At 45.6% G+C, this 126,201-nt stretch overlaps 1 protein-coding gene and 1 non-coding gene across 5 annotated transcripts; one reads left to right on the top strand and one right to left on the bottom strand.

Moving 5' to 3' along the window:
• Positions 1-6,370: 6,370 nt before the first annotated feature.
• TRNAS-GGA (transfer RNA serine (anticodon GGA)) lies at positions 6,371-6,445 on the bottom strand. The gene has a single exon. It is a non-coding gene; the product is annotated as a tRNA-Ser (tRNA).
• Positions 6,446-10,910: 4,465 nt separating this feature from the next.
• Positions 10,911-113,747, top strand: LOC135896857 (uncharacterized). Of its 4 annotated transcripts, none has more exons than XM_065425361.1 (5): positions 10,911-11,156; positions 89,646-89,707; positions 90,333-90,400; positions 92,462-92,545; positions 110,757-113,747. In XM_065425361.1, the coding sequence occupies exons 1-5, from the start codon at positions 11,097-11,099 to the stop codon at positions 110,882-110,884; spliced, it is 402 nt and encodes a 133-aa protein (XP_065281433.1). In that variant the 5' UTR covers positions 10,911-11,096; the 3' UTR covers positions 110,885-113,747. The 4 variants fall into 4 exon arrangements, 3 of the variants coding, with proteins under 3 accessions (XP_065281433.1, XP_065281432.1, XP_065281431.1); XM_065425360.1 differs by having other exon boundaries at positions 89,646-89,797; XM_065425359.1 differs by lacking the exon at positions 10,911-11,156 and adding an exon at positions 67,795-67,931 and having other exon boundaries at positions 89,646-89,797.
• The last annotated feature ends 12,454 nt before the right edge of the window (positions 113,748-126,201 follow it).

Below are 126,201 nucleotides of genomic sequence, written 5' to 3'. Positions count from 1 at the left end.
GACCAGGGAGAGCAAATTAAGACCTGGTTTGACTGCAAAAGATTTTAAGGTGTGCTGAAAAGAAAATGTTCTTTCGTAGTGCCTGTGGAGCATGGGGGAAGCCCATCGATTGCACTGCAGTGTCTTTGCAGTTATGCTGCATCGTGATCTCTCCTCGGCCATTTTGCTTGTGAACTGGTGGCAGCGCACGCGTTTCACGCTGGGGATGATATCGTTGGTACATCTTGAGTCGGCATCGAATTAACTGGGTCAATTAAGCCTGCCTATTTTGAAAAAAAAGATTTAGCTTCTCTTGGCTTTTCTCTCAGTTTCACGCCGCAGCCACCATCCGCACTAGTGTTCATGCTCAATGAAGGACATTGAAAAAGAAGCAGGTTGCTTTCCTTGTGTTTTGAAGCGTTATGTTTCGTTATCTCGTTGCTAATTCTCTCTGTCGGCACTCTAGCGTGACCAGAAGGGAAATCGAGTTAGCTCAGAAAGGCGTTCGACGAAGCTTTTCAATTAACGCCCCGTGAGCTCTGGATAATGACGGAACAGGGACGCGACGCAAACTTTGGTTACCTATAGCACCACCTACGCGCTTAACGTTGATGGCAAAGCCTATCGATTGCGCCGCAGTATTCTGCAAGTTATAGTGCGTCGCCATCGCATCTCGACTATTTCACTTGTGAGCTGGTGGAAGTGCTGGCATTTGACGCTTTGGGTAGCATCGTAGCTGCATCTTGAGTGACTTTTAAAACCCAGCGACTGTGCATCGTGCCATCGGTATGGTTTTGACCCATGAATATGATGCCGCGCCTTTTCTTCCTTGAGCCGTAGGGCCACAAACACTAGCGGTCGCGTCCCAGTAACCAGATGATGTTTAACATTAGACAGTTAACGACAAGACAGATTCGCAGTTTACGTGGACATCATGCGGGATCAAAATGCGCATGCGCAGAACACTGGGGGCCCTGTCACGTCTCACGTAGGCGTGAAATCTGCGCCCTTCCATAACGTCACGCGACGTACGTGACGTGCTTTGCAAGCATAGTGCACCTGATCTCGAAACAGCCAAGAGCAGTTCTACAATGACACGGTGGTGCCTACTGTCGTATGACCACCAAGACATGACATGGCAAGCATTTATTCAGGTCCTGAAGAGTTCACCTTCGAGGGGGCCGCGATGAGCCGATGGCTTCATCTATGACGGGGCTGGCAAGCAGCCAAACGGCTGCGAGACATTTTACAGTTTGGAAGCGGCCAGGGAAAGCAGCACAAGCTAGCACGGCGGCCCAGTTCGCGACGTGCGAAAATCGTGCATTGGCTCCGGTTGCCGCTCGTCTTGAAGGAGCTTGGCTGGAGCAGCGTTCTTTTCTACCCATAGAGGGCCGAGTATACATACGAATCAACAGTCTATACTCTTGCTATGCCTTCACTCATTGACTGATGTGCAGGCGAAAGCTTCAGTGTACCAAGCATTCGGTGCGCAGTCGACTCAGAACTCTCCCGTTGGCATGGGCAAAACTTCTGCATAAGTCAAACTAACACTGCTTACCACGGCAAGTGCCAGCGGCAGTTCCGTGCCTGGCGCACTGATTCGCGCCTGGTGCCAGTGTACGCTGTGAAAGTCTCTGAGCAGTCGATCATTCGAGAGATCATAGTAATGCAAACAAGGACGTTATACTACACCATTTACACCTAGGTGTCGTGCAAGAACTAGAACCTGCAGAACCCCTTAAGGCTGACGACCATAAAGATCGGGAGCGGAAAGGCCTTCTCCACAACGCAGTCAATGCTCACACATTCGCGCAACGCACTCGTAACAGTTCTATGAGTATATTTTTTCCCTTTCATTCATCCCACGCATTGCCTTAGTATCTGTTTGCAACAGAAACAAAGTTTACAACAGATAAATAAATCTTTTGGAATATGGCACATTTCTGCAATATTGTAGCAGTTTAAAACTCGAAGTAAACGCAGGAAAATCTGCTTTTCTAGACCATAATTCACTTCAACAAAATTCTCGTAGCCGTAGATGTCGCACACGCTGTCACTTCAGTATTAACAATAGATACTTCCTGTCGGTGTTCTTAGAAGAATGAAATGAATGCTTACCGATAACGAATGCAATATTTCAAACTTGGAATGTGTGAATATAAAAGGTGGTATAATATACAGTTCACATACGTTTGACGAAAATCAAAATAAATTCTTACTTCCCGATGTACGACCACGTGTCAAATTCTTCTATTGGCTGAACAGATGTCCCTGGGCTTCGCCAGTCAATAAAGACTTTTGTAATAATAGTTGCAGGGCCCAGTAGAATAAATAGAAGCTGCACGCAGTCAGTCCATACGACCCCTCTGAGTCCACCCTGGAGAATTCGGGAAACAGGGATGCTGTCAAGGTACGTAAATGTTGCAATAAGATACAGTGAATACGGACATTTTGATTACGAACGTTTAAGCTGCATCGAATCATATACAGACCACATGCTTTGACAGAAATTTTCTTGCAGGACCGGCTACGCAGTCATACAAGAAGGTTTATTACACGCGGGCAATTACCATGCGTCCTTCAACAAGCGTTGGTTCGCATAAAGTAAGACGTAGATATACTGAGTGCTAACAGGGACACGTACAAAAGAGCGGATGAACTATTTCTAGTAAATTCTAAAAAAGCATTCAGCATTATTCTGTCACCTCCAACTAATCTTCCGTCAGTCGTAAGGATTCAGAGAAGGTAAAACATCACACGAGCTTGCCGATTGCTCCTTTTCTTTGCAGTATTCTTTATTAATTTTATTTTGCGTGTTTACTTACAAACCAGCGTAATCCACCCAAGGTTTCTCTTGAACGTTAACAAGCATTTCCTGCTGGTCGTAACAAAAAATAACACCCTAAATAAACCATGCACGCAAAACATTGTATTACAGGTACAACTAAAGCAGACCAATCTTTTATTCGAATTGCATATTATATGTACCAAATGCTTTCAGTCATATTTACTTTGATATACCCGCCGGATTTTAGCCATTCGGTTCTGGGTTCGTTTTTTGGAATGGCAATGTACCACTACGCCCGGTTCCAGCATGCAACATGGAAATATTGCATATAAAACTTCTATGTTGATAGGGAAGTCGAGCTTTGTCTAGTTTAAAAAATCACTTCCTAAATAAAATTAGCACCAATATCGCCAGCTCGCAAGTATCTGTAAGGCGCGCCGGAGTGTTAATAAAATGACAAAATATTGGCTATTCTTTGTACTAACCTCTTCATACAGATTATGGTTGTGGCCATTGCAACAGATTGGGCATGTCATGCTACGTATAATTTCGAGATAAGGCATCAACATATAATGCCAGCTCAAAGATATCTCTAACACAGACCAGTATGTTTAAAAGATACAAAATTTATTTTCACACATTGTTTGATTTTCTTTATTGCATTCCGCCATTCTGCATGTGCCACTGGGCGTTGCCCGTTATTGGTTCACCCTATAGAGGGGGTTATCAGACTGGTAGAAGAGCTACACAATCCCTAAACGTTACCCGCCATGGTTGCTCAGTGGCTATGGAGTTAGGCTGCTAAGCACGAAGTGGCGGCATCGACCACCGTCCGCGGCGCCCTCATTTCGAGGGGGGCAAAATGCGAAAATAGCCGTCTACGTAGATTTAGGTGCACGTTAAAGAACCCCAGGTGGTCAAAATATCCGGAGTCCTCCCCTACGGCGTGCCTCATACTCAGAAAGTGGTTTTGGCACGTATAACCCTGTAATTTTTAATCACTGAACGCTGCTTGATAGGTGTCGTACTTTGTATACGCCCGTCAGCACTATTGTTCGTGCGACAAGCACAATCGATTGCCTGTGTGCTTTTGACATCTCTAGTTGCGTCTCACACTGCACGTGCGCCTGATTTGGTGTTTGCATTTACGCATCACTTGTGAAAGATGTCGCGGATAGGTAAAAATTGCACGACAATAAAGTTTTCAACTTTGTGCTGGATAATCCTAAAATTTCCTGAGAACGTTTTTTGCTAAGATGCATGTAAACAAGATTGTTTGCGTCTTGCTTACTTCTAATATATTTACGCCCTCTTCAGATAGATTCAAACATGCACGTTGTATTTGCATATATTTTTTTATCAACACATCCATCAAGTGGAACATTCAGTCGAAAAGCGCAGTCTTTCATTATAACCCTCCTCACTTGAAAGCAATCACTGAGTCACATTTTATCCCAGCGCTTTCTTCAGAGACCCTGTATCAGTCTGCGAAGTCTTGCATATGAATAAAACAAAATAACCCACTCAGAGTCTCCTGACCATTGCTGTTGTTCCTACCGTGCCAAAAAGCCTATAGTTAAAAAAAAAACGAAATTCAATTAAGCGCCAGTCGACGAGGTTGAACATCGGTGCTCCAGCACAGAAGCCCGATGGTATGACGTTTAAACCAGAATGTCATGTGTAATTCAATCGTGCCAACGCCCATTGACGTATTTACACGAATACCACGTTTGTGTCATGTCCTGCTTTAGATGAACACCAAGTTCATCACATGTCATACAATGGGTGTGCGAGAGAACATGCGCAATGCCGTTGATATGGGCGAAGTTATGGCATTTGATTACGCGCTTAACGAAAGCTCACCCGCCATGGTTACTCAGTGGCTATGGTGTTAGGCTGCTGAGCACGCGGTGACGGGATTGAATGCCGGCCACGGGGGCCGCTTTTCGGTGGGGGCGAAATGCGAAAATACTTGTGTACTTAGATTTAGGTGCACGTTAAAAAACCTCGGGTGGTCGAGACTTCCGGAGTCCTACGCTATGGCGTGCCTCGTAATCAGAAAGTGGTTTTGGCACGCAAATCCACATAACTTAATTTTGCACGAAAGCTTCGCTTCAGATGGATTCCATGATGTGTGCCGGATATGCAAAAATTTGTTAATTTAGCTTAAACTGTTCTCGTATCAGCCCCTCATATAAACCCTGTCATTCGATAGGTTCATAATCAATAACAAAAATCAGGCCGATATGCGATGAGGTGTAACATAAATTGCACGGATAAAGAGGGCTATGTAAGCAAACATGGCAGGTTTATGGGCCAATCCTTGCCCCCAATCCCGGATAGCTTGCCTTGCAATTTTTAAATTGTGAATGGTAATGCGAGGAAATCATAATGAAAGCTCTGTCAAGGGCGAGAGATAAAAAACCCCGGTAGCTATCGCTTTGGGCTCGTTCACGTCGTCTTTGCCTCTGTCTGGTGGTTCAGTGATGGCTTCGCACGGAGAAGTTTTTGCGTAGTGTCCAAAATACAGTTGTGGCCAGGAGAGGTGAAGCGCCTATAAATGTTGTGCGTTAGCATGGTGAAGCAACTGATAATAAAGTTTAATGTTACCCTTAAGTACTTCCAGCAGCACTTCGAATTTTAGGTGTATTGAAACCTCCTTTGCAAGGGCTGCACATATATATATTAAGTTTGAAGCGCAACACTTTCCATTACATAGTGCATATAACCCATCATGCAATTCCGCCCGTAGCGCAAGTCTAACAGCGGCTCGCTTTTGCGAGTGCGATGGAAGTAGTCGCGAATATATATGTGTATACTCGAATCTTAAGCAGTGATAATCGTTGACACGTTTTGTGTCACCACGTTTGTGTCAGACGTGTTTGTGGCACTTGTTGTGTCAATAATTCAGCCTAATTCAGGGCCTTGTAGAAAAATGCAATGTCTAATTTAGACATGTACCATTTCATCAACGCTATTACTTGGCCTTGAAGGTCACAAACGCGACGATTCATTAACTTGGTACTAAAATTGCACGCCTCTAAATACATAAAATTAAACTGCTACGTTTTCATACATTTGCCGTTGTCATGCTTCGTCACTGATTTGTAAAGGCTTGGTTTTGTGAACGTACATCGGTGAATTTTCTTACATTTGTGTACTTTGTTGCCATTAGCGGTGCCTAGATATAATTCTTAATATATAATTTATGTCCGCATCCAACGTACAGTTTCGAGCGAATAATACATGATGCTTTCGTGAAGCATTTAAGTAAATACTGGAACTTATCATCCTCCGCAGCGAGTTTTTAGCATAGTGAATACGGGGCGGCCCGGAGTATCAGCCACACGAAAAGCCAGCACAACGCGACCCACGTATTCAACGCTGCTGAGGATCCCACTACATTCTAGACAGGACCACATTTTACTGCGCCATTTTCGGATACACCTTACTTTACTGATGAAGTAGTTCTGCGGAAACCCGCAAGGTGGAGAGAAGTAATGAATAAAGGGAAAATGAGACATCCACCTGTTCGTAGCAATTGCTACAAAGGAAACCCGTACGGGTTCCTCGAAAGAAAAGCCTCATAGTTGAAGAAAAATTCGTCCTGGTCCGGGACTCGAACCCGGGACCACCGCCTTTCCGGGGCAGCCGCTCTACCATCTGAGCTAACCAGGCAGCTAGCAGATGGCAGGGCGAAGTCGAATTTGTCGACAACACGAAGCAGAGGCAAGTGTTTGACGTAGTAGTTCTGCGGAAACCCGCAAGGTGGAGAGAACTAATGAACAAAGGGAAAATGAGACATCCACCTGTTCGTAGCAATTGCTACAAAGGAAACCCATGGACAATTGCTACGAACAGGCGGATGTCTCATTTTCCCTTTATTCACCTCACTTTACTATAACGCTAGCTTCAGGGCCTGCTGAACTGATTTGAAAAATCCAAAAGTGCAGAAGCTCCTCGGTCTCATAACTTGTTTTGGCTTCAAAGCATTTCCATGGTGATTCTTCTGTATTGCTTCAACAAAAGCTGTATGACAACACAGCGTCCACATAACATAATAGAATTGATAAAACAGAGCAGAGACATGGACGAACGGAAGATGTAGCACGCGAGGACGCTGTTCTTGTAGAAGGTTTCTTTTTCCATCTTTTTCGCGCTGCTTTGTTATTTCTAACGCGAAAACCAATAACCAACGATTCATGTCGGATACATGACGTTAAAGTGGCACTAACATAACGGTAGATACCGATTACGTTACAGATACATCCCGTAAGCTATTGCTTGAAGCACCAACCCAGGCACCTACATCAAAAAAGATTCATGTCCCTCCATTCTCCAACTTCGTGGGGTCCGCATACTATATTTAGTTATTTCAAATACAAGAATCATGTTTATCAGTGTATCTGCAGAAACCGCCGTACGCGAATCTTTTATGAGCCAGGAAAACAAAACGGCGCATCACGAGAAAAGACGCGCCGCAGAAATCAATGCCCTGCTGACGGAGGGCAACGTTGTTTACCACGCATACTCAATCTATCGTCCGCAAGCAAATGAAGTAGCCTACGCTTTATAAGGCCTCTGGACAACATACTGACCATACGCGTCGGCTCTAACCAGACCCACTGGGAGCTAGTCCGCCCATTAGTCACCTACGGCTATAACACAACCACGCAAGTCATCACTGGTCTTTCCTCGCTATTCTTTGGAGACAAGCTTCCACGTTGTAGTGATTCGCCGGTTGCTACCCTTCCTCAGGCTAGCTAGGCCATCCTAGCTTGAAAAGCTTTGCTTCCCCCCACATAACTAAAGGTCAGTGTTGCACTTGTGTACCACTGAGAGCTTCAGCGACGTATTATTTGTTGTAAATTCTTGTAGGTATTTGGCATGGTGCCACGCGAAGACGGTTGTGCATTGTGTATATTTAAAATAATGTCTGTGGTTTTACGCGCGAGAACCGCAATTTTATTATACGCCTACCACAGTGGGGCAGTCAGGATTAATTTCAACCATGTGAGGTTCTTCTGTGTGCACCTAAATTAAGTACTCGAGCAATTTCCCTGGGATCGAAAAAAAACGCAAGAATGCCAGAAAGAAAGACGGGCGAACGGACAGAACGCTAGGACACAACCAGCCAAATAAAGTATCCTGCTCGACCATTTTTGCATTTCTCCTGGATCCAAATGCGTACAATATGGCCGGGATTGATCTCGCGACCTAGTGCTCAGCAGCGTGACAGCGTAATGGGTACTCGAATTCCGCGACGCGTTTGCCTAAATGAAGTTCATTTTTTTATATCTTCAAGTCACAACTTTCACACTTGGGCTCGATTCAAATCCACCATCTTGGTTGTCAACAAAAAATGAATTTTTCAAATGTAATTAATTATTGTGGACAGCCGAGATGGTGCATTGAAACCGACAAAGTTGTAAAGTTGTGACATGGGGCCATCCGAAAATGAGCCCAGAGATGCAGTTATTCTCTGCGACTGTGATATTAGCCACTGTATACACACTCCGACAGTCGAATGCACACAATTTGTTCGTATAGCCTTTTTTTAAATATTCCTTGCCGCTTTTTCGGCAACGATTCAACAATGCCAATGATATGTTGATAATATCTCTTTTCTTAACCTCTGTGAAATCTTTCGCCAGTATGGGTTCTTCAGGACTGATAATTTTTCGAATAACACATCCAAGTGCTCCGCAAACTACACTTCTAAAGTTGGCTGCAAGGCTTAATAATGTAAATTTCCAATATAATATTGGCTTAATGAGTAAGGTCGAAAATATTATTTACTAAATGCAGCTTCCTGACATATCTATTGAGATGAATATTATTGAAAATAAATTAAGCCTATATTAGCAGTTTCTGTAGCCACGGAGCATACGTGGCCGCTACAAATTGATACTAGATGAAAATGTATTTCAGAACTCTTACCAGTGCAGTGTAAGCTGTCGCACTTAGCCCGATTACGATGTTGCACCACACAAGTGGAAGACCAAATACTGGAAAAGTTAGGTGCGATTGAATTCACATTCTCTGAAGAATATGACGGTGACATGTTTCTCAAACGAATGATTGACAAAATAATACGCGGTTCTTTAAATAATGAGCAAAAGCAGGGCATAGATTTCTCATACAAACACGCATTGTAGACAAATACATTACAGAGTATTATTATAACAATGATAACGTTAACATTATTGATATACAAAATTTAGTCTTCGAAGTCAAGCGGGAGAATTAAATATTTCAGCAAAATGTGTTTCTGAAACAGGCTCTCTTTTATTAACTGCCTCGAAATTAAAAAGCACAAATGCTGTTTGAACCACTTACATAGACCAAACCTAGTCTACGCACGCGTACCGAGCGTACTCACCGGTCACAAGGGCGAGACTTGCGGCGAAAATCGACACAGCGCCAATGCTGAGCTGAAATTGCACAAAAGAAAACACGCAACTGAGAGAACTGGAATAGCTTTCTTTTTGTAGAATAAGTGCTTTGTTTTGAGCACGCTAAATATGTGTATTTTACACTGTCAGAGGCACAAATTTACTCGTTGTGGTGTATCAGCGAATTAATTTCTTGGAAAGACATCAGTTGGGATGTGGTAAAATATAACAGCGAAGCTGTTAGCCTCTCGCTGGCGTGTTTTTCGTGTCCGCGTCCGTTAGAGAAAATGTGCGCCGATCCTGAAGGCTGTCGGGAAGAAGCAGTAGCTCACACCTATGCAACGCAGAGGTTTCAAGCAGTCGGCAAAGCGAAGCTAAAAATGCATACATTGACTTCAATCACCCAAACAACACGCAGGAAAGCATACTGTGACATAGTGACGGTGAATAACTTGGCGGTGAAACTGTGAATGACGAAATTAACTTGTATTGAGCGAACTTGTGCCAACAAGAGCAAGTTACGCCCAAAGCACAGCGATAGCGGGGGACACGGTCGGCGATTGTCGAAATCTCATCTGCAGGTCACGCGCATTGGCTTTTAAAGGCGAGTCATCGAAGGTTCGAGTGTAATCGCTGGTGCCCGCGTGTGTTCCACAAAGTTCTACACAATTCGCGTCACACATACTATCAGGTCACCCAAGCTTCAATGACAATAGCACCATCGATAACATTAGAGAAATTTCCGATACAGGCGGGCGTGTCCCGCGCCGAGCGATAACATTCCTTAGACGGTGAAAATCGCTCAGCCATAACAGATAAACAAGTCCACACGGCAATACGTTCCAAGAAAAAAAACAGGATCGAAACAAGGATCCGAACCATCAATGAGTTATTGCACATCCCTCTCGGAAGTACGCTACAGCCAAAGATGCCCGTAAAGCGAAAAGTGAGGCGCGATGTGCGGAACGCGGGGATCAAGACGTTCGACGCGAGTGCTGCTTTCCCTTGCTGAGAGAATGCACCGTGAAGCCAAAAATAAACGCCGTTGGCGCAAATCTGACCGCGCTGTACGAGCGCATGAACCCGCAGCTCAGCGTTGAAAAAATTGGAGGACGCTTAAGCTTCGCCTTCAAGAGTGGAACGCGACAGCGTTCCCGTCGACCCGCCAAGGGGTGTGAGACAGTGGGCTACGGCGCAGCGACTACGCGCCCCGCATCGGACGCGGTGAGCGTCGAGCAGCGCCGCGTTCGGCGCGGCAACGAAATGTGCGCCTGGGCAAGCGACGGACGCCTGAGTCTCAGAAACAGCTCGTTTCTAAGGCAAGACCGCATTCACTAGAGACGCTTTTGTACCGGTTTGAAGCGTCGAGCTCGTGGCTGAGTGCCTGCAATATCTTTTAGCACCGCTTATCGCCTCTAGTACACTTTGGCGATCGATCTGTGCACCTTGGGCGAGTCGCTGCTCCCCTTCGCTTAAACGCGCGGCCTGATGTGGTAGCGCCTCCGTCTCACACTCCGGAGACCCTGGTTCGATTCCCACCCAGCCCACCTTGCAAGTTGTTTTTTATTCAAGAAGTGCCTGTTGGGATTTATCGCTCACGGCCAACGCCGATGACACCGGCTTTTCTGCGACACGAGCTCCTTAACGCTATCGCGTTAAAATGAGCCGAAGTCGAACTGCGAACGCAGCAACGTTACCACGCGAGACGGCAAGGTAGAGAGGAGGCCGAAGCTCGCAAACAACGGCTTGCGACACGTGTACTTCAGACGGCGGCTCGTTATGTGTTGCAAGAAATATGATCCCTCCAATCGTTGAAACTCATAGATTACCAAGTGTGCTGCAGGCTTTGGCTTTTACTCGTTACAGAAGTGTAACATGCTGCCGAACTTTTTTTTTTTCAAATCACATGGCACGACACCAACTGGTTATGCTGCATGCAGGACTTACATACAGCAGAACAAGCCAGGGGATCGAGGGAAGTCGAGGAATGTCAGGTGAGCACTCGGTATTGTAATTTCGTGGAGCCTTCATGCCTGCTAGCTGCCATATTCACCCTGATATTGAAAGGCACAACGTTTTTAAGTTTCTGTGCCTTTAAGATCATTAAACCAAATTTATCTTTTAAAGATCCTTCGTAATTATATAACTGGATAGAGGCATCATTTTCACTTGATACCTAGGCCAGAACTTGAAAACAAACTGGACCATTCAACTTTATTTCGCATTTTGCTTTTCACAGCAAGAGCAACTGCAAGGGCAGGAACAAAAAGCTGCACAATCGCAGCTTCACCAGCTTCCTGCCCTCTGTCTTTGACGAACACTTGCAGCATATTCCCCAAAGAGACTCTGTTACATATGTACATAAAATTTCATATTATACAGACATTGATATTCACACCAGAACATTTATAACATCTATATACATATATTCACATGCGTATCTACACCAACCCAGCATCTATACATATTTGCATCTGTACATATTGGCGTACATCTGTATCCTGAAAAAGGGGAGGAAAAAAAATGGCTGTGGCTTAGCTAAGGTTAAGCCCAGGATGCGAAGCATACTAGCCTTTATTTTAGCTCGACAGCGTTAAGGAGCTCGTGTCGCAGAAAAGCCGGTGTCGTCGGCGTCGGCTCAGGCCTGCGGCGCTTGCTCAGGCGCACATTTCGTTGTCGCGCTGAACGCTGCGTTGCTCGACGCTCACCGCGTCCGATGCGGGGCGCGTAGTCGCTGCGCCGTAGCAAAGTCACCTAGAAACAGTCTCTGTAGCACGCCGCAACCTTCGCTTCTCATTCCAACGAGCAGCTCTGTCTCCAGGAGGCATCTCACCTCGTGAGTGTCTAGCAGAGGCAAGCGCAGCTGCTTATATACCACCGCGACGCCGAGAGCGACGGCGCGAGTTGGAGCCCCGTTTCTCCTCTGTCGTGACGTCACGGTGTCACGTGGTATTGAAGGCGACACCGCCGCGCCGGAGGAGCTGGGTTGAGCTCTAGTAATATGCTTCGCATAAAAGATCATGCACAAATGATAAGCTACATCTGAAAAAATACACTTTAAAAAATACAAACAATTCTACTCAGAATGTACTGGCAATATTCAGCGAAAAAAAAAAAGAAATGCGGAGCGATGGAAAAGCGAGATTTGGAACATGCTAAAAAATAGCACGAATACCGTAGTCTCTATCCTGGCGGTATGAAGTCCAGCGTTGTGGTTGTAGTATTATTGATTTGTTCGATTTTTCTGTAGTGTTATCAAGAAAAGCCACAAAAAACAAACTCCCTCCATCTACAATATTCGCTAATCAGTTATTACGAGCAGTACTAACAGGGGCGGAATACCAACACGAGCGCTGAAGCAACTAATATTTGTTATACATAAACAAATTTTCGCATAACTAGAAATGCCCGTTATTTGGACCCCTTGTGGGAAATATATTTTCATCGGCTTTCAAACTATGTCAAAACTATTTTGCACCAATAACTGCGGCACCACGCCGGCTCGGCGAACACTAACAAAGATACTGCATTTGGGAAGAAGACCAATGGGCAAGGAAAGATACCGCAAGAGATGCGCAGGCAATTGCGCAAGCTGCGTTGTGGCAGTTGTAAAAGATATGAAACAACCGGTGCGTATGCAAACACGAAATCCGGTGTTGAGGACCCAAATCAATCTCGAAGTTTTGATGGGGCCACTGCTAAGCTTTTATATAATTTCATTGGTCACGAGCGAGCTCTTAGGCCTATTCTAGTATTTTCGAAATACTAACATGCACGTGTAAAATGTGTGCGCAACTCTCCGAGCTACCATCGAGCACGGCATTTCTGGCAATATCACGGTGTTTGATAGTCGCCCCAGACCAATGTACCGAACGTAAAATATCTATGAGCTACTGGGGGAAGGCCACGTAGGCCTCTTCAAATCAGAGTTTTTACAAAGTATATTTCATTATTCTCTGCCAGAATTATCGATATTCCAGCGCCAGCCAGAATACCACGTATGTGTGTCGCCAATTATCATGCATTTCTGGGGCCGCATGCAGAAAGAGATTGGGCCATCGGTTTGGCGCAAGCTAGAAAACACCTGCTTCCTACGGCAGTAATTGAGAGTGAGTAATGCCATGATGACAATTAGTGTCATGCCACCGCAAGGCAAATTATCCTGTATCTGTATTGAAGATAGCGTGGGTTGCTTGTTTTGAAAAATGTGTAGCTTTTTCTAGGCTTAAGTCTAGTTCTACGAACATTGCTGACGTCACCCGAAGCATGACTATACAGCTAGCAGGCATTTGACCTTGAATTTCCATTGCTTCCTTTGTGTGTAGTGTGCCAGGTGGTAAAGCGCAATGAATCAGCTGAGGCAACGCACGAGGGAATAAAAGAAGCAAGCGTCATGGCAATCATCCAGGCGTTCATCCTGTCAGATCACGTATGTGGCGGCATAGCACAGAGCGGGCTTTGCAGAAAAGAAGAAGCTAGACGGCCTGATTAGCAGGATATATAAACAAGCAATTGGACTCATGCTAAGCACGAGCACGACGAAACTCTGAGCTGGGACTGCACAACACGCTAGAGGAGCAAATTGAAGCGCTACGCATAGCGCCACACGAACGCCTCTGTAAGACGACAGTGGGCCGACACATTCTAGATAAGTTAGGGATCCGCTACCGCATACAACGCGGAGACAAACGGGACACACCCAAGGAAATAAGGGCCAAACTCATGGTACCTCCTTACCCAAGAATATGCATCCTGTGTACCAGGAGGGCAGGAGAAAAAGCAGGGCAAAGGACATGGCGAATAACTGCGGAAGGAACAAGGACGCGGTCTTTGTAGAAGCTGCATGTTACAAACACAAACGCAGCTTTGTCGCAGCAGTACTTAACCACAACAGACAATGCTGCACAAGCTTGACTATAAACACGACACGCGTAGTGTGATAGCGGCTATAGCGTTAGACATAGCAAAACCAATGCATACCATATAATCAGCGATTTGCAGATTGCAATACGCGACTTCCCGAACGGCCGGATCTCAGCTGAGGCGCTAAACATACTCAGAAAAGGCAAACCAACAAGTGAAGACAGATGCGTCCAAGTCCTATGTATACCAACCCAAAACCCCTACTCAACGGGAGACGACAACCCTAACGCGGCGGCACACAACGAAGCTCGAGGACTGACTTTCCGAGCTGCGTCGAACGTAGACCCCTCGACAGGCAACCTCCGAAATGTGGCAATCGGAAGACAGAATAGCCAGGTTCAACGACATCACCAACCATTTCAAGATGCAAATATGCAATTATGCACCACCCCATCCACAGCTCCCTTGAACGCAAGTTGTCCAGTGGCCACACTTACAAACCAAATCATAGAAGAGCCTGATACTAATGCAAGCTATTTATTCAGACATATACACAACACATAGATGCAAAGTGTGTGGCACCAGTGCCCCGCTAGAACAGATGCTATGGGAATGCCAGCAACTAATACAGGACAACTTGAGCGAAGCCTCCATCGACAGCCTCCGCGCGTGATGGCAGGCCGCGCTGCTCAGCTCGAACATGGAAGACCAACTCTGGTCAGTCCAGTGGGCCAAGGAAGCCGCCGAGAGGCAAGAACTATTGGCCGTAATCTCGGTGGGTGCCCCAGCACACTAACTCGCCGGACGCGAATCCGTCTGATTCGAAATAAAGTTTTCTCACTCACTCTTTAAGTATGGGTATTTAGGTCTAAAAATATAAATAAATTGCATAAATAATATAACAATATGCTTTTCATGACTGTAATGGGTGTAAGAAAACATTGATCAGCTAGTGTAACGAGCTTTTTTTACAGTTAATTTGCATTTGAAAATCCTGTATATTAGTACTTGCATGTATTCTCATTCATAATGAGACGTTCTGAGAAGTAAAAGGCTCTAAATAATGAACAAGTGTTTTCATTTATCTGGGGCACCATGCAGATATATTAAATAAACGAAGGAAGAGAACAGCTCGTCAACACATGCACGCATAGTGTTTTTTTTTGCAGAAGGATATAAGTGTCATACTAGAGCATCGTACATTGTTTTAAACAGATGAAAACAAGTTCAAGCTGGCCAAAATAGTTATGTGAAACGAAATGAGTTGTAGGTTGCTTAAAGTTTGCCGTTTCTAATGAAAGACTGTAAATATTTGCGCAGACGTTATCAGAAGAGCGCAGTCACTAAGGAAGGTCTGTCCCCGAACAAAAACTGCAGCTGTTCTAAGGCAAAATCATTGGGAACAGTCCTTAAGCCCTTCGCTCCGCCTCACTAGAAACTGCAACAAGTGTTTTTATCCATTATACACTTGCACGAAAGGTATTTTCAACAACTTGGAATATTGAATGATGGAATAGGAATTATTATGAAAGACTCTTGCACTCGTATTGTCTCACCACCATACATTTTATTGCGCCGGCTTTCCTCAAAGCCTCGACAAGAGAACCACGTAAAGAAAAAGCTGTTGAGTATCACTTCGGCTGTTTTTGTGCACCCTCTACTGCATTTGCAAATCCGCTTATGCCCAGAAACAAGTATTTAACTAACTGATGGCGTTTAAAATATTACGGGCAATTTAACATGTCATTGAACAATATGCCATATTAAGCTGTGCCTTTGTGAAAGGTTCATTCAAGCTTTGCGCAACACCCGTGAGAGCACGCTAATTTCCCTTGGAATGTGTCTTCTGCAAGTGAGGCGCTTCTGGATTGGATGAGGCTAAGTGAGGTTGCCAGTAGCAGTGCCGAACCATTTCACTTTCAAAAGAAACCCCTCAGATCGCGCGCAAGGAAATGCCACACATATTTCCCTTTCTGCGAGGCAGTGAATTTACATCTTTAATATAGCGACATGTGCCATTCATAACACGGATAGAGCATCTCGAGCGTAGCAAATGCTATCCAAGTCCGGCAGGGTAACTTAACTTAGGAGACGATAAGAACCAACACCGTTATAACAAGGATTCTGAATAAGGACGCGGTATTACTTACCGTGACAAGAATGTATATTAAGCAGGCGCTAAGAGAAATAGCTGAATGAAACCGCATACGAATATACTGAAAAATAACAAAATCATAGAGAAGTTAATAAAAACAGCACATGTGAAGTTCAGTTGTTTAATGAAATTGCTTAGACAGAGCAAAAGTTGGCAACAATATTTGCAATATTGTACACGTATTCTAAGCAATAGATTTAGGAAAATTGATGAAAATGAACAACGAATAACTGTGTATCTCTTGAATGGGCATAAAAAAGTGCGAGTTTTGCAAGTACTACCTGCCGTAAATAAATGTAGAAACAAAGCCATTGCTCGTGTTTTTAATTTATCACCATTAGCAGGACTCGAAGGAAATGTTTATGTAAATCATAATAATCTGAATTCCTGCAGTGAATTCCGCTTTTTAGGACACAAACAACCTTTCGCAGCATGAATTGAGAGAACGCGCTGAATGATATATCGTGTCTCGTCTTGACGGCTAAAAGCACTGTGTCTCTATAAACAAGGCTTTATATCTTTATTTCGTCATAAGACGCAGCGAAAACTAAATTTTGGCGTCTCCATCCAGCACAAGCATAACAACAAACAAGATGACATCTATATGACCTTTAATTAATCTACGCTGGTCTTGGAACATTACGAATATTGAAATTACCGAATAAACACTTCTTAGGAGAACCTTGTTGTTGCTCCATAAAACAGAGGACACATAATTATCGATTGTCAGTCCCTTTAGGTAATTCTTCTCATAGTTTCTTTTTTCACATTATCACATGATTCACATTATCAAGCATGACTTTAAAGGGTGGTTTTCTTAGCTGCACCATTATTTTTTCTTCTTTAGTTTGCGTTAGAGCAACATTGTAACCCTCGGGCTAAACTAGTCGTAGAGGCGGCTTTTACTTCAAAAAGAAATCAAAATGACCAACTGAATATTTCACGTCTTCAGGGAAAATATATTTAATAAATATTTTGCTGCACAAAGCTTATTCTGCCAATTGTAGCTCTTGAGTTCACAAGGCGTATCCTCTTAGAAAGAAATTTCAGGACTCCACCACTTACGACTTATTAGTTTTGAAAATTCCATACGAAATATATTGATCTTCCAGTTACCTTGGTGCTTCAATTCCCAAAAAGAAGCGTTTTCTCTTAACTCATGTTGTCTTCAGAAATGAAGTGGATACGCCAGGTGACCTCAGCGGCTGTGAGTGACATATTTCATACATATATATATATGATTACATACTTATGCATTACTTATTATGAATACATAGGAATATTTTAATCAACATTTACATATAGAAAGTATATATAATAAATACAGCGTGTTTCAGTGAACACTTTAACATTTCTTTAACAGTTGCCTATGGCAGATAGCGCAATTCTAGTTCAGGAGCTGGTCGACTCGAAGAGGCGCGCACAACTTGCACAAAAATGTCTGAAATCCATAATTGACTAATTTACAAAACTCACTATTTAGGTTTTCAACTAAGTGCCTTATGGATTATACTGCAACTTATAAATTCTAGCCATGCAATTCACAAGGCGGGTCCACTTGGAACGAGTTCTCAGGATGACAACCAGTCTCCTAGCATTAGTTCTCGCCCAGCCGAGGAACGCTCTGGCATTCCATTTAATTTATCAACAAAATTTCTTTTTAGCAATAAATCACAAAACTGACTCTACCACCAACGCATTTCTCCGAAAAGTACGTGAATAAATATCTCGAGACATGTGTCATCGTAGGTATTGTTCCCAAGAGGACCAGCCTTGTGAACGCCACGGCTAGAATTGGCAAATTTTATGGGCCACACGGTAATTAGGTGAAGTTTCAAATGAGTGAGTTTTTGTTGATTAGTTGGTTACACATTGCAATTTATTGTGCAAGTATAATGTCCGCCTGTTCTGTTAGACGAGCTTCTGAACTAGAATTGTACTATCTGCCACAGGCAACCTTTAAAAAATTTTGAAGACGTTCGCTGAAACAGCTGGTATAATTCTGCTGTGGAAGATATTGCATTTCTGCGCTTTACTTTCAAGCACGGGCGTTCAGTGTATTGCATTGCTATTTAGCTGGCGCACGGATTCACCGTGGATCGAACGCGATAACGACAAGTAATGTACACGGTTCTCCACTGTCTACCTTGTCACATGCGCGCCACCTCCGACTCGATTCAATCACCTACGTCCCGTATGTGCCTAAATGTTTGCTATTTATTTCTAATCATTCCTAAAGAAATAACGAGGAATGAATATGCAATTTATTTCGGTTGTTTAAAAAACGATCGAAAGATATATTCTACAAGATTATAAGACCATATATAAAGCCACTTGCACAGTGTAAGTCCTCTAATTGAAGCAATTTTTTTTCAGCAAGGACACACTAATTCACTAACTAATGATTCAGCCACGTTAGTATAATATAGCAGAATTAGCCGGGATAGCTTGAAGCGGCACTATGGGGCGTAAGACTCCACAGAATTCACTAAAGAGAGCGATTCATGTTCTCCTCAGAAAATGTCCACTTCATTTTGTAATTAGCAAAGCTCCACTGTGAGTAGCAATATATTACACTGATGAATAATGAGCAACGTGAGTGTAAGCTTCAAATCTGCAGAAACGGTATTGCTACCTCATATGACAACTGCCTAACCAAGGCATCAGATACGAGCATCCAACACAACAGTTATGAGAAACGTTGTGAGTTGGCTTACCTGAAAAACAGAGGTTACGCGTATTACATAAAACACTGGCAGGAACACGTGAGAGGCCACAGGTGCAGCAGGTATTGTGAGCAGACGAGACCATATGAAGTGAAAGCCATAGGCATAAAAATGTCCCGTCAAGGCGACTAAAGATGTGGACGATATAAGGCTTGCCGCAACAGATGCAGCGAGTGGAAGAACGCGTAAGGAGCGGCTTCCGAGGAATACTTCTGCCGTTGTCTGCACCCTACTTGCCTTGCCACGCAGGGCAATCCACGCACCCACACAAAGGTTCAGGGCCATTAATATTCCGAAAACGAGGTACTCGGCCAAAAGTGTCATGACTGCTAGTGGTAGCGGTTACTCTATCGACGCCTGGCTTCGTTTGTTCCTAAAGTGCGCAACCACACAGCGTTCTTCCAAAGTGCAACGTCGGAGCTATCTGATAAGGTAGATGAAGCAAAAGCTGCCTTGTTGGCTATAATACCAGTATTACATCATGTGGCACACGCAGACTGCAAATGACAAGCACTGAGTATGCTGTTCTGTTGACGAGAAAGAACGTTGCGATAGAGGAAAGCTTTAGAGAACGTAAGCTGATATGCGTGACATACTTTCTGTAAAAAACGAATATCGGGGCGATGTTCGTCCAACCAGTGCAAGTGGTTATTTGCAGCGCCGCTTTTTTTTTTTCAACAAGAGCAATGCTGCAGATTAACATGTGGTGCGCCATATTTCCAAGCTTCCGCTACGGTTCGCGAAAATAAAAAAAAAATGTAGTCTGACGCATAGTGCGCATTTTTTTATTACAGCTTTTAGACACCACCAATCACACATCACACATTCGATAAAAAGAAAAAAAAAAGAACTACTCAATTTCCCAGCGTTTGCAGGCACCTGCACTCTATTTCGCGGGTCATGTGGGAAATCCAAAGCGAGCGCTACCCGTGGAGGCGGGAAACGCACTTGCGTAATCAGCGCATCCGACTTTGCGCTGCCAGCAAGCATGTAAGAGAACCTTGCCCAAAGGTTACATTTTTTGCGAGCAAGCTTTACTGCACCGTGGAACAAAAGCCTCCTGCATGCAGCAGCGCTTCCGATAAGGAAATTGGCTGGAACTCCCTTATTTCTGTAATTAAAGACCTGTTCAATTGTTTGATGTTATTTGTTTATAATTTCAGTATTTTTCTCGTTGGTTGTGTACTGTTACAAATAAAGAGCAAAGATAAAGCTGCAAAAGACGGTACGGTGCTGTCTCGTTCTGAAATTTTGAAAATTACATTTAGAAAATTGTAATCGGTTGTTGCCTTTTGCCAGAGCTTCTCTGTAGTATTTTGCTGTTTTATTGCACGCCCTCAACATGCCATGGCGGTGAAATACCGATTGCATCAATAGCAGAACTTATAGGCAACCGAAAAAAAAAATTTCAGAAAGAAGAATGCTTCTGATTGTTGCCTCTGCGATTGCGGAGTAACGTCCCATCGCTTGCTGAAGCGAAGTAATGTACTTGCATTCCCTCTCAAGGGAAGACCCCCTTTCCTAATTCTGATGTATATTAGTGTTTATTACAGATAACAAGTCTGGGTTGAAGGACGCTCTCGACGCATGCGTCCTTTGTCTCTCACTTTTCCTTCTTCTCGCACTTCTTTTACATATATTTCCGAGCTAGAAATACAGCCGTTCATTTGTTGCCTGCGATATCGGTCTCAGGTTTATCTCGTAGCTACCAGCTTGGGCCGGTAGAGCGTAACAGTGGCGGCGAGGATTCTGCTGCTGGAGGCCAGGAAATGTCCACACAGGACTCCGCGGTACAACTCGAACGTTTACCACGGCTATGGCCCACTGGCTACCGGAATTCAAAGACGAAAATTGACAGGCGTACTTAGTCAAGATTGAGGCTTATCTTGACGGGAACGATATAAAGGATGATGTAGAAAAGGCGCCCTTTTGGCAGCTGCATTTGAAACAAAGACATTATAAATTTTGACCAGCGAACTCGCACCCCAGGCGCCTAACGCCCTGACCGACGGAGAAGTTGTGCAGGCTTTTAACAGCTAGTACGACCCCGCACCAAATAAAATTTCTGAAAGCTTCATGTTCATTCATCGCTTCCAGCAAGAAGGAGAAACGGTACTTGCATTGATTGTAGCTATGCGGCAGATGGCACAGAACTATAAATTTTCAACGATACTGAAGAGAATAACTAGTAACCATGTTGTGCGCGGTATCAGGCCCAGGAATGTGCCGAAGCAGCTGCTAGCAAAGAAAGATGTTAATCTGCAAGAAGCCAAGGCTCTTTGCCTTGCCGCGGAGAGTGCTGAGCTCAACTCGGAAGGAATCGCCGCGAACGCGGTACATAATAATAATATATGGGGTTTTACGTGCCAAAACCACTTTCTGATTATGAGGCACGCCGTAGTGGGGGACTCCGGAAATTTTGACCACCTGGGGTTCTTTAACGTGCACCTAAATCTAAGTACACGGGTGTTTTCGCATCTCGCCCCCATCGAAATGCGGCCGCCGTGGCCGGGATTCGATCCCGCGACCTCGTGCTCAGCAGCCTAACACCATAGCCACTGAGCAACCACGGCGGGTAACGCGGTACAGGTGAGGCTGCTTCAGTTGACTTATCAACATCAGTCGCGGGCGAAGTCGCCAAGCGTGCAGCATACAAATGTTGTTGGAAACATGGCCATACGAGAGAGGCGTGTCGACTAATCAAGAGTAGATGCTTCAAATGCGCACTGCTAGCGGCACTTGGCCAGAATCTGTGCAGTAAACGAAAAAAAAAACAAGCAGAATGCTTGCAGTAACGGCGCAAGCGGCGGAAACCAAAGTTAGTGGTAGCAGAGCATCACAAATCTGGTCATTGGCAACCAAGCGCGCCCACAGAATACCTATCAAAAAACCATTCGCGTGGGAGGGCATCGGAGTGATGATGGACGTCGATACTGGCTCCCCTGTTTGCGTTAATCCTAAGAGTACTGTCGGGCCCTTGGCCCTCTCTGCAGCGCGCACGGGGCAAGCCTTTGAATCGCGCGCCACAACGGCACTCGTCGCATGGAGCATGCGCATCGATCGCGGTAGCGTAAGAACTCGCGCGGGGACTGCCGGGAAGGCGGCTTCCCGATAAGAAGGCAGCGGAGACGGCACTCGGGGCTTTTTGCGGGGCGCGGGCTTGGGGAGGCGCTGGTGGGGCGTGGCCGGTCTAGGTTTCTTTTACCGAGCGCGCTGCAGAGCAGGAGGAAAAGCGTCTTTGCATTGTGTCTGCATGAAAGAGTGTTGTTGTTCTTGTTGTTCGCTTTTGGGACTATCCGCGCGCCTGGTTCGGTGCTTGCTTGCTTTATGCGCTTTATGCATTCTGTTATCGCCCGAAAGATTGTGTTGGTTGATGGTTGGTAGCGGCCGTTCTTTCGTCGCTCCCTTTCGCTTGTATATTTGGTTGCCTCGCTGTTTTGCTGCTTGCCTCTTTGCTTTTGCTGCCTTTTGCTGCTTTGCTTCTTTGCTGCCTGCTTCCTTGCCTTGTTGTTTTCTGCTATTGGCCGTGAGGCTGCGGTAATTTTGAGTGTTACATTCTATCATAAATTAAAGCGGTTTTTGTTCCTTGCACCTTTGGTCCTCTGTCGTGCTGGTCGCGGCTCGCGGACCCCCTGAGCGAAGGCTGAGGGGCCTTCATCTGGCGCCCAACGTGGTTTTCTTCTTTCTCGTTGTTTTTCTGTTTGTTCTGGAGTACGCTTCCGCACCGCAGGGACCATGAGCACGGGAACGAGGGAACCGCCCCCATCTCGAGGCAGCTGGAACTCCCCCCTAGGCCAACTTGTTTCGCTCCTACATCGGGTCCCACAGCTCCTGCATCAGTACCCAACCCCTCTGACCGGCGTAAGCTCACTGAACGCTTATTCGACCTCCCGCTTTCCTTGCGCCCCGCTATTCCGCGCAATCCTGCTTCCGCAGAACCGCTTGACCATTCCGTCGGACCGCTTTGCCCGCCCAATTTGAACACCAAAGATGCACCGCCGGCGTTTTAATGCACCTACGTTCGGGTAAAGTCAAGAAGAGCGCGGTTGAAAATCATCCTCGCAAACCCATTACTACAATGCCCGATAAGAAGGACCAGGGTGCGCCCGCACAAAATATGTGCAACATTATTGCCCAGCTGACCGCGCTGCTCGAGCATCAGACAAACATAACTCCAGAAGCCAGTTTCCATTTGCAGCTCGCTGTGCCTACATATGAAGGGCACACAGATACGAAATCGGTGGCGGACTTCCTTCAGGAAATGGAAGATTACCGCAATGCGCAAGCCATTACGGATAACGTTCGTCTTCAGCGCGTTTTGCCCGTCGCCCTGACTGGGTCCGCCGCCCGCTGGCGTCGTGGCCAGTCATTCCAAAGTTGGGCGCACTTTGAGCAGCTACTGCGAGCAGAATTCCTCCCCCCCGACTACGTTGTCCGCATGAAAGACGAGCTTCGCGCCCGTAGTCAGGCGGAGGAGGAAAGCCTCCTAGAATACATACGGTCCTTTCAGGAGCTTTACGAGCGCGGAGATCCTTTAGCAGCCGAAACGGAAAGAGTCACCCGGGCAATCCGGCAAGCTCACCCACGCTTCCAGGCTTATCTAAGGGGCCGCACCTTCTCTTCGCTTGACGATCTCGCTAAAGCGGCGTCCGATATTCAGGCGGCGATGTTGGCAGAGCGTCGTAGGCGAAACGTAACAGACCGCCCCGCCGGGCGAAGGAGATCCCGATGGTCAGGGGATTGCATCCCCTGTCCGGAGGGATGTCGCTCGATGATGCTTATAACCGAAGTCGGTTGTCCCTCGGCGTTTCTTGAGCGCAGCGCACAGAGAAAGCCTCGTTCTCACGTTCAGGTTCACACAGGACACTGCAAAGTGACTTCGGGAAAGTTTCCATTTTAGAGCGCAGCTCTTTGGCGTCCGTTCCTGGGTTTCGCGTCGTCGTCGTCGTCGGCGTTGTCGTCGGCCTCGTAACCAGCTCGCCGACGAATCTGCTGCTCCGCCGCCGCGCATGCGCGCTGTCGGCTCTCCGGGCGAGGGAGGATGATGGAAGGGAGGAGGAGAGACTGTGGAGGAGGGCTGGCTACACAAATGGCTCTTTGGCGTCCGTTCCTGGGTTTCGCGTCGTCGTCGGCGTCGTCGTCGTAACCAGCTCCGCCCCCTTTCATCCCCCCAGCGCTAGGAGCGACCGACTGATACCGCTTTCGTGAGTCCGCTACCGCACTCACGAAAGACGTCGTGCACTTCCTGCAACTCGCATTAACCGTCCATCGATCCACACCGATGTTAGTAGTGGGGGACTTTAATGTTGACATAAAGACAAACAGCAATTTCCTAACACTTATGCGGGAGAACATCCCGTTCCTCTCGCTCGTAACGCGTCCCACGGCTGTGACAACCTCGCGAGGCACTTGTATAGATCTCGTCTTTGAGAATCAAGCATTGGTGTACCAAGTCGAACATATATCAGTCTATTTCTCCGACCACAAAGCTTCCTTCATGACTGTCAAGAACTGTTAGTGGAGTCTTTGTTAAAGGAATACGTGTGAAAAATAAAAAAAAAATCTGTGATAGCGCATACATGTGTTGCTCGATTTCTTTGCCTCAATCTATCGAAAAGGTGAAACAGCTTATTTGCTGCGCTCAAATTTCGCATTAGGAAGTAACGTAATCGTCGGTAATTTTTTCTCTCGTTCCCAGCTAGCGTTAGAACTACGCCGAAACTCAACCGCTCAGTCAGCAAGCACGACGCAACCCTCACTAGGCCATGCCAGGCTCTTTCCCCTTTTACACTACTGCCTGATTCCTTGCAGTCTAGCAGCACTCAGAAGGCGTCCACGAATTGGAAAATTGCACTAGGAAACACGTCATCACTTTGAAACACTAAACAAAGGCAATCTGTTAAAAATCCTGCCTCAGGAAGAAAAAAACAGTAACAAACAACTCTGAGGCTGATTCCTACGTTAGGGGCTTCGACTCAAGCCATCGGCATTACCGTTGAGGCTCCCCTTTTTGTAACGCACCTCAAAGGAATATTCTTGCAAAGCGAGGCTCCAGCGCAGGAGGCGGCCATTTTTGGGAGAGATGGTCTGCAGCCATTGGAGAGGGCAGTGATCCGTCTCAATGATAAACCTCGAGCCGGCTAGGTAGCATGACAATTTCTGAATGGCCCAAATGAGACACGCACACTCTTTCTCGGTGGCGCTGTACGCCTGCTCATGACTGGTCAGCTTACGACTAGCATACAGGACGGGATGTTCCACTTCTCCATTCTCCCATTGCCACAGTACAACGCCCATGCCTCGCTCAATAGCATCGCACTGAACAACGAACCCTTTTGTGTAGTCTGGCGATCGTAGCACAGGCTGGCTTGTTAGGGCGCTCTCTAGGGCACTAAAAGCTCTTTCCTTCGTCTCGTCCCAGACGACTGTTTGGGGCTCTGTTTTTCTTAGAGCATCCGTCAGGGGAGCCGCGATATCAGAGTACCGGGGGATGCACCTCTGATTGTAGCCGGCCACACCTAATAATGACCGAATATCGGTCTTCGTGCGCGGTTGCTGGAAGTCTCGCACAGCGGCCACCTTTATTTCAGAGGGGCGGCGACGACCCCGACCAATCACGTGACTGAGGTAGACAACCTCGGCCTGTGCTAATTGGCACTTTGGAGCCTTGACTGTGAAGCCCGCTTCGCGCAGGCGGGTTAGCACTGCCCGCAAGTGTGCCATATGGTCAGACCAGGATGCGGAGATTATCGCTACGTCGTCTAAATACGGTAAAGCGAATTCTTGCTGTCCCCGCAACACTTTATCCATGAGGCTTGAAAAACAGTATGGCGCGTTCTTCAAACCAAAACTCAACACTTTAGGACGGAATGTTCCCATTGGTGAAATGAACGCCGCATACCTACTAGCCTCTTCTGTGAGTGGAACCTGCCAATAACCCCTGACAAGATCTAGGGTGGAAATAAACTGAGCGCTACTAACTTTCTCAAGGCGCTCCTCGTTGTTAGGGATCGGATAAATTTGATCGTTAGTGATGGAATTAAGCCTGCGGTAGTCGACGCAAGGACGAGGTTCCTTGCCCGGTACCTGAACTAAAATCAAAGGGGCGGTATAATCACTCTCACCCGCCTCAATAACACCGAGCTGTAGCATCTTCTTTACCTCAGCCTCCATAATATCGTGCTGGCGGGGTGACACCCGGTACGCCTTGGATCGTACTGGCTCTGGGGAGGTAAGTTCTATATCATGGGTAAGGACAGAAGTCCTACCAGGCATCTCAGAGAACTGACCTTGAAACTCTTGTAAGAGCTGGCGTAGTTCGGTTTTCTGCTCAGGCGACAGCGGTGCTTTACTGATTAAGTCACTAATGACTTGATCGGTGTCTTCCCTGTTCGTCACTGAGCCTAGTCCCGGAAGCTCGACCGGAAGCTCTTCGGGAGCGTTTACCATCATACACACCACTGCTTCCCGTTGCTTATAGGGTTTGAGCAGATTACAGTGGTAAACTTGCTGTGCTTTCCGTTTTCCTGGCAGACTCACCACGTAGTTGACGTCCGAGAGTTTTTGAACAATCCGTGCTGGGCCCTCCCACTGCACGTCGAGTTTGTTTTTTAGCGATGTGCGCAATATCATGACCTCATCGCCCACCTCAAAACGACGGGCCTTGGCTGTCCGATCATGATAAACCTTGGCGCTCTGCTGGGCCTTTGCCAATGCTTCACCTGACAACTCCTGTGCCCTTCTTAAGCGTTCGAGGAGCCTAAGCACGTGTTCCACCACGACTGGGTCGTCGCCCCTGCCTTCCCACGATTCTCGAAGCATGCGAAGCGGAGACCGCAGCGAGCGACCGTACACCAGCTCAGCTGGCGAAAACCCCGTAGCCGCATGCGGCGCGGTCCTTAATGCAAACATCACCCCAGGCAGACACAGCTCCCAGTCAGTTTGATGTTCAAAACACAATGATTCAACACGCGCTTCATGACGGAGTGGAGCTTCTCAACGGAATTCGACTGGGGGTGGTACACTGAGCTGTGTAACAGCTTTACCCCACACTTTTCGAGAAAAGTTGTCGTCAGAGCGCTAGTGAACACTGTGCCCTGATCAGATTGGATCTCCGCAGGAAAACTAACCCGCGCAAATATGGACAGTACTGCATTGACTATCTCAACTGAGCTGAGTTCTTTAAGCGGCACTGCTTCAGGGAACTTTGTCGCTGGGCAGATCACAGTCAAAATGTGTCTGTACCCCATGGTTGTTACCGGCAGAGGTCCCACTGTATGAATAACGAGCCGTCTAAAAGGCTCCGTAATGATAGGTGCCAACATCAACGGCGCCCTCGATTTGTCTCCTGGTTTGCCCACCCGCTGACAGGTGTCACATGTACTCACAAAGTGGTCTGCATCACGAAAACACCCTGGCCAATAGTACTCTTCCAAAGATGGTCCTTAGTTTTCTTAACTCCTAGGTGTCCGGACCACGAACTCCCATGCGACAAGCGCAACAGATCCTGACGGTAGCACTGAGGCACGATCAGCTGATCGAACTCCACTCCCCTGTGGTCTAGATACTTCAGGTACAGGACCCCACCTCTTTCCACAAAACGAGCATTCTTCTTGGCGATACCTTCCTTGACATTGCAGCGAATGTTTTCTAGGCTGCCATACTTTTTTTTTGCTCGGCTATCAAAGCCGACCGGCTGACTTTTAGCAACCTATTAAGTCCGTCTCACGTAGGCGCGATGAGCAAATCTGCAGATAGCTCTTCTAACTTTCCCGTGTCGGGCGTTTCCTCTCCAGTATCTGGTGCCTTCAACGCTACAGGCTTAATTTTGTTCAGTTCGGACGTGCTCTGAAAATCAGCTTGCTGCGCCTCTGACCCCTTTTCATTGTTGGACAACGTAGGCCTCGCAACTACCGCCTTTGCAGCGAGCTTCCGAACCTTCGATCTGGTTAACGCCTGAACACTAGCCTCACCAAACAAAAGCCCCTTCTCGCGCAACAGGTGATCGGATCTGTTTAAAAATAGGTACGGGTACTGGGGGGGGGGGGGCAGCATAGATGACACTGTGGCCTCCGTCTCAAGCGCTCCGAAAGGTTCTTCAATAAGCACTTTTGCTACGGACAGACACACGCTATGAGCTTCCACGGCTTGCTTGATCCATGCGCACTTGCCCGTGAACATATCGGGTTCTACGTAAGAGGGGTGAAGTACATCCACCGTAGCTGCGGAATCGCGAAGCACTCGGCACTCTTTCCCGTTCACGAGGAGGTCTCACATGTAAGGCTCGAGTAGCTTCATGTTCTCGTCAGTGCTGCATAATGACCAAAACAAGACTTTTGTTTTTGTTTCTGGACACTGCGCCGAAAAGTGACCCGGCATCTGGCACGTATAACACACGCGCGCTTGCCTCGTCTCGAACCGCTTTCTGCGTTCGGCTTCGGCTGCCGCCGTCTCCTTAGGTTCGGTCGGACTGCTTTCACTCGCATCCGCAACTACGTGTGTTCCCCCTTGCTCTCATGGGTGTGAACTTCGGCCTCGCAAACTTGGAGCCAAATTCATCCTTTTGACCGTCCTTAGCTCCGCGAGGCCGACGCGTCACAAACTCCTCGGCTAGCTCGGCGGCTTTAGCCACCGTACTAACGTCTGGCCTATCCAAGACCCAGTACCGCATGTTCTCAGGTAACCGACTATAAGACTGTTCCAGCCCGAAACACTGCAGAACTTTCTCGTGGTCACCAAACGCTTTCTCTTCTTTTAGCCACTCCTGCATGTTTACATAAGCCTGTAGGCAAACTCTGTATATGACTCACTTTTGCCTTTCTCTTTTTCCCGAAACTTCCGACGGAACGCCTCCGCTGACAGCCTGTACTTTTTTAGCAGACTCGATTTCACTTTGTCGAAATCCTCTGCCTACTTTCTCTCCAAGTGAGCGACTACGTCGGCCGCCTCACCGGGTAACAAAGTGAGCAAGCGCTGTGGCAACGTTTCCCGAGAGCACCCCTGCTTCTCGCACGTTCGCTCAAAGCTAACCAGGAACAAACCAATGTCCTCTCCAAGCTTAAACGGCCGCATCAGGTCAGTCATTTTGAACAATACTCGTTCTCATGGACCGTGTGCCTGACTTCCATTACGAGCGCGTTTCATCTCTACCTCGAGACGCTTCATTTCCATAGCGTGTTGACGGTTGCGCCCTTTTTCTTGTTGCTCTTGCTCTTTCCGTTCTTTAAGTTCGCGCTCCTGTCTTTTTGCCCTCTCCTCAATCGTCTCAAGGCATTCCGACAGCTCGTCATCCTCAGCTTCTAACTCAAGAATAGCCCTTAGCAGTTCCGGTTTTCTGAGTTTCTCTCAGACATCCAGAACCAACTCTCTTGCAAGCTCCAGCAATTTCGGTTTGCGCAACGACTTCAAATCCATGGCTGCTCTGAATGCTGCTTTCTCTACTGCCTACTATTGTCTTGCCGCAAACTAACCCGGCAACAACGACAACCACAATTACCAGCTCTGTTTCTGACACTAACAAAAGCCTGGCAAAACTCAGAAGAAGAAAGTCCCGCACTCACCAAACCTCGCAGCCAAGAATTCAGCGCAGTCGTTCCTATGCAGGCAACCAGTCATCACACAGGGCTCGTTGCACTGCTCCCGGATGGTCGTTGTGCTGCTCAGCATACAGTCAACCGCATATCTTCGCTGCTGGCCTCCGTTGTCGCGATCTCACTGCTGGCACAGTTATTGCAAAGGGACCGCTGGCACCAGTTGTTGCATCTGGGTCGCAAGCCCCAAGGGTAGCATTGGCCTGGTGGCCTGGGGCACAACTGGAAGCATCCGAAGGTCCTGGCAAAGCATGAGTCGACTGCTACCAGAACAACTTGTTTATTCTAGCATCGCAAAGGAGCGGCCGGTCAGGTCGACCGAAGTGGAGAGACGGGAGAGCACGCTACTCGACGGAAAAATTCGGAGCCTCTCTCTTGGCGTCCGGGGGCAGCTGCTTTTATACTCTCGGAGTCGAGGGCAAGAAGGAACGCCTCGTGACGAGGCCATGTGACGGCGGGGCACGGACACGCTGAGAGACACGTTGAGACAAGAAGATGACGCATCCGCCGGGCCGTAGCCGGTCAGACCTCCTCGCTTCACACTTGGGGAGCTCCTCTCCCCGGCTGCCGCGCTTTGACAAGCGTGACCAACATGCAGACACACACACACGCACACTTGAAGACACGTGGCATTGAAACATGCCTGGTCGCGCTTGGCGGGGAGGCGTTGCGGCGGCGCTGAACGGGCCAAAATGTCCGCCACTTGTAACGAAGCCCCGGCGCCGTTGCATCTGCGCCGGCTATACCGCGCGTCGTAGGCGAAATGTAACATCGCTCAGCCTAGGAATGTGCGCGGCTGTATCAAGCAGAGCAGTGAGAGGGGCACCACTTATATTACATCCACTAAACTCCTTTCCGTGGGGAAGGTCAGTACATCAATTGCAGTCCCGGTCGTTCTAACAGCGTCACCTCTTGTGGGTGCAACCGTCAGTTTTGCGTAAAATGAAGGTACCTGAGGGACGGATGTTTGTGTTATTAGTGGCCAGCCTACGCCCGCTTTGGAGCTCCGTCGTGGACAGTAGTGTCCAGTACTTCCACCAAATATGTTGTGGTGGAAAGATGCAAGACGGAAAATTTAGTTACAGTATGTGCAGTAATTTACGGTAGCTGAAAACGGCAAGTCTAGAGCCGCCTAGTCATTGAAGCGTCTTCTTCAGCCGCAAGTTCACGCTCATCGTCCTCAGCGTTGTGCAGGACAGTGTAACAATATATTTGTTGATAGGATAAGTTCGTAAAGCAGCTTAGGAAGAAGAGAGCAAGGAAAGAGAGAAGGCAGGAATGACGCTGAGAAGGGTGCCTCGTAGGCTAAATATGACCAAATGCTTTCTTCTTGAATTCTGTAATAATTACAATAAATAATTTAATGTTACCAGAAACTTTAGAGGCGCTACGCTACAAGTTGTCCTTCAAAGGTCATGTTCTTCTGTAATTACTCCTGATATAAAGCTGAAATATTACAAACATGTAGCTTCACAACCTCAAATACGTACAGACTTTGTGCAGTCTTACAGAATCCAGCAAAAGTTCTAGTGAAGGTGACTCTGTCAAACAGTTGCAGTAGCAAATTTAGTGCCTGTAACATCAACACACACTTAAACCTTGGCGCGTGTTATTCATGCTTGATCCCCATTTACTCCACAATGAAAGCCAGTATCACGTCTTGTTCAGCAAAGGCTCTCTAAAATATTAATTTAACGCTCACATAAAACCATAAATAACTAAACGAACTACACTTTGCCCGCACTTCTGACGTAACCTGCACCATTTCTAAACGATGTGATGTAGTTTCCCAGTTCAGCTGGCCAAGGAGGATAGAGATGCCTTCTATGAACGCCGTATTACGTATGAAATGGGGAAAAAGCAGTATTCACTAGTTAACTGCAGAGTTTTTTTTATTCAACTACCCTAAAGGCCCAGCAGGCATTACATAGGGGGGGAACAACAGTAAGTACAAAGCAACGCAGTACTACTATGTGTACAGAAGTTGCTCACCATTAACAGCATGTTGAAGAGAAAAACAAAATATAAAGATACATATCAACAATAATCAACAAACATTCAATTGTTACAGAGAGTAGCGTTATATTTACACACACATGTATGAAGTGAGGAGAGGGGAAGAATGAAGGTTACAGGTCAAGGTGACATTTCAGGCTGGTTACAAACGCTTCGTAATCAAAGACAGATGCAATGGTGCCAGGCAGAAGATTCCATTGACGGATGGCTAGTACGAGCGGCGAATGAAAGAAGAGGTAAGTGCCAGCAAAGATGGGTTCGACTTCGAGTTGGTGGTCAATGCGTGGGAATATGCGATGCGCTGGCGTGAGATGGGATATAGCAAAGGAAGAGTGGCTGTCATATAATTTCTGGAAAAAGGACAGTATGAAAAGCGTTCTACGTCTTTCAAGAGGAGGTAACTTGAGAGCTTTCTTTATTTCAGTGACGCTTGCCGTACGCGAGTAGTTCTTCGATATGAATCGAGAGGCTTTATTTTGAAGAGTCTCTAATTTTGTTATTAAGTATGCTTGGTATGGGTTCCAAATCAAACAGGCGTAATCCAACTGCGAGTGCACTAATGTGGTGTATGCTAAATACTTAGTGTCTGCATTACCTGAACGCAGATTTCGTCTGAGAAATCCAAGTGTTTTAGAAGCCTTGGTAATGACCGTATCTATGTGAATGTTCCATTAAAGGTCGGATGCTAAATGGATCCCTAAATACATTATGACCGGTACCGATTCTACGGTCACGCCGTTTAGAATGTAATGGCAAGGTTCTGGGTCCGTCTTTTGGTAAATGTCACGACTTTTGTTTTCTAGGTATTAATTTCCATTTGCCATTGTGTGCACCGATTGTTAATCTTGTCTAAGTCCGATTGTAGTTGAAGTGAATCAGAAGGTTCAATTATTTACCTGTATATCACGCAATCATCTGCGAACAATCTGACCGTAGAACTCGTTATTGCTTATGTCATTAATATAAAATAGGTCCAAGCACAGACCCTTGTGGTACTCCAGATTTAACGTGGGAGAGGGTTGATGAAGGACCATTAACAAAGTCTGATTTGTAGCGATTGGCCAAAAAATTGTTAATCCAAAAAATAACCTTCGAATTAATATTCAGATTGTCAAGTTTTTTAATTAGACGTTTGTGTGGAACTTTGTCGAACGCTTTGGCGAAATCTACAAATACGGCGTCTATTTTAGAGTGAGCATGAGCAGCGCGATGAAGGTCAGTAATTAATTCGAACAGTTGTGTTTCGCATGATCGACCATGGAGAAAGCCGTGCTGATTCGCAAAAAAGAAGTTATGCTTCGCCAGATAGCTCATGATGGCCGATGAGATTATGTGTTCTAGTAATTTGCAGCTGATGTTGGTTAGCGAAATTGGTCTGTAATTTGACGGGTTAGAGGCATCACCAGATTTGAAAACGGGTATGACACGCGCAATTTTCCAGTCGTTTGGGACACAGCCCGTATCTATAGATTGCTGAAAAATTGCGGCTAAGATTGGGCATATTACAAGCTTTGCTATTTTTAGCAATTTAAGACATAGTCCATCGGGGCCGGGTGCCGCGTTAATAGGCAGACGGTCTATGGCAGAATATACGCCTTCTGGTGTGACAGTTATGTCAGGCATAGTTTGGCACAGCGTTGGGAATTGTAGGTAGTTCATATATTAAGCTAGAGAATGAGTGATTAAGAGAGAAATGAGTGATTGATTTAAACTTATTATTATTCAATATTTAATGTATCTGTTATCAATTTCTTGTTTGGAAAACAAGGGATCATGGCTATACAGATAAGAAAGGCGAATGATGGTAAGTGCTAATTCCGAAGTGTTTTGAATTCGCACGCATCCTATTTTCATTTGCAAGCAAGGTAGGCTTGTATTTTGTAAGGGGTACAACACAGGGTGATTAGGTAATAATTATTCAGCGTTTACCTGTTTATTGATGATTGAGTTATCATAGAAAAATCAAAGAATGGCCAATATAATATTAGAGTCCTCTTTTAACTTGGCGCCGTAACTTATTGGTTTAACGGATGGCTCATGGAAATCGATTCTAACCAATGTAAATTTATGCACATCTCACAGATTACTTAACATCTATTCTTTATTGGTGCATGAACCGCAGCGCCGTTTGGCATTATTTCCTGCGGTAAACATGTGCATTGGTGCAGTACATCACATCCGCATGTAGGGAATTTCAAGCAAGCATAGTTTTTAGGAAAAGAATTCGCAGTGATCAGACCTGGAAGTGCAGAGTCGAAGTTAAAGTTACTTGACTTGATGGAAGGAAACATAATGGGGGACCTTCTTAATGAGCAGACTTCAGTATGATGATGGAAGATTGTAAAACCAGCTTCAGTCGTAACCTGCTTGGACCGTCAAACAAACTGATAACACTAAATCCTGTTTTCATTGCTGCTACGCGGACACAGCGACCGTATCTCCCCAAGATACGCCTTGCCGTGACGGATCAGATTTTTCTAATGCATTAATATGGACAACACAAGACGGATGCCACACACGGCAACCATACTATAAAAGTGGTAAACCAGATGTTTTATACGCTGCTTCTCCTACCCAGGAATTCCGTACGCATTCTGCGCTCCTTCACACCAATGCACAAGCGTAACCGAATGGGCAAAATTAGAAGAACATGGGCCATTCCACTCTGACAAAGTGGTCAACCAGCTAAACACTACATGGAGGTAACAAATTATTTGAACAAAGGTACGAAATCATTTATAGTCTTGTTGGGAGGTCATCGTGACGAAAGGTACGCACACTAATTTATTGTCTTAATCGATGGTCATTATTTCGCTCACAATACAATCACGTTCTTTGATAATGTCAAATCGATGCACGTACGCAAATGGGTGGTAGGTTGGGCCGGATTGGTGTGGCGTCGCAAGGAATATGTCTTCAACAAAGAACGCGTAAACCGGTCCCTTTTTGGTATCTACCCATCCACATTGAAATTAGCGACAACAGGGGTAGCGTCATTGCAGCTAATTCACGCAAAATGAGTAGACATGAACCTTACGGGACTATGAATCATTGCATTTTTGCTTGCTTACGGAGGTATGAGCCATTGATGATGACAGTTTTCGACATGCTGTTCTGTAGCTTGTATACGCGATTCGAAGGAATTTAAACACTGTTCGTTTCACATTGCTGGTGCTTGTAGCATCTGCCTTATGGGGCTATGAGCCATTGTATTTTGGCCTACTTACGGGAGCATGAATACTTACGGGGGTATAAGCCATTGATGACGATAGTTTTTGTTCATGGAGAACAAAAATGCGTGGAACCCTGGTCATATACATGTTTGCTGTAAAGAAAATATATTTAAAAATATCAACCAAGGAATGACAAATCTCAGCTGACCACTCCGAGAGGGTAGCCCCTTCAAACAACATATGCGTTTAAACGCTTGGAACATTACTGGTGAGTTAAAACAGTCAAAACAGTTAACAGTTAAACAGTTAAAACAGTTTGGTCAGGGATGGGGGGAGTTAAGTCACACTTCACTTGAGAAGCAAATTGTTCTGCACCCTCCCTGCAGAGGGAAAATTAGGGCTATTTTTTTTTACCTTCACTCCGTGCAGACTCCTGTAGACGGATGTAGCGGGGCAGAGGTTATGACGCCGTATGCTGCACTTGGCTCGCTCGGCTGTAACCAATCAGAACAGACTGCGCATCGTCTTCTGCATCACCAGACGAAAAGCGCCTGACTTTGCACTTACTGGCTGCGTATTTCAGTGTCAGCGGCGACAATACTCAAGGGAGCGTCACATTGCGCTTTCCTCGTAGCCGCTCCCAATCACCCCATGCAGGAGCAGTAATCCCCGTGACACACGATTGTATCATGAGCTAACGACGCCGCTGTCGAATGTAGCACTGCCAGCCTCAATCTAAGGTGAAACTTAGCGCCAATGTACGAGTTTTTTTTCATTGGCAAATCTAGACAAACTGCAGCTAAATACACATCGAATTCGTGGTGCACTAAGACAGCAAAGAGTCTAAAACAGTCCGCACCGTCAGGGAGTAAAAATTTCATTTTTCTGGAAGATTAGCTCACCTCCTTCTGTGACACATGGTCAGGCAAGCAGTTCCCTGCCGTCTTTGCAGGGAATACTCCCTATCGTCGCCATATTAGCGTCGACAACATGAGAGAAAAGGGTGTCATGCGTTTGCAACGCCAGCATGCTTGTTTTACCTCCGCTGTCTGCGCTGATCGAAACCACAGTGTAGAAAGTGTAGAAGGATGGATAGGTTGGCTAGTTGGTAATGCATTTTAATGAGAAAAAAAATAGAGTGGTAAAAACACAGAGATCTCTCTCGGTCACCCACACACGCATGCACAGAAACAGATATACTCTCTCTCTCACACACACATAAATATGCGTAGTGTCCTTTTCGACATCTTTGTGTTTTTAGCGCTCTAAGTTTTGATTAGAAGGTAGCTTTCATGCCACATTACAGCTTTAAACGTGACTTCGTGTAGGTAGGTGGAGGTAAACTCTTCTACGCAAAGTAAAAATTAATGCGCCTCCCTACACTAACTACACTCCCGTAGCCAGCGTAGAAAAAAAGGAATTGCCATATTGACTTGAAGAAGCATCAAATTTAAACTGTAAGGAGATTTATTATAGGTAGCTTTGGAATGATAACTGCAGAGCGAGTGTGATTTACTGTGTTTGCGCGTGCATGGTATTGAGAGGCAGCAGGGAGTGGAAGGGAGTGCATATGCGTATGCACATTTTGAGTGTGCGCGCCTGTGTGCTTCAGGTTGCGTGTGCGCCCGTGCTTTTGTCTCTGCAATTGAATGTGCACGTGCATGAGCAGGTTTATGCGTCTGCGAGCATACGCGCGTTTGTTTATGCGTGTATTTCCGTGTTCATGTGTGCATACATGTCTTCTCCATCTGTACATGCGTCGGTGCGTGTAAATGTGCAGGGAGGCAAAGGTTTGTGTTATTTGTGCATCTGTATGCTTGACAGAGAGAGAGAGGTCCACATCTCTTTTTACGTATGTGTGGCTGTGTGTGTGAGCGAGCGAGCATTTCCTTGCTTGCACATACTCTCGGAGGCAAATGGGATACATATTTTCAAATTATGGGGTTTTTACGTATCAAAATCATAATCTGATGATCAGGCACACTGTATTGGGGAACTCCGGAATAATTTAAACCATCTGGAGCTCATTAATTTGTACTTAAATCCAAACACATGTGTGTTTTCGCAACCCACCCTCATCTATGTGCGGCCGCCATGGCTGGGACTTCATACCGCGACCTTCTGCTTAGCAGCCCAGGCCCACTGCCAGTAAGCAACCACGGCGTGGATATAGAGTTTATTCAAACCTTACATATATCCGGGGAGACAAGAACGATGACACTGACATAATAGCAATGTCGCTTTTTGAAAGCGAAACCAACACAAAAATAAAAGTAAATTTTGGAGTCATTCCACTCTCTGAAGGTGGACGACCAGTTAAGCTGTAGCACATCACACAGGATTAGACAAGGGGACGTCTATTTAGTTCCACCGTTTGGTAATGGTAGTGACGATATACGGTTGGTTGGGATACAATCTTGGACAGGATCTTGGCCAAAGTTGAACCGGCGCAGGACCATTGTTGCATAGTTGAGTGATTTGTATTGGTGTGACGACACACTTCAGACCAAATTACTCCTCGACAAACTCAGTGAACCATTTCTTCTCTGATTTTGATGTGCGCACATTGAAGTCTCCAAGGGTGATCACAGGGGTAGTGTCATCGCGCGTATTCCATGCATAGTGCGTGGGAATGAACTTCTCGATATCACACATGAGTGCGCCTGTATATATAGAGACAATGGACATTATATTTCCGTCTTTCGTTTGTACGGTACAGACATCCCCACAGTAGGTGGCCCTTTCCTCTTGCGAGTCAGAGTTCTATGGTTGTGCACACATTTTCTTCTCTTCTTACGAGGCAAGGCCTTCTGCTCGTAAGTCCATGAATGTTCACACACAATTCCAGCATACCCATTGACTTGAAACAATGCAACTTGGTTCATTTATTTGATTTATATTATTATTATTATTATTATTATTATTATTATTATTATTATTATTATTATTATTATTATTATTATTATTATTATTATTATTCTATATTATTATTAATATTATTATAAAAGATTATCATAAAAGATTTATTATTATTATTATTATTATTATTATTATTATTATTATTATTATTATTATTATTATTATTATTATGGGCAGAGCACTTGAAGCCTACTCTACCTCCGAAGCGTGACGTTCCCATATTCCACAACTTCCGAGATCGGACAACATTTTTGCCTACTGAGGTGAAAAATTAATGGCGGGGCAGAGGTATACAGCTTCACTGTAAAAGCGCTTGTGCAGTCAATATTGCCACCGTGTATTTTTTTAGGTTGGCACCATCACCATCAGCATGATCCCGCGAGGAGCTGCTAAGCGGTTCGCCTTGGTTATCTTCCTCGCATGGGCGGCAGCCAACTCTCCTATCTGCACCATCATTGCATCGCGTATCCCATAGAGTTTCATATTAGTATAACTAGAGGGTAATATGGCGCTGCGATCGTTCAACCATCATGGGAATGATGGGAAGTACAGGCTACGGATTGGCATTCTATTGACCGGCAAACTAATGCACAATTAGCTTTGTGTAGTTTTGGTTTCGCTCCAAGCGCAATAGCTACAACCTGCAGTGGGACAGTACAACGGAAAGCTCCGTGCCCTTGCTCTGCTGCTCGAAGAGGCGATAGCGCGCTGGGCCGGCGGCTGGGATGATGTTTGAGTCGCGGTGTGGTGTCGAAGCCATGACGAGAAAGCGAAGGCACCGTAAACGTTGAAAAAAACATATTCTTATCGTTTAGACCTTGCTTTGTTAAGTGTATTAGATTGGCGCTGTAGCGTTACGTGGTTTATGAAACTTGAGATTAGAAAGAAGAAGGCACTACTGATACAACTGACGCCGCAAGAAGAAAAGAAAGCCTTCGAAGCTATGCAAAGGGGGAAGGCAGCTGGGGAGGATCAGGTAACAGCAGATTTGTAGAAGGGTGGTGGGCAGATTGTTCTAGAAAATGTGCCAACCTGTATACGCAATGCCTGATGACCTCGAGCGTACCGCAATCTTGGAAGAACGCTAATATAATACTAATCCAAAAGAAAGGTGACGCCAAAGACTTGAAAAATTATAGACCGATCAGCTTACTGTCCGTTGCCTACAAAATATTTACTAAGGTAATCGCTAATAGAATCAGGAACACCTTAGACTTCTGTCCGCCAAAAGACCAGGCATGATTCCGTAAAGGCTATTCAACAATATACCATATTCACACTATCAATCACGTGATACAGAAATGTGCGGAATATAACCAACCCTTATATACCGCTTTCATTGATTACGAGAAAGCGTTTGATTCAATCGCAACCTCAGCAGTCATGGATGGATGGATGAAAAACTTTATTAGGGTCCTTTAGGGCGCGCACTAGCGCGCAGCGGGCCGCTCCCACGTCGGGACAGAGAGGCCGAGTCTCTCCGCCGCGTCGCGGGCCCGTTGGACAGCCCATAACTGTTCTTCGAGGTTGGGGCTGTGTAGGACCGCATCCCAACGTGAAGAAGTGTTGTTTTTATCGCTTTGTAACGCGGGACATCGCCAGAGCATGTGAGGTAAACTCGCTAAATCATTGCAAAGTGCACATGCATTTGTTGTTTGAATTTCGGGGTACACCTTGTGAAGAAGTAGGGCGTTTGGGTAAACCCCCGTCTGTAGAAGCCTGAGTGTCAAAGCTTGAGGTCTATTGAGTTTGCAATGTGGGAGGGGGTAGATCCTCCGAGCCAAATAAAAGTGCTGAGTAATTTCGGTGTAGGATGAAGGAGAGTCCCGATTGTCAGTACCCCCAGCGTCAGGCTGCCCGGTAGCTACGCGGTTGATGATCCCTCGCGCAGCTCCGTGTGCCGACTCGTTGAGGTTGGGCGGGGCACCCTCGATCTGTCCCATGTGGGCTGGAAACCAGATCAATGTGTGTGGCTTGATCTCCTTGCTTCCTAGTATGGAGGCATTACGGAATCAGGGTGTAGATGAGCTTTATGTAAATATTGAAAGATATCTATCGCAGCTCCACAGCCACCGTAGTCCTCCATAAAGAAAGCAACCACATCCCAATAAAAAACGGCGTCAGGCAGGGAGATACGATCTCTCCAATGATATTCAAAGCATGTTTACTGGAGGTATTCGGTGAACTGGATTGGGAATAATTGGGGATAAGAGTTAATGGAGAATACCTTAGTAACTTGCGATTCGCTGATGATGTTGAGTTGCATTGTAACTCAGGTGAAAAATAGCAGTGTATGATCACTGACCTCGAGAGGCAAAGCAGAAGTGTGGGTCTAAAAAGTAATCTGCGGAAAACTAAAGTAAGGTGTAACAGTCTTGGAAGAAAACAGCAGCTTACAATAGGTAGCAATGCACTGGAAGTGGCAAGGGAATACATCTATATATCTATTTCGGGCAGGTAGTGACCGCAGATCCGGATCATGAGATTGAAATAATCAGAAGAATAAGAATTGGCTCGGGTGCATTTGGAAGGCATTCTCAGATCATGAACAGCAGGTTGCCATTATCCCTCAACAGAAAAGTTAATAAGAGCTGTGTCGTACCAGTTCTCACGTAGAGGGCAGAAACCTGGAGGCTTACGAAATGGGTTCTACTTAAATTGAGGACGACGCAACAAGCTATGGAAAGAATAATGATGGGCATAAGGTTAACGGATAAGAAAAGAGCAGATTGGGCGATGGAGCAAACGGCAGTTGATGACATCTTTATTGAAATCAAGAAAATGAAATGCGCATGGGCAGGACATGTAATGTGGACGGAAGATAACCGATGGTCATTGAGGGTTACGGATTGGATTCCATGGGAAGGGATGCGTAGCAGGGGGCGGCAGAAAATTAGGTGGGCGGATGAGATTAAGGAGTTTGCAGGTACGACATGGACACAATTCGTACATCACTGGGGTAGTTGGAGAAGTATGGGAGAGGCCTTTGCTCTGCAGTGGACGTAACCAGGCTTATGATGATGATGATGATGACTGCAACAAGACAAAGACTGTTGTACTTCTAGTGGCTTTACAATCAAGTTTTGTTCAGGGCTTCATTACGCATTGCTCATTTATGTGCTCATTGAAATTCGTGTTTTAGGACTTTGAGACCAGAAACATCCTTGTCGAAGGAAAGATTGCTGCTTCCTGGCTGTAGTCTAGTGTCGCGAAATGGGTAAGTGCAAATCCACGCCGTAACACTTCGGAAGTAGTACGTCAGTATAACATATAATGAAGCATACTCGTACGAGGCTTCAAGCATCCCTGCTAGCAGTGAAGCAGATGTCCTTAAAAATACTTGAAGGCGTTCATCAATCGTGACAGCTGACACAGCCTTTCTAATGAGCGAGACAGTTCGCAAGTGCCTGTCATCTGGGAGAAAAACGTCGCCTTCGCAGCGAGCACACTTCGTAGACGACGACACTTGTAGCATTCCTCTCAAGGGCGTTACACTTTCTCGCAATTCAAAATGTTTATTTCGATAAATACATGATGAGTATTTTATATAAGCACACTCACGGTTGTTATTGTTGTTGCAAAGATAAATTAATAATTATTCTCTCGTGGTGAATCGGGAACAGAATTGCGCAAGAATGCATAGCCTGGTGTGTCCTGGTGTAAACCAAAGTAAAGCTTGCTTCAATCTGAAAGCCATATAAGGTTTATGTAACGTGCTGTGCACAACATAAGACACTGCCAAAACAAAATTAGATTTTCGCGATAAAATTTGAGTAGAGCTTCGCTGCAAGCAAACACCACTAGCTTAAGAACCGAAGTCAATCCGAAGCTTGTGCTTCCCATCATTCCCGTGTAGGTTGAGGCAGCGCTCAGGAGAACCCTGCAGACACTACCGTCACATTTCCCTCTAGGGTATTTATTTAAAACATCTATGGTCTATCTTTTCTGCAACCAAGCAAGCTTTAGGCGGAACACGTTCACTGCTGTATATACTTTAACACTTAAACTGCTTGCCTTCGAAAAAACAGCGTAACATGCTCACGGAGCAACATGCTCACGGAGCAACATGCTCACGGAACAGGAACATGCTCACGGAGCAGTATGCTATTATTAGAAAGATCACAATAGGCTCGGCGCAGTCAGGTTGCCCTTGCAGACGTACTTATTCTGCATAAGTTATGCTTTCAGGGTTAACCTGCGAAACATTTGTTCGCGTGGATCTTACAGAAGCATAGGTAATCAATATGTATTCGTTCAGCTAGCTAATCTCGAGGACTAGCTTCAAGCTACTCATTTACGTTAGCCGCCTAAGATCAATTGTTGAGAAATCAATCATTTTATAGCTTTGGTTATTACGCAAACAGCTGCTCAACTTACTCGGTATTTAGATGTCACCAATTTTAACACTAGAATGATAGCAATAATATCAGCAAGATTTACATTGAGGTATTTCTTAAAATTTGGCGCCGTTAAAAACAACTGGAGGTACCTTCATGGTGCAGTGCGTTTCTGGTAAAGCAGGTATTAATGTTTGGACGGATTTTCTCGGCGCAATTCAAGTTCACAAATTTAAGCATATGTGGCCAACCATGTACTTCTGCCTTTGCGAATGACCATTCTACATTATAGAAGAAGCATTTCAGCGCCACAGTACATCCCACAAGTTGTGCGAGACCATTGTGTGCGCTCCCGACTAGATGTTTCAGCGTTCGTGGCATCAGGATGGTTGCCCCGGCGTTACGAGCGATTGAAACAGCTCCCTGGAAAAAAAAGCATTTGATATTTATTTTAATGCATCCTAACAGATGGAGCGGCGCCGACATGTGCGTTAGAACGAAAAGTACTGAAGCACTGGGATGAGTGCTTTGCGGCATATATTGTGGCTCTGTATTGTTAACACATAAAGAAGAAAATACCATGTGGTTGCGACAATTAATGCTGTCATACGCATACAGTGAAGTGAAAAATGAGCTCCGACCTAATGCCCACGGTGGATGCAGCAAGAAACCGCACGGCTACATTGACACACCAAATTTAGTTTACTGAAGGCAAAGCCTGAGGTCTCTTGGGTCGTCGCAATGGCTCATACCAAACAAAAAAAGCGGTGTCTAGTCTAGCGAAACCAGCAACGTAGCAGATGGATACAACAAAAGGAGCCGAGTGGCAAAAAAAATTTCATCAGCAATGGCTCAAACCCCCCAAAAAAATGATAATACGGGATCGCCCATACCCTTGTTGGCAAGCACAGATGCAGTGGAAGAATATGAATCAACAAACAAAAGAAAGAAGGAAAGAAAGAACAAACGAAGAGCCAAAAAGACGGAATGAAAACGCGAGAAAAAAAAACGAAAAAGAACGCCGCCGATCGAATACCTTAATGCGTTACTAGGTGTCGAGCAGGCTTTCCCCTTCACATGTTACAGGAGTGTATCGTGCTGCCGATACTTTGTATGTACCAGCAATCGGAGCAGCGTTCAGCTCATCAATCTTTGGTATGTCGCTGCCTCAATGCAGTTTTCGGGTTCCTTCAGCGACGTTTGACGGAATATTTAAGGCGACTGCACTACATTATTTTTGGCTTTTTCCGGTGATATTTCGTGAGTCTCTAACCATTGTTAGAATGCTGTCGTTTGGCGCAAGACGCGCCTGCATGTATACAAACTTTCCAGAATGATGACGCATGCTAATATAGTGAAATATTTATTTACTCAGAAAACGCGCGTGAAGCCGATACTTGCGTAGATTCCCCATCAAACGCGAGTGCCAGCGATTGGGCTTCAATTTCCGGTGATTTGTGTATGATTAAGCAACGCCTTGATAGTTTGAATATGGTCTATTGTTGAGTGGCCTTTAAGGAACCCTTCCTAGCCCTTTGGTTGGCAGAAGTCTAAGGTGTTCCTGATTCTATTTGCGATTACCTTAGTATATACTTTGTAGGCAATGGACAGTAAGCTGATCAGTCTATAATTTTTCAAGTCTTGGGCGTCACCTTTCTTATGGATTAGGATTATGTTAGCGTTCTTCCAACATTCCGGTACGCTCGAGCTCATGAGCCATTGTTTATACAGGGTTCCAGTCTTTCTAGAACAATATTCCCACCATCCTTCAACAAATCTGCTGTTATCTGATCCTCCCCAGCGGCCTTCCCCCTTTGGATAGCTCCTAAGGCCTTCTTTATTTCTTCCGGCGTTACTTGTGGGATTTGAAATTCCTCTAGACTTTTCTCTCTCACATTATCGTCGTGGGCGCTCCTGGTACTGTATAAATCTCTATAGAACTCATCAGCCACTTGAACTATCTCATCCATATTAGTAATGATATTGCCGGCTTTGTTTCTTAACGCATACATCTGATTCTTGCCTATTCGTTGTTTCTTCGTCACTGCTTTTAGGTTTCCTCCGTTCCTGAGAGCATGTTCAATTCTATCCATATTATACTTCGTTAAGCCAGTTGTCTTACGCTTGTTGATTAACTTCGAAAATTCAGCCAGTTCTATTCTAGCTGTAGGGTTAGAGGCTTTCATACATTGGCGTTTCTTGATCAGATCTTTCATCTCCTGCGACCGTTTACTTGTATCCTGCCTAACGGAGTTACCACCGACTTCCATTGCACACTCCTGAATGATGCCCACAAGATTGCCGTTCATTGCTTCAACACTAAGGTCCTCTTCCTGAGTTAAAGCCGAATACCTGTTCTGTAGCTTGATCTGGAATTCCTATGCTTTCCCTCTTACCGCTAACTCATTGATCGGCTTCTTATGTGCCAGTTTCTTCCATTCCCTCTTCAGGTCTATGCTAATTCGAGTTCTTACCATCCTATGATCACTGCAGCTCACCTTGCTGAGCACGTCAACATCTTGTATGATGCCAGTGTTAGCGCAGAGTATGAAGTCTATTTCATTTCTAGTCTTGCCGTTCGGGCTTCTCGAAATCCATTTTCGTCTATCCCGCTTGCGGAACCAGGTAATTATTATCCGCATATTATTCTGTTCTGCACACTCTACTAATAACTCTCCCCTGCTATTTCTAATGCCTATGCCATATTCCCCCACTGCCTTGTCTCTAGCCTGCTTCTTGCTTAAAAAAGAGAGCCACAAAGAATTGACAGAGCACTCATTTTATCTGTATGTTGCTATAAAAATACATTTCTATAATTGCTATAGTAGCTTGAAATTCGTTTAAATTATTGTTTTGGGAAGGTTGTACATGCGAATTTGGGGGTCATGAATGTGAAAACAGCTTCATCACAGGGCACTTGTATTTCCGCATGCACCAGGCCAAGTTCAGTGATGGTAGTAAAAGCCACAAAGAATGTAGAAAAAATAGTTTACCTATTCTAATGTTGGTGATTACATACTTGTCATTCAGTATCAACAGGTTTTAAGCCCGACTCGCGCAAGCCCCCATAAGTAAATACAATACATGAAAGGTTCAGTGAAATGCTTTACTAGTAGGGACACTCTTTCATGCTTTTGGCAATGGTCTAATGAAAAGGAGAGCCGACGGAAAATAACGAAATTACTGTGAGCACATTAAAATGGATTCTGGAACACATTATTGCAATGCCCAGCTTGTGGTGCTTGTTCTTATCTGGTGGGTGTGCATCTGTCTCAATTTCCATGTTCTAAACATGCCGCTGGCCATCAGGTATTTCGCTTGTATGTCCATGTCCGTAGGCCCTTTCCTAAAATAAATCTCTACCAAATACCTCAGCATCTCAGCTTTCTGCCGTTGTAAGCGACTCCGGTGCAACCCGTAGCAGCTTCATTACCACCAATGCCGGTTCTCTGAAATAGCCAAGGTGTCCTGTTGGCACCCAGAAACAATAGGACAATGCATGCAACAAAGTGAACAGTTATGCCAATAATTCAAGAGGGATATATGCCTGCTGTGTATGTCTTAATACCTGACAAGCTCATGTACAGCAGCAGTGGTCATCATGATACAGAATGACCAGCATTCACAAGGTTAACTAATTCTGTTCATGACAGCACTCATTTTTAATGTTTCTTGTTGTACTTGTCAGTTGAAATGTAATGCTTAGTTATAAATTGCGGTAGCATAATCACCTTAGTTGCGGGCAGTGTAAGTTGGGCAAGTCAGTTCTGCTTAATCTGGTATAGGTTGCATAAACTCAATGATGAAAAGAAAGGGTGAGCCCCAGATGTGTGTCCATCTGCCCTGATTTTGTCCTTGCTTGTTTGGTAGCTACAGCATCATCTTTGTGGTTTTCCTGCACTATAAGCGGCAGTTATACCAACGTGCAATTATTTCTTCAATTTGCCTTATCTTCTAATAGCATTAATATAAACAATACAATTTCAGAACTGAAACTAATAAAACAAAATGGGATTTGGGCTTGTTTCATTATTAACTTCGGAGAATGCAGCGTAAGAAAACTGACAAACAGAGGAAGAGCGCTAGCTTACGTATGAATTTTAATGCAGCCAAAGAAATTTTATGTGCGCGTATATTATATCACATTTCAACATGCCAACATCCACAACACATCAATTAAGTATCTAATTGCCATTACAGCAGAGCACAGCTAAACAGTCTTTACCATCACTTGTGCACACGCGCACACTTCATCATCATCATCAGCCTAGTTACGCCCACTGCAGGGCAAAAGCCTCTCCCATACTTCTCCAACTACCCCGGTCATGTAATAATTGTGGCCATGTTGTCCCTGCAAACGTCTTAATGTCATCCGCCCACCTAACTTTCTGCCGCCCCCTGCTACGCTTCCCTTCCCTTGGAATCCAGTCCGTAACCCTTAATGACCATCGGTTATCTCCCCTCCTCATTACATGTCCGGTCCATGTCCATTTCTTTTTCTTTATTTCAACTAAGATGTCATTTACTCACGTTTGTTGCCTCACCCAATATGCTCTTTTCTTATCCCTTAACGTTACACCGATCATTCTTCTTTCCATAGCTCGTTGCGTCGTCCTCAATTTCAGCAGAACCCTTTTCGTAAGCCTCCAGGTTTCTGCTCCATATGTGAGTACTGGTCACACACAGCTGTTATACACTTTCCTTTTGAGGGATAGTGGCAACCTGCTGTTCATGATTTGAGAATGCCTGCCAAACGCACCCCAGCCCATTCTTATTCTTCTGGTTATTTCAGTCTCATGATCCGGATCCGTGGTCACTACCTGCCCTAAGTAGATGTATTCCCTTACCACTCCCAGTGCCTCGCTACCTATCGTAAACTGCTGTTCTCTTCCGAGAGTGTTAAACATTACTTTAGTTTTCTGCAGATTAATTTTCAGACCCACCCTTCTGCTTTGCCTCTCCAGGTCAGTGAGCATGCATTGCAATTGGTCTCCTGAGTTACTAACAAGGCAATATTATCAGCGAATCGCAAGTTGCTAAGGTATTCTCCCTCAACTTTTATCCCCCATTCTTCCCACTCCAGGTCTCTGAATACGTCCTGTAAACATGCGGTGAATAGCATTGGAGAGATCGTATCTCCTTGTCTGACGCCTTTCTTTATTGGGATTTTGTTGCTTCCTTTGTGGAGGACTACGGTGGCTGTCGAGCCGCTATAGATATCTTCCAGTATTTTTACGTATGGCTCATCTACGCCCTGATTCCGTAATGCCTCCATGACTGCTGAGGTTTCGACTGAATCAAACGCTTTCTCGTAACCAATGAAAGCTATATATAAGGGTTGGTTATATTCTGCACATTTTTCTATCACCTGATTGATAGTGTGAATATGGTCTATTGTTGTGTAGCCTTTACGGAATCCTGCCTGGTCCTTTGGTTGACAGAAGTCTAAGGTGTTCCTGATTCTATTTGCGATTACCTTAGTAAATACTTTGTAGGCGACGGACAGTAAGCTGATCGGTCTATAATTTTTCAAGTCTTTGGCGTCCCCTTTCTTATGGGTTAGGATAATGTTAGCGTTCGTCCAAGATTCCGGTACGCTCGAGGTTATGAGGCATTGCGTATACAGGGTGGCCAGTTTCTCTAGAACAATCTGACCACCATCCTTCAACAAATTTGCTGCTACCTGATCCTCCCCAGCTGCCTTCCCCCTTTGCATAGCTCCTAAGGCTTTCTTTACTTCTTCTGGCGTTAACTGCGGGATTTCGAATTCCTCTAGGCTATTCTCTCTTCCACGATCGTCGTGGGTGCCACTGGTACTATATAAATCTCTGTAGAACTTCTCAGCCACTTGAACTATCTCATCCATATTAGTAACGATATTGCCGGCTTTTTCTCTCAACGCACACATCTGATTATTGCCTATTCCTAGTTTCTTCTTCACTGTTTTTAGGCTTCCTCCGTTCCTGAGAGCCTGTTCAATTCTATCCATAATATAGTTCCTGATGTCCGCTGTCTTACACTTGTTGATTAACTTAGAAAGTTCTGCTAGTTCTATTCTAGCTGTAGGGTTAGAGGCTTTCATACATTGGCGTTTCTTGATCAGATCTTTTGTCTCCTGCGATAGCTTACTGGTTTCCTGTCTAACGGCTTTACCACCGACTTCTATTGCGCACTCCTTAATGATGCCCATGAGATTGTCGTTCATTGCTTCAACACTAAGGTCCTCTTCCTGAGTTAAAGCCGAATACCTGTTCTGCAGCTTGATGCGGAATTCCTCTAGTTTTCCTCTTACCGCTAACTCATTGATTGGCTTCTTGTGTACCAGTTTCTTCCGTTGCCTCCTCAAGTCTAGGCTAATTCGTGTTCTTACCATCCTATGGTCACTGCAGCGTACCTTGCCGAGCACGTCTACATCTTGTATGATGCCAGGGTTCGCGCAGAGTATGAAGTCGATTTCAATTCTAGTCTCGCCGTTCGGGCTCCTCCACGTCCACTTTCGACTAACCCGCTTGCGGAAAAAGGTATTCATTATCTGCATATTATTCTGTTCTGCAAACTCTACTAATAACTCTCCTCTGCTTTTCCTTGAGCCTATGCCATATTCCCCCACTGACTTGTCTCCAGCCTGCTTCTTGCCTACCCTGGCATTGAAGTCGCCCATCAGTATAGTGTATTTTGTTTTGACTTTACCCATCGGCAATTCCACGTCTTCATAAAACCTTTCGACTTCCTGGTCATCATGACTGCTTGTAGGGGCATAGACTTGTACTACCTTCAATTTGTACCTCTTATTAAATTTCACAACAAGACCTGCTACCCTCTCGTTAATGCTATAGAATTCCTGTATGTTACCAGCTATTTCCTCATTAATCAGGAACCCGACTCCTAGTTCTCGTCTCTCAGCTAAGCCCTGGTAGCACAGTACGTGCCCGCTTTTTAGCACTGTATATGCTTCTTTTGTCCTCCTCACCTCACTGAGCCCTATTATATCCCATTTACTACCCTCTAATTCGTCCAATAACACTGCTAGACTCGCCTCACTACATAACGTTCTAACGTTAAACGTTGCCAGGTTCAGATTCCAATGGCGGCCTGTCCGGAGCCAGGTATTCTTAGCACCCTCTGCAGCGTCACAGATCTGACCGCCGCCGTGGTCAGTTGCTTCGCGGCTGCTGGGGACTGAGGGCCGGGTTTGATTGCTGTATTCATATGGGAGGTTGTGGCCAAGTACTGCACCAGGGTGGCCAATCGTGCTCTGGTGAGAGAGTGCGTTACCGGTTCTGGTCACCCGGATCAGGCCACACTCCAGGCCTGTTTGTGCGATTTTCTCAACACATGGTCCTCTTTCACGGGAAACGTGGCTTACCCCTGATGTGACTGATACAGAAGTACTTGCCGACTTGGCAGTTTTCCAAGTTTTCAGAAATGACCGCAGATGCACTCGAGGGGGCGGTGTCTTGATTGCTGTGGGCCCCAATTTATCGTGCACACCATTAGACATCATCTCTGATCTAGGAATGTTATGGTTAATTTTTCGCTCATCGGCGCAATCCGTTTTGCTTGGTGTTTGCTACAGGGCTCCGCATACTTCACCTAACTTTGCAAGTGAGCTGAACAATATTCTGAGTGATCTCGGTACTGCACATCCAAATTCACATATATTGCTGTTCGGAGATTTCAATTATCCCGGTATCAACTGGCAGAAACTAGTTCCCTCAGGTGCGAACCACAGAGAATTAAAGGATTTTATAGAAGTATGTTTGAATGCCAATCTCACTCAGTTAGTAGGGGAATCAACGCGTGTTGCTGGCGTCAGTGCTAATATCTTGGATCTTATACTAACTACGAATCCAGAGAGCTTATCACATATAACTTACCTGCAAGAAATTAGTGATCACAAAGTTATCCACGCCGAGTTTTCGTTCTGCCTTGAACAGCACAAAAAACGTAAGAAAACAATCCTTCTATATGAAAAAGGTAACTATGACGCAATTAACAACGAGCTTAGAAATTTTTTCCCTTCCTTTGAAGCCCAATTTACAGCATGCCTATCCAGGAGAGCTGGGAGGTATTCAAATACAAAATGCAGGACTTGACCAACAAATTCATTCCTAAAATTACTTTCCGTGAAAATCGCCAAAAGCCATGGTACACCAAGACACTTAAAACATTAGAAGGCAGAAAAAAGCGCTTCTTTCGTGCTGCTAAGGTAAGAGCATCGGCTAATGCGTGGCAGCGGTACTATACTGCCGAGAATGCCTACCTGATTGCTGTGAGAAATGCTAAGTTCAAATTTTTCAACAACGATTTGACAAAATTGCTAAATGATAACCCGAGAAAATTTTGGAAGGTCATCAACCCTGTCGAATCGCGCGCTATCACTCTGACCAACGAATTTGGTGAAACCATCGGGGACCTCGAATGCGCTAACACCTTCAACATTGCTTTTAGCACAGTTTTCACAAAAGAACCCAGCACACCTCTGCTTACGACACCAGCTAAAACTCTGTCTACTATGCCTGCTATCACAATAACTCATGACGGAATTTTATCCTTGTTAGATAACATTAAGCTTTCTTCATCGACAGGCGTCGATGAAATCAATTCCAAGCTGTTAAAGAACACCAGATATACCATTACTGCGTATCTGTGCATTTTGTTTTCTCATTCACTCTCTGTAGGTCACTTGCCAAATGATTGGAAAGTGGGGAAGGTTGTTCCTGTCTACAAATCTGGTAAAAAAGATTCGCCACTAAATTACCGCCCCATATCATTAACGAGCGTCCCGTGCAAAATCATGGAGCATGTCATTTATTCTAATATCATGGCATTTCTCGATAAAAATAACTTTTTTCATCCATCTCAGCATGGCTTTCGAAAGGGCTTTTCATGCGAGACCCAACTGGCCATTTTCATTCGTGACTTGCATGTTAACCTCGACACCAACATACTAACTGATGCAATTTTCTTAGATTACGCAAAAGCGTTTGATAAAGTGCCGCATCAACGATTACTTTTAAAACTAAACCAGTTAAACCTGGACCACAACATTCTGATTTGGATCAAAGAATTCTTGTCTAACCGGTCCCAACACGTACTTGTTAATAATCATACCTCCGACCCTGTTCCTGTAACATCTGGTGTACCCCAAGGTTCTGTTCTCGGTCCTCTCCTATTTCTAATATATATTAACGACTTGCCTCAACACTTGTCTTGCCAAATCCGAATGTTAGCTGACGACTGTGTAATTTACCGATCAATTTCTAATCATTGCGACGCAGCAAAACTTCAGCATGATCTAGACCGTGTCCAGTAATGGTGAGACCGCTGGCTAATGACCCTTAATCCGACTAAATGTAAACTTCTTTCCATTACTCGCCAAAAGCACCCCGTTACATTCCCGTACATAATTGCTAACGAACCTATACAAGCAATAACATCGTTCAAATACTTAGGCGTTACTTTGTCCAACGATCTCTCATGGCATGCACATACTACAAACATCATATCATCGGCAAATAGAACTCTCGGTTTTCTGAAACGTCACCTTCGCAACGCTCCCCAACACGTTAAATTACTAGCCTATAAGTCACTTATCCGTTCAAAACTAGAGTATGCGTCACCCATATGGTCCCCACATCAAGCATGCCTCGTAGATGACCTTGAAGCGGTACAAAATCGTGCCGCCAGATTCATTCACTCATCTTATTCTCACGAAATCAGTGTTACCGCCCTCAAAGCGGAATCTGGGCTGCAAGCTTTATCCCTCCGTCGACGCATAGCAACACTTTGTCTATTTTATAAGCTTTACCATTCATCACTTAACAGTGCCCCTTACATAACACCACCCGCATACATATCTCCTCGCACTGGTCAGCAACTGCAACTTTCCCGTACACGTACAAGAACTGTTAATTTTTCAGCATCTTTTTTTCCTCGTGCAGCCAAAGACTGGAACAGCCTTCCTCGCAATATCGTCGTTCTCACCTGTCCATCATCTTTTTCTACCAATGTGACTGAGTACCTGTTGTCACAAATTTGAGTGTTATATTTTTATGTACACCCACCCCTTATGTAATACCCCCTTGTGGGGTCTTTAAGGTAAATAAATGAAATGAATGAAATGAAATACGCAATGCCTCATAACCTCGAGCGTACCGGAATATTGGAAGAACGCTAACATAAACCTAATCCATAAGAAAGGGGACGCCAAAGACTTGAAAAATTATAGACCGATCAGCTTACTGTCCGTTGCCTACAAAGTATTTACTAAGGTAATTGCAAATAGAATCAGGAACACCTTAGACTTCTGTCAACCAAAGGACCAGGCAGGATTCCGTAAAGGCTATTAAACAATAGACCATATTCACACTATCAATCAGGTGATAGAAAAATGTGCGGAATACAACCAACCCTTATATATAGCTTTCATTGGTTACGAGAAAGCGTTTGATTCAGTCGAAGCCTCAGCAGTCATGCAGGTATAACGGAATCAGTGTATAGACGAGCCGTACGTAAAAATACTGAATGATATCTGTAGCGGCTCGACAGCCACCGTAGTCCTCCACAAAGAAATTAACAAAATCCCAATAAAGAAAGGCGTCAGACAGGGAGATACGATCTCTGCAATGCTATTCACCGCATGTTTACAGGAGATATTCAGAGACCTGGAGTGGGAAGAATGGGGGAGGAAAGTTGATGGAGAAAACCTTAGCAACTTGCGATTCGCTGATGATATTGCCTTGCTTAGTAACTCAGGAGACCAATTGCAATGCATGCTCACTGACCTGGAGAGGCAAAGCAGAAGGGTGGGTCTGAAAATTAATCTGCAGAAAACTAAAGTAATGTTTAACAGTCTCGGAAGAGAACAGCAGTTTACGATAGGTAGGAAGGCACTGGAAGTGGTAAGGGAATACATCTACTTAGGGCAGGTAGTGACCACGCATCCGGATCATGAGACTGAAATAACCAGAAGAATAAGAATGGGCTGGGGTGCGTTTGGCAGGCATTCTCAAATCATGAACAGCAGGTTGCCACTATCCCTCAAAAGGAAAGTGTATAACAGCTGTGTGTTACCAGTACTCACATATGGGGCAGAAACCTGGAGGCTTACGAAAGGGTTCTGCTGAAATTGAGGACGACGCAACGAGCTATGGAAGGAAGAATGATCGGTGTAACGTTAAGGGATAAGAAAAGAGCAGATTGGGTGAGGCAACAAACGCGGGTAAATGACATCTTAGTTGAAATAAAGAAAAAGAAATGGACATGGGCCGGACATGTAATGAGGAGGGGAGATAACCGATGGTCATTAAGGGTTACGGACTGGATTACAAGGGAAGGGAAGCGTAGCAGGGGGCGGCAGAAAGTTAGGTGGGCGGTTGACATTAAGACGTTTGCAGGGACAACATGGCCACAATTAGTACATGACCGGGGTAGTTGGAGAAGTATGGGAGAGGCCTTTGCCCTGCAGTGGGCGTAACTAGGCTGATGATGGTGATAATGATGAATAGGACTACTTTCGAATGAACAAAACAAAAGAAAGGAAACGGCACAGAGGGCTATACTACGAGAGCTATATGACTGATAATTTTCTATGTATGTATTTATTCATCTCATCTGTGGGATCGCATGCACGCGTTGTTGCTTTGTCTCTAAGAATCAAGGGAAGGAAAGCAAAATTGCAGCGCCGTGGGTTTAAAGCGCACCCTTGGTAGAGAAACGGAAGGCGATATAAGCGTGCGTGGCTATGATACGCACACGAAAAACTGCCTGAAAATAGTTAGACTTGAGGGAAATCTTCGTTAACAAACGATAGCACAGCAATGAGCATTCGAATATAATTATAGCCCTAATAATAATTGTAAATATTCATCTCATCTGTGGGATCTAATGCGCGCACTGTTGCTTTGTCTCTGGGTGTAGTAGTTAAAAGAGCCAGTTTAAGGCGATATAAGCGTGCGTGGCCATGATACGCACACGACAAACTGCCTTAAAATATTTAGACTTGAGGGGAAAGCTTCGGTAACAAGCTATAACACGGCAATCAGCACTCGTATACGACGAGAGAAATGGTTGAGACATGGAAAATTCCCTTGAAATAAATATGGTTTGCGAGACAAATGCCTGTAAGTATTGAACCTCTTAAGAGATGAGGGGGGGAATATGCGCTCACCGAGAAGGCATCGTCAGCACGGGACCACCGCCAGGCCTCTTTCTGAGATGTGTGGAAACTTCGCGGCCGGAACGAAGCCTCCCTTCTCCACCGGCCCAGAGTGGGATACGCGCTTTCCGATCGCTCAAGGTTGCGAGGGCACAATAGTAAGCTCTAGCGTCTAGGAAAAGCTTAAAGGGGTGTGAGGGCGGCACGCATAGCGTGGGGAGCTAGCCGCCAGAATATCTATCTCAAGGACTGCTGCTGACGAGGGCGAAATAGCTTCGTGTAATTATAATAACCCTAATAGGACTACTTTCGAAAGAACAAAAAAAAAGAAAGGAAACGGCCCAGAGGGCTATACTACGAGAGCTTTATCACTGATAATTTTCTATGTATATATGTATTCATCTCATCTACGGGATCGCATGCGCGCGTTGTTGCTTTGTCTCTAAGAATCAAGGGAAGGAAAGCAAAATTGCAGTGCCGTGGTTTTAAAGCGCACCCGTGGTAGAGAAACGGAAGGCGATATAAGCGTGCGTGGCTATGATACGCACACGAAAAACTGCCTCAAAATAGTTAGACTTGAGGGAAATCTTCGTTAACAAACGATAGCACAGCAATGAGCATTCGAATATAATTATAGCCCTAATAATAATTGTAAATATTCATCTCATCTATGGTATCTAATGCGCGCGCTGTTGCTTTGTCTCTGCGTGTAGTAGTTAAAAGAGCCAGTTGAAGGCGATATAAGCGTGCGCGGCCATGATACGCACACGACAGACTGCCTTAAAATCAACTGGTACTAAATATCATTGACAGAAGGACGGCATTCTAATTAACCTACAATATAAACCATAATTGTCTAGGTGACACCCCAAGTAAAGGCAAACTGACGAAACTAAAGCATGACGAACAAAAAAACAGGGATAACGCAAAAATCTAAATGATGTCTATGAGATATTCTATCTCAGTGTCACTTTGTGCTATATAAAGTTTGCTGATGCAGTTGGCTCCGGCCGCTTTGATAAAAAGGCTTTAACAATTTCATCATTCGTTCTGTCCCTAGCCTTCTTTAGAAACTGTGCTCTGGAATGCTAGCGACAATATAATTGCTTAATGAGCTCCACTGACAAGCCTACTGCTTTGTTACGTATATTCAACTGGTGTTCCTTAGCCATTTCATCGAAACACCTCCCAGCCTGTCCTATATACTAGTGACCACAGTTCATGGGAAGTCCGTAGACAACATTGGAAGTGCATTGCTTTTACCGACTCCTGTGATTCATCATGCTGAGTGACCATGATTTATTCTTCACTGCGCAACGTTCTGAAAATTTTCATTGTGTCAAGAAGACCACTTGAACATTGGGCTTTGATGCCATCCTCTTAATGGTATGGGATACACGGTTAACATAGGGGATCACATGAATGTTCGGTCTTTGTTTTTTTTTGGTGTATCACTAGCTTCAGGCTATCAGCACCTCGCAAACTTCAGGAGTGAAGTGTGGCGGATAGCCCGCTACCTTAAGGCGAACCACCTCGATATGAACACTACCCGACATGACATGACCATGTGACACGTTTAGGGTTAAATTGACATAATTGACAGTTATACCTTATTTACTTACTCAGAATGTAGACTACTAAAATATATCAGGGCGTTATTTGACGTTGGGTTATACTCTCAGCAAATGTGGTCCTGTGTGTATTGGAGCCGCATATTCAGAAGCTGAAACTCATTGTTTGCTGACAGACTTGACCCAGACTTGACCTTGGTGTCACGGCAACTTGATCAAAATGTTCGATGGTTCTCTGACATCGAGACTCATGGTAGTGACCATATTCCCACCTACTTAAGTATCACTGGATTCGGAAGCTTCTCCTCTTGTACTTCCCGACAAGTATATATAAGGTGGTCAACGTATAAGACAAAGGTGGAAGAGGCATGCAAAGAAGGATTTACCGGCACCATTGAGAATCTTATTACAAGTGTACTGGAATCGTCTAAGTACACATTTACATCCGCTAAAAAACGTACGGATTTTGACATGGAGCTTGAGCGACTTCGAACCATTCGCAGAAGAGCCGAGAGGCGATACAGGCGCACGAAGTCAATTCATGACCTTAGAGTCGCTCGAGGTATACAGAAGAAAATCCAACGTCGTATGGACAGACTGGAGGAACAACGGTGGAAGACGTTCTGCGAATCACTTGACCCCCGCAAGCCACTGTCTATCATATGGAGGACGGTGCGCGGCCTTGGCTCGTCTCCACAGCAACGACACCCATTCTCATCCCTAGCCCTCTATCAAGGTCGCTCACAGGTCGATATAGCCGAAGACTTCTGTGTGAAGACTGCGGGCAGTGTGGTCACCATCAGTGGCGAAATTCTGGGTGAGGTTCCTGCGACACGCTTCCCGGAATTGAATGTGTCCTTCTCACTTGAGGAATTGGACGCTGCTCTGGCCTCATGCAGGCGCTCATCGTCGCCAGGACCAGACGGCATCACCTACGCTGCTTTATGCCACCTAGGTGAAGATGGCCGAAGCAGACTTCTGGAATGTTATAACCAGTCATGGACTGATGGCGTCGTTCCTGAGCGGTGGAAGTCCAGCCGCTTGATACCACTCCTGAAGCCTGGAAAGTCGCCACTTGACCTAGCGTCCTACCGACCCATTGCGCTGTCCAGCTGTGTTGGGAAGGTCATGGAAAGAATGATTCTCACCCGCCTAGAATGGTATCTTGAGCGCCACAACGTATACCCCGATGCCATGGCTGGTTTTAGAAGAGGCCGTTCGTCTATTGACAACGTCATCGATCTAGTCACGTCTGTACAACAAGAAAAACACCACAAGCGTATACCGGTTGCACTATTCCTCGACGTGAAAAGTGCCTACGACAATGTAACGCATGAAGCCATCTTTGATGCCCTGGAAAATAATGGAATTGGTGGACGCATGTTTCGGTGGATTCGGAGCTATCTATTCAAAAGATCCTTCTTTGTGCACAGTGCAGATGGCCGAACTACTGACCATTACACTTATCGTGGCGTCCCTCAGGGTGGGGTTCTTAGCCCCACTTTGTTCAACCTTGCAATCCTTGGCCTTGCCGACGTTCTACCGCATACAGTAAACCTCTCAATATATGCTGACGACGTATGCATATGGGCCTCGGCAGTTACACGTCTCCAGGTGCGTGCACGGCTCCAAAAAGCAGTGACTCTAACATCATCGTACCTGCGTGCGCAAGGCCTAAGCATTTCGACCGAGAAGTGCGCCTTAGTCGCCTTTACCCACAAGCCCATGACCTGGTACCCCATTTCTATTGACCACCAACCAATTTCGTACGCAAAAACTCACCGATTCCTAGGCGTTATTATAGACAGAGACCTTTCATGGAGCCCCCACATCTCATACTTGAAGAAGAGGCTTACTTCTATCTCCCATATACTAAGGTTTCTTGCCGGTAAAACGTGGGGCACATCCGTGGCATCTATGCTTCAAGTATACAGGACGCTCTTCCTAGGATACTTGCGATACAGCACACCAGTGCTGTCCAATGCTAACAAAACTAGCATCCATGTCCTACAGAGCATTCAAGGCCAAGCCCTTCGAACATATCTGGGGCTACCTCGAAATGCTTCAACCGTGGCAACAATTGTCCTCGCGAGAGACAACCTAATAAGGACCTATATAGATATCGACACACTCCGGGCGCATGTTCGCCATATATCCAGAGTCCCTGACCACCATCTCGCTCACTTGCCTGAGAAAAGACCCAAGGCAGCGTTCTCCAGATCGATTGCGGCTAACCGGCACTCTTTGTCTTTGAGGCACTCACCCGCAACAAGAACGCCATCCCCTATGTGGTGCTTGAAGAAGCCTCCTGTGTACCTTGCTGTTCCAGGAATAGTGAAGAAAGCTAGCCTGCCCACCGCGGCTCTCAAGCAGACCACATTGGAACTTCTACATTTTTCATATGCTAACCGAATTCATGTTTACACGGATGGCTCCGTGTCCGAAAATTCTACGGGTGCCGTTGTTCTACCATCTCAATCGGTCGTCATCAAGTTCAAAACTTCCCACGTAACGACATCTACAGGTTCTGAACTGGCCGCTCTTCGCGCTGCTGTCGAATACATTGAAAAAGAACCGCCCAACAAATGGGCAATATTTTGTGACTCGAAAGCAGCCCTCCAGAGCTTGCGAAGCTTACGACGTGGCAATTATGAACAGCTGGTGTCACAAATCAACGAAACCTGCCATTGCGCATCTGAACGAGGACATGACATCATATTTCAGTGGCTGCCGGGACACTGTGGCATCGTTGGTAATCGCCTCGCCGATGACGCTGCCCGACGTGCCCAGGCTGGCTCACCGACAGTCCTTATACCTTTATCCAGAGTCGACGCTGCAAGAGAGCTTCGCAGTCTTGCTCGTGCAATCACGTTAGGTTGCTGGCATACACCACAGAACTCTAAGTGTCGTTTATACAGTCTCGACCCATCACTAAAACTTACATTACCAGCGAACCTTCCACGACGTGACGCAACACTGCTGTGTCGGCTGTGGGTAGGAGTAGCATTCACCAACTCCTACAGCTACCGCATTGGGATGGCGGATTCACCAATGTGCGCTAAGTGCAAGTGTGAAGAGACCATCAATCACCTTCTGTGCCACTGCTCTCGCTTCGATAATCAACGTGAGACTCTCCAGTGTGCATTAAATAGACTGGATGACAGGCCATTCACGGAAGCGAAAATCTTGGGAGCCTGGCCTCACAGCTCATTGGCCCAAAAAGCAGTTAGAGCGCTTTTTCGCTACCTGAAGGCAACGGACTTGAGTGCCCGACTATAGACAACCTACACTTAAGTTCTCTCTCTTTCTCTTTCACTCCCCATTCCCCTCCCCACGCGTAGGGTAGCAAACTGGACTCAGTCTAGTTAACCTCCCTGCCTTTCCGTCTTCCCTTCTCTCTCTCTCTCTCTCTCATTGTTTGCTGGCTTTTCATCTCTGTATTTTGAACCACTTTTATTGAGAAAGACATTGGTATAAATAATGGGGTTGATGGACTCATTCAAAGCGACTTTGAGAGCTCTTGAGAGCTATTTGAGTGAATGTCGACGGGTTCGGTGAAGTAGAACTTACAAATGCTACAGGCTTAACTAGTGAGAATTTCAAAGAATTGCTAGTTTTATTCAGTTCTATGATTGTACAATTATAATGTATACTTCAATGTGCAAAAAAGTATATTTGCATTTTTACAGACGTAGCAGCTGTTGTATGTGGCATTCTCCTTCTTTTCACACATTTTGAGACCAGACTGTAGGAGCGAGAGGTCTAAATTTGTAGATGGATGATTTTTTTACTGTATTAAAAGGGCTTTCGAGTGAGGTTATCAACCCCATTATTGCTAATGTTGTCACTCTTTTAGTCTATGAAAGCAGCTTAAGATACTCAGATGAATAGCCAACAAACAATGAGCTTCAGCGTCTGGGTACGAGGCGGCAATTCCCACTGGGCCACATATTCTGGGAGTATAACCCAAAATGAAACACCCTGCAATATCTTCATTGTTCTTCATATATCTTCATATATATATATATATATATATCTTCATAAAAAAACAAACAACAATAATGTGATTCCCTATATTCACTGGGTATCCAATATCACAAAGAGGATAGTGCCAAAGCTCAATGCTCAAGGGGTCTTCCCAGCGTTGTGCAACTTATTAAAACGCTGTTCATGACTAACATGGAAATATGCTCACCCTGCATGGCGAATCGGAGAACTCGGGTGATGCACTTCCAATACCCGTGAACTATGGTCATTAATATATGCGACAGACTGGGAGGTGTTTCAATGAAAGGGCTAAGCAACACGATGTGAATGTTCCTAACAAAAAAGGAGGCTCTTCAGCGGAGCTCTGTTAGCAGTGAGGTTGTACGCTGGCATTCCAGAACACAGCCTTTAAAGAAGGCTATGGACAGAACGGAACCTGAAATTATTAATGCCTTCTTCTTCAAAGGAGCCAGAGACAGCTCAGCCAGCAAACTTTCTATCGCATTAAGTGACGCTGACGTAGAATGTCTCAAAGCATTCATTTAGATTCCTGCTTTACCTCTGTTTTTTCGCTGATCTTGCTTTTCCTTTGTTAGTTTGTCTCTACGTGAGGTATCACCTAGAAAATTGTGGTCTATCTTGTAAGTAAATGAAGTGCTTGTCCTTTCCGGCATACTATACTATATCATTTGCTAAGTTTGGTACATATTGCAGAAGCTAACCTTTCTCATTCTCCTAGCATATATTGCAAGGGTTCAGTATGTATTTTGCAGAATGATAGAAAGATACCTTTACCACACAAGCGCTATAATTCATACGCCAAACTATAATTACAGGAGCACATCTCGTTTTCGAAGAAATGAGCTTAAAATTTCGGCTTTGATTCTCTTGGAGGAATAATATTGTTACGAAGAGTTGCGAAGAAATGGTTTTATTTACAGGCGATGGATGATGATCGTAGCGTGATAGTAGCGCAGCTCGGCCTCTCCAACTCTTCGTCCTCTTCGTCTTCCCTTCTTTTCTCTTGTCCGTGCCTTTCGTATCTGTTACATTTCCCCGCAAGCAGACGAAGCCCGTGGGGCTAGTCAGAATGTACAAGCAGGGTAGAAAGGCTTCAGGCGAGCAATGTGAGTCAGCTGAGTTCTGCATGATCGCCGACCGTTGCACAGTAGGCGAGCTATGACGTAAGTGAGTTCGCTGAGGCGGTCCACAACTACAAATGGGCCTGAATAGTGTGACAATATCTTTTGGCACAACCTACGCTTGCGTTGCGGTGTCCAAAGAAGGACCAAGTCACCTTTTTCCAACGATACTTGTACGTGACGGTTGTCGCATCGCTCTTTCGAACGACTTTGCGAGGCCAGAGTACGAAGACGAGCTATTCGACGCGCTTCTTCGGCGAGACACAAAGTCTTCAATACAGACTCGTCACTGCGCAGAACGAACGGTAAGAAAGTGTCCAGAGGGCTTCGCGGTAACCTGGCATAGAGGAGATAAAATGGGCTATAGTTCGTGGTTTTGTGTTTCGCCGTGTTGTATGCGTAAGTGATGAAGGGCAGCACGTCGTCCCAGTTCTTATGATTGGAGGAGGCGTACATGGCAAGCATGTTGGTCAGCGTTCTGTTCGTCCTTTCAACGAGGCCATTGGTGTGTGGATGATACGGCGTGGAATGACGGAACTGGGAAGTGCACAAACGAAGTAGCTCTTCAATGGCATCAGCAGTGAACTGGCGACCACGGTCGCTGATGATGACACGTGGTGGGCTATGACGAAGGACCACGGAACGCAACAGGAAGACCGCCACGCAAGCGGCGGTGGAAGACGGTATGGCTGCAGTTTCTGCATACCGTGTAAGATGGTCTACGCAGACAATTATCCAACGGTTCTTGTTGCTACATAACGGGAATGGACCCAAAAGGTCAATGCCTACTTGCTCGAATGGCGTGTTGGGTGGTGGCAATGGCCGAAGGGGACCCGGGGCTGCGGTGGTCGATCGCTTGTGACGTTGGCACGTTTCACAACTAGTGACATAGCGCTTGGTTGTTTGGTACATCTTGGGCCAGTAAAAGCGCTCCTGCGTGCGGTGTAGCGTTCGTACGAAACCGAAATGGCCGGATGTCACATCGTCATGCATGGCGCGTAGAACGTCGGAGCGAAGGCTCTCCGGGACAACAAGCGGAAAACGCGCTCCATGCCCGGAATAATTAGTTTTGTAGAATAATTTATCACGGACGGTAAAGCGACCGCTGCCTTGAGAAGTACGGGCGGCGACAAAAAGCGGATCCAGGGTAACATCACTCCATGGTTCTCGCTGAAAGTCTGCCGCGTCAGGGAACGTAGAAGTAACAGCAGCGAGACAGTCGTCAAAATTCTCAGCATCACAGTCGGTAGCCGCAAGAGGAATCCGAGAGAGGCAGTCTGCGTCAGCGCGACAACGGCCACTCTTGTACGACACCACAAAGTCGTATTCCTGGAGGCGCAGCGCCCAACGTGCGAGGCGGCCAAAGGGATCACGCAAACCGACCAGCCAGCATATAGAATGATGGTCGGTGATAATCTTGAAGGGTCTACCGTAAAGATAACACCGAAACTTCTGTATGGCGAAAACAGCTGCCAGGCATTCCTGTTCCGTAACCGTATAATTCCGTTCAGATTTGCTCAGGCAACGGCTGGCATATGCGACTACATGTTCTGCGCCATTGTGACGTTGTACAAACAACGCTCCTATCCCTATTCCACTAGCATCAGTGTGAACTTCAGTTGGGCAAGACGGATCGAAGTGACGCAAGAGCGGTGCTGACGTTAGTATAAACTTCAGTTGAGAAAATGATGCGTCACACTCTGGTGTCCAATTGAAGGATGCATTTTGTCGCAAAATACTTGTCAACGGGTAAACGATGCCGGCAAACCTGGGAACGAAACGACGAAAATATGAACGTATGCCAATGAATGAGCGAGGTTCTCGTGCTGATTGTGGTGGCTTGAAGGAGCTCACACCTTCAATCTTACGAGGATCGGGTCTGACGCCATCCTTGTCAACTAAGTGTCCCAGGACCAGTGTTTGACGTTCGCCAAAGCGACATTTCTTTGAGTTTAGAACCAGTCCAGCTTTCTCGATGCAGTCGAGAACAAGGCGTTCATTATGTTCTTCAAGCGTGCGGCCAAAGATTACAACATCATCGAGGTAACACATGCATATCTCCCACTTCAGGCCACGTAGTACTGTGTCCATGAATCTTTCGAAGGTGGCAGGAGCATTGCAAAAGCCAAAAGGCATAACATTAAATTCGAATAGGCCATCTGGAGTCACGAAAGCGGTCTTTTCTTTGTCGGCAGGGTCCATAGGTATTTGCCAATACCCCGATCGCAAATCAAGTGCTGAGAAGTAAGAAGCAGCGTGTAAGCAATCAATGACGTCATCTATTCGCGGTAGAGGATAGACATCCTTCTTCGTCCCTGCGTTTAGATGTCTGTAATCCACGCAGAATCTCCAGGAGCCATCTTTTTTTCGGACCAGGAGAACAGGGGCTGCCCATGGACTAGACGACTCTTGAACGACACCTTTGTCCATCATCTCCTTGACTTGTTGTGCAATAACTTTTCGCTCGGTGGATGACACTCGGTAGGGCTTCTGGCGGATGGGGTGTGTGGAGCCGGTATCTATTCTTTGACGAGCGCGGGACGACGGCAAATGAAGGGGTGCATCTCAATGCGTGAAGTCGAATGCAGCCTCATGCTTGGCAAGGACATGTACCAGTGCTTGCCGTTCCGACGTACCGAGAGCCTTGCTGATCATGCCAAGCATTAGCTTTTCAAAATGGCTATTATCGCAAGGAGAGCAAGCTGTAGAGACGTCCGTAGTTAGGGCCGCCATTGAGTTACATGCGGCTTCATCGAAGAGAGCGATTTTCATGCATCCCATACCATCCCATGGCCCAGACCTCACATATGCTAGCAACCTCATTCTTCATGTGGACTGAGAAATCCTCTTCAATGTCTCAAACACAGAAAAAGGCATAGCTGCGCTGATTGCCGCACACTGGTTGCTCAACATCGAGTACCCACGTAAAGTATTCAACATTCTTGTTGCAGTGGAGTGGCTCCTCCTCGGTCAGCGTGTCACAACGCCAAGGATGCCAGTAGTCGAACTGCTAAACACTTTTAAGAAAGCCTAAAAAAATTTTATTTGATTTTCACAGTCAGCGTTCAATCATACCGTTTTTAGACTTTCTAGCAACATTGATTTGTTTTATTTCTTTAGTCTTAATGAGGGGGTATGTTGCAAAAGTCGTAGTTGTCTGGTGCGCCACCATCAGAAAGTGATCAAGACTTTGCAAACGGTCCAGTTTGTACACCAAAATTTAGACACAAAGACACATTCAGCCACTTGACTCCCTCATTTAAACTCCACATAGAATGAAACAACCAGAATATCAAGCCGTCATAAAGAAATGCCTGTACAAGAAGGGCAAGTGCATCATGAGAACACTCTCTGCCGCAAGGCGCACTGAAAATTATGCCAGGCCAACTGCCGGGGGGATCGCAACATGTCGAATCGACCGGTAGAATCAAGCGAATGCGCCATGTATGGAGACTAGATACCTAGAAGTAAATAAAAAAATATAAAGCTGGGCGCTCCTCAGAACCTGAAAGGTAGAAGGTAGAGGGGAGAAAGATCGCCACCTGCAACATAGGTACTGTAAAAAAAAAAAAACGCTACTCAATCATTACTATACAGTTTGTCCCTCATAAATTGAACCAAATTTTAAAAAATAAAAGGCACTCCGGATGTGAGTTGAACCAAATGCCTAATGTTGACATTGCCCTAGAGGTACTCAGTCTATTTTTATTTTTTCCTTAACTACCTGATCACTTGTGTTTGGTTAATCAACCTTTTAAGGATTGGCTGCAGGCCCCAAGTCTGATACGCAAAGTTGTAGAGCATATTGTCACGTGGTCGTGACGTCAAAGAACACAGTAGCAATACTGTGGAACACAAAACTAACTTTTATTGGGCGAACCTTTGCCCACAAAAGAGGCTACCCTTATAGCACAACGATAGCGGCGAACACGGTCGGCGATCGTCGAAAATCTGATCAGCGGGTCAAGCGCGTCGGCTTTTATAGATCAGTCGTGGAATCTTCTAGATTAACCGATGGCACCCGCGTGCCTTCCACAAAGATCTACACTATTTGCGTCGCGCATTCATGCAATCACATTACACAAGTTGCGGTGAAAGACAGTGGAGGGAACCATCGATAACATTCCAGAAACTTCTTTTACATGCAGGCGCGTCCTGCGCTGCACGATAACATTTGTTAGGCGGCCAAACGTGGTCGTCCGATAAAGATAAGTACACGTGTCAATATGGACAAACCTCTCAAACCTCTCTCTTTTTTCCGTGTTCCAAAGAAAGCCCGCCAAATATGAAGAAATACCACGTGACGGGGCACTTCCGCACTGTTATTGGGCTGCTCTCAATCGTGCGATGGGTGATCAAGGTCGGCTGCAGCGAGACTGGCCTGCGACAGGGCATTATGCATGGTGTAGGTACCTGGACATCCGGCTCGTATCGCATGACGGTGCAAATGCATGCTGACGGCCGAGCGTTGCCAAAGCGATCAGGTGTCAAAGGCCATGACAAAGAAAAGGCGAAAGCCGCATTTTCATTCTGCTTGAAAGAAGGAAAGGGTGGAGCACGTGGGAACGATGGAAGGCGATGACGTCTGCTGCAAGTTTGCATTTCTACACAAATGACATTGTAGTAGTTTTCGAAGTGAATGATGATGCTACAACTTTAAACCTTTGCGCTCGAATAAAAGCCGATAACGCACACGGGGACAAAGCTTACTAATGGAAAAAAAAAAAGCTTGGCTATGTTCAAGGAAGGTTGCGCACGCCTTCTTCACACGACGACTTTTCTCGCACGGGCGCCGTCTATTCTGCTTCTCACGCTTACTATCTGCCAGACATTCCCTTTTCATCTCACGCCCACCACGTGATGTGTGAAATCTGGAAAGGACTAATGGTGCCAGTGCTAAAGTTTGCAAATGCCACTGTATGCTTATTATTCAATATCTTGTAGGCGTTGGAAGTTAACCAAGGATCGGTAGGTTGGTTGGCTTTGGGCGCCCTCGGTAGAACCACAAATGAAGCAGTGCAAGGTGACAGGGGTTGGGTGTCTTTTGAATTCAGATAAGCACAGAGCAAAATAACTTTTGAATAAAGGGTAACAAGCATGGATGAAAACGAATGGGCAGCTAAAGTTCAAAAGTATTTCTACTTCAAAAGCCTGGACAGAGCATGGAGAGTGAAGTCAAGAAAGTTGGCGTCCGGGTACAGGGTAATTGAAACTGTCGAGATAAAACCAGGAGCAATGAGAGAGAAATTGGTAGAAACCGATACACTTTATTGGGCACAAGGGATAGAACCAAAAGGGGCGACTGTGATTTAGAAGAATGCGGGAGAGAAATCAGAAGGCAAAGCATGTACGATAACACAATGTACAGTGCCATGCTATTTATGGCGTGAGCTGGTTGCTACGGACAAAAACGTACCGGTTCAAATATTCGGAAATAGATGAAGCATGCGTATGTTGTAGCAATAATCCGTAGGTAAACCAGCACTCCACAAAGAATTCAATGGGGTTCACCGAATGAGAACCGTAGGTAACGTACACCTTCCAGGAATGCTTGGGCTTAAATTGGATGTAAACGCCAACGGGTCATCAGCAGAGATAAGTGGGAGGCACTTAGGGTATTGGTGAAAAAAGGCAGGGAAGAGATCGAGACGACGGTATCCTTTACAGTTATAGTCAGCGGTACAAAGCTTCTGAAAGGAAAAAAAAACATTAGGAGTGGTATAGAAAATTGTGGACAACGGGGACAGCACCTCTGAATAAATCAAGCAGGCTAAGTGACTGTCACCAACCCGTTTCAAAGGGCATACATTAGGTCGTCATCATTATGACTGCCAACATTTTCTCGGTTACGAAAGAGAGGTTGATGCTTTAATAAGAGATGAATTGGTAATTACAGGCTTGTCATCTAGTTCGACCAGGCATTTTCCTTTAGTTCCCTTTCAACATCACGCTGTGCTCCGGAACTGTGTTCATTCTACGCTGTTCAAATGGTAAATAGCTCTAACTTTACTTCGCCAAAAATACCCTAAACTTTAGGATAATTCTACGCTTCTGTAAAGTATGTTATTATATTTGCAGTTTGTATTTTTATTTATGTAATTATTTTGTCATGTGTCTATTTATCACTGTCTTTTTGCTCGATCACATAAAAATGCATCTAGCGGGCATTACAATGGAGGAGCAACTGACAAAGAACACCCAATCTACATTAGAGATAATGTACAATAGAAAAGACAACGTGCATCATACGAAAAAAATAGGGGTCACAGCAATGACACAGAAAGTTAAACAACCAAGATTTAGTAGTCGAAGAAGAGCATACAGAACATCAACCGTACAGCAGCCGGAAGTTCTTGCGGGATAACATTGAGATTGCACGAAAAACAATAAGAGAAAGTGAAACCATGTCAAATCATCGTGCAACCGGAAAGGTAGCATTACAGCTCAGCGTAGTTCGTAGCGTTTTCAAATATGATGGCGCATACTTGCTTGCGCACTACGGAAAGGTAATTGTTTCACCTAAATGATCTGCTTCCCACTCTGTCGTAGCACACATTTATGTTTTTCTTTCTATATGTATGAAGGAGCATAGCGGTGGTACGTTATCTCAGTGATTGAACATATGTCACACTTGTTTTAGTTCTTTGCACTGTGCCTGTACGCGAAAATGACATTCCTTATACATTTCCCCATGACACATTCCATAATTGAACATTTCGTGAGTGACACGACCTAAGTAAAATTCAATTATTTTTTAAATTTCATTTTCGGGCAGACATAATAGGAAAACATGGTTTCTATTGAACGCTCGCTTATGAGGTCCAGCAAATTTACGCTCTTGTTTGCTCCTATGGTATCATGCTGATCTTCAATCATAAGTCTGACAGAATGAGTGCTTTGTGACTGGACGTTTTAGCTGACCAGCGAGCCCTATAAGTGTTGGAAGACTGAAAAGCCACGCATTATTCGACCGCTGTGGAACGGCTGTTCTGAACGTAGCATCAAGACGCCAAAATGGTAGCAGTATGGTTCATCGTTGTGACCACTGTAGGTGTGCTATCCCTGCTGCAATCTCCTGAAGCACAGAGGGTTTCCGAAATTATAAGTCGTGATCTACCGGATGCATTTCAGGTGAAATAATTTCTCCTCTCATAAGACTCTTGATACCTCCTAACATGTTGCGCCGTCTAGAAAAAAAACTTCAATGAAGACTACGATATCCACTATAGTGCGAACTTTGAGCGCAGCTTTGCACGTGTTTTTATTTCTTGATGTATTGGGAAAGTTCTTGAAAAAGGCATGCAGCAGAGTCGGCGATCGTAAAAATCCTTATATATCGGACAGGCGCGTCGGCTTTGTACTTGATTCGTCGAAGGCACGAGTGTAGTCGCTGACGCCACGTGGCTTCCAGAAAGTACTACATAATTCGCGTCGCGCAAACAATCAGATTACAAAACAATCGAAAACAGTGGCAATCAAACTAGGTACGAACAATACCAAACCAACCTATCCAAACAAGCGTGAGCGAGAACCAACGCGGGCAGACGTTATAACGAAACGAGCGGTCCCGCTGAGCCCACATACGAGTACGCGTTGAGCACTCGGGTGGCTCAGCATCACGCCCCTCTCCTTTCTTCACGTCACTGAAGGGCCGACTTTCAGCGATCTCCGCCGTATCGTCATTCTTAACTCCCGCTCCACGTTCGCTCTTTCATCTTTCGCTGCGCACGTTCGCTCGGTGACGCCACCGACGCCGAGGCTCGTCGCAAGAATGGCCGCCTAAGAAATGCGCTTTAGTTAAGCGCATCCATTGCTCTCTATGAATACGGGCTACCAGTGGACCTGTGGAATAGATAAACCTATAAGTAACTGCGAAAGTGAACGTTTATTGAAACCAAACAATTCGTTTTCTGTTTCTGACTTCATTGCGTCACTCACTCTGTGAGAATATCAACGATAGCCTTATGATCAAAATAGTACGCGGTGGTTGGTATAGTAGATGAATTTTCCATGTTCCTGGCAGCTTCTAAGTCTATAGACATTATTACGGTTAGTTGCACTGCGTAAGTTTACTATTTCAATCGAAATCGGGCATTTCGAAATCTCAAAATGAGTTATCTGTGGTGTGGTTGTGAGCAACACTTCTTAGTATGCTTTTTAGTAGGTTGTTAATTTTATGTTTCCAAAATCCACTGCAATCCGCTGCGCATATAAGGTACAGCTAATGCCGTACCTTATATGCGCGTAGCCTAAAGCATGCACTATCACTTTTTCATTCTTGGTAGGTGCATACCTCCTTCTACGGTAAAGGACACATGCAACAATACGTAATCGCGCACAAATTCGAGCCATTTGAATATTCTATGATAAGTCAGTCTCAAAGTATACTTCAAGGTATTTCACACTATACGCATATTGTACTGGGGCATAAACGCAGTCTAAGCAATCAGAACCGTGAAGGAAGGCATGTTGACTTCTTACAAGAGCTTTTAACGGGTAATAATAATAATCATCATCATAATAATTTAATGATACCAATATTAAAGAGCCTGGTTAGGCCCACTGCAGGGCCGTAACTCTCCAACTACACCAGTTACGTAATAATTGTGGCACTGTTGTCCCTTCAAACTTCCTAATCTCATCCGCCCACCTAACTCTCTGCCGCCCCCTGCTACGCTTCCCTTCCCTTGGAATCCAATCCGTAATCCTTAATGACCATTGGTTATCTTCCCTCCTCTTTACATATCCTGCCCATGCCCATTTGTATTTCTTATTTTCAACTAAGATGCCAATACGTCGCAGTGTTCTGCTGTTTTCTTATTCCTTAACGTTACCCCCATCATTCTTTTCTCCATAGCTCGTTGCGTGTCCTTAATTTAGGTTGAACCCTTTCCGCAAGCGTCCAGGTTTCTGCCCCCTACGTGAGTACTGGTAAGACACAGCTGTTATACACTTCTCACTTGAGGGATAATGGCAACCTGCTGTTCAAGATCTAAGAATGGCCGCCAAATGCCCCCCAGCCCATTCTTCTCCTTCTGAATATTTCAGTCTCATGAACCGGATCCGGGGTCACTACCTGCCCTAAGTAGATGCAGTACCTTACCACTTCAAGTGCCTCGCTACATATCGTAAACTGCTCTTCTCTTCCGAGACGGTTAATCAGTATTTTAGTTTTCTGCAGATAAATTTTTAGACCCACCCTTCTGCTTTGTCTCTCCAGGTGAGTGAGCATGCATTGCAATTGGTCCCCTGAGTTACTAAGCAAGGCATTATCATCAGCTAATCACAAGTTACTAAGGTATTCTCCGTTAACTCTTGTCCCCAATTCTTCCCAATCCAGGTCTCTGAATACCTCCTGTAAGCACGGTGTGATTAGGATTGGAGAGATCGTATCGCCCTGCCTGACGCCTTTCTGTATTGGAATTTCGCTGCTTTCCTTGTGGAAGACTGCGGTGGCTGTGGAGCCGCCCTAGATATCATTCAGTATTTTTACATATGGCTCGTCTACACACTGATTCCGTTATACCTGCATGACTGCTGAGGCTTCGACTGAATCAAACGCTTTCTGGTAATCAATGAAAGCTATATGTAAGGGTTGGTTATATTCCGCACCTTTCTATATCATCTGATTTATAGTGAATATGATCTATTGTTGAGTAGCCTTCACGGAATCCTGCCTGGTCCTTTGGTTGACAGAAGTCTAAGGTGTTCCTGATTCTATTTGTGATTACCTTAGTAAATACTTTGTAGGCAACGGACAGTAAGCTGATTTGTCTATAATTTTTCAAGTCTTTGGTGTCGTCTTTCTATTTATTTATGATTATGTTACCGTTCTTCCAAGATCCCGGTACGCTCGAAGTCATGAGGCATTGCGTATACAGGGTGGCCAGTTTCTCTAGAACAATCTGCCCACCATCCTTCAACAAATCTGCGGTTGTCTGATCCTCCCCAGCTGCCTTCCCCTTTTGCATATCTCCCAAGGCTTTCTTTACTTCTTCCGGCGTTACCTGAGGGATTTCGACTTCCGCTAGGCTATTTTCTCTTCCATTATCGTCGTGGGTGCCACTGGTACTGTATAAATCTCTATAGAACTCCTCAGCCACTTGAACTATCTCATCCATATTAGTAATGATATTGCCGGCTTTGTCTCTTAACGCATGCATCTCATTCTTGCCAATTCCTAGTTTCTTCTTCACTGTTTTTAGGCTTCCTCCGTTGCTGAGAGCACGTTCAATTCTGTCCCTATTATACTTCCTTATGTCAGCTGTCTTACGCCTGTTGATTAACTTGAAGCCTGTTGAATAACTTGAGGCTTTCATACATTGGCGTTTCTTGATTAGATCTTTCGTCTCCTGCAATAGCTTACAGGTATCCTGTCGAATGGAGTTACCACCGACTTCTGTTGCACACTCCTTAATGGTGCCCATACGATTGTCGTTTATGGGTTGAGTAATAAGGTCCTCGTCCTGAGTTAAAGCCGAATACCTGTTTTGTAGCTTGATCTGGAATTCCGCTATTTTCGCTCTTACCGCTAACTCATTGATCGGCTTCTGATGTACGAGTTTCTTCTGTTCCCTCCTCAAGTCTAGAATAATTCAAGTTCTTACCATTCTATGGTCACTGTAGCGCACCTTGCCGAGCACGTCCATATCGTGTATGATGCCAGGGTTACCAGAGAGTAGAATGTCTATTTCATTTGTAGTCTCGCAATCATCAGCATACCTAAAAATGTATAGAGCCTTAGCTGCGTATCCTTTGTCAGGACATCCAGAAATATGTTTGTCATAAATGTATAAAACATCACCTTATACAGGAGCAATACATGAATCAGTACAAATACCGTAGTTAGGGTGGTGGTGTGACTAAAATCAACTGCTATGGAGCACAGATAAAATCCTAAAACTTTCATAAAGTTGGCATTGGTATAACAAGTAGAATTTTCAAAACAAAAACGACCAATGTCATCGATTCTTTCAAGGAGAACACAAGAAAAGTTCGTTTTGCGGAAGGGAATACAAAAAAAAAGATCTACTACATAAATAGAAAAGGTGTGTAGTGATTGGAGGGGTACTCATACATGATACGATAACCTAAGACACTATTCAACTTAGACACAAGGCAAGGGTCATATTGACACGTGTACTTATCTTTATCGGGCAACCACGTTTCGCCGCTTAACAACTGTAATCGCACAGCGAGGGACGCGCCTGCATGTATCCGACGTTTCTGGAAAGTTATCGACGCTTCTATCCGCGTGTCTGTTGTCGCCGAACCTTGTGTTATCAGATTTCATCGCGTGACACAAATGGTGTAGAACTTTGTGGAAGACACGCGGGTCCCATCAGGTAATCTGGAACATTCGACGACTGATCTATAAAAGCCGACGCGCTTGACCCGCTGATCAGATTTTTCGACGATCGCCGACTGTGTTCGCCGCTATCGTTCTGCTTTAAGTGTAGCCTGTTTTGTGGGCACAGGTTCGCCCAATAAAAGCTAGTTTTGTCTTTCACAGTACTGCTACTGTGTTCTTTCTTCACCGTCACTACCACGTGACATCTGGTGGAGGTGCTAGTGCGTTCATGTACCGAACGCCCCCGCAAAGCCGCGATCCAAGCCCGAAGCCCGAGGACAAAACCGACACCGCCCAAGACCAGTGTGCTAGCCGCAGACTGCAAGGACTGCCCCCAGAGCACGGACTTCTACCTGAGGCGACAAAGAAGATCGCGGTGAAGACAACCTCAATGGCTGCCCCAGCGTCCCCCGTTATCCTACAACAACCCCGGGACCCACCGACCTTCCATGGAGCAGCGACTGAAGACCCGGAATCCTGGCTGGAGACATACGAGCGAATCGCGACATTCAACAACTGGGACTCCGACGACAAGCTGCGGCATGTCTACTTCGCCTTAGAAGACACCGCCAGAACGTGGCTTGAGAACAGGGAGTCGACCTTGACTACGTGGGACCTGTTCCGTAGCGGCTTCCTGCGCACCTTTACAAGTGTCGTGCGCAAGGAGAGGGCCGAAGCTATGCTGGACGCCCAAGTGCAGCTACCAAACGAGAACGTTGCCATCTTTACGGAAGAAATGACCCGTCTGTTCCGCCACGCCGACCCGGATATGGCCGAGGAAAAGAAAGTTCGCCTACTCATGCGTAGTATGAAGGAGGAACTTTTTGCCGGGATGGTACGAAGCCCACCGAAGACCGTCGACGAGTTTCTTCGCGAGGCCACCAGCATCGAGAAGACACTCGAGATGCGAAACCGGCAATTCGACCGCCGCACGAACGCGACAAACTACGCCGGACTTCAGTCACTGGCCATCCACGACCTACGCGAGACTATCCGAGCTGTCGTGCGGGAGGAGCTACAAAAGCTGTTCCCATCATCACAGCCTCAAGTGGCTTCGATTGCCGATGCCGTGCGTGAGGAACTCCAACAACAACTTGGAGTAGCCCCTGAATCGCCGCAGCCCGAGCCGCAAGCAATGACCTACGCCGCCGTCGCACGCCGTCAAGGCCCCCCTCCGTGACCGCACCAGGGCCCTGTCACGCCGCAGTTTCGTCGTCCGCCGCCGCCGCCGCCGCCAGCACGGCCACCCGTCGCCCAGCGCACCTACGCGAGGAAGACGGACATTTGGTGAGCCCCCGACCACCGTCCGCTCTGCTATCATTGCGGAGAAGCCGGCCATGTGTATCACCGATGCCCATACCGGGAGATGGGACTGCGAGGTTTCGCCGTCAATGCTCCGCGCCCGCAGCGAGGTGAACGCCCTCGCGTTATCGCCGACTACCTCGCCGCTACTCAGTGGAGCTCTCGACGACCGTCGCGTTCGCCATCACCAGGCCGCTACCTGTCGCCGCAGCGCCGACCATACACTGGCCCGGCCCGGGGCCGGTCAGCGAGCCCGTATCCGGAAAACTAAAAGCAGCAACCGATGGAGGTGCGGTTGCTGTTCGTCGAACTGACGAAGATCCTCCGCCGCCGACGAAGACGACGAAGCAACCATCTCGACGACCTAATGACGACACGCCGCCGTCCCGACGAAGTCAGGAAGCCAAGACTACACCGACGAAGGACGACTTGACGATGCGACGTTCAAGCTTCAGTTTAACACGACGCAGCCGTGATCCGACGCCAAGACCCAACTGCAACGCCAGACAAAGAACCACCGACCTCGACGTGCTTCTCGACGGACACGCCGTTACCGCCTTAGTGGACACAGGGGCTGATTACTCCGTCATGAGTGGACACATCGCCGCCCAGTTGAAGAAGGTTAACACTGCATGGGAAGGCTCTCAATTTCGCACCGCAGGAGGACACCTCATCACGCCGACTGGAATCTGCACGGCAAGAATAACCATTCATGACCGAACTTACCCTGCCACTTTCGTTATCCTCCAACAGTGTTCACGAGACGTCATTCTCGGTATGGACTTCCTGAACCAACACGGCGCAATCATCGACCTGAAGTCACAGTCAATAACGCTGTCGGAAGATAAAGCGATACCGCCGGAGAGCCCTCGTAGTCACCATGCCTTGAGTGTGCTCGAAAATCAAGTGAGCATCCCGCCTCACTCCAGCATTATTATTTCCGTCGGCACTGAAACACCCGCTGACATAGAAAGCGTCATCGAGGGCGACCAACATCTACTGCTCGACCGTGAAATTTGCGTCGCAAGAGGGATCGCTCGACTTCACGGTGGGCAGGTGGAAGTTATGCTCACCAACTTCAGCCAAGAGTTCAAGCACATCAACAAGGGCACGACAATCGCATACATCGAGGAAATTGTGGAAACCAGCAATGCCTTTGTCCTCTCGGATTCAGCCGCATCTACCCCGATGAGCATTGTCCCCGAACCAGACTTCGACGTGAATCCAAGTCTTCCTATGAGTAAGCAGCAACAGATCAGAAGTCTTCTCCGACGATACAAAGACTGCTTTTCGACGTCATCGAGGATTCGACAAACACCAGTTGCAAAGCATCGCATAATAACCGAAGAGAGCGCTCGACCACTCCGCCAGAGCCCTTACCTTACCTTACACGAGAACGTGAAGCTATTAGGCAACAAGTCGACGAAATGCTGCGCGACGACATCATCCAGCCGTCGAAAAACCCTTGGGCCTCTCCTGTAGTCCTGGTAAAGAAAAAGGACGGAACCCTACGCTTCTGCTTCGACTATCGTCGACTGAACAAGATCATGAAGAAGGATGTGTACCCCCTTCCACGGATAGACGACGCATTGGATCGGCTCTGCAACGCTAAATGCTTCTCATCGATGGACCTCAAGTCTGGCTACTGGCAAATAGAAGTCGACGAGAGAGATCGCGAAAAGACTGCCTTCATCACGCCAGACGGCCTCTACGAGTTCAAGGTCATGCCATTCGGACTGTGCTCGGCGCCTGCAACGTTTCAGCGCGTCATGGACACCGTGTTAGCCGGACTGAAGTGGCAGACGTGCCTTGTTTACCTGGATGACGTCGTTGTCTTCGCCGGAAATTTCGACGATCACCTTAGGCGGCTTGCGACGTGTTAGAAGCCATCAAGTCATCAGGGCTCACTCTGAAGCCGGAAAAGTGCCGCTTCGCTTACGATGAGCTTTTGTTCCTAGGCCACGTGATCAGCAAATCAGGAGTACGCCCCGACCCACAGAAGACAGCTGCCATCGCAAAGTTCCCGCAGCCAACCGACATGAAGGCAGTGCGCAGATTCCTTGGCATGTGTGCCTACTATAGGCTGTTTGTCAAGGTCTTTTCACGCATCGTTGAGCCGCTAACACATCTAACCAAATGTGATGTCGCGTTCAAGTGGGAAACGCCGCAGGCCAAGGCATTTCAAGAACTCAAACGACGCATGCAGTCACCGCCGGTACTTGCACACTTCGACGAGGACGCCGATACCGAAATCCACGCTGACGCCAGTAGCCCAGGCCTCGGTGCCGTCCTAGTCCAGAGGAAAGAGGGACTTGAAAGGGTGATATCGTATGCTAGCCGGTCGCTGTCAAAAGCGGAAAGCAACTATTCTACGACTGAAAAGGAATGCTCGCCATCATTTGGGCTATAGCTAAATTCCGCCCTTACCTCTATGGCAGGCCATTCAAAGTCGTCAGTGACCATCATGCATTGTGTTGGCTAGCTAACTTAAGGACCCTTCAGGACGGCTGGCGCGGTGGAGCCTCAGACTACAAGAATATGACGTCACGGTAATATACAAGTCCGGAAGAAAACACTCCGACGCCGACTGTTTATCGCGCGCCCCCATTGATCCCCCGCCGCAAGACGACGAGGACGACGACGCCTTCCTTGGGATAATAAGCGCGGAAGACTTCACTAAACAGCAACGAGCAGACCCGGAGCTAAAAGGTCTCGTCGAGTATTTGGAAGGGAACACCGACGTTGTCCCTAGGGCATTTAAGCGCGGGTTGTCGTTATTCACGCTACAAAACAACCTGCTCGTGAAGAAGAACTCCTCACCAGTCCGCGCCAGCTACCTTCTTGTTGTACCGTCAGCGCTGCGTCCAGAAATACTGCACGCCCTACACGACGATCAAACCGCTGGGTACCTCGAATTCTCCCGGACGCTGTTGAGAATACAGGAAAGGTATTACTGGCCGCGTCTGACCGCCGACGTCGCCCGTTACGTCAAGACATGCCGAGACTGTCAACGACGCAAGACACCACCGACAAGGCCAGCAGGACTACTACAGCCGATCGAACCTCCTCGCCGACCATTCCAGCAGATTGGGATGGATTTTTTGGGGCCGTTTCCGATATCAACATCCGGGAATAAGTGGATCATCGTGGCGACGGACTACCTCACCCGCTTTGCTGAAACTAAAGCTCTACCAAAAGGCAGCGCAGCCGAAGGGGCGAAATTTTTCGTCGAGAACATCCTGCTGCGACATGGTGCCCCAGAAGTCCTCATCACCGACAGAGGAACGGCTTTTACAGCAGAGCTCACCCAAGCCATTCTGCGGTATAGCCAGGCAAGCCGGAGGAGGACAACTGCCTACCATCCGCAGACGAATGGTCTCACGGAGCGCCTGAACAAGACCCTCGCCGACATGCTAGCAATGTACGTCGACGTCGAACACAAGACGTGGGACGCGGTCCTGCCGTACGTAACCTTTGCGTACAACACGGCGGTGCAATCAACAACACAGATCACGCCGTTCAAGCTGGTCTACGGCAGGAACCCGACGACGACGCTTGACGCCATGCTGCCGCACGTAACTGACGAAGAGAATGTTGACGTCGCTACCTATCTCCAGCGCGCCGAAGAAGCCACACAGCTCGCCCGCCTGCGAATCAAAAGCCAGCAGAGGACCGACAGCCGACACTACAACCTCCGACGACGCGGCGACCGTGTTTGGGTCTGGACCCCGATACGACGACGAGGACTCAGTGAGAAACTACTCCGACGATATTTCGGACCCTACAAGGTCATCCGACGTATTGGCGCACTGGACTATGAGGTCGTGCCAGACGGCATTTCGCATTCACAGCGGCGCCGCGCACGATCTTCAGATCGTGGTCCACGTGGTGCGCCTTAAACCCTTTTACGGACGCTGACGAACTTCGTTATTTTTGTTTTCTTTGCTACGAGTGCTTTTGTTTATTAACTTCGTTTGTTTGCAGCATCGGGTCGATGCTTTTTAAGAGGGGTATATACACGTGTACTTATCTTTATCGGGCAACCACGTTTCGCCGCTTAACAACTGTAATCGCACAGCGAGGGACGCGCCTGCATGTATCCGACGTTTCTGGAAAGTTATCGACGCTTCTATCCGCGTGTCTGTTGTCGCCGAACCTTGTGTTATCAGATTTCATCGCGTGACACGAATGGTGCAGAACTTTGTGGAAGACACGCGGGTCCCATCAGGTAATCTGGAACATTCGACGACTGATCTATAAAAGCCGACGCGCTTGACCCGCTGATCAGATTTTTCGATGATCGCCGACTGTGTTCGCCGCTATCGTTCTGCTTTAACCCTTTAAGGCGCCTTGTACACAATTGTGTACATTGTACTTCTGGTGTTTTTTTCGCGTTTAGGGCGCGCAATTTTCTATTAGGTTGGCTTTAGCACATTCCCAAACTTTAAACTGACAACCATGTGTATTTTGGGCACCATCTGTCGCATTTCGGTGGAGATGTTCATATCAAAACAAGAAATGGCGGACGCCGGAGCAGCAAAGAGCGGTGAGTGAAGTTCCTATTTTTTTAGAGCCGCTTTTTTTATTGTGGCAAGCGAAAAAAAAAATTAGACGCGCTTGTGCATCATATGAAGTACCGAGGAGTGATAATTTTATCCTTTATGAGGAGATGACCGAACGCTAACGCTCGCACGCGCATGTGTACACGATTGTGTACAAAGCGCCGTGGTCGCTGCAGAAATGAAGAACGCTGAGAGTTGGTTTGATTTTCTTTCCAGGTTTTTTGGCCATTCGTCGTTCTTTCTACAATGCAAATAAATATAAGAAAACCCAAAAGACAGCTGAAAGGCTTTTGGAGCTCATTGCTGATAAATGTTTCAGACGTTGGGGAAAGTGACGAAGAAGAAGCCACGTGCGAAGCGACCGACGCCTGCGTTGCAGCTGCGTTCACCAACCTCACAGAAGAGGAAGATGCTGCTGCAGGGGAAACGCAAGCTGAAGAAGTGGACACAGAGTGTTTTTTTCCTTTTGTGAACCTGGGTATCTGCAATTCTTGGCTGGACTACCACCGTGACAATCAAATGCTGCCTGGAGCGAAACTCCTATATTTGATGAATTTTCGCTTGCTTAATTAAGTCGGTACTACCCGAGAAAAAGCGTGGAAGGCCTTCTCTTGCAGAGATCCAAGCACCACAACCAAAGATAGGGCAAAAAAGCAAGCATATCGCTTCCTTGCACCGACGCGCACTACGACTCCTTTGACCATTGGTCCGAATCCCGCGCCCAGAAGGTGCGAATTAGGTGCAAGCTCGAGAAGTGCACACGAGGCCCCCGGATATTCTGCATGAAATGCGCCGTGCAACTGTGCCTGACGAAAGAGAGTAATTGCTTCCTCGCATTCCACCAGTGAATTTTGTGACCACCGAGGCGCTGTGTACACAATTGTGTACGATGTTGCAAATATTAAAGTTTCATGATAACTTTCAAGAATTCGATGCTTTTGTGTTTCTTAGGTCCCAAAAAGAATGTTTATAGATAAAAAGATTTTTTTTCTATGCATAATTGCAAGTGGCGCCTGAAAGGGTTAAGTGTAGCCTGTTTTGTGGGCACAGGTTCGCACAATAAAAGCTAGTTTTGTCTTTCACAGTACTGCTACTGTGTTCTTTCTTCACCGTCACTACCACGTGACAATATAGTTGAAGCGATTTGAAATGTCTTTCTTAAAATCTATAAAGGTGTCTTGCCGTCTATCTTTGTCCATCGCAAACACCTCTGAATTGCACCCTTCTTTTGTGCGATTTTTTGGAGAAAAACATCCCCAAGCTCTTTTTTCCAGCATTTATGGTGTTCCTGAGGCTTTGCAAGGTGATCTCTTTCCATGAGTACTTGATGCGCATGAAATTCTTTGATATTCCTTAATGAGCATTTCCGTGAAGGCTACCTTAGGAAGCTCCATGAACCCACCCTCTATATCAAACACCTGTAGGGCTAAGTAACTTTCCTTCGAAAATTCATTGGTGTCTAAAACCTGAAAGCTGGCATTGCTATGCAGCATTCTAGACATGAAGCAGTCCACGCGTTCTGAAAGGATCCTTCATGCATGTTCACTGTCTTTTGAGAAACCTTGCCTCTACCTATGCCTCATAAAAGGGTGGATTTGTGGTGCTTCCATAGTTAGTCCTCTCGTTAACAGCTCAATAAGTAGTATCATAGTATTTCCTGCAGTAGAATGCTCACGGAAATAACTAAGGAAGAAAGCATTGGCTTTCTTCCTTAGTTATTTCCTCTATGTTCCTCTTTAGTTCCTGTATGTGATGCGACGAAATTGCAAAGCCTCAACAATGACCCTTACTTCATGCGCGATTCGGAGAGCATCTCAGATTATCTTTCCATGTACGAGTATCCTCTGCAGCTACTATATAACTTTGCTACTGATGTCGGTCTTTTTTATTCCTTTCTGCCAAGTGAAGAATTTTTCAATGTCCGTGTAAAAATCGTTGACACTGATCCTGTCGCCATTCAAAATTGTACTGGTTCGGAAATTGGCTTTATAGATTTTTTTAATTTTACCTGTGCGCTACAGCAGTCGCTGTTAACCACAACCCCACCCTTCAAGCAGAGGAAGGGGGAGAAACATTTATAAAAACAAAAAAAGGACAAGCAGGTGTCTTTCTGTTTGTGCGGGAGGCGCCCTTATTCGAGGGCTCCTGCGGCTCTTGCTGTCTCCCGGGCCTACAGCACCAGTTGCAGCTGGTTAGGAGAGTGGGAACTTGTCAAGACGGCCACCCACTACTTGGGTGTGGGGTTGGGTATTTGCGGGGCCGCCTTCATGTTGGGGCACGCCCATGTGGTGTGATATCGGCAGGCGTGATCATTACAAAGGGGACATTTGTATGAATATAGTGTAGGGTGTATGGCGTGTAGTCTGCTTAAATTGGGGTATGTATTGGTTTGCAGTTGTCGCCTTCTTAAGGCGTCTTGACGGGACAGGGTCTTGTGTGGAGGTTGGTATTGTCGCCTGTTCAATCTGTGGTTGCAGTGTGGCGTTTTAGTATCCCTCTTCTGTGGCGCCCGGGAGGCATGAGTTCGGGCTACAGCGCGCGCACGCTGATTTCCACTGAGGGACTCGTATGCTGGAGTCCACACTATTTGAACGACCGGGAATTGGGAGGCTTGTTGGAAGAGTCGGTGGGCGATTGAAGATATCCTGCCCCTCGCCTAGCTACGGCAAACTGCCTGGGAGTCAGTAATAATTGTGACGTACTCGTTGGTCAGACTAGAGGTGATGGCCAAGGCGATAACTGTCTCCTCCGCTACGAGGGCGCTGCAGTGCGGACCGTCATCGAGACCACCTCTTCTAGGTTATAGTCGAGAACGCTGGCCGTCATGCCTGCTTTTCGGGGGTACTTCGCGGCATCTGTGTATAGTGTGGGGCGCAGACTGCCATATTTTGTCTCTAGAGCTTTTGCGCGGGCTTGGCGACGATCGGCATGAACTAGCGGGCATTCGTATTGGATCAAGTATTGCTCCAGTTTAAATATTTTCTTATTCAATCGCGACAAACATTTCCACATGCCTTGGCACAGCGTGCTCATCTAATATTTAACACCTTTCCAAATATGTTGATTATTACTGAGTTATCCTAAAGGCTGTGTGCCCTGGGCATTCTGAATAGCTTGTGAACCAAGTGCCTGGAGCTTTGGTTCTCGTAGCAAAAGGCTGAACTTCACGTCTGAGTTACCTGAAGAGGGGTGCCATGAGTTTCTCGACATTGGTATCATTTTTACTGTCCGTCAGGTCTAATATTCATACCATTCGCAGTCCAAAATGCCAGTCATTAGCTATATTTCGTCCCATTCCGGGATTCTGAAAGGGGTCTTGCACAAAACCTGCACAGACCTATTCTGAAAAAGTCTTGTTACCCTCAGGTTGCATGCAGCCTTCAGCTCGAAGTGTTAAAGCTGTACAATGCTGGCTTTCCTGCATTATTGTTGGCCTCTATAGAAGAATACTGACTAACGTTGCACGCTGAGCTTGTTGATATATCATGATAGAGACAAAAAGCGTAGCGCATCAGAACCAGGACAAAAGAAGAACACAGACGACACACGCGACACAAACATGTGTGCCAACTGTGTTCTTCTTTTGTCTTAGTTGTGATGTGCTACGCTTTTGCCTTCATCAAAATAGGAGGAAGGCAGCTGAATAAAGTGACTTTAGGGAGCCAGACATATGCCACAATGAGCTTGAACGCGAAAAAGCGCGGCCGTTGGTTCTGCCATACATTCATGACCTAACCAAAGGTCCGAAGAAGGTGGCTGATAAATACGCCATCCTTGTCAGTTTTTCGGCGCCTGGTAACATTGTACACATGCGCAACATCGCGAATAGTGCTGCTAAGGCAGGCTCTGCAACAAAGCGCACTACACGGTACACGAAGGGCAGTGCGGGTGTGATGCATAGGATCCCACTTTCAAGTGGAAAATGTTATGTCGGCCAGACCGGTCGGTGCGTCAGTGAAACTTTGAGAAAGCATCACACCACTTTTAATTCATTGGTAGTGGGTGGACATTTGACAGATTGCGGCAGGCTGTGCTCTTGGAAGTCTGAATTTCAAGTTATCGTATCCTGCGCAGCTTTCAGAAGCAAGCTAGGCAATTCTTCCAGTCGTAGCGTATTACCATCGAAACTGATAAATGTGCGATTACTCCTTTTCTGGCCTTGCATGAAAAGGAAAAGGCATATCTCGAGGGGCGCTAGTATTCTCTCGAGTGACAACTGCGCGTTCTGCATCTTTATGCTGCTTTCTGCGCTATACTTATGTTGCTGCTATTTTTGTCATTAACTACAGTTGATGGCTAGCGCCCGTCGATTCTATGTTTCGTAGTGGTCGCATGCCTTTGCACTTGTCATGATGTCCAAGGTCAGTTATCGCCAACAAGCGCTTACTTCGGCATCGATCAGAAGCACGTATTAACACGCTGTATAAGAATCCAAAAGAGTAGTACAATACTTACCGGAATTGACATGAATGGTAAGAATGTTGAGGTTCAAAACAATTCAAGCCTATTAATACTTACCAGATCATGAACAGCAGGTTGCCATTATCCCTCAAGAGAAAAGTGTATGATAGCTGTCATACCAGTAATCACCTACGGTGCAGAAACATGGAGGCTTACGAAAAGGGTTCTACTTAAATTGTGGACGACGCAACAAGCTATGGAAACAAGAATGATTGGTGTAACGTTAAGGGACAAGAAAAGAGCAGATTGAAAATCAATCAATTCAAACAAGCGATGATGTTCTTTTCTGCTGTCTTACTGGAAACTCGGTAAAGTGCGTCGATATCTGTCGATGAAATGCGGCATTCAACAACTTCAACAACAGTTTTCAAGATGACAGCGCAGTCTTCACCCTGTGTTAACGAATGCCTTTGATTTCAATGTTATTTAGCCGTCTGTATGGCTCCATACGTGCAATACTCCTGGCGAGCGCTTCATTGACGGCCCTCAAATGTTTGTTAGAATTTGCCAACCCATCGGACGTCGTCCGCACTTTCTAGACTTGGTCACTCAAGAATGGCTAACTGTCAGTCAGAGACGTAAGGCTGCCAAGACTCCGGTCATCAAGCTGTTTTGCGAATTATAGAAGCAAGGTCTTCAACAAGGTTATCAAGTTTAATGTTAAGCAATGATTCAATTTGCTCAACTTTCTTAGCCAGTTCAGCGTTTGAAGGCTTTTATATAGCGCAGGTAATAACTCCAGAAACACTAGTGAGCTGCCGCCGCAGGTAGATGCACAAATGGGAAAAAATAACGCAAAGAAACAACCTGCTGTAGAAAGGCAGATATTTAAAAGGCGTCCTACTTCCGGCAACTGCTACTCAGAAGAGGACCAAGTGGCTCACTGGTTCCTTTTTACATCCCCTTGAAGCCAGGCAGAGCAGGCGCAGTGGTACTCAGGGGGAAGTGAAATGAGGCAACATGTGCAGGCAGGAGAGCCGCAGTTGAGAGCCTTGTTGATCCTTTTTATTTCCCCCTGAAGCCAGAAAACGCAGGCGTAGTGACGCCTAGGGGAATGCACACTCAGGCAGAACGTGCAAACAGGCGTGCAGGTGCACGTGGAAGGCTGCGCAAGCAGATGAAAGCAGGAACCACGCAGCCGTCAGCACCGGTCTGCAGTGAAAAGGCAGACACTTAGAATACGTCTAAATGCCTCCAACTGCTGCTCAAAAGTTTATCAGATGCCACTGCTACTTCATAGGTCACCTATTATATTCACGCTTTCCCATACATTCGCCCATTAGCCTGCCACTCTGTATCCAACCATCCACCCATATCACGGGTCACCAGCAAAAGGGACGGACTGAAAGAGGACAACCTCATGAAAGCATTTCATGCCTTCTTCATCAGCCACGTAACCTACGCCACCCCCTTCCTCAACTGGAAGAAGACGCAGCTGACTAAAATTGACACACTAATCAGAACGGGATTGATAAAGGTCCTACGCCTCCCTAGAAACACTAGCACGGAATGACTCCTCCAACTGGGGCTACACAGTACGGCAACCGAACTCTTTGAGGCACAGCGAAACTCCCAAATTAGTCGGCTCTCGCTCACAAAGGTGGGCATCGAGATTTTACTAGAGGCAGGCGTACAGCCCCTCTTCATGCCACCAGAGAAGTCGCACATATGCACAAACGCCAAGAGATCGATAACCGTTGATCCCATCCCACGAAACATACAGCCGACCCACAACGAAGGGCGGAGAAAAGCGACAGCGAAGGCAATCCTTGACAATATAAAACGTAACGAAATGCAAGTCTTCATCGTTGACGCGGCCAGATATTGGAATCAAGGCGCATACGCGGTATCTGTGGTGGACGCCCATGGCTCACTCGTCAACGCAGCCACGATAGTTAGCAACTTCACTCACGAAGCAGAAGAAATGGCCATCATGGTGGCCCTTCGAAGCTGCAAAATAGCGTCAGTCATTTACTCGGACTCGAGAACAGCTATTAGAACCATCTCATCGGCCCTCCTCTCTAGGAAAGCAGCTACGGTTATCAACCCCATCTTCTTCCAAGAAACGGGAGGAGACAACCTCACGTCCCCACACATCACATGGTTCCCGGCCCACATGGGCAACATTACCGGACCTCCTGACTGTAATCCGAATGAGCGGGCACACCAACTGACGCGAGAGCTCACATTCCGCGTCTGCGGTCCGCCCCCTCGCTTCAACCCAGCCTGAAGGGGCCTAGACAACAAATACCCACTCGTATCATACCACGAAATCACTTCACATCATAGGTTATCACGAAGAATTGTTCCTCCTCCTCACGCAAAGCTCAAAAAAGCACAGGCCTTCACTTACAGACAGTTACAGACTAGGACATACATCACACCAACAACACCAAGCAGGATCAATCCTGACCTTCCTACTGAATGCCCACAATGCGGCCACGAATACAACAACTTCGAACAGATGCTCTGGCTGTGCCCTGCCAACGCGATCACGGACTTTCCCGACCAGCCTTTTTGGGACCCAGCGCTCAGAAGCACAGAGCTCATCGCTCACCTCAAGGCGCTCCAGAAGGCCCGGGCCGTCGCCGAAGGACACTATCTACCGGCTCACACCTGGGTGGAGCCGCCGGATTGATTTTCTTTCCCCTCAGGACCTAAATAAAGTTCTAACTCCTTCACTCACTCACCCAGTGCGCACACCATTCACCCAACATTTACATAACTCAGCCAGTATGTATCGCACTGCTCATCCAGCCCACCGACCATTCACCCTGCACATTCACCATTCACATACCGTGTACGAAGCCCACCCAGTATGCGTCCCACCATCCATACAGCACACCCACTATTCATTGAGCCCGTCCACCATTGAGACAAGTCACCCAGTATGTATGCCACCAATACCTTCCCCATATATCGCTGCACCCATCACCCACTCTGTATACCCGCGATATATTCGATCACACCCACCATGTTTTACCTCATGCCTAGCACATTTTCCATCATGTGAAGGATAAAATTAGTGAAAGTCAATGCTGCATTTTCAATAGGGCTTCCCGAGCAGAGAGCTCTGTGATGCGCAGCCTCAGTTTTCTCTTATGAAGCTGGTGGCACCACCACTTGGTGAAGCTTTCGCGTGCTCCCCATAAGTGTAGAAGCTGCGTATCTATGACTGGTGCACCCGGTCATGCGTATGTGATGATCTAGCCGCGTTCGCATTGCCTTCACCCAGTTGATGAGCGTGTCGGCTCAGGAAGTGGTGCTCGAGGATGCACAGAAGTTAAGCCAGTCCGTCAGTCGTGTCTGGCGTGCATCCCCAACAAAATATTTTGCATTAATTTGAGTAGCAATCATTAGGTGGTGTTAAGGTCATTAAGGGCTACGAACTCGTTTCCAAGGGAAGGAAAGCGTAGCAGGGGACGGCAGAAAGTAAGGTGGGCGGATGATATGAAGAAGTTTGCAGAGACAACATGGCCACAATTAGTACACGACCGGGGTAGTTGGACAAGTATGGGAGAGACCTTTGCCCTGCAGTGGGCGTAACCAGGCTGATGATGAAGAATATGATGATGATTATTATGATAACGATGATGGTGATGATGATGGTGATGATTGATTGAGTGAGTGAGTGAGTGAGTGAGTGAGTGAGTGAGTGAGTGAGTGAGTGAGTGAGTGAGTGAGTGAGTGAGTGAGTGAGTGAGTGATCACTGCCAAAGTGCTCGTAAAGTTGAAAGGGATGCAGGAGTGACAGCCACTATAAAGGGTAAGATCTGGGCGCGTGTTCCGAGAAACGCTTGTGCCAAGACGAGTTGGTGCCGATGGATCAGTAAGTATAGGGAGATTATGCTGCTGGATCAAAGTGTGGAGCTTGCGGCCTTTGAGTGAGTAATGAGTATATCCCCAAGTGGAATGAGGGGCGTGGAATGTCCTGGTCATCCAATGTAACGTGGAAAACCATATGCACGCTCCTGACTAGCGTAACTATTAAGTGGTTCTGATGGTGATCTTTAAGTGCAGCACATACTTCATATCCAATGAGAATAGGAATGGTGTAGGATACCTGAAGAAATAAGGCGTCTGGTGGCGAAATGCCTGTTTGAAGTTTCGTGCTGGAAGTGCTCCTGTGCTTCTTTCTGAAGCTAAGCCCACTCGACTGCCACACCATGCGTTGCGAACAGGCGCTTGGTGCGGCAGGTACATGCTCGTTACCTTTAGCCAAAACTGCTATTGGGGCTAACCTGACTGCATGAAATGCAGCTGCATCCCGCTAAGGAAAGGCGGTGCGCCCGTTTTGGTCAGCATGCTTCGAGTTCGGTGACAGTGTCTGTGAGTTTGTTATTTGGCTTCAAGGCCTGTAAGGTAATTCTCTGTCGAGGTTGGTTGCGCAATCTGTTGCTCGAGTAATGTGGTGAGATTTTCAAGGTGCTGCTCAAGCCAGGTGACGTGCTTTGCTATACTAGGCATACGGTCATCATCAGTAGGTTCAGGTATCTGCGTAGGGGGCTGCCTGTGAAATCGGCGTTGCACTGGTTGGGTAAGTCGAAGATGGTGGTGCTGGTGGGTTAGTTAAAGTAGCTAGGACTTGGGCATACATAGGGGTAGAAACAGAGGTTGAAACGGCAGACCAACCTAGGCAAGGCGGACGCACGGTGGTCTCTGACATGATCCTCGCACTCACAATTCTCGGAGGGTTGGCACTGGAAGATTGAAGTCAAGACTTGCTACGTGGCTCGTCGTTTCTCTTGGTTCTGGATTTGGATCATCGGCGAGGTGAGTCATGTGTCCTGCTCTTAAAGCGGCTGGGCGAACGGCACCGAACGGCAATGAGGGGAGTTGGATTTGCAAGAGGCCACGACTGATGAAAACGATGAATGTGGTGGGCGTGGCGCACGGCGGCAGATTGGGGTAGCTTGGTCAGTAGCTTTTTTTGCAGCCTGTAAACGTGAGCAGGCTGGATGTGTAGCTGGGTGAGCGCCGTTGCAGTTGGCGCCGTTCGGGATACATGGGTGAGGGGCATCGCGCAACGGCACAGCCTCAGCTTTGGTGGGGCATCAAATGTGTTGTGGCGCCGGGAAACATAAGCCCTGCTGCCGAATTAAAGTAAGATTGTGCATTTTTGTGCACGGGGATGGTGTGACTTGCAACTGTGTATTGCCCAGTAATAGGGCACGGTGTGGGGTATTGCTATGAAAAGTTGTAAGAGCTGTTGCTGCGTTTGATTTCATCCGGGCAGACAATATCGTGAAACCAGGGGCGTCCAGGCTGGCCAATAATTCTACTGCAGTCGTCTTGCCATCAATTCGGTGTACAATGCCCCACAGAAATTGTCTGGGGGTGCATGATAGATGGCGACTTCGTGGGAGGTGGTTTGAATGGTGACAGTAGTGAGCTGGGCCAGTTATTGGACTACAGAGTTCTCTACGGACACAAAAATAGCCCAGTTCTTGTCTTCCTGTATTCTGATGCGTTTTATTTGTAGTCATTGTCGGTGATGGAAGCGCCAACACGTACTCGAGGATTAAGATGGGCAGGTCGAAGGGTTGTGAGCATGAAGATTCCTTGCGGTCGCAATAGGACCATGCGGACAAAAGCCGCGAGGTGAAGCTTGTGGTAATTGTAGGCTTGTTGAACGGGGTGTCGTTCTCCCGATTCACAAGCCTCCAACCGTCAGAATCAGGCATGGACGCCACAAAGGCAAGCGTTAAAGAAAACCATACTCCGTTCTAGGCGGCAGTGATGAACGCTGAAGAAACGTTCGGCCGGAGAAGGTGCAGTGGGCAGGTGTGGGGAACGAACCCGACCTGCGAGGGTTTGCCACAGCTGCGGCGACCATCTTCAATGGTTCTGCAAGGGACCCAGGAAGGAGAGATGCAAGCTTGGCGAAAAGGGACCAGGTACCAAGAGGGCTCACGTGTTTAAGTCCAGGTGATGACAGCAAGCGAATGGTGGTATTCACATTACAAAGAATGCAAGGGTCGTCGTGTTAGGAGTGAAAACCGGTGGAGCATGAATATTATGCTTCCGGCAATAACTAACATACAGGCGCGTCTAGCACAAGGAAGAGCGCGTCTTAAAAGATTGCGGTGTTTTCTACCACGTTAGGTCAGGCTGAGGAGGGTAAAACATAAACACCTTATAAGCCACAGAGAGCGGAAGAAAAAATGACTCCGCGTTAGGTCAATTCGTGAACCATCGCACGCGTAATGCAATTCGCAGAATCGTTCCCAGCCTGCGGCAATTTGGTTTGTATCCACTTTGAATTCACTTAATTTATCATTTCTTTAATTAGATGGTAAGCACAAGTAATTTCCCTTGTGTTGTGTTTGATGTTTTGGTTGGCTTTTTATGATTCATAAGAATCGGGCCGCTTTGTGCAATTAGGAGACAAAGGTCTCCCTTATTACGTGTTTTAAAGCTACTTATATATGTTCCAGCTGCTACGACGAAGCGCTGAACGGCATGGTTAGCAGATTAGCGGTATGGCTAGCGGATGGCGAAGAAGCGGAGTCCGCACCGAGCAGTGGCGCTATTAATACCTTACAGAAGATGAACAAGCGCACTTATTTCTTCGCTCTAAAATATTCGTCCTGGTCCGGAACTCGAGACCAGGACCACCGTCTTTCCGGCCCAGCTGCTCTACCATTTAAACTAACCAGGCGGTTAGCAGATGGCAGGGCGAAGTCTAATTTATAGACAATTGGATGCAGATGCGAGAATTCCACGTTATTCTCGTAATGGAAGAATATCGGCAATATTCAGCGCCTAGTGAAAACTTAGATAACGTTAGATCCACGTTTAGTTGTCATACCAGAGCACACACACAGCTTCTCATCGGTAACGCTGCAGTGGATATATTGTAGGGGTGCACAACGCCCAATCGTCAGCTAGTAGGTAGAAGGCTGTTTATCCTCTCCCTACCAAGGAGCTTGAGCGTACCGTTGACAGTGTGTGCCTTTTCCTTTGTGAATTTCGCAGCCAAATCTCTAACTCTTCGTCCGCAACCCACGCATGCATTGTCGATAGCAGAGCAGCATGGCAACAGCGATGGTGGCAAGGGCGGCATGAATGAGTCTCGAACACTCTTAGAGCTGCTACGGCAATAAACATTTCACTGATTTAGTATCCTAAAAATTGGCCACAACATCTCACAATATTCCTCGTTTACAGATATTTCTTCACCTGGAGGACGTCGTAGCCATGTCAGACGCCGACGCCGATGGCCTGTTTGAGTGCGTGGAGGCTATCCGTTCAGACTATCAAATGGAACCGAAAATGGCAGCATACGTGTTCTTGTTCAAGGGGCACCACGGGACAGCAAAGTATTGAAATCAATCAACCCATCATTAATTATTTAGCACTTCAGAGAGCGGAGGGCATGCGAAGAAAAAGTTCGAGTGAGCTTGACTAGGCTTCTCAGCTTATTAGACTTCAGCAGCATGCAGTGGCAGTATACGTAATCTGCGTACATAAACATAAGCAAAGACAGATACAATAAACTTGTATACAATCATCGAAAAAAGGCGAAACCGGAGGAGAAACGCTACATGAAACAGAATTTTCAGATTTGAAATTCCAGATATGAGCTCTGCACGAAAAAAGCACCCTCACCTTACCCTCATTAAAGCATTTTCTTACTTTGATACTAAAGAATATTTAACAATGCATATTCTTTTCTGAATTCGCAGCAAGAACGTAAATATGCGTTTGAAATATATTAGCTTGCAAAGTTTGTTTCTAGAGGTTGGGCAAAAAAATTGATTACTCCAAAAATAACTGGAGGCTTGATATGTCTTTTGTGAGCTACCTCCTAAATACCTGTGGCAGTTAATCCCTCTACATTTCACACTATTTCAGAAAAAACGTCACTTTCCACGTAAAGCCAGGTGCCACTCCGGACAGAATCACCATGTATTTCGACAACCGTAAGTAAAGCCTGATAGGTCAATGGCACTTCCTGTCAACCTAGAATTCTTCTTCTTAGAGATAAGGATGGCATCAATAGCGCTAAAAGGAATGACTGACGTCCGAGGTAACAGTAGTAGTCATTTGCATTAGTGCCGGATATCAGAACACCTACTCTTAGGCAAAGTTACACCCTTTGGCTTGCCCCTTCTGCCACACAACAATAATCGTTATCTGCCTTGATGCGTTTCCTTTCTTTAACGCTGCGAGCCCGGAACTTTCCAGTAACGAACGGCACGCGCGTTATCAGAATGGGCATTCCAGAGGTTGTAAACTGTTCTATGCTAATAACGCGCGTGCCGTTCGTTACTGGAAAGTACCGGGCTCGCAGCGTTAACGAAAGGAAACACATCAAGGCAGATAGCGATTATAGTTGTGTGGCAGAAGGGGCAAACCAAAGGGTGTAACTTTGCCTAAGAGTGCCTTCTAATTTTTTGTTCAGCTAATCCAGCTAACACTCGGGAACACCATTTTTTCCATGGAGCTGCAACGAACTAAGATATGTATTCAAACTGTGTGTCCTCGAACAAGTTTTGTTAGGTATATTGGGCAACCTAATTAGAGCACATTTTGGTGCAAGAATAAATGGAAAAGGGTGACGTCTGCGTATTTCCCTTCTCCCGGGGAGCCATCGATAAATTCTTCTAGAAGCTGTATCATAGTTGACGCTATCCATGCTAGACATTGTTTCTATTTTCATGTAAAATAATAAATTTTCTCGTGTCCAAGAATGCTGGTTTCGCAGCTTGTCTGCATAGTGCTTGCAGCATCACTGAGACGGACCATAACGGGTGTAGTGCCATCAACAGGTGTACACACACACACACACACACACACACACACACACACACACACACACATATATATATATATATATATATATATATATATATATATATTTAAACGAGAAGAAAGGGAGTTAACCGAGGAGCCCAATTTTCATTAGTCATATCATAAGAAGCCAACAAACACTGACACCAAGGACAACATAGGGGAAAATACTTATGCTTAATAAATGAAATAAAGAAACGATAAATAATGGAAATTAAAGCGGTTGAAAAAACAACTTGCTGGTGGTGGGAACCGAACCCACCACCTTCGCATTTCGCGTGCGATGCTCTACCAATTGAGCAACCACGGTGTTGTTTCCCCATCCACTTCCTTGGGTATTTACGTTTCCTAGTGGAACCCTGGGAGTGTTAGCCAGCGCCGCCACTCACAGACCTTGGTGGCGGACGTGGAACATCCTTTTTGCCGAAGGCGTCACGGGAACGTGATCTGTTTGGGTGAAGGCAACTGGTCAATAAACCCACATATGCTACCTGAAGGCATCAATGTTGCCGGATTCGAGACCCTCGTTATGTAATAAACGAAAAGAAAGGGGGTTAACACTCCTAGGGTTCTCTTAGGACACATAAATACCCATGAAACTGGAGGGGGAAACGGCACCGTGGTAGCTCAATTGGTAGAGCATCGCACGCGAAATGCGAAGGTTGTGGGTTCGGTTCCCACCTGCGGCAAGTTGTTTTTTCCTCCACTTTAAGTTCTAATAATTTATCGTTTCTTTATTTCATTTACTAAGCACATGTAATTTACCCTATGTAGTCCTTGGTGTCAGTGTTTGTTGGCTTCTTAAGATATGACCATATTTATATATATATATATATAAATATATGTATATATATATATGTGTGTGTATGTGTGTACACGCATTTATTTCTCAGGTGTCCCCCTTTGGGTTTTGCGAAATGCCTAGATAACCTCATGAGTTAATTCTACATTATGTAAAGCCAAATATTTGCAAAAGGGCAGCCACCCTGTGTAGCAGACGATTTCGATAGCTTATGATAACAATACTTGAAGGCCACAAGGCTATGGCGGCAATTGGGTGGGATATACCGTCAGTAACGTTTGCTGAGTTCTCATTTATCAAGCTCGATATTTAGTCAGAACACATGCACCGCTAAGATGGCTTTTATCGCATTGCGTACGTATCAAACAAAATTTATATATTTTTGCAGATACTGAAGAGGAATTCGAAGCCCAATATTTGTACACGGATTATAAAACCTGCGCAATTGTTACAGGCCCCTATGAAGGTGAAAGTAAGTAAATGGGCTTCACTCTGGCATGTAATGATTTCTTTTGTTTAAATAACCCTTCTGAAGGGCCATATGAGCTTAATTTAGAACACTAAATAAATGCAGCCGTCAGTAAGAACGAGAAACAAGGCAACAAGCCCACTAATTCTTATAATAATTTAGCCAAAATATTAGCAGTACTAGATGTCACACTCGTATTTGTAAGCTACAGCGGAATTTCCCCTCATTGTCACTGCAGGGCTTGATTGTATTGCTACAACAGTTTTATAACTCCAGAATAGCATGATGTGCATAGTGTATTACGAGCTACTGAGAAGCCTCATTGGTTCATTAGGGAAAAAAAAAGGAATGTTCCAAGGTTTCTTACATTAAATTGCTTTGGCGTACAGGGCGGTTTTGGTGCGAATACGCTGGTACAAGCCTGTTGGGTGGTTTCTGTATCCCCGCAATTGCTTGTGTAGCCCCATTCAACGTCCTCGCCTGACCTTTTCGCATGTCGTTCTGCACTTATACCACTCCTTTGTCAAAGCATTCGCCAACGGCGTGCGGAAGAGTGGCTGAATAAGCGTGTACAATTTTATTAGAATGTGTCAAGTTGTCTTTTCGCGAATAATGCAGCCGCCTATGAATAATGGCACAATGATTAAAAAGCAAAAGCTGCTCTCTGAGACGTTAAACAGGAGTGTTTTCTTCCAGTGATTGCACTGATGAGACTGGTCTACAAAACTCACTGTTGTGGTCTGCGTTAAGTTGAATATTAGGCCGCTTCAAAATGTGGAACAACCTGGCATGTAATACAGCTCAAAATGAACAGAAGTTCACGAAGGTGTCTTAAGATAAATCAGAAGGTAGGCTGTTTACGGTAGACTGTCTTGTTCAAACTAGCTGTGCAGGTGTTATTGATGTTTCAATTCAGTAAAACAAAATACCTGCACTAAATATGAATACCTCTATCGGAAGCAGCACTACACCATCACCTTCCCTGATGATGATTATGTTGATTTATTGGTATTACATTTGAAATAGGATGGCGACAGTCACCTAGCCTACTTGAGGTTATCAACAAAATATGTGGATACCTAACACTCCACCATATGGTTTATCTTCCCTGCATCTTTTCTCTAGTCCTTAAAATCTCCATAACTACTCTGTAGAGTTACCCATTTCCGTAACCAATACAATCCCATAATTTTTTTTCTTTAGTTTTTTCCCGCCAATACTATGAACGCCTCTTTCTTATTCGATCTGCTGAGCAGTTAATGTTTTCACCCGCTCCAAGTCCCAACGCCTATGGAAGGAGGATGTTATCTATGGGTGTCGCTCGGTGAATATCTTCCAATTTCATTAAAGTGTGCTGAGTGGTCTTCGGATTTTCGCTGCAGTAGGGGCATGCAGCATTATGTGACAAATATTTGCATCGCTATAGTTGTGTGCTCAGGGAGCTAGCTCAATCCTCAAATGCCAAGGCACTGTCCTTTTGCGATCATTGCAAGTAGTTCAGCAGGTAGCGTCAAGGGTACTCGAGAACTTAGAAAACGCAGAGCAGGAATAGCTGAATGCCCGAGTGGATCACGTTCGCGCAAAGCACTGGCGATCTGCCAAGCTCAGTGGTTGCGATGCGGGCATACAATAGACGCTTTAGCTGGCCTTGTCCGTACGCGCATCTTCTTCGTTACATTTACCCTCGGTGCACCAACGGATTTATCCTGACGACTTGTGACGGGGAGACAAACAGGTCATACTGTTATTTAAGGCGGTGAACGTGAACATTATCCCGTCCACGGCGTGCACGGTGGCACATGTCGGATGTCGCTGTAAGTGCCTTCATGGCATAGTTGACTGCAGAGGTGGGATCGACAACGTGCTATTGATCACCATACTTCAAGGGAAGTTTAGTTTAATCCCACATGTGGTACAAGGAACGGACGACAAGGCAAGTGTGCGGGGAGTGAAGTTTTGGTTGGTACTGCAGCCATCATGATGGCATTTTTGTCGTTGTTGATTGTCGGAGGAGAAATTTCGTGCTACACTCTTAGGCAAAGTTACACCCTTTGGCTTGCCCCTTCTGCCACACAACAATATTCATTATCTGCCTTGATGCGTTTCCTTTCTTTAACGCTGCGAGCCCGGTACTTTCCAGTAACGAACGGCACGCGTGTTATCAGCATAGAACAGTTTACAGCCTTTGGACTGCCCCTTCTGATAACTCGCGCGCCGTTCGTTACTGGAAAGTACCGGGCTCGCAGCGTTAAAGAAAGGAAACACATCAAGGCAGATAACGATTATTGTTGTGTGGCAGAAGGGGCAAGCCAAACGGTGTAACTTTGCCTAAGAGTGTAGCTGACGGCATAGCTCAGCATATTTGGTGACGGCGAAAATGGGAGCACGTTGTGATACGCCTGGTTGATGGGGTAAAACCGTGTCGATATTATGGGAAGGATTGCGCCCATACAGGACAAAATATGGGCAAAATCTCGCAGTATTTTGTGTAGCCGTGTTATATGCGTACGTGACAGTTCCAATTTTTATGATCTGATGTAACGGACATTGCGAGCATAATACAGAGAGTTGCAGCAGAACTCTTCATAAGGCTATTAGATTGAGCACGGTACGCCGTGGCGGTATGGTGAACAACGCGAAAACGCGGCATGGAGGAAGCAGCGCTTCGACCACCAGTCACAGAACCAGACGTTGTTCTTATCGCTCAACTGTTCCCGAAGTCGGCCATGACATAGGATGGAATGATGGATTAGAAAAAATGCTACGTCACTGGCGGTGTCTTCAGTTTGAGCGGTGGTTTGAGCCTGTCGTGTAATGCGATCAACTGCGACGCTGATCCATAGTTTGCCAGCGGGATTTAGTGGTAGCAGCTGGTAGTGGTAGCAGTTCGTGCCGTCGAAGGCACGAACTTGACACGTGTAAAGAAATGTTTCGGTTTTACGGGCCAAAACCACAACCTAATTATGAGGCATGAAAGTGGCCGTAATACACCATAGGCCTGATGAGAAGGGAATTTGCGGCGTTGGCAGTGCAGTCACGAATGCACACATTTTTCTACAAGGCTTTTGGACTCGCCAATAGTAACGTTGCCACCAGCGCTTATCCGTCTTGAAGACGCCTACGTGATCCCATTCTTGTGGGTGGGCGTCCAAAGACACCCACAGATCAGAACGTAAAACACTCGGGATAACAAGGCGCCACTTCCAACCATCGGGCTGATAGTTGCGTCAATGCAAGAGGTTATCCCGGACAGTGAAATGGGCAGCTCGGCGATACAGAGAACAGAAGATGGGAGAGATGCAACTGAGCAGTAAATGAGGTCCAAAATAGAGGCCAACTAGGGATTCTTGCGCTGTTCTGATGCGAAGGTATCGATGTACACGGACGCAGCGCTTCAAAGGTCGAGAGGGAAACAGTGTTGGCTGGTAGTGGCGAGCATGATAGATCGTCTACGTCAGAATGCTAGCGGCCTGAGCCGGAGACTGCATGTATGTCGTATTCTTGAATGTGAAGAGCCCACTGGGCAAGGCGTCCACACGGGACTTTTAAAGAGAGAGCATAACCAAGAAAGTGCTTGGCGCTCAGATACCACATTGAAACGCAGGTCGTTTAAACCAGGGGAAACATTCCGAGTGCCCAAATGATGGCTAGTCATTATTTGCAGCGAATCTGTTTACCTTACTGACCTGTATGAATGAGCCGTATGCGTGGTCTCATAGGGGGGGGGGGGGGGGTATCAGCGCTGTCTAACGTCCATAAAGTGAACAAAGACGATGGCAATGTATGATCTTGTAGGGGGTGTCTGGGCTGGCTAACATCCGTAAAGTGAACAGGGAGATAAAGAACAATAGTATGGCGCAGACGAAAAAAAGGAGACGAGATTTCTCTGCATGCCGGACCTGCGCAGTGGGCTAGTGCTCCCACGCTAGGCCGCCGTTGCTGCCGGCTGCGTCTACTCTCCTCTGCCCTCAATACAACGGTGCGGTACTTGTCGCCGCAAAACACGGGGATGCGCACGCGGTAGCCGCCGTAATGTGTAAGCACTGGATTGCGCATTGCAGAGGTCAGCTATTGCGACATTTGCAACTTCAACAAAAAGGGTAAAAGTGGGAAGAGCACGCATTTTGCGCATGACCAAAGAACAATCTGTGATCGCAAGCGTTTCGAAAAAAATTATGTATATGCGTATATGTGTGTACGAATGCACGATTTATAATGGAAAACCCATTTAGATAAACAGCTTCGCTGGCTTAACCGCCACGATATGCATGGTTTGGCCGAATGTTCTTTTTTTTGTGACTCTGTAATTGTGTTATGGATTGAGCTGTGCACCACTGCATTAAGCAATGACGTACTCAGAGTACCAAGATTGCGTTGTGCAAAAGTAACACCAAGGCAAATAACCCTGGCATCAGTGTGCACTTAAGTTTAGGTGGTGGGGACGGTATATGTGGTGACTGGAGAAGGCGGCGCAAGGTCACGAAACGGTGTCGCGTGCAGATGATCGGAATGATAAGTCATTGGCGCCACATATAGGTTGAGTCACAGGTGATATAACAGAGGCAAAAATTTCGAGGTCGTTTATGCTTCGCCTTTAAGAGTGGAACGTGATAGCATAGGAATATCCCTGAGTGCTTCTCACGCTTCCCGGTAACTGCAGGGTAAGTAACCCTAAGGTTTACCGGGAAACGCTTGCGGCAAACGCCATGCAAGAAGGCGGGCTTTCTTGTAGAAACGCGGCCTCTTGCATGGGCCGAGTTGCGGTGGAGGTGAGTATTATCTGGAAGTGCTTCAAGGAAGTGAGCGTGCCTCTCCGTGGGCGCCAAGATATTCACACGCCGGTGCACGTAAATGGCGTACGCCATCCCCGGTCTATGAATGGTAGAAACGCAGGAAAAGGGGGTTTGTTTTAGTTTTCACGTAACTTGTTCATGTTTCCTCGTATATTCAAATTACAATCAAAGAGCTATCATGCGTTTAGGTTGTGAGCAAGTGGTACTTTGCGATTTTGCTACATATTTTAGCTTGAGAAATACAATTGGTTCAGTAACTTTCTTACGCCCCACGGAGGGATGGCTATATGTGGTTCGAAAATATTCTTGCCGAAACAACGTTCGACGCTGGACGCTGATAAAGCACGCTGACGCCGCGATTTCTGCGACACGGGATCCTTACCGCCGTCACCTTAAAATTGCGAACAAAGCACCTTATGCAAGAATAGAGGCCAATGAAGGCACGCAGTTGTTCGAGTATCCTACCCTTTGTAAACTCTGCCTCAGCAAAACATTTAGTTGTTCTGGAAGGATTTTCTCTTGGCATACTAAGTGATCAAGGACCATAAGCTTGCTTGTGGTGAACTAATATTTTTTTCAGGATCAGTGACAAGCCTGAATTGGTCAAGCATGTTAACATTTTCTTAAGGGGAGAAGAGGCATATTGAAATCGAGGGCGAACATAACGACGCCGTTCAGGAAGCATAAAGACGTGCTTCATTTTAGGCCATGCAAAATACTGCAACGGAACAACGAAAGGACTGCTACTGTCGGTGGGACGACGAAGTCGAAGGGGACGCACAAGCCAGACGTTCCAGAGCCTTGCATTCGTCGCCGCGGCTTGTCGCTGCTGTAACCTTGTACATATTAATAATTTCTACAGGCACGTTATTCCTGTAACATATTTCTTGGTGGAGGTGCCGCGGTAAATCATCACAGTGCGCCGGATTTGTCCACCAAGCGCGTACTTTTGAAGCAGTCACCGTCTTAATAGCTCCACGATGACCAGCGAAGTGACGCTAGAGAAGCAGCGAGCGGTTCCTCTGATTCTATTGCGTCCACGAGCCGCAACTATATTTTCTGGCCTGGATGGTTTGGGTGTTGAAGAGTATCTCGACATGTACGAGCCCGTCAGGTAGCGCAATGGGCGGGACCCCACGCGGACATTAGCCAACGTAATATTTTGCCTGACCATAACGGGCGCGTGTGGTACCAGACGCACTAACAGGTCTACGCCACTGTCCTCTACTATTGTGCAGGTTTTGAGATTTAAACCCTACGTGAGGTGCCCTTGTTGTCCCTCATAAAAGTCATCAGGTCGACGGTCTCGGTTGGGGGAGCGGAGTGGGAGAAAGGTAGTGCCACGAGACAATGAATTGTCTGTTACCATGAAGGGAAGAAACAAAATAAGAGGTGCTCTAACGTCACGTTTTCAAGCCGGAAATGGAACCATGTTGGCATGCCATCTCTCTTTGACTCTGCAATCAGCTTGGCAGAGCAGGTAGGAGCGAGCTTTGAGCTTCCATTGCTACAAGCCACCGGAAGGGTGTGATGCCGAAACGCGTCAGAACAGAGCCTATCAAACCTTTCTACAAGTTTACCATTGAAGGCGTGCTCCTGTTCTTTACCGTGTCTCGTTGAAGAAGATTTAAGGACCAGCCTCCTAATTACTTGAGTGTCTCTGTGGCTGCCTGACACTCACCGCTCAAAGGCTCTAAACAAAACCGTGAAGCTTACGCAGCAAGCTCTAACATCAGCTTGTCTCGCCATGAGAATGTTCTGCGTGAAAGACAGCAGCCAAAAAAAATGTTATCTCACTTTTTAAGGGCCACGACCAGCAACGAGAAGTTCAGGCGCGTGGTTCATATGGCAATGTTGACGTTTGGGGTACGAGTCCATGAGCAAAACAGCCCGTGATTTCTGCCACACTTTCACCAACACGCCCATGATGGCCCGGGCATCTCCAACGCTTCCCTTCCTCTCCGGTCGGTCAGACGACGGCGACGAAGTAGCCAAAGGCACGCGAGAGCCTTACATCCGCCACAGGTGGTCGTTACTGCAGTAACCTTATACACAGTAATAATTTCTGAATACAACATATTCTCATAACATTGGCCATAATTTGTTCAAACATTGCCGGTGCATTACATGGTCTAAGAGGACTACATTATGTTCACATAAATCGTCAGAAGAAATGAATGGAGTAATCGGCACATGAATGAGTAAATGCTTGACCTAATGGCGGAGCGAAAACGGAAAGTGCACAAAACTCAGAGAGCTCTGCAACGAAGCATCCGGCACGTCGATAACTATTTCATCTAGGGGCTAGCCTTGTCCAAATGCTTAGCCGCATGTGAAGTGGATTGCAGACAACTCTGGGCTGAAGCGAGCTGAAATGTCAAACGTAGAGAGATGGCGGAATGTCTTTGCGGGTGATGAAGGGTTCCGAAGAGGGGAACAGGACAGATTAAGACATGCGTTGCGGCTAGTTGAAGTATCATACTTGTGTTTAAAACACAGCACTGTAAATTTAAGCCACAGAGAAGGAAAAAGCGCATACAGGCTTTCGGAGGCAGTGTCAGAGAAAATGTGAACAATGGCGGACGCGTACGGCGGTATTCAGATGTCTTCCCGAAGTACCAGCTTAGCGCGAAGAAAAGTAGCATCGTGGAAAGACACGTCACATAGAGCCACAGTACGACTGCCGCACGCGCGCATTTAACGAAGGCATTTGCTCTCGAAAGTCCCAGCCAAGTAATACGTCGTGAGAACCGGACGCTAGAACCACAAACTCAACAATTTCGAGAACGCCCTTAATAGAAACTCTTGCTGCGTATGCCGCTGAAGGCTGAGCTTGCTGAGCACTCGTTGTGCGGAGAAAAAGCGGCCAAATGGTGCAGCCACTTTTCGTGGAGCGCGAGAGAGGCGTTCGTTCACTACAGACACGGATGCTTAATTATCATAGAGCAACAGTAAGTACGCAGCGAACTGTGAGATCAACAGCGTTCGAAGCTGTCAATGGAGGACTTGTACAGATTGATGATGACACTGTTCCTGTCTCCTTAATTGTGACACTTACATTTTCTCCTGCGTGGGTGAAGGACGGCGACGCATCGGAGACAACGAGCGGCGTCACGGTGAAGGTGAACGAAGTGCAATAACGGGCGTTGGGCTGGTGGCCTGCTTGACTTATAACTAAAATAAGCGTCGTGGAAAAGTTACACGTCACCGTAGGGAGGTGTTTGCACAAAACCATTAGACATGCGGCGACAGCAGAGTCGTGCAACATTTTCGGCTTTAGCGCACGCATAACAAATGAGCGTACTGTATTGTCTGCTCGAAGGATATACAAAGGCGAGAAAAGGCTGATTGACGGGGTGATGAACGAGTGGCAATGGCCGGGAATGTATCTTAACCGAATGGTTGGCGAAGGGGTTGCGCGGCGAGGGATGCGTGATTGGAGCGGAGGCCGGCATTGCTGATGTTTTATTGGTGGAACCTCAGCAACTTGGCCTTTAATCGCGTCGGGGCGAGAAGTGTGAGAGGCGTTAGCAGCAGCTGCTGCTTTTGAGGCAACCCACCCAATCGTAGTAGGGATAGCTGTCAAGCAACTAGTTCTTGCACGAATGCTTAAATTTGTGTAAGGACGAAGGAGCGATCAGAGAGGATGCAGATAGCAGAGGGGGTCTCATCAGCCACTGAGGGGTGCCATGTCAGATCTCCCTGCCTCCTCAAATAATTATAGTTTTGACTCAACTCTATGAGCAGGGCTACAGTACATGGGTTCTTGGAGATTAACATTTGCAGAATGTCATTGGCAATGCATTTCAATATGCGTTTGACTTTTAAATTTTCAGAAATAGAAGCATCCACACGTTTGCATCGGTCTAGAACCTCTTCAACGTGACTCGTGAATGTCTCACTCAGTTGTCGCGCTCGCTGTCTTGACCACTCCCCGGTGCCCAACTTGCGGATGGTGGGGTGGCCGAAACTTTAGCGAAGTTGGACTTGAAGGCTAGTCAGGACTGAATGTCGGTTTCGTGATATTTATATGACTCATGAGACACGCCTTCAAGGTAGAGAATGACGTTATTTAACTTGGTATTGACCCATCGATTGTGAAGGGTGACCCGTTCGTACGAAGACAACTAGTCGACGATGTGATGCTCACAGGTACCGCTAAATACCGCTGGATCTCTGTACCGTAGAGCGCCGGAGGCATGACTGGTAGCTGATACTGGGACCAGAGTTTCGGGGTGCAGTTGAGTCTAAAGACCCAGCACATGAAACAATTGTAAAAGGTTGTGTTGAACAGTTAAGCGGGTTGCGTCAAGCGTAACCGAGAAGACAGACGACGCAGAGCAGGAACAGCTGGATGCATGTGCAGCTATCACTCCTGCCAAACACTAGCGATCCAGCTGGCTGACCGGTCGCACTGCAGGTATCGTATAAACGGTTCAGGGGGCCTTGTCCGTGCGCTCTTCTTCATTAAATTACACAGATTTTCGCATTTATCTTTCTTGCAATTCTTGTAAATCTCTATGGTCTCTTTAGTTTCCGTCCTCTGCATCTCATATACTGTCACCTTTTGTTTGCGATGAGTCCTGCCTGCCTAATAAAATTCTCCGTTGTCCTGCGCTAGGCTGGCATCTCTCTGGACCTCTTTCTCTTTTCTGTCCCCATGCTTGCGAGGCGCAGATATTTGTGTGCTTTACCGCCCATTTATTGCTACCATGTTACTGAGATATTATTAAAAACCAGCTTTGTTTCGGGGTTCTCCGACTTCGAACGAGGCCCAAGCCTTGTCACCCGCACCTGCCGCTTTTGTGGGTCTATCGTGCGTCTCCAAGGCCAAGAGGCCTACCTATCTTTGGCTACATTCCGACTTTGCCAAGATGTGGTATTTTAAGCTCAAAATTCAATTGTCAGGCCGGTATGATTACCTGCTTTCCATGTTCATCAAATGACCCCATATTTACTGCACCCCAAAGTGTTCCGTTCCATTATTGCTTCATTCCGCTACCCCGTTCTTTCCTTTACTGTCTTGGAGAATGGTTGAGTAGGTTGTTTTTATGTATATATACAGTACCAGTATTTATATTGATTAACTTTGGTTGTGACTGGCTGTGGAATTTATGTCATTTAATTACAGCCCGTGCAGATAACAATTCCTTATTTATATGTGCTAATCTAAAGCCGACATTTTTCACAGAGCTGACATGAATATAAAAAATTTGTAAATATATCTAGTTGTCCTCTCCCCAGGCGGCACGTCAGGTTGGGCCAACGTTGGAAACATATTGGCACTTCTTGGCCCAATGATGGCCCAAGATTAACAGCGTGGTTCCAATATTGGCAGTGCCATTCTGGTTCCTGGCCCAATGTTGGCCTAAGGTTAACAGCGTGGCGCCAATATTGGCTGTGCCATTCTGATAGAGATCCAATGTTGGCCCACTTTACACAGTAAGTAAACAATATTGGCTGTGCCATTCTGAGAGAGATCCAATGTTGGCCCACTTTACACAGTCAGTAAACAATATTGGCTGTGCCATTCTGATATAGATCCAATGTTGGCCCACTTTACACAGTAAGTAAACAATATTGGCTGTGCCATTCTGATAGAGATCCAATGTTGGTCCACTTTACACAGTCAGTAAACAATATTGGCACTGCCGTTCAACAAGGCGGGAATTATTGGACCGACTTTGGTATGGATTTGCCAATATGGGTTAGTAGTTGGCTTTCTTTGGAGGACATTGGCCCGTAATAAGCTAATTTTCGCCTTGTCGGCTTTTAGTGCTCTACGACTTGCTGAGATTGAACAACGTGTTTTGAAAACTAACGCACTGATCACAGGCACACTGCGCAGGAACCAAAAATATGTTCTCCCATGTCAACTCCATGAATGGTACACCGCCATTATTGCACTTCTCCTTTACCGAAATGTGTCCCCTAAAGAGAAAAGCCAGTGTACCACGTAGCAAGCAGGGGAAGTCGCATAAATTTAGCCACTGCTTTATTGATCGTGAATAAGAACTTGAGCTTTCCATAAGAAGCAACGGTATTGCGAATTTGCCTGCGCACTGTATTTTATGCATGTACGCTCCGCGGCTTTAGTGGGTCAGGATTCTGAGGAGAATCGAGAATTACAGTGCCTCAGAGCTGATGGAACCGTTTTATATTGGATCGAGATGGAGCGCATATGCATTAGTGAAACTATTGTTTGTTTGTTTAGCATGCATGGCATGTTGCGGCGACATCATGCTCCTATTCTAATATATTTGTTTGTTCGTGCATGCGTAGTAAGCTTCTTGTATGAATGCTTCTGACAGAAAAAAAATTAATTGCACGTTTTGGCATTTGCGTGTCAACAACCTCTTGTCTTTGCCTTTAGTAGGCACGGCGCATTCCGGATTTTTTTTTTCGGCCTAGCTTTCCGTCCTTCAGCCCCCCCTTGCCTCTCCTTCACGCACCCAGGTGAGCCTGGTCAATGCTGTCAGTCAAGCGTTCAGACAGCCATAAGCTGCTGTGTCGAATTGGGTGCTCTGGGAAGCATGGGGGAAAGCGGCGGGGTCACTATTGTCCTCCTTGTCACCCTCCATCGCTGCCACCCCAAAACCCGTTCGGGCTAGGTCCAGCGGGGGAAAGTGGCGTTTACGCCGTATTCTTCGTTCACCCTTTCCTTTCACTCTTTCTTTCTACGTGTCGCTAGCACGCCGACTGGGTGCAACACCACCTGAGTGCTTGCCGTCCGTTCTTGCCAGCGCACTCCTCTCGTGAAAAATGCTCGCTTGCTGTCGTCATTCCTACTGAGAAGCCTACATCTTGAAATACGCACCAATGTGGCCACGAATTTTTGTGAGTGTTAGAATTAATATAGGCGACACAACAATTAGAAAAGAAGTCGGCGCTCGTGGGCACCGTCTTCGATGTGGGATGAACTCAGATACAAAGAAGCATGGATCATACAATGGTGAGTGCATTTGTTTTGCCCATGTTATAAGTTTTATCAGAAGCAATATCAGCCAAGCTATATCACCCAAGCAATATCACGCGGTATATATATTACTGAAACAGGCCTGGCTAATGTAGAATGCCTGTAATTAAATAGCTCTTTTTTTTGCAGCCTTTGAATAGTGCCTGGAGTAGAACCACGTGTAAATCTCTGTGAATTTCACCCAAATTCTAGGACTAAGATTTCATCAAGCCACGCGTGCGGCCTGATCCTGCTAGTGATACCGAGGAACCACGCTTCTTCTCACTGGTATAGGTCAAGCATCATTTCCAGCTGACAGTATTTCTTTCTTTTCGAATAAATGCTTCTTTTACTAGTGTTTCTTGACGGAACTTCTCGGTTTCCACATTAAAAATTTCGCACGAAGGCCGCATTGTGTCTACACTGTCTGATACTAGGCTTTTTGTGCTGCAGCAGGTTTTGCTGCAATTTTTAATTTTAAAGTGTTACGCTGACTAAGTGTGAGCTGTAAACAAAGCGGACTGCGCATTTTATGTCTGTTCTAAGTGTTACGTTACATGTTGTACAAGGTATGCCATATATGTCGAAATATTAGGAAGTGTTACTTGACAAATCTCTTGCAAGAAAGTTTCTTGATTCACTCCTTCGAACTCTCTGCTCATACTTATAATATTGTTGCAGTATGGCGATTTTTCAAATGAAAACTCTCCATCATAGATTTGTCATACCAACATCTCTGACATTGTTTCTTTTCATTTTGCAGTGCAAACATTTCCTCCAAGTAATGGTGAAGTGGCTATCGGATATGGTGGCAATATCAACGAAACCACCGCGTTATCGTGGTCCTCGGGGGCCTGATAAGCCTGCTGTCATCCAAGCACTGACAAACCTGCCTACCGACGTCAGCTCCATGCCCTGAAGCCCCTGGCCAGCCCACCGTCCTCGGCACCTTGCCCAATTCCTATCCTGAGGGCAGTGCCTGTAAATAAACTGTTTGAAGATAACCGAGCGTCACCCATCTAGGTCCACGGAAAATGCCTGTTTGTGAAAATTTATTCGCAAATAAACTGTCATAAACGTCAATTCCAGTATTCTTTTATTATTATTTGCAGTCATATATGATTTCTGCTTCTTGACATCTTTTTGTCGAGCTTTCCTAGCTACTATTGAGGAAGAGAGTAAGGGGACAATTGCTACAAAAAATGCCGCTAGCAAAATGTTTGCGGTAAGAATATGTGCGTGCTCTAAAGCCAGCATATCTAGAATAGTTCAGGAGAACATTCATTTGGGCTAGATGGTGCATACTTGAATAAGGAAGGAACAGCGCCAACTAAGACGAACACAAGAGGGGAGAACGACACAGGACGTTCGTTCGTTCTCCCGTCTTGTGATCGTCTTAGTTGGCGCTGTTCCTTCCTAATTCAAATATCTAGAATATTCGTCATGCAAAGGGCATTGGCTCAAAGCTGGCATTAATATTGGTAACGATATGGCTCAACACTGGTCCTACGCTGGCAGCACGATGGCTGCTGCATTGGCATAACATTGGCCCAATCTTGGCTTTAACGCTGGTCCTACGATGGCTGTTGCATTGGCATAACATTGGTCCAATCTTGGCTTTAAGGCTGGTCCTACGCTGGCAGCACGATGGCTGCTGCATTGGCATAACATTGGCCCAATCTTGGCTTTAACGCTGGTCCTACGATGGCTGCTGCATTGGCATAACATTGGTCCAATCTTGGCTTTAACGCTGGTCCTACGCTGGCAGCACAATGGCTGCTGCATTGGCATAACATTGGTCCAATCTTGGCTTGAACGCTGGGCCAACATTGGATTGGGTTGCACTTTGCCAATATGCCAACATTGGTCCAACATTGGTACCAATTTCTGCCAGCATTGGGCCATGGTTGGACCAATGCTGGTGTGCTGCCTGGGTCGTACCATTATGTTATCCGCCTACATCAGCCCAGGGACCGTCTCTTAGACAATTTGCCCACTTCAGATGTGAGATAGATCAAAACCTAATTCAGTGCACTCCCTTACAAAAATCATTGCAGACTTGCTGCAGAAATTCTGCATACCCCGAGTCACCCGGGATGCAGAATATCTGAAGACAGGTGACAGACTTTCTGTCACCCCCTGTCACCTCCCAGCGCCCAATTGGTACACCCTTTCTGCAGAAATTCTGCATACCCCGAGTCACCCGGGATGCAGAATATCTGAAGACAGGTGACAGACTTTTTGTCACCCCCTGTCACCTCCCAGCACCCAATTGGTACACCCTTTCTGCAGAAATTTTGCATACTCCGAGTCACCCGGGATGCAGAATATCTGAAGACAGGTGACAGACTTTCTGTCACTCCCTGTCACCTCCCAGCGCCCAATCGGTACACCCTTTCTGCAGAAAGTCTGCTCAATCTGTGTAGCTGCAGGATAAAGCATTTCTGCAGAAAGTCTGTCGAGATTGTGGTCACAGGATTACAGCATTTAGGCAGACATTATATAGAATTTCTGTAGCCCCACTATGGGGAACTGGCATGCATGCATGCAATAAAATAACAGACGCAATAGTATTCTTTGCACATTTTATTTGTCTCCGATTTCTTCCGGGCTGCTTGGTTGGGACCAAGAATATCGCTTCCAAGGAATGAAGTAGAGAGTACCGACATCTCATGTGAGTGGCACTGACCGCCTTGCACACACCTTGTCACAGCATGCAAATCAGATGCTTTGACGCGCTGTTCAGCCTGCAGAAGTGCCGCAGGCTCCCAAGTGGTGTAGATTCCTCTGGCTCACAAAATCGTGACATCCCTAAACAAGAAGAAATGTTCAGTTTACTGTAAAGTTAACCCTGCTGAAACTGTAAACTTGTGACATTGTGAAAAGTCTCGTACAAACAGCTACATGAAGCTGCATGGTTGCACAAATACCCCATTATTACATCACAGGCAGTTAACATGTAAATGGAACTGGAGCAAACATGAATCTACTATAAAAAACTTCACACAAACGCACGTCTGTACCAAGTCAAATGCGAATTGCACAACCAGAAAACTCGTTAACACATGATAAGCGTTCGAAAACCTAATTTATTTATGCGGTGCAACAAAGCCCTGCCCCAAAGGACGATGCATTGAAAAAGAACAGACTCCCTCTTTTTCAGGTGAGAAAACAATTTTTTCCATTAAAGATAGATACTGTTGTTGAAATCTCGGAACCATTTACAAATACACGAAAACACATGACACCCAACGCAAGAAATACAGGCTGTCTGAAGACACTATATATAAATAAAAGAACTTGCATACAAGCTAAAATCTGGCCATGCGTCGTACACAGCAATCGGGTGCCATCTCGCGCAGCCGTTAGCTTTGAAGACGACGAATCGACGTACCTCTAGAAATGGCTATACGATTTCTCGCTGAAAAATTACGTACAGAAATAGTAACTTTCCCTGCTTGAATTTTTGCGCCTATTCAAATCAAGCAGTCCCCGGCGCAAGGAAACTTCACAGCAGAAAGCAAATAATCGATAGATTTTGGCAACATCACGTTTTAGGGCAATTTTCATCAAACTTCGCTAAATGCGCCCTGCGACAAGAACGAACATTCGAAAAGCACGATCATTTTTGTCACGTTACTAATCACCTTGTTACTCGTACAGAAATGCCCACTTCACGGACTACAAGAACGCGCGCACGCGCCGGACTTACCTTTCTAGGCCTGCTCGGTAAACGAGTCTCCGTGACAGCTGCTGCCACATCGCACAGGTACCGCAGAAAGGACAGTCGGTGCACGGTGCCTCCAGCGTCAACAGCGTAGAATTGCAGATGAACTACAGCACGTGATAGCACAACTTTCAAAAAATTCTTCCGCGCACTGTGATGGAATGCGAGCGCAGCGAGAGTGCCATCGGCTTTTCATGAGCCGGTAACAAAGAAAGCGCGACCGGGTCATAACTACGATAATTGGCATCGGCACACCACACGGAAAACACTGAGAGCTACCTTATGCAGTCACAGGGGTTTTGGATCATTAATACACACAAAAATCGCCACAATTCCTCTCGGCACGGCATGTTCACTACCTCATCGGTCGCCGTCAATGCGGCGTGCACATGGCGTGCACGCGTGCACGCCGTGATTTGTCGGTGACCAGGTGCAGACGGGAATATATACTCACCCGTAATTTTACCGGTGCTCGCGGCCAGCGCCTCCTGGGGGCCGGCGCCGAAAGCAACCACGCAGTCGGTGGTCGGATGGATGGTGTCAGCGTCGCGCGGTGCATATGTCCTTTAATTCAGGCTGCGGTTCGAGCCATAGTATAACTGCTGCGTTTAATGTACGTTATGTAACACGCCAGTATTACCTTATTACCTTATTAATTATTATTTATCTATTTTAATGTCTTATTTTATTTTTATTATTTTATAATTATTAATTACCTTATTTCAATTAGTATTAAATAATTGATTTATATAACTGCCATTATCAGACTGTTCTTGTAGCAATCAGTGACAAAGTTTTCAAAATGTTAAAATGGCAAAACAGAGCGCAATGATAAAATGTGTCATGGTTCAGGATGCGCAGACGTGTGTGTGTGTGTGTTTGTGTGTGTGTGTGCTTGTGTGCGTGTGTGATTCGTGGGTGGCTGAAAGGTGAAGCCGATTTAACTGTTACAAAATGTGTCATGTAGAATATATATATATATATATATATATATAATGTATATTTATATATTTGGCATGCATATTACATACAAGTCTACTTACTTGCCGTCCACACAGTGTCTGCAGACAATATGCAGACAATCTGTAGACTAGCTCTACATGGAGGTGACTGGTGGGTGACTCATGGGTGACTGAAAGGTCAGACCTATTTAACCGTAATTATAAAATGTGTCATGGTTTAGAATATGTATATATATGCGTTTATATATAGATATACATCTACACACACACACACACTCGCTGGGCATGCATATTACAGACAAGTCTACTTGCAGTCCACACGGTGTCTGCAGACATTCTGCAGACTAGGTCTACGTGGAGGTGACTGGTGGGTGACTCAAGGGTGACTGAAAGGTCAGACCCATTGAACCGTAATTATAAAATGTGTCATGGTTCAGAATATGTATATATATGCGTTTATATATAGATATACATCTACACACACACACACACTCGCTGGGCATGCATATTACAGACAAGTCTACTTGCAGTCCGCACGGTGTCTGCAGACATTCTGCAGACTAGGTCTCCGTGGAGGTGACTGGTGGGTGACTCAAGGGTGACTGAAATGTCAGACCTATTGAACCATAATTATAAAATGTGTCATGGTTCAGAATATGTATATATATATGCGTTTATATATAGATATACATCTACACACACACACACACACTCGCTGGGCATGCATATTACAGACAAGTCTACTTGCAGTCCGCACGGTGTCTGCAGACATTGTGCAGACTAGGTCTACGTGGAGGTGACTGGTGGGTGACTCATGGGTGACTGAAAGGTCAAAACTATTCAACCGTAATTATAAAATATGTCATGGTTCAGAATATGTATGTATATATAGATACATATACATATTTACACACACACTCACTGGGCACGCATATTACAGACAAGTCTACTTGCAGTCCGCATGGTGTCTGCAGACATTCTGCAGACTAGCTCTACATGGAGGTGACTGGTGGGTGACTCATGGGTGACTGAAAGGTCAAAACTATTCAACCGTAATTATAAAATATGTCATGGTGCAGAATATGTATGTATATATAGATACATATACATATTTACACACACACTCACTGGGCACGCATATTACAGACAAGTCTACTTGCAGTCCGCACGGTGTCTGCAGACAATCTGCGGACTTATTCTACAGAAAGGTCGAGTCTACAGATAGGTGACAGGGGTGACTGATAGGTGACTCATGAGTGACTGGAAGGTCAAACCGATTTTTGTAAGGGCTCTAATTTTCTTTCTATGCCATTGCCAGAGGATCTGAACACCAATGGAGACGGAGGGGCTATTTCTTTCAGTTCAGGCTGAGTTTTTACTACAACCTTGCACTTTCGGTTCTCGCATAAGATTTGTGCTCGGTATGTCTCCATAAGAAGCTCCTGCTGCATCAGATTTCCTGCTGCAAGTCTCTATCTACGTTACCATAAGGCCCCTTCTAATCTCGGTGTTCATCGCCGATCGGCGGCGAGCGCCTGAAGTAGGCCCTGCCAGCGGCACACTGTTTGATCGCGCATATCGGCGCGCAAGAAGGTAGATTAGAGGCGATGATCTGAGTTGAAAGCTCTAAAATGCACTAGCAGTAAAAGTAACGCACTGTTTGAAGGGAAGCTCGTGCAGAACGTAATGCAACATAATCCCTGTTTATATATTCATCCTCTCCTAAACGTTTATATCGCCTACCAGATGTAAGTTCTTGATTTACCTCTTCTTTCAGGGTGCCTACTACTGGTGTCCAAGGATATGGCAGAAGACGTACCAGACTCCTGCTTAGCAAATTTTGCAGACATGTGTGGTGTGTCAGACAACTTGTACAGCAAAGAGCTGTGTCCGGATGACGAATAATACATTTCGAGTGCTGCATCTCAGTTTGTAGGGTTAAGTCGCGAAGTTCGGTTCTGTTACTTGCACCGAAGCTCATTTATTCACTTTTATTGCAGCTTCGCTCTTTTTCTAGCACACATTTTAGCTGAATCCATTCGCTTTTAAAGCCGAAGAATCGACGGGCATACGTGCAGTGGCAATATTGCCGAAGCTGGTGATTCGCCGGGAGTTTACAATTTCCTGAAGCTGTTTATAGACGGCAGCACTTATCTTCTCTGAAGATGCTTGGATATATTACCGATAGATTACAGTACTATGCTGTGTCGTTTGAACGCACTTTTTTTAGGTTTTCGTTTTTTTGTGATGGTGTAAGGCGGCAGAAGGAATTGCAGCGTCTTGTGGACGACGTGCTCTCTCCGAGCTTGACATATTGGATATCTTCTTTGATAGCGACAGGGATGGCCAGCCTCAAGCCAATGTGAGGTGTGTAAGGATAAAGGAAAAAAAATTTAAAGCCGCCGCTGGGAGTGCGAAAAATGCGGTGCTGCTCTTCACATGCCTGAGTACTTCAAGATTTTTCACTTTCGGTGAAAAAAATGCTTGGTACGGATGACCCGCACGCTCGAGCGCGGCGGGCGGCAGCGAATGGGGTAAAAACAAGGCGACAATTGTGAGCAACAAAGCAGATTTGCATAAACACTTTTTGAAGTCATCTTCGTATAAAAAGGGGGTGGTATTTCAGGTTCAAACTAACGTTTAATACGAATGGATTGCGAAATGGCCTGGAAAATTGTCATTCTGTTGAACCTGCTATAAAAGGGGAATATCTACAAGAAACCTAACGTTTTTATCAATCAATGATGGCATTTCCTACGGTGCCAAAATGAAGAATATACATCACCTCAATAAGGTGAAAAAAGTGGAACACTGACAAAGTCAAAAAATTTCTGAAAAGTTAAACAATGTTTTGGCTCCCACACGGGAGCCTTGTTTAAAATTTGTCCAGAAAAGCGATATGAGACTACGTTAAGCGAATTGTCTCGCATTTCTATGTTGACCTCATCCGCTTTCCTTTGTCTTGTGTAAAGTGCTTATGCTTACTTAGGGCATCTGGTGAACAAGGTGAGCCAAACGCCTTTTATGTTCCACGAATATTTTTCTTGGTCAGTGTTCCCCCCTTTTTACATGCCTTTTGCCGACCAGGCGTCAAATCCGTCAAGACCTAGATTTGGTCACCTACAAACGAACGCATGAATATATGAGAAGACCGGGATTGACCAACTCTAAAGCTCTTTTTTATTCCCAAAAAGGAAACGCGCCAGCTCAAGCGCCAGGAAGCATCTGAAGATCAGTAATGATGGTGGCTATGTACATATGAAAACGATGAAGTGCACTATAGTGCTTACAATATACATACAGGGCAAACACTTCTTCGGCAGTGTGATGTTCGCAGATGCATAAAACGGCCAAGGCATGGTCACTTATTCCTTCCTTGGTTATCAGTGTAACTGCGGGTACTCTGGCCGTTGTGGTTAGACATACAAAAAACTGCACTTTTAGCGCTCGTTTTAATCGGAATTTCAATTTGAAATTGCTGCCTATAGGCTCCTCCCACCAACCGCTAATGCCAATTGGGCATGGTTTTATTTATCCGCAGTGAAGACCAGCACTGTATTCTGCTGGGAACAAACTCCGAAACCATCTTCTCTCCGTGTTAAGACAGTGTGTGCCTTCCACTCTGCGCGCAATAGCAACAACCATTGTTGGTGATATCCTCCCGAGGAAGCAAGCAATGGCTGCCTTATATTTTGGCGGCGCATTGCGGCCGTAATGCTTTCGCTAGTTAGATAAAAACAGCACGAATCACATGACTTCGATATGCAAATGCAAAAATTATACCAAACACGGGATGGTGTACCCCAGCTGGTACGAGGACTTCTTTCATGCTCTTGCAGTCTCTTCCGGTGCTTTGAAATTCGCTTTCGTTACTACAGGGAGCTGTTCTCATGCCTCCGATCTGGATTCCTTAGCGTTGCCAGACTGCTCTATGCTTTAGATACGATTTAAAAAAAAAAGCTGAGACACGAATTGTGTACCATACAAAGTGCGTTCGAATATTGATAACTAGCTGGGGTACACTTACCTTTTTACTTGCAATGCATATTTCAGGCTTGAAAACGTGGTCTGACCGCCGATTTAAATTTGAAATGACGGGAAGTGAACAGGTAAATATAGGTAATGAACAGGTGAAAAACACAGTAGTAAAAGAATGAAAGAGCAAAACTAAGTTTTTATTGAGCGAACGTGTGTGCACAAGAGCAGGCTAGACCCAAGCATAACGATAGCTGCGAACACTGTCGGCGATAGTTGAAATCTGATCAGTGAGTCAAACTCACTGGCATAATCGCTGGTGCCCGCTTGTCTTCAGAAAAGTATTGCACAAGTGGTGTCGTCCATGCTGTCTGATTATAAATAGTTCCTGGAATACGTACACAACAAATGGAATTAAGGATACCATTCGAGTTAGTAACAAATCATACAGGCGCGCCTTGAGGTGATAATATTAGCGGGTCGAATGCAGTCCCAGGGGAATAGATAATTAAGTACATGTGTCAATATATGCGGGCTAATGGCGCAAGGTTTAATTATGGCAAAATACTGTCAACTAGACGACATAAAGCAGCCTTCAAATGAGAAGTCACACTCAAAATTAAACGATACAGTAACTTTCTCATCTGGCAGTACATGTTGAGAGTGAATGGGTTCCAAGAACTTGTTTATTGGGAATCGATCTATGTCAGTGTGTGTTGCATTTGTACACAGCCGCATCCTTCCCCAAAGCCGTCCGCATGTGTATTTGGGGCATCACGTGAGTCTTAATAAAACAAGCAATTTCCCAGGCGTGTCCTTCTTTCAAGATTGATCTGTGATTACCTTCGTGGAGGTGTTACTGAATGCAATGTTATCGCTGTCGCACACGACTATGCTGCCTTGCAGAAAGCCTTTCGCACATTGTCGTCTCTGCGAGTGCGAGAACAGAACGCTGTTTAATCAGACTGAACGTATGTCGTACGTCGCCATACACTAGCCTGCTGTCCTGTGCGGTTCACGCGGCCACCCGATGTCCGTTTTCGAACTCTATTGAAAGATATCACCAGTAGCCAGCACTTTACTATGGTGTCCAGGCCTAGAGTGGAGGTTGTAGGTGCGGTCTGTAGCGCGGTAAAAGCAGCCAGTGACATATTCAACTCAACCGTAGCTCTGTTTCCTATTGAAGATCTCCTTTTAGTAGGTTTTTAATATTATATTTAATGATGTTCACTGCCCTATATTTTCAGCTTAAAGTGACTATAGGTGCCATGTACGATACTTTATATCTTTAGAGCTTTCTCTCCAAGGAAGAAATATATTGTATGTATAGAAATCGAAACATAAAACAAGAAATTAAGAATGCTTCACTGCAATAATAGTATTTTTTGTATCGTGAAATCACGTTTGAAGATATATATTAACGCGTTTAAATCATAGTTCTTATAACTACAAGTCACCAACACCGTCGATGCAGAGGTGCGGACTGTGTGCTGAAACAGCTACGCCCAAGGTGTCCACAAACTGGGCGATGCACTCTTCTGGCACGGAGTCTTTTACTTTTCCCCGGGCCCACAGTCCGCACTTCGCACCGAAATAAGAAAACGAAAGTGTAGCCATTACCAATATGGTGAAAAGTATTTAGCGCGTTCGTCACGGCTTTTCATATTTGCTTCGTCATTATTTTCAGGATAAACAAGAACACAATGCAGCGACGAATCTCAGTGTTCTGGCAATGTGACCTTTTACATGTCGGTGCGGTGGAGCGCCTGCTTCAAATATCATCGACCTTTGTACTGAAAAGAATGTGAACCACCATAGGTAAACTTATGCAATAATTGTAGGAGTGCAAGGGTGCGTATGCAGTGTTAGATGCGTGTTGATAGTTGGACTGGTCATGAGAATTTACCCAAGCTTTCTCAACCCCGCTTTGAAGCAGCGCAGTGTAGTTAGCAGTATATTGTTACTGCAATAATGCACTTTTCAATGCTGGACAAACTACTAATAAAGGGTGCCATATATAGTTACGTTAGAGTGCTATCAAAAACGAGAGCGTTTCTTGACGACTATGAGTCTAAACTTTCTAAAATTAGGCGTCTTCTCTTTGAACTCCGGCGGACTAAAACTACTGCTTGTGAAACATGGTGTCGTGAAAAGTTACAGTAAAAAATTGTTGATATAAAGGTTATAACAAATTTCATTATTTATTCGCTCGGTATATAAGCTAGAGAAAGTTGTTTAATTGCCAGCATACTCAAGACACTAGCATATAGACTTTTTAATTTTAGACGCAATGTTGGTAGTGAATATCCCTCGACAACCGCTTGAACTTTACGTGTGTATGCATTAGACCACCCAGATCTTCAGTTAATTCCTCAGTCTTGCACCTCAGTCTTACCCCAGCCTTTCGTCTAATTCCTGAGGCGAAGGCAGTATTGGTTTTATAAAGCTGGTAGAATTGCAAGTAGGTGTGTATCTGCCGAAACTTACGAAACAGAACGCCTCACCAGTTGCACCTCTCAATCGGGGTGCTGGTAAATGACATTGAGCGTTTCGGCCCAAACCGTTCTTCAGCTTGACAGAATCATCCCTTTTCCCCTCATATCGTCAGGAACGCGAAATCTTTGAGACAGACCGCTGCTCTGTCTACTGAGCAAAACAGGCCTAGTTGAACGTTAAATTGGCATCAACACCAACACGAATATTTCATTTTGTGGCCCACCACTTAGTATTATCACGAATGGTTTTCAGTGACTCTGCAATGCTTCTACATTGAAGAGCCGAGCAACAATTTTTATAATAATTAGAGTGCCATAATCTATAGCGAACTCAACTGCAGGCGTCTCGCCACGTGAAAATTATGCCAATTCGAAAATCAAGACAAACACAGAGTTCCCTTTATTTCTCGTTTACCCGTGCCACCAGTTTGAAAACAATTTTATGCAATGTGATGGCAGCTCACCATTCTACTCAACCATGAAATAATGAACCCCCACAATGGGGAATGTTTTGCGCCAAGACGCTTGTATGGATGAAGAATGTAGTGGCGTGACAAGATCTTTTTTAAGACGTAATGAGTGTTTCGACGTTACGCTGCAGAACTTATTTTAGCCTCAGATCATCTTCTCAGTATAAATATTCCACAGCGAAAACCGGTACTACACTTGATAAACCTGCTGGCGCCGTGCAGTTTTTGTATATTGACATGAATACGATTGCTCTTAGAACATGCACAGAACATGTCATACATTCGTTGTTGCATATATCTAACGGGACAATCGCTCTCCAAATGAGTCAAATTGCAACTTGCAATGAAGTAAAACAAATAAATGAGTGCTTGAATAAATGAACTTGAATACCATTGTGCCAGGCTGATTTCCTGACATCAAGCGAAATGGCATCTCCAATCTGCGCACAAAAAGCGAGATTTCGAAACATCAAGCGCTGTTCCGCAACAGGTTTACAATGTCTTGCAGGTATTGGTGCTCTTTAGCTGCGCTAACAAGCTTTTGTAATATAACTGTTATAAGGAGGGATTTTCTAAGTGGTTCCAGATTAAATTGCCACGTCATCGAAAAATACACCAGCCGTAGCGCTCTGTGAAGAAGGACGAGCAGTGAAGCTGCCGTGTGTTTTACCTCAATCGACACATCTATGTAAATGTAGGTATATCTATCATTAATACAATTATTATTATTATTATGAGTTACAGTAGGCGACCATGAGCTAACCTCCATACACAATGCCCATTGGTTGTAATAGCCTTTTCGCATGCGACAATATGCGTTGACCGTGGCGCGTTCAAAGGAGCGCCGGAAACAAAACACGTTTCTTTGTAATTGAGTATACTTCTTAGTTAATTAGCTCAATGAAACTTAGAGGGACTAGAGAAAAATTCTAACAGAAAAACATGGGCGTTCCCATGTATTGATAGCAGATGGGAATTACAGAATATTTAATACTTGCCTGTGAACTACGACAATAAGAAAAGTAGATGACACTCGGCTTAAAATTAGATTCGTCCTAGTGGTTAATTGCCACATAATTTCTTTCGGTATAGTTTCAATAAAACAATAGTTAGAGCCATTTTATGCAAGTATACAACCATTCTTCCTTCGTAAACGGCCTTGTATTGACAGCAGATGGGAATTGTGTAACGTTTACAACTTGACTGTGTACTAACTCTTGATGGGCAGGAAATGAAACTTGCAGTAATATTAGAATTGTCTAAGCGACCACTTTCAGCATAATTTTTTTAGATATGATTGACAGGTACAGAGCAATCAGGAGAAACTGGAGACGAAAACTTTTTCTTGTGGACGCGACGCTTAGACAGCCGGACATCAGCCACCGCCCCAGGGTAATATTATACAGCTTCGCTGTAAAAACGGGCCAGTTGATGGCTCTCTTTGGCGTGCCGAGGAGCTTCTGAAAGGGAGAGGAGTGAAATCACAGGCGTCGTTATATTACGGTAGTGCAGCGTTGTGCGTGAAAAATTGTTCACGTTCACGTACATTAAAAATTACGACAATCGCATGGTAGACAGGAGCTGCACGATAGGCGTACGTAGAAAATGCGAATAACGCTGTAATTAGAATAATATAGTCTCAAGTCCATTGCGAGTACGTCACTTAGAGCCATATATTCACCTAGCCTATTCACCTAGCCTATATATTCACCGAGCCATATATTCACCTAGCCACATATTTCCTCCGGGTCAACTGTTCTTGGGTGCTACGCCAATATAGCGCAATGAATAGCGCAATGACTAAAGAAACATATGAATTATAATAACAGAAGTATTTGCAAAGAATTTGAAGTGACAAAAAGAATGTATGTTCAAATCACTCCACCCTAACATTCATCCATAATTAGAAAAGTGATCACAGATGTGATGCTGTTTGTATAGATGGGAGCTGAGGTACAGCTGTGAAATAGATGGAACATGCAAAGGGGTCACCAAATGTTGCGCGCTGGTTGCACAGCAGGTTGCCTTGATCTCAGGACTCACTCGACACTGATGCGTTGAGCCTGGTTATACGTCGTTCGCAAGAGGCATGGCCCGAGTGTGTGGTATGGCTTGGGTAAGATTTCGAGGCAACCTGAAAAACAAAAGTCCATATATATCAGCACCAAAATATTCTGCACTATAGCGCAAATCTGAAGTTTACCATCTGCACATAGCAGATAATGAAAACAGACACAAGTCACCAGACTCAAGGTATATAAATGTGCAAAAGTGTAGAGCTGCTTATAGGATGGAATCCTTCATTTTGTCTTTTGTGGATGGATAATAGTATCTTGACCTAAAGTCAAGTGTACTTGGCCCTCCCTATGTATGTAATTAGACTATTCCATGCCAGTTGTCCCAACCTGGCACACAACCACTTGGAATTTATGTTTCGAAACTAGAGGCCCTTCAATATAAAGCGAATCTTAATTTCAGGCAATACTTAAAGCAAAAAAAAAAATTTTACGGGTTTAAGCACTATGTAAACTTTTGTGTAAAGCACCAAGCTATGCATCATAAATGGCATAGCCAAAAAGTTGGTACCTTCATTAAGAGGGCGAAATCTTTACGCACAATGAAGAGAGGCCTTACACCAAAAACTGAACTGCTTATTAGCCACTGCTCAGTTTATTATGGCTTATTATTAATGAAAAAAAATGGCCTATGAACTTTGTTTTCGGAGAAGTTGTCTACAGCAAAAGCTGCAAATTTATGTAATCCACGTGTTTTAGGGCTTCTGCTGTGTGCTAGAACTGGTTTCAGAAAGATACTTTATGCAGCAGTGCACAGAGATGAGAATGAACTTGGAAAAGTAGTCAGCTTTCGAGTACGTTTATTGGCATACACACCATTCAGGCAGCCCTAGTATATTTATGCCAAATACCATGTATGAGAGTACATTGTATTGTTTTAAATTGGTAAAGCTTTATCATAGTAGTTTTTGTGCTAAGCAAGAAAAAAATTGTACAAATGGTCTTTTCTAGTTTCAAAATTTGCATGGCATTTCGTCTAATACACATAGCCTCTTGGCGGCTAAGACAAAATGCATGGACTTGAGCATTCCTGCCCCAATAGCAGAGAGTCTAAACTAGTTCGAAGTTAATTCTTTCATTGCTGTTTGGCTACAAGCCACTTCACTCAGAAAGGCTGCCAACTCCCTTGTGGACATAGTAGGGACACGGTGGTGGCACGATGCAGTGGCCGTAGCCGGCAAAGGCTTCCAACTCCCTAGTGGACGTAGTTATGACAGGGTGGTGGTAGGACGCAGGGGTAGGAGCCACCAGAGCGTACCTGCAACAAATTTGCAGAAATGTTCTTAGTCCTATCATGTCATGATTTACAATAAATTTTGAGCTGTCAATGTAACATGGCTTCTTATACAAATAAAGGTAAACAGTTAGGTCCTACAACACAACAAGAACCGCGACGTAAATGAAACGGTAGTTATGTTTATAAAAATCCAAGCAATGACAAAAAAGAATGTTCAACTGATTTGTGCATGGAAACTTGGTTAAAACCTGAATTGATACCATCAAGTGATCTCCTAATCAACTGCAAGCCAGCCATCTTAAAATGACATTGTATATTTTTACATGCATCATTTTAGGCTGCATTAATACAACTTGAACACCTCTTAGCATAAGTAAATCACCAAGCTGCTTCAATTAACGAGTTCCAGTGGTCATTAATGCAACAAAGTGCAAGCTTGGAATGAAGCTGGCCAAACTGGGTGGTGAAAAATAACAATCTGGTTCTCTACATCTTGTTTCTGTAGCTTTCACTCTAGCATTAGAATACACAAGAATGTTGACATTCTTGACATTTCACCCTGGTAATTTTTATTCCATAAAGCCTAATACTGCAGCAAGAACATTAATGCTTTCTTTTAAGCGTAAATAGTGATAGAACGAGAAATTGCACTGGAGCCAACGTTTTGACAAAAAAACTTATCTCCTTCTCTTTGTCGAAACATGGCTCCAGCGATGCTCCTTGTTCTATGACTCTTCATTTCAAGTCTCTGCCTTCCTGTGGACTTCTGTACTTGCAATGTTTTGTGAATGAAATTTTAATACCAGATAATTAGTAAATGTAACTGATGAGGAACTTGGGCTTGTTGGTAGATAACTACAGAGTAACTGCGCAACAGTGAGATACGGACAAAGGAGGCTTGTGTGTGTTGTCGCCTCCAGCCATGTCTCGCCTTTACGCGATTACTCTGTCTCTATGTAAAGGTATTACCCTTCGCACAATAATACTAAGATGAATAAGCACAAGAAAGTGGACACAAAAATGACAACAAATAGCATCTTATACTAATGAGGTATGCGAAATTGCCTGCTTAGGTTTTTCTCACCCATGACGCGTGGGATAAGATGGCGATTTCCTCTGGCTGTTGCCATTTCTTGTAAACCTAAAATAAAATTCAACTCAAAATTACAAAAACACACTGGACAACAGCAGTAGCAGAGGAGATAACGCATTATTTAGTAAAAGAAGGTAAACTAATCTCTGATACATGGCAAACAAAATTTCCTTTATTAGGTTAGCAGAAAAATTTACCACATTTGATTTCATTGAACGCTGTCAGCGTTTTTTCGTACAAGAAAAAAAAAATATTTCTGCATACAAGGAATGAAATAATAAATAGCCGTCCACTTTTACAATATAAGCTGCATCGACTAAGCAATCTACAGCTGTATATACTGAAAATTGTATGCACATTACTATATTCAAGACGGCATAAACTTGGGTTCATATGGAGTTTACTGGGAGTCACAACTTTGCAATCAACTCATTTCTGCTTGCCAAATATACGCACTAACATAAAACTACAAATAAAAGAATCCTTCTTTCAATAAATACCGGATTCAATATAGACATTCCAGTAGCAACATCACAAATTCACCACATAACACACCCAGGTATTAAAAGTCTACTAGGATTTACAATATAAAGGTTGCAGCAAGTTTATGCTTTTAAATATTTACAACAGTGAAAATAAAGATTGCGTAAAAAATAATACATTATATATCGGGTTAGATTGTGAGCTAATGTGCTTTCTATTTGCAGCCAAATGCACATTAAATTTGTTCTGTTTCAGTGCTTTTAAAACGTTGTGTCTGTGCGCTTGTGCATGCAACCGCCTTACCACTACGAAAATATTTGTGCTGCTTCTACATCGGCTGACACTGCCATACAGCATTGTAACGCTTTTATTATTCGCGGTTATATACCTAAAGCGCTAGTAAATCTTCAGAATACACAAGCTGTCTTTTTGACGACCTGCCTTCGCCAGCGAGAGTCACACTGGTGCTAGTATTGTATCTACACTTCGAGTTAGGCAGTACTTGATATCCAACGGACTTTTCGATGCGACAGGCCAGTCGTCACTAGAGTCGTTGAGAACTGTGTTTCTCCTCGAAGTACAGCTTTGCTATAATTTCAAGTGCTCTCCTGAGGCTTCCGTCTGCCAGTATTATTTTCGCATACATACGCGCAGACATGTCTAAGAAACGCCTGTGCAAAAGCTGATATGCTTACCTCAGACATTAAAACAAATATTGCACAGGTCCCTCCCCTCTGGTAGTCTTTCGTATGCATCTGGTCGTCTCTGTAAGTTGTGATCTCCTATATCACAATGAAAGACGCAGTGAAAACCGCAACACTTCGGGCTCTTGTGAGGGTCCAGCGAGCTGCACTTGCTCGATGTCGGCAAAGACGAAATCGGCGACAAACTGCTGCTGGCGGCGGTCCTCCTCGTCGCACATTCACACAGCACGGAAAGAAGTTGCCACCGTAACTTGCCGCAACGCCTGGTTGCAGTCGCCCCTAACTCAGTGCTTTCAGAACCACTCAACAACAGCGGTGAAACGCCACTGCAAAATGGCGTCATGCTATTGACGGCTTCGGATTTGCATATTTTGTACGCGCACCACTGCGCAAAACACTAGTTTGTTTTGTTTTCTTGCGTCGAAATAAAAACTGTTTTGCTCATCGATAATTTTGCGTCACGTAAGTAACGTTCACGAATTAAACAGTCGTGAATTTAACATGCGTCTTGAAATACATGCTACGTTCACTTCGCAGAAGCAAAATTTGCTCGTCCGAGTGTGGTTGCGTTTCAACTATATATAGTTGGGCTGTCCGAGCGTGCTCGAAGCGTGAAGACGTGTCGTAATAGTCCCTAATTTGCTTAGCCTTACCGGTGCGGCTGCCCTGGATTTCTGTCAAGTGTAGTTTGCTCTGATGTAAGGTAGAACTACAAAGCCGCCCTTGTTATTGAACAATCTAGCGCACCTGAAGCTGCCAAAACTCCGGTATTTCCTCCACAAGTTCTTGCGACTGTGTGCCGCTGTCGTCAAATGCGAGCGCCGTCATTTGGTGGAGATTTTTCAACACCTTTTTTAGAAATGTTGTTTACCGCTCTATCACGACATGGAGAAGCAGCGTTGGTCCTTAGTAAAATATTCTAGCTATTGCGAATTTTTCGATAGCAATTATAAGGACACAGCCGTCGAAATATATATGTCGGTGTTGCCATGAGCTTACGTATAAAGTGAAGTGCGACAAGATCCTATCCTACGCCGTTGGCTTTGTGCGTTAAAGGAAGTGTTCGAGGGTGAGCCGAGATGTATAGTGCCTGGATGGGTGCCCAAAGTTGGTCACGTGGTAAAACGCGTGCAAGCCGGGGAAGGGAGGCGCTGGTTTATCACGGTTCTCCTCTGGCCGTTGCTCTAGCCCGGTCCGGTGCCACTCTCGCTCTGTCTTGGAGATAATTTCCAATAGATGCAAAGCTGTGGGGGGGGGGGGGGGGGGGCTTAGCTAGTGCCATTTCAAGTTTTGGAGGCACTTTGAAGGAAGAGGCACCATAAGGGTTCTGTCCGCTCCATTTGCGCCCTTCATCAAGTCGACGCTGTGACAGCGAGTCCTCGAGGTCAATGAGTGAGGTATGTTCATGTTTGCACATGCGCGCGTGAGCCCGTGCTTGCTAATTTAAGGAGTAAGCGAAGGTTTACTGCAGTTTATTCAGCCAGTGAAACTGCGAGCCTTGGTTCGTGCAGTTGTTCGTGCAGTGGTTCATGCAGCATTGGGGGGAAACTGTTACATATTTGTATTTGTCTTTCTAGGGAGGTTCAAAAGCAGTGCAGCGTACGCTAATGTTTGCTTGCGGTCGCGAAACGCAACGCACTGCGGTAGCCCAGTGGCAGCGCAGTGGCTTTGGTGTTGCGCTGCTGAGCTCGAGTTCACGGGTCCACTCACAACCGCACAGTCCCATCCCAATGGGGGCAGAATGCGAAAACGCGTATGTTGTGCATTCCATGCACGGTAAATACCCCGAGCTGCTGAAAATAAATCTGCAGTTTTCCATTACCATGTCCTTCATAACAAGATTTTGATTTGGAACTTAAATCCTCAAAATTTATTTTACGTAGCGGAATTACATTTACAATCGACACTATAGAGTGCGCCTACCGAACTTATCTCATTGCTGTGCTCTCTTTAGTAGCCAATACTTTTTTTTGGAGATTTACCTATAGTCAGAATCCAGTGTGACAAATGCAGGTCTTCCTAAGCATAGAAGGCCACCTATCGCTTATACGTGTGAGATATTAACAAACATGCTCAAGGAAACTTGATATTTTGAGTTCGATGTAATTGCAGAACATGACAAGGACGAAAGAATGCTACCTCGCATTACAACCAGGACAGGAACTAGAGGGCCTGCCTAAAACAGAAGACGTTATCTGGTATTTCTTTTCCTGCATTATAATCTTTATCTCGCCAGATTCATCTCGAATGTCAGAGGAGTCGCGATCTTGCACGATGACTCTTCTCCTGCCATTGAGCTTCAAACGACCCATGTACAATTGTTGACTCTTGTTTTGAGACTCTACTCACGCAAATATGGGTCTTCGGAAGAAAAAAAAAAAGGTCAAGCTGGCGTGACTCACTTTTTAGTCTCTTTTTTCTTAGTGTGTAGAACTGACATAATATTTCAAAGTATAAATGGGTCGTGACTTTTTTACTAAAACTGCAACAGTTATTCGCAGACAAAAATCTTCAAGAAAAAGCATCTATTGACTATACGTGTACCATTCTATTTCAGCATGTCTGTATTGCTGTCTACATTGCGATGGCTGATAATGAGCTTTGTGTTATTTCGAGCTAATATAATACCGGGGCAAACATAATAAAAATTAAGTTTATATAATGTGGGTCAATGACAAAAAACACGTTGCCTTTATCTTTCTTTTTTTTCCAGAAACAAGCTGCACTGAGCCATTTGCTTAATAACAGACAGTCATATATTCATCGCCAGAGTCAGCCGTTCGCTTCATTGCTTGTGTTATTCTTTTCCGTGGCTTGTTCTGTCATGTCATCTGGCTTTCTCTTGGCAAATACAGTGGCCGACAGTACATATCGTCTATCCATATCACATTGTTGCGCCCTCGCGACATACCCTATGCCTTCAGGAACTTAACTCCGGCCATGCAGCCTTTGTTAGACTGAGTACAACAACAAAGGTTTCAGTTTTGAGCAAATCACTTCTGAGGAACACGTTTTTTCGGTGTGCTCCAGCAGCCGGCGTTCAATAAAGGCACCATGTTCTTTTAGACTGCCAGACTGCTTTCTTTAAGGAACCTCCAATGATCAGAGAAAATGCCACTTGCGGAATTGAAAAAAAATTTACACACGGAAGAAATATGAGCGATTCCAACCTAGTGCAAGGTCTCAAAAATGGGGCGTGGCGGCTTGTTAATTGGTTTTAAGCGCCCGATCCTTTTAGCTCAAGAGCAATGCGAAAAAAATATGGAATAAGGAACACCTGAGCAAAAGGTGACAAACCGAAAGTCGAAATTTTTTTATTTTCGCTTACAATGTATCCATAATGAGCCGACTACTTAACCAACTGAAATAAAGTCTTTGTCATTTAAAAAGTTAAGTCATAGTGACTACAGCAAAAAGAATTTAAAGCGCGAATACATTTACGAAAATTCCCGGAAAGCGGTAAACTTGGAAAACAAGAAGATGTACGCAGTTTACAAATGCTTAACTCAGCATCAAAAACAAATATAGCATGTTTAAATGCATCCGCTGGTAAATCTAGAACGTACAAATTTGATGTACGAATTAAAACATATGTGAACATTGCACAGTGCTTGAAAGAATATCACAAACCCGTATTCACAATTTAATGGTGCTTTCCGGATGCCAGATTATATGTCATTTATTCAAGATTTCAATGTACTTTAATTGCAGTCTACAGCGCTGCGATATCGTTTAATAACTGCTGAACTACTGATATGTATAGATCAACTTGCCTTTCTTGAAATCTTGCAATTTTTTATAAATATATGTAAAAGATTCACCGACGATAACAATCCTCGCTTATGCGAAATTTGAGGGCAACACAGGGTTTTCATTTGGCAATATATTGACGCAAACGCTATCAGAAAAACCTGTAGAAAAATCGGCGATCACAGAAAATTTTATCTGCGGGCCAAGCCCGTCAGCTTTCATAGATTATCCATCGAAGGTTCCAGCATAATCACTAGTACCGTTTGGCTTCCGGAAAGTAATACACAATTCGCGTCGCTCATGCAGTCAGAATACAAAACAATCGAAAATCATGACAATTGAAACAAGCATGGATGAGACTACACTAGGACAAGCATTAGCGAGCGCTGACCCGAGCAGACGGCAATGCGAATCGAGCAACCCCTCGAAGTACGCATCGAACGGGTAGGGCGGGTGTGCAGGAAACCAGTTTCGAGCGCGCACGTCTTTGGAGGGGCCGCTCTCATTTGTTTTTCCTCTGCCGCTCCGTGTGTGCTCTGCTACCTTTCGCTGTTATACTCGTTCAGTCAACCGAGTGAATGAGTGCAACAGCGCCATCGATAGCCACAGGAACGGGCTATTAGGAGCGGCGCTCTATAAAGGTGTTAGCCTAATGAAAAATTCGCTCGATAAAATTAGTAGAATTTGCTTTCTTTTAAATTCAATATCACTCATTGAATACGGTGCCCTTGTTCCTCAGTAAAGGTATTGCTGACTTTCCATGTAGTACATTTAGTAAGGAGTCCGCGAGCTACAGCTTGCTCTTTTATATGATCTGTATTTCAGCTAGTTGGTACGGCGAAATGATAAGTCAGGTAATGCGCAGAAAGCACGAACACTGAAAAAAAAATGAGGACTAGTGGAAAACGTAACGGCACTCTTCGTTTCCAGAGTGCCGTGG

This window comes from Dermacentor albipictus, chromosome 5 (genome assembly GCF_038994185.2).
Source record: "Dermacentor albipictus isolate Rhodes 1998 colony chromosome 5, USDA_Dalb.pri_finalv2, whole genome shotgun sequence".
NCBI classification, from domain to species: domain Eukaryota; kingdom Metazoa; phylum Arthropoda; class Arachnida; order Ixodida; family Ixodidae; genus Dermacentor; species Dermacentor albipictus.
Note: the sequence above shows the minus strand (reverse complement) of the source record. Positions and strands in the feature narration are given on the sequence as shown.

Coding starts and splice junctions, on each gene's coding strand:
- LOC135896857 (XM_065425359.1), top strand. CDS start 67,815: ATGGTAGCAGTATGGTTCATCGTTGTGACCACTGTAGGTGTGCTATCC. Junction 67,932..89,645: donor ATCTACCGGATGCATTTCAG/GTGAAATAATTT, acceptor CCTCGTTTACAG/ATATTTCTTCACCTGGAGGA. Junction 89,798..90,332: donor GGGCACCACGGGACAGCAAA/GTATTGAAATCA, acceptor ACACTATTTCAG/AAAAAACGTCACTTTCCACG.